The sequence below is a fragment of the Poecilia mexicana genome, unplaced genomic scaffold, assembly GCF_051168715.1.
Source record: "Poecilia mexicana isolate PSO_F unplaced genomic scaffold, ASM5116871v1 scaffold_4, whole genome shotgun sequence".
Lineage (NCBI taxonomy): Eukaryota > Metazoa > Chordata > Actinopteri > Cyprinodontiformes > Poeciliidae > Poecilia > Poecilia mexicana.
Window position 1 is genome coordinate 11,720,040 of NW_028263373.1, and position 129,245 is coordinate 11,849,284.

Below are 129,245 nucleotides of genomic sequence, written 5' to 3' on the forward strand. Positions count from 1 at the left end.
TCACACCAAAGCTGTTTGCTTCGCTTTAAGCAGACCACAGACTAGTCCTTCTCTTTCAGGCAGGTGTGGAATCTCATTTGAACTTTGACATGGATTTCTTTCACTGTAGGGATGCATAATTTCCACCAGTACATTGCAATGGCAGTATTGGTGTACCCCATGTTAATTTTCTAAAGGAATGCAGTAATGTAAACATTCGGTGAGCCAATAAGATATTCACAGCATTAGATTTAATCTCACTCTTGTCCGTACCTCACATGGATTAGTGTCCAAGATGCTAAATCTTTTTAACAGTTGCCACATTTATCATCATTGCTGAATTTACTGCCAATATAGTTATTGCAGGATTTCTCATTTACAGTGGAAAAACAATTGGCAGATTGAAGTGAACCAAGAGACAAAGTGGCAGCTTCTTGTGATGTGAGCGAATGTTGCAACTGCATGACATGGTTCAGACAATTTGATTTTTTTTGTTTGTTGTTTTACTTTACAAAACTTTATAAAAGCATAACATTTTGTCTGCATGTCCCATTCAGTCCAACTTTATCTTGCTTTAAAGGAGTGGTCTTCAACTCCACTGCTCTTGGGTAGGTATCCTGCAACTTTTAGATGTCTGTTTCAACACACCTGAGCCAACTAATGAGGTCATTAGCAGGACTCTGGGAAACTTGACTGCATACTGAGGAGATGATTCAACCCTGGAGGCCTGGATTTGAATAGCTTTAAAATCTTATGTTTATTGTTGAGTTAGACTGTATGTAAGACGGACTTAATTCTGAAAGAGCATTCTATAATCAAAGATTGAGTTTGATTTTATTTACCAGGGACATTTATTAGAAGCTTTGAGATATTAATGGCTCTCAACAACTTGTTCATGTCCACTGCAGCTTCACAATATTGGCCGAAAATATTTCCCTCCTAAATGAATGACTTCGGGTTACTTCAGAACAAAAAATATATCTGGCATGACTAACACACTTGCAGCTTTTCAAAATTAAAGCATGCACTTTATGCACATGAAATTCTGCATTCTCTCATTCATTCAGTACGCTACACCGCCTTCATGTTGGAATCCATCACATACCTTGGGACATGCTTACAGTTTGCACTAGACATTTAAAATGTACATTTAGAACATCGTTTTTCAAAATGATTAAGATTTTTACAAACCCACCCATTCAGTAGAGACACTACAAGCCTCTAAAGTCAGTGTGGTGCACTGCATAGTGAATGAGCAGATGATTCAAACGCGTTTGAATTATTTTGCGGTTTTGTTTTTGAAAAAAACAAAGTTTCCCATTAGTCCTTTAGAAACGAGAAATGTTGAGATGTGAACTCATTTCTGCTGTTTTTCTTTGAACATAAATGCGTGTTTATATTTATAATGAGGTGAATATTACACTTAATCAACTTTCAAAATTTGTTTTCGACTTTGCAGAATGCAGCTCTATTCTGAAGTTTCTCATGCATGGTGCTCTCATACAAGCATTAACTCGGTGTGTGGGGCTTTTCTTTCTCGAGTTGTGAAGGCGGGCAGTTTGTTTGGCTTCATGAAATTCACTTTGAATTATGTTTACGTTTCATATCATTAAAACAAAGTCATATTCCAAACTTTCCTTTTCTTAGTAAGAGCTTGCAAGTCTTTTTAAATAGTGTTCTACTCATAAGACCAATGATGAGAGGTGCTCTTCAGTGCCGTCTACATTATTTTATCTCTGCGCTGCAAGGACAAAATGACATCATGTTGTTCTTGACACTCATTATGTGCAGAACTTTTTTTTTTTTTTTCTTTTTTCTTGCGCGGTTACCAATAAATACTGCATGACTGGTTGGAAATTTGAAGTGGTTGTGGTTACTAAACCGAAAAAATCCTACAGTGGGTGGGACCAATGAGGACTTCCCAAAAGCTCTGCAATTGTGAAATATGAAATTGCCTGTCCAGAAAGAAATGAATTCTTGTTCTTTTTCTCTTTGAGTAAAGGAACCCATTTTTCTGTTCTTGTGGACTATATGCGTGGGCCCTTGGTTTCGAGAGACTATCACTTTCTGTGTTTTTTTTTTTTTTTTTTGTGAATGGAAACTTTTTCAAACAGCTGAGGTTTTTTTTTATTTGTTTTTTGCAAATGCGAGGAAAAAGAAAAACTATTGGCTTTCTTTCAGCCAGCTCTCTGACAGTGTGCTGCAATCAAGCTTGGATAGGATTACTTTGTGCTCAGTGCAACTCCAGTCACTCAAGCTCTCCAAAGTGTATGACACCCTGAAAATTCAAGTAGTTTTGAAACTGCAACATGTCAAAACTCTGGTTTAACTTAATTCCTACATAGACTCAGTTTGTATGACCACTTTTAAAAGGACATTTGCAAGCACTTATCCACTTACTTCTAAGAAAAGAAACCCAAACATATTTAAAATGAAAGATGTGCGCTAAAGAAAAAGACTTAAATGTGTTTTTTTTTTGTTTGTTTTTTTTTAACATCGGTTTGACAAATGCAAAATTAAATTTCCCTACATACAGGAATAAAATGCAAAGCATTTTCTGATTTCTTTTTGTTCCCTTTTGGGAAAGGATGATGATATTTGAATAAAATCCCCTGGCAGCCAGAAGAAGCAAGATGGCTACTGGTTAGAAATATTTGTAGAAAAAAAAAAACTGAGTTTCTCTCTTTTAATACACCTTTAGGAGGGAGATGTTGCAATAAGAAAACCTTGGTGTTTACGTGGCACCATGTGGAAAGTTCTGTCCTTCTGCCTGAACTCCAGAAATTAAGCTGCTGAGAAGTAGCGCAGTCTACTCCACACTCAGGCTGTATTTGTGTGATCAAAAGCTGCACATCTGAAGAGAAATAGGCGTCGTTAGTGTTGTTGGTCTTGTAAACCACCAGGGATTCGGCATTATACATCTGAGTTTAGTTTTTTTAATTAGGACGGAGCAAAGTAATCAACACATCTGCAACACACATCGGTATATAAGCCTGAAACTGGCACAATAGCTGATCTCTAATCTTTGCAATTTTGTCTCTTATAAGCTGTGTAGGGTTGTGCAATTTTGGATTGCTTGAAAATATCCCGCACTAAGCACATTTCTGGACTCTTTAATATTGCTTTTAACATCAGATAAATCGGAATCGACTCCGTCGAGTAAGTGAACATCACCATCTTGGTTACATGTTGTGAAGCTTATGAGGCAGCTGTCCCCAAAACTGTCTGCTTCTTCTCTCGCCTTATTTTGACACAGAGTCAGACAGACAGACGGACGGACCCGACCACCCTCTTAGACCGTCTCTCAGCTCCCTTTTGTCTGCCTGTCTCACAGCATTACCCCTACAGTTGTGTTCTCCTAATTGCTGTGCACCCTGCAGAGAAGAGAGACTATCTTCAGAGGCTGTGGGGGGCAGGGGCATTAGTAATGATGTGTTTTTTTTATTTTTCTATTTTCCTTAACAAAAAAATGGTGCTCTACTTTAATAGTGAGATATGAACTGAGTCTTTTTATTTGACAGGGAAGTCTATATATGCATCCGAGTACTGCTGGCCTATTCAGATTTGCCTCTGGGGGCAATGACAACATTTCTGGATTAGACTGTGCTCCTTCTGCTCATTGATCAACATCAACATCATTGGCATTGATATTTTATGGCTTCCTGTGGATGTTTTGAACATTGTGTTGTAGATATTGGCTCTTATTGAAAGCTAAAATGTGCTTTTTTTTAATTGCCACTTGTCATTTTCCACAGAAAATTCCTCAGCTGTTACCACAAAGTTGTTGACAGGATTTGGAGTTCTGATGCCAACAGTGACTCCCTTTTGGCAATTATCCTGCACTTATAAATGCACACGGTGTTCTCATTAGTGACTATAAATTGGATTTCTTTTTTTTCTTACTTTCCCTCTCTCAGGCGCCTCTTCAGCCACCCCCAGGGTCTTCAGCCTCAGTGGTGGCGGCAGCAGCGGCGGCGGCAGCAGCAGCAGCCTCAGGGACTCCCCAGTCACTGAAACTAACCTATCCAGAAACTCTGGACCGCATAAAGGAGGAGTTTCAGTTCCTGCAGACACAGTACCACAGGTGGGTGTATAGCAAGTTGAAGGCTTTTTCCCCTGTACTGTTCTGCTACTTTGGCTTGGTGAAAGCAGGGTTTCCCGCTGAAAACTGGATATATCTGATGGTAGAGTAGCTAGGGCAGTCCACCAATGACCTGCCGTGTTTTTTTGTTTAGAAATGTTAAGTTAAGAAATATGAAAATATGACTAGGTAAATGTAAATTATTAGAAGCCTCTTAAAAAAGACAAAGGCAAAACATTTAGTTAAAATGTTTTTTTTTTTTTTTTGCACATCTGTTAAATACTAATTAAATAATCAGCCAAGGGGTTTTGAATCAAACTATTTAACACTGGCCACATTTAAAATAGAATAAATGAAAATGATCTAAAATGGACAATAATGAGTGTTTATATGCTTGACGAAATATTGCCAGCGTACAAATTCTAATATTTCATTAAGGTTTGGTACTGATCAAAGCATGTGAGATGTAAACACAAATGCCACACATTAGTCTTCGGTCATAAAGCCACGGGGAGACGGCACCACTAGTGCAAGCCGAGTTCAATGTGTCAACTATAAACCTAGCTTAATCCATCTGTGATATCGCTAGGTCTGAGCGGCTTCGGAAAATACTCCAATTCTGTGTTTTTTTTTTTTTTGTTTTGTTTTTTTTACCTCAGTACTGTAATTACAATTTAATATGTGACGTGTACAATGTTTTATGCATTCGTCATTTTTTGTAAACACTTTTTGAACATTCTTAAATGAACCTACCCAGCGGCACATTGCCTTGGATTAGAGTACTTTATTTTTAATAAGTGCAACACATTTATGTTAAAATTTTGCCTTTCCCGTACAGTAAGATTTAAATCTTTGTCAATGTAACCCATCATTAGACTCTGTTATGACTCCTATAAGGCTTGATCAGAAATCAGTTGTTGCAGAAGAAAAAATCCTGAGCATCATCAACAAATGGGCATTGTGTCTTTTGCTATGAACTCTATTATTATCAGAGTTATTTTCACATGCCTTTTCAAATCATGTTCATAAGGAGTAATATTTTCAAACTGTTCGGTCAGTGACCCGTGTCGGCTTGTACTTTGCTTACTTTAAGTCGAAGCACTGGTTGCTGGCATTCTATCTAAGCAAACATCGTAAATGTCTTTGTGGTGTTGAATTGATAAAAGTTCGTAGTGTTATCTTGAGAGGTAGCAACATTGTGCAGCGCATCTTTTTATAGCCAAATAATTCCACATAACAGACGTGTAACCTCTCTTTGTGTCCACAAAAAGGGGATGCAGGAAATTTAACAAAAAAATTCAGATATTGCACATTCTTTTGTGATATTTTTGCAAATGCATGTAATCATTCAGCCCTGGCTATCACTGTTACAGGTGTATAAAAAAATCTCTTTAAAATAAATGAACAAATAATCCTTAGCCTGACGGTGGGGAAAGTAAAGCCTGGTGACGCATCAGACTTATGTACACTGTGTAAGTGTCATTGTTGGGTGGGATAGTACAAAACCTGTTCATTGATGTGCCTTTTCCATTACATGACATCAGTATATCATTCTAAATGTTGGTCCAAGTTAAACTTTCTGGTTTTGCAACATACTTTTCAGTTTCACACCCAACGTTTACCACAACTCCGAGTTGTTCTTTGCTGTGTACTGACTGTATGGTTAATGTGATGTGCAGGAATGTTCCCTGAAAGCTTTTGAATGTGGGGATTTGGGTTGCTTATGTAGCATCCCCCCCTCCCACAACACTCTGTTTCTCTGGCACACCTTCACATGGTTCCCACCCCCTGACTTCTCTCCTCTCATCCTGCTTTGATTTTCAGTGACCAGAGTCTCTTTCTATCCCACTTCAAGCTTCTTTTGTACACACACTCGGCATCCCCCCCAAAAAACTTCTATACCCCATGGCTACTGTTGCCCTGTTCAAACAAATGTGTGTGTTCTTATTTCTCTCTCTTCTTTGCTTGCCACAAGTTGAAGTGTAAACTCAACAAAACTGAGACTAGGGCCTAGTCTTTCCTCCAATAAAATATGTTGTGCCTGTTGGGCCAGTTAGGCTTTTCCTGGCTAATACGATTTCCAGTATTGCTGATTCCGAATTTGATTAATACTCTAAGAAAACTACTGAACAGGGTCAACAAAAAGGGACTAGTGCACTTAGGATGTGGAGAAGCTGCCACTGAATCTGCATCTTTCCCACCTTTCATTAATTCAGGATGTTTTTAGCTGCTTCACTTTTCAAGAAAAGATCATTTGCAATGTCATGGGTATCCATCTCCAAATGGTTCATATACATTCTGGAATAGTATGGATTTTCATTTAAATATTTTCTAATTTCCTGCCTCTTATCTATCTAAAACCTTTTTCCGCATGTCCATCAATCTGTTTGTCCACTCATTTATCCGTCAGTCTGTCCAGCCGTTTGGCCCTTTACTCATAGCAGTTGTTTTCAAACAGGATTTTACTCTTAAAATAAACCAAAATGTTTTAACATTTTAAATGATCTGTGGCGTCTTTATACTTGGATACTACAAGTATAAGAATTGTAATCCCTCAGTCTTTGTGTGTGTTATAAAACGTAGACCGCTACCTTAAGACTTAAGCTCAAACGATAAAACAGTACAGCTTTGCTGTAAAGTGTTCACGTTTTCACCAAGATGCTTTTCCTTCTGGGAAATCAGTGAATTGTCCTCTATGAGAGCAAGCTATCTCTTCAACTTTTAGCTTTAAATACCAGTTTTTTACTAAATTGGTACTAAAACGGTTCTATTCGACACTGCTGCTCTTACTTTGCCTTTAAGTGTCAAATTAAAGATTTAGTTTCATTTCTGCCTATTGTGATGCTATATCTGAGCTTATATTGTATCTTTCTGTCTTAGCAGCCATTTTTGATCCTTAAGTGATTTTAAGCTTTACTCCAAATATTTGTAATTCATTAATTAGCAGTAAGAATCTGGTATAGTTATATTGCATCACTTAATGCAGACTGAGGGCTTTTTTATGTTCGTTTGCACAATCACCAAGTAGCCCAGTCATGCATGTCAACATCTCAAGCCACATGCTGCTCAGAGGTCATAAAACATCCGTTAAGTTGTAAAAGGAAAAGTCATCATTTCAACAAAGCCCCTCGACTCTTCCCTTAGCGCTGTAACTCTTGTTGGCTATACGTTATCCATGACTGGGTTCAGTTTGGCTCCAGTTTTAGAAAAGACCAGCAGCAGTTGGCAGGATTAGCAGTGGCCTTGTATAATCCAACAGGTTGTAGCACAGAGCTGCATCTCTGATTGCAGACTGCACCTTCATGTAATCAGACCCACATGGACACAATTCACCCTGGAGGCACAACATGACCCCAATGCCCACACAAATAGACGCGCTGATCTATTCATGTACACTTCAGACTAATGCATGTACTCAGACTCCAATTATCGTCACACAAATAGATGTTGTCCTGAAACGGCAGAGCTCGGTTGTGTTGTTTTGCTTCAAGGAAGATGTTTATATTCTTATGTTGGATTAGACAGCAGAAGAGTCAGTGGAGGGATTAGGGTTGATGGATTGCAACTTGGTTTTGTGTCTAACTGGGTGTGTGGCAAGGGTCATGTCAGAGGGCAAATTTCTAAATTGATGTTTTGTTTCTCTGAGATGGGGAGAAAAATTACCAACTAGGCTAAAGACAGGGAAGAGTTAATTAATTAAAGGGTCAATGGTGTGCCAACTACTCCTGTATGTGGGAGTGTGTGTGTGTGGTTGTGTTTCAACTATCCAAACAGGCTGTAATCAGCAAACTGAAGGGAAGCGGGAGGAGCTGCTGACAGAGCTCTCATTACTGTAATTTTCAGTCTCTGCAAACACACACAGGTTGTTCTTGGTGACTGCGAGCACTACGCTGTGTGCGTGCGCTCTGCGGAGTCGGATAGGCTCTCCACTTACCTCTAATATGCTGCCACTCATCTCTAAAGAGCTCCTCCACTCTTCTCTGCCCAAATACTACAAGGCAGTTGTAACCACCCGTGCACTGACTGTGTGTCATTTTAAGATTGTGTCGATCGATTAATCATTTGTTCTTCATTAGTACAAATGATGATTAAAAATAGTCAAAAGGGTTGAAATTAACTGGTACTGAGGCGTAAGCTAGGTAAGCAAGGAGTTTTTTTTTTTCATTTTTGTATACTGATTTTTGTTTTTTTTTATATCTATATATGCTTTAATCTACTCATCCAAAAGATTATTCAAGTCAGCATTCCTTATACACTCATACCTTTTTCAACATAGAGCCACTTCATTTCTTATAGTTTGTTGAAATCTAAATTTTGGAGATGAGCTTCCTTAAGTTTGAAGACTTGCCTCGTTTGTCTTGCTTCACCCCTGAAAAACTGGTTTAGTAGCAGTAATTCCTAAGGTGTGTTTCCTCTATGCCATTTCAACAGAACTTGATTACATGAGTGCTTATGGAAAACGACAAAGCGGAAACATCGTAGAGGTTCTAGCCCATAGATGTGCGGAAAGTGACTTAGGCCCTTTCTCCACCGGTGTGGCTTTAAGTGTTTTTTTTCTTTTCCTCAGTCAGCGTTGGCCAGATTTGTCTCAATTTGCAGATCCTGCTCGGTTCCTCCAGTCTTTTTAAACCTCAGGGGTGGCGTAAGCCAGGCCAACTCGGGTATTGCGGGCAACCGATTGCACTCCTTAACTGGGCCATGGATTTATGTTCCTGGACAAGCGAAGATGGTGGTGCTTGCAGAAAAGTGCATTTGGTGTCAACTGGACGGGGCAACCTGCCACAGACGCACATACCGAAAATTTTTTGGAGAAGCTAGCCGACGAGGTTAAATGTGAAAATGACCTCCACAGCTCCTGTAGAGTCATGTTCCTACTTTCTTGCCCACGTTCTTGCCAGTATTCACGTCCACATAATGAGGAACACTGTGCCAATGGAGACGCACCCAACCTGGCTAGAACCGAACATTAACCGGCTAGCATCTCAGTGGAGAAGGGGTTCTTGGTAAAACAGCTCCTTGAAGAATATTTTGTTTGGGACTGAAAATTGTGGCTTTAGGTCAACAAAACATTCCTCCTATGGTGTCAAAGCAGCTGTGATCTAAAACCTCAGTAAAGTCACTCATATGTGTTAATCTGTCACTGCAGAAACGTGCTGATCCTGATGTTCTGTTTACCTACCTTAGTGGAAAAGAAGGTTAAATACATCCTACGCCAAGAGGGAAAAAAAGTAAATGTCCACCAACCAATCAATAACCAATACTTCATCAACACATTGGATTAAGATCACAGTCAACGTATGGTCTTTACTTCTGATACTTTTACAGTGGTTACTCTTGCGAACAGAATTAAAAATCTCTTAACTCATTGATCCATATTTCTATTGAGTAGCAGTTTTTATTTGCGCCTTAGAACCTAAAGGCTGTAAAACATTTCAACAAACTATTAAAAAAAAAAACCTTTTAAGTTACTTGACTGGAGGATTTGCTCACTGTACCACAGACGACCACAAGCAGAGATCTGTAATTTAAAGTCTATTACAGTTAAAGTTGACAGAAAAGCTGAATTGTGAAGCTATTTTCTCTTGCAAAATATAGAAATTATTAGACATTGGCATCAGCACTACAATTAAAATCTGTCTGAACTCTCTCCATGTCCTTCTTTTTAAAATAGCGAAGGATGAACTCGGTGTTGCAGTTCTGTTGGAAGATGAGCAAAGGCTTTAAATTTATGTTGTATATCTCACCTTCTTTCTCTTCTCTGTGATTTTAGTCGTGTTTACGCTTTAAATCCAGCAACAGTCTGCTGGTACAAACTATACTTTGACTTAATTACCCCATCGACCCTCAAAGTTGGCTTGCTCATGTACAAGTAAACTTATTCACCAAAAAGAAGCCAGATTTCTGCCTTAGTATTTTGTGAAAGGAGTCATCTGTTTGTTTTAAAACTACAGTTGACATCCTATGTGCTGGCTTGTAAGTGACTTTTAATAAATCTATTTGATCATATTATGTAATTTAATTTTAGAAACCATGATATTTTTACTCACGGTTAACGTATTGTTTCTTACTGATCCATGCCTAGTCCTAAATCAACATTTTTTATTTATTTATTTTTGCTCCAGACCTGATATAATGCCATTTTATTCTTAAAACCAACTCGTTGTTGTATCTTTTACTCCTTCAAAAAAAGATAAATAAAGCATTTTTTTTCTTTGTTTAATTGGCTAACCCTACATTTGTTGCCAGTTTTTAATACTTGACATCTGGGGATTGTTGTTCAGCACTGGAGCTTTAGTCCGGTATGTACCCAAAAAGCACAGATTGAACAGGCACCGCAGAATTGTGCATGAGTTTTTAAGCATTTGATGGAACAAATTCGTCAAAATGCTTACGTCGTGCCAAGTTTTAAGCTCAAAATCTGTCTGATTGTAGAGCTGACACTAAGCACCTTTATCCATCTATTTTCTTTGCCATCTGCTTTGTCCTGTTCAGGGAGACGGGCAGGGCTGGAAATTGTCCCAGCAAACGGCTCACAGGAGGCCGTTGCAGCCAAGTGGACATGACTTGTTGATCAATGTCAGTTTAGACTGCCGGTTTGCCCAGCATGTATGTTTTTGACTGGGGAATCCCGACGGTACTCAAAGAAAACCCACACATGTATTGGAGAATTAAAGATCTCCAGCATGGATCTCATGAGAGGAACTGGTGAAAGTTTTGGTACCTTGTGGACGAGACGTCGTCCAGTTGATATTGAGGATTGCTGCGGGTTTTAAAAAACAATTTCACACCAGCTAAGTTGTTTATCTTTCTGTTTAGAGGGTTTAAAGTTCTTTTGATAAGATACTTGTGTGACTGGATGGTACTATGGAGTAGAACAGTGTTACCATTGCCTTCCTTGTTTCTGTGCATTGCTGGTGACAGAGATGTAAGAGGGCTACTACAGTTTTTATCTCATTTTGTGACAAATTTGGTTGTTGAAAAACTCTTCTGGTTCGAGCGTGGAAACCAGAGACCAGCTAACCTCGGCTTGTTTTTCAACCTAATGTTTATCATTAAAGAGCAGAACTGCAGAAGAGACATTATTTTGTCTCTGCTATTGAATTTATAAGTTAATTCTATATCTTTTTTTAACCAAAATTATCAAAAATAAGAACCGTTAAGGATAAAAGAATTGCAAGCTGTATTTTGATGGCAGTATGAAAAATTACTGCTCTCCTGTTTTGCAGACAAAACGAATGAGATTTGTTTTAATACTGTGTTATACCATGAAAACTTGGCATTTTTACTCGAGGCTAAACTGAGGGAAACTCAAACCAGCTCATTCCTACCCTGGACGAGCAGGCTGTCCATCACAGGACAAATGAGGCAGTGTTGAATAAAATGTGACCATTATTTTTTTATATTTAATTACTTGGTTTTCAACATTGCCATCTAAATGCTTACGATGGGAGGATGAAAGAACATGGAGGGGAAACATTTTTCAGGACAAATAAAGATGTTTATTTTTTTTTCCATCTGTGCTATATTTAGGAGAGGACGCTGTTGAATCCTACATCTTCACTCATCTCCTCTCGGTTCTCTGCCTTTTAGTTGATATTTAGTTAGATGTGTTTAGTTGTCAGAGTTGTTTAGTCTGTTTTTAGCTTGTAGCATTTCGTCGAGATCTGCTTGTATACAAGTTCATTTTCACCTAAACGTTGTCACAGTGCACCTGAGTGAAAAGTTAGATGACCAATTAGTCTGGACCTCAGCTTGCTAATGAGTTGGAACAGGCAATTTTTCTAAATAAAAAAAAAAAAAAAAAAAATTGATTTACAGACATGTCTTAAATAATCGTATTGGTTTGGTCAGCCACATTAAAGTCTTGGACTTATCTGTGTGTGTTCTTGACTTGATGTTGGCCGAGGTGGTTTTGACTGCAACACCACCTACAGGCTCCTGTTTTCCTTTATACTGTCCAATTATTTATGCCAGACAAACATGTTCATATAGAAAATTCCCTTTTGGAAAATAAAATCACTATTTTTTTCAAATTAACACAGGATCTTTTTCCAATAGCAAATGCACCACTTCAAATGTTTACTAAATTTTTCTCAAGGAATAGAATTAGCTGCTTCTGTCTGCAGGCTTTCATCAATGCATGTGGGTGTTCTCTGTTGTTTATTTAGCAGCTCTCTGTCTATGTGGCTCTTTATATACTTGATATATTCTAATTTTTGCACAGTTTCTATGTGCTTGTGTTTATATTCTGCATGATGCTATTGCATGACAATCCGTGTGCATTTTTAGATCCTCCCATATTGTGTGTGTGTGTGTGTGTGTGTATAGTTGCTGTGCGGTACTGACAGAGCTGTCTAGCTGCCTGCAGATTTGTAGCACATTCAGCTGATCATCTTATCTCCTGTCACCGCCAGTGAAAGATTGGAGCGTCCAAGCCCACCACAGACACACACACTCGTGTCATATCTGCTCTCGTGTCTTTCTCCTGCTCGCTCATTCAGTCTAGTTTCATCCCCTATTTGCCGTCTTTCTCTTCGTCCTCTGGAACTTCTCTCCCTCCTCTCAGTAAACGGTGCTCTGCCAAACACTAATTATTACAGGCAATCACTCCAACAAAAAATGCCTACGTCCTATGCTTCTCTCCTCCTCTCTCTCTCCCTCATTTACTCCCTCCATCTAACTCTTTTGTGCTCCCACAGTCACATAATGGTTACACACTCGCACTGTAATTTCATTCCTTGAAGTCCATTTTGTGAGGAAAGGTTATTGCTTTCTTGGTGCAACCTGCAGGTCTTTTCCTAAGCAGAAGAGCTGTCAGCCTGTGGGTGGATGTCTATACATTAGCAGTGCAGCTTTTTAAAGCTGTTGTCCAGTGCCAAACACTAATTTTTCAGGTGTAAAGAGAGGTTTTCTGTCTATGACTTGTGTTGAGATTTATTAGCCAGAAACTAAATGTGCTGAATCAAGTGGGTTTTGACTTTGGACATTTTAAACGTGCATGTGAGTGTGTGTGTGTGTGTGTGTGTGTGTGTGTGTGTGTGTGTGTGTGCATGTTCTTGATGATGCAGATTCTTTCTGTATCAGAGATTTCCAAAAACATTCTGTCAGCATTTCCAAATCCAGCTTCTGCCATGCTGGACAAAACGGTAAAACAGAGCAACTTTGTTGTGCTATGGTTAGCCTACGAATAATATGAAGTGTTGACAATCTGCCAAAGCATAGAGATCAAGGAACATTTATAAAACATGTTCTATGCATTTTAATTCAGTGTTGCTGCTCAGACACTTTAGTTTGGTTTTTCTCCTTTTCATTCTGTTTCATAAACTAGTTAAAATGAGTTAAAATAATCATGTTAATAATGGTAGTGAGTAGGGCTGAAACGATTCCTCGAATGATTCGAGTACCTCGATTACTAAAATTCCTCGAGGAAAATTTACCTGCCTCGAAGCTTCGTTAATTTATGTTTTATTAGTTAGCGCACCGTGTTCTGGCCGGGACTTCATTTGCGTTGCGCGGAGCTCTCACTTCCGCCTCTGAGTTGTTGACAAAAGCTAAGTCTCAGCGGCATAAAGTCCAATCTTCAAGATTGGCCCGTGGGGATTTTATTGATTGATGATAATGCCCGACTTTTTTTTATCGTTTTTGGGGAACCAATAAGCATCCTTAAAATGACTGGGGGAATGCCTGGAGTACGGCAGCATTTCTCCTCCGGGGCTGCTGGTTGAAAGCGAACGGTGGGAAGAGCGTTGAGGTGAGCGGATAGCCTGAACAGGGCGGGCGGCTGAGTAGCTGATGCTTACCGTGTAAATGTAGCTTTACCGACGAACCGCACAATACATTTCATATCCCGGTCTGAAGAAACGGGTGGCGGAGCGCATCGTACATGGCTGGTAGATGAGTTTCTGAGTGTGACCAGTGAAGGTGTCGTAAATATCCCGTATTGCTTCCCCCCGTGTTCGTCCCCCGGTCTAACGGTTCGTCAGTCCGCTGGTCTATTTCCTCCCCTCCATCCATCTTAGTTCGTTCATTCGCCCTCTCCTCCCACTCCAGGCGGCATTTCCCGTATTTTCAAACCCAAAGCGTAACAGGTTAGGTGGCAAGGTGAGTTTAATTAATCTATTAAACTCACTGAAGATGAATACATAAACTAAAAGCTGGATTGTAGACATTTTTTATAAGCATATTTGTGAGCCTGCCTCTTTGTTATTAAATTCAATATAATTTCAGATTTTTCTATAACTTTTCTTCTGGTTAACTTAGAAAGTGAGCTATTATTGTTACAGGTTAGTTTTCTAAACTACAAAAAAGCAACTGTTAGGGATGCTCAAATATGAAAAATTGGACTGATATTGATATCTGATAGTAACACCGGTATTATGCCAGATTTACCAATATTTCATTTTATAATTTTTTTTATCCGATTACTCGATTAATCGTAAGAATAATCGATAGATTACTCGATTACTAAAATATTCGTTTACAACAGCCCTAGTAGTGAGAGAAACTAAAAAGTGGTCCTCTGGCAGCTAGCTATCTGGTGACTAAGTTATCATTTAGTTGGATGTTTGCACTGTGTAGAAGGTTCTGGTTTGTATGACGTTAAATGTCATGTTTTAAGGATGGTTAAAACAACCTACAGTATCATCTCGGCTAGGGCTCAGCAATAAAACATAAATCGTGATAGATAGAGGATCAATATCAACAGAAAATATGATACAAAGTTCAACTCTGGTCCAGAACTCCACAGCACTCTGGGATGTAGATGGAGGAACTTCTCACCTTCTCGTGGCCAGCTAATCTAGGTCAGTGGCATCAACTAACTAACCTCCTCTTTGGTTGCCTAGCAACAACCTGTTGACTTGTGCAGCAGCAGTTTCAGGTTTTACCTCTGTGTCTCATAACTGCTTAAAAATAAAATAACGGTGCTGAGTGATTGAGTATAACTGGACAAACCAGAAAGGTGACCAATGCTCACGTCTAATCAGTAATTATCCGTCAAACCCACAATCAGTGGGTTTCTGGTTCGATTCCCTGTGTCGTTTTGTCTCTATAAGCAAGACACTTCACCTGCCTTGCCTACTGGTGGTGGTCAGAGGATCTGGTGGCGCTGCTGCATAGCAGCTTTGCCTCTGTCAGACTGCCCCTGCTGTGGCTACTATCCAGTAGTTTGCCACCATCGGTGTGTGAATGAAGTATGACGTGAATGTAGTGTAAAGCAAAGGACCTGATAAGAAGCACAAGCCATTTATCATTTACGTTTCTCAGTCATATGGCCCAGCCCTAATCTCGGTTTGTAAAAACACCTGGTTTCTCTGTGCATTTCTAAATATGGATTATTTTCTCCCTTTTAAAAAAAAATTAAGATTTTCATGTTGGATCTAATTTGTGGGAAAATTAAGTACACTAAAATATTAAGTAACATCACTAAGTTGACGTCTAACTTCTGTGTGCAATCAGTATGTGAAGTTGGGGGAGTAGTCAAAGCGTTTCAAGTTTTTTAATGTTATAAATTGAATAAAAAAAAAAAATAAAGAAACTGGTAGCTCCTTCTCAGCCCAGCTGTGAGCGAATCCTGCCGAGAGCCAATTCCACTGTAATAAAATCTGGAGAGCGGGTGTGGGGTTTAATCCTCGCAATACTTCTTCCACCACTACCTCCTCCTTACTTGTCGTCCTGCCTCTCTCCCTCACCTCCCTTGTCTGCTCAACTGGCTGGCAATGATAAATGAGTCAATTATGAGCGTGTGCGCACGCGGCACTAGAGGAAGGGAGCGGACGGGGACGTTATTACCTGTTGCGGCTGGGGGTAATGTTGCGGTATTAATCATATTCTAATTTTCTCCCACCAAACGACCCTCTTTCCACCCACCTCCAGTGTCCCACCTCTCCGCAACAACAACCGGCCCCCCCACCCTCCTGTTACTCGCCCCCACATAATCAATCAATCTGCTACCTGCAAACAAGTCGGTGTAAACTGCCAAGGGCCCAAATGTTCTGGCTTGCTTGGGAGGGAGCTTAGAGGTGGGGTGCAGCAGCAGAGAATTATTTTTGAGGCAGAATGAGCAGGAAACATAAAAGGGACAAATTTATGGGTCTGGACCTGGAAACGCCTAACTACGGGTCCAGTTTTTGCAGGACAGCAGCTTTGGATGCAGGAAAAAAAAAGAGGATTTTCTTCTCTGATTTTCTTATTTGCTCCACTTAAAGCTGGAGCTACAACTTGAATTAAAAATTCAATGTGAATGAGGAGCAAATTGACACTTAAGACAGAAGGGTTTGCAGATAATTAGGAAAGCAGTCAAATGGGAAAGAAGGTCCATGGATGTACTGAAAGTTGTCCAGAGAGAGGGAGGAAGTGCGAGGAGCAAAGAGACACCTTGGATGTGCCTCCCTGCAGTCTTGGCTGGGTTTCAGGCTCCAAGCGTGACTTTGTCTATTTCTGCTCTGCTCTGAGGTGATAATGGGCTGTCAGCACTCCAGTCACCCTGCTCCCTCCTCCCCAGTGAGCGATGAAGGGACAGAAGTGGAAAGGGGAGGGGGACGAGAACAGGGCTGGAGGAGTAATTTGTTATGTCGCTAATTGCATTGTGTATTTTTATTCGGAGGATGATACACCAAACAGTTTGTTTTTCTGCTCTCCTCTGTTGCAGTTTGAAACTGGAGTGTGAGAAACTGGCCACGGAGAAGACCGAGATCCAAAGACACTACGTTATGGTGAGACGCCTCTTCCAAAAACAAACGCAGCGCCAAGTCACAGAAATCGCTTTCAACTGTTTGTAGCTGCCACATAGCCAAAGAAAAAACAGAGATTGAAATTTCAAAACTGGAATATGCATGCACATAAAATTATTTTGTCTGCTTATCAGACAAACTGAAAGTTTATGATCCCACATTTTGAGAAGTTTTACTTCATTTCAAGAGATTATTCCAAATAACATCAGAGCAATAGTAGTTTTAATCGTTTTTTTAAAAATGTAATCATCCACAATGTTACTATGTGGCAAAGACGATGTGAATCTTTTCTAAATGCATGTATGTAGGTTTATTTTCCAGAATAATTTTTTTATAGATGAACTAATGAATGATGTAGCAATAGGATTTTAACATTAGACTAGTAATTTGTTTAACAAAGAAAATTCCCTGAAGTTGGTCAGCACCCTGTCACTTAAAGGTTTTTGTGTGTGTGTGTGTGTGTGTGTGTGTGTGTGTGTGTGTGTGTGTTGCAATAATCCCACCTAGAGCTGTGTTGAATCACAGTCATCTTTACAATGCTGTCTGAAAAACTGCAACATTAACTGTACGTGCGCAATACAAAAAGTTTTTTTTTTTTTTTTTTGTACTTTTTGGCTTCCGGTCAACTAAATAAGAGTTGAAGAAAACGGAGGCACCAGCTCTGACATACCAGTTTAAATTCTGACACCCTGTTTTTCCTGGAAGGACTAAAACACTGATGAGAGAAGTACAGGTTGATGTTAAATATTATCTTTGGTTTTTAGTGCTGTAAAAAGTGTGTTAAAGTACACGTTATATGTTGCTTATACTAAAATGAGTTGCCGTTCTTAGTATTGCACGGATTGGTTCCTCGAAGTTTGTTGCCCTTGCTGCTGTCAGATAGAGGTTGGGAGCCACAGCAGTGCAACGAGAGCCGTATTAAGATCAAACAAGCCAGTTTCAATGTGTTCATGCATGGTTCACATGAAGTCTGCAGTCCACGTTTTTAAAAGCAACAAGTTTTCATAAAATGAGGAGGAAAAAAAAACATTTTTTTCAAGTACAATAACACAAGGAATTGGCAGCTCCTCAATATTTTCATTTATGTTGTACTTTATTATTGATATCTAATTATTTTGTGTGTATTACATTTTATAGATGAAACGTTTTCACTTGGGTTGATTTGCTTTGTTGCCACAATTATGGAGCTGAAGTTTTCCGGAACAATGTCATGAAATCATGGGGGTCCGGGGGGGAATACTCAAAAGAATAAATTTTCTGACATGTACTCAAACAGCAGATTATTTTTTTCTGTATGAATGAGGGGCCAAAACCCTTGGTCCATCTTTGAGTTTTAAGTCTGCCATACCCCCATGCCAAGTCTTGATTTACTTGTGATCAGAGCCAAGAAGCAGCACAGCTGACAGAGTGTGAGCTGCCCAGAACCTGCTGTTCCAAAAAAACAGCTATGTGGCAATCCTGGCACGGAGTCTAAGCTTGTGAGGGGGAGGAGATGGTAGCTGGCATCGGCTCTTTTTTGCCGGCTGATGATTTGGGGTAGTTTGGATGTTGCTAAGCAACAGGCGAAACTTGGCAAAGAGCTGCTAGGCGGAGCTGCCAGGGAAGGCATCTTTTATGGAGGCTTAGAGGCAAACACACACACACACACACACACACACACACACACGCAGACAGAGGAGTGTGTGCTCACTCGCATGGCTCGATTTAAAACATACTCGCACCAAAGCATGCAAAGCACATAGGTGAACACGCCCACACAGTTGTAGACTTGTGCTTGAAACACAAATACGCACACACATACACCTACACTCACACACACACACACACACACACACACACACACACACACACTCATATGGATGCTGACTGCCAGGAGAAATATCTGGAGACAGGGGACCCCTGCCATCTCCTCTTCCAGCCTGCCAGCCTGTTTTGGCTGCTCCACTGCCAATCTCCTCTCCCCACTACCAGCCGCACTGAAAAGCAAATGTCAGCCTGTCACTTTTCAAAGCATCTGACTTTAAAATGCTCTCCTTTTTGTCCATCTCTGAGGGAAGAGAGGCATCCTCAGCCATCTCCGTGGCATTCATCTCCTCCGGCGTGTCTCGCAGCTCCTCGCGCTTTAAGATAAAAGCAGAGGTCCAGCGGCTCACATTAGACCTGATTATCGCTGTAGTTCGTCCAACCACAATTTCAGTGCATCGATTTGTATTTCTGGCTTAGGTTGAAGTGACACTAGAGCTGCTTCAGTGCCTCCGACTTCAGCAGTCGAGGTTAATTTAGTGGCGATGTGCTTTTAGGGACATGCGGCACCTCGGCGTGCACGTGGTTGCAGTCGGATGAGTCTGGCAGCAAAAAGTTTCCACTGGTTTGAATTCTTTTTTCTCTGTAGTTTTATTTGGAGCAATTTTTTGGATTTGGTCATTATAGACAGATTTATGCAAAGCACAAAACCTCTCTTTTCTAATATGTTGTTTTATGGGTAAGCCTAACAAAGGTGTGTAGAAATGAGCACTCACCTGTTTTACTACATAGTGATTATTTTGTTGTTGTTTTTGGGATCGGAGGCTCGACATGTTCTGTGACTGTGCTTGACGGTGAGGTTGTTAAAGTCTAATTTGTTTTCCTTTGTGTCTGTCCTATTCCTGTCTGCTGCACAGTTATGCTCATGAAGTGTTTGTATCTAATACAACATCACAAATATGCGGCTTGGATGAAGTACCTTGGTTATCATAGCAGAAACATCAGCAGACCGTTTGCTCTTCAGCTGACTCCCTTCTGACTTGCACAGTTTATATTGTACGTAGACCCTTAATGCATATTAGCCTACTAGACACTGCATCACAGCATTCCTTTGTGATGCATATTGAAATTTCAGTGATGCTTGCAAATCAAGATATTGTGCAGCTATTCACAAAATAACTATCATATTGGTTAAGATTAAATGGTATTTGAGCACATCTTTGGAGTAAAGCTCTGATGGGAATGCGTTTCACTGTGACAGTTTACAAATATGTTGAGGATTCATTGTTCACTTTGGGTTTTTCATCTAAGCTCTTGGCAATAAAAGAATATCTCTGTTGACTCTGTTTTATGGCCATTTTAAACCAGAAGGATGAAACTGTAGGCATCTTTGTTTCGGCAGTAAATGAATAATCACCACTTCATATCTAAAAACCATTCAGCACGAAAAAAATCATTTCAGTCCTATTCTTTATTTTGTATAATTACGATCTTCTCCTAATCTTCTCCTTTTTGTTTCAGTATTATGAAATGTCCTACGGCCTTAACATCGAAATGCACAAACAGGTGAGTCATCTCCTGGTCTGCTGCTTTGCTCCGTTTCTCCTAAACTTTGTGGGGGGGTAAGGAAGGGTTCCTGATTTCTTTCACTAACATCCTTCTCAGCTCTGAGTAACTCTTGTTTCCTAAAAAAGTGTGTTTTTCTTTCTCTGCTGCTAATCTCGGTTTTCTGATGGCCTTCTAGAGCATGTTTGCGCTGCGGAGGCGTTAATAAGATCCACAAACAGAATTCATTTCTCCACCACAGCTAGAGGAGTGCTCTGCCCTTCCCTCCTGCCCATTATTAATCCCCGTTTCTCCTGTCATTCCTGCACTGCTTGCCCCCCCCTCCCGGTCTTTCTGCCTTTTTTCTTAATGCTGTTATTTCTTAATATCTCCTTTTTTTATTATTATTATTTACACTATCCACGTCTCTTCTCCTCTCCATTGCTTCATTGATTTCTCCATCTCCTGTTTGTCTGCATCCCCTCCTCCACCTCGGCCTCCTTCGCAGACATTCAGTCCATGCTGAATTTCACTTTAAATCAGGTCACTGCCTTCCTGCTGTCTACTCTCTATCTTTCTCCGCTCCCTTTCTTCATTTCGCCATCTCAATCGCTCCGCTTTTGACGCGCCGCCACTGCTGCCTTTCCCCTCCTCCCGCCTCCACCCAGTCTGAATTCTGCCCCCCCCCCCCCCTCCTCTGCCTTTCTTCTGTTTCTCTTTTAACCATTTCTCCCTCCATCCCGCATCCGTCCTTCGACAGTCATTTCCTCAACCCACTGTGCCCCCATTCCTCCTCTTTTCTCTCCTCCGCCCCCTCTTTTCATTTCCCCTCTCCCATTTCATCCTACCCTTCTATTCTCCTCCTGTAGATTGCTCATGTTCTCTCCGTTTTCTCCCCCTCTCCTGAAGATGTCATTTAGTAGCTGAAGTTCTCTAACAAGAAATCATTGTGTCTCCCTGGGGGTGGGAGGCTTGTGGGGGGAAGGGGGGAGGGAGGGATGGATTCAGAGCATGGAGGGAAGAAGGGCAGGGGTTGGGAGTCCAATGGGGAGAGATGAGGCTAGTCAGAGCAATGAGAGAGGAACGCAAGGAAAAAAGAAGTGGGGGGAGGTGGAGGGAGGGGAGGAGTTCAGTCCAGCATCAATAAATCACTTAAGAGCGGGAGGCTGAGGGTGTGTGTTTGTGTGGAGGTGGAAATGCGCATGCATTCTCCCACACACAAACACCCACTTCAAAGAGTAGCTGCTGTCAACAAGATAAACAGCCTGCAGCCATAATGATGCTGTCATGATCTCTGCATGCATATCATTACTGGCCCTAACGGCCTCGTTGGACCGGCCACCGAACACACTGGTGTGTGTCAGAGCTAACACCACGGTGTACGTCACACTGATTACCGTCCGGATGGTAAGGAAGAATGGATAAATGGAGGGATAATGGAGGAAAAGTTTGCTGCTGGCAATGTTTTAGTGTGTCCTGGCAGACACACACACACACACACACACACACACACACACACACACACACACACACACACACACACACACACACACACACACACCCAGCACAAAGAAGACGAGACCTTCAAACCCAAAACCCTTCCACCGAACGGGGAACACGCACTCACAAAACCGTACATGCATAAATACAAACACAGAGACAAAACAGACATGCACAGACACACACACACCCACACGAGATGAGGTTTGTTGTGTCTTTTCTTCTTGTCTTTGTGCATACACGCACACACACTCTCGCTCTCTGTGTGGGCTGGTTGTGGCCACAGCAGATGCTGTCCATGAATATTTTAGCCAAACTCTCTGGCAGAGTTTCCATTTGCATGGACCAGATGTAAGCAGCTGAAATATTTACCACTCCGGCCCTGGGAGAAGCAGGCCAAAACTCTGTGCGTGTGCGCGTAACCTTCACGTCTGCGTGTGTGTGTGTGTTTCTTTGTGTACATGCTCGGTCTTGGCGGTGTGATTGTTTGTGTGTTTATTCATCAAAGTGACGGTATCTTTTTGTTTTTTTTTCGCTCTTTCAGACAGAGATTGCCAAGCGGCTGAACGTGATATGTGCTCAGCTCATCCCCTTTCTGACACAGGAGGTGGGACATGTACACACGTACACACACACACACACACACACACACACGCACACACACACACACACACACACACACACTCTCTCTGTATTCAGTTCTCCGTCTCTACTTTGTGACAGGAACCCACACAAAAGTGGCCATGCCCACATTTATCAATATCTCTCACACACACGCACATGCAGAGCTGCAGATGGACGGGACGGAGCGGTGTGCCTCCATTTAGACTAAAGAGCAAATTTAAAAAAAAAAAAGATGCTCATCGAAGGGTTTCATTCTACACCAATTGTCCAAGTTGTCATGTGCTCATTGAGGCACATCTCAGCAAATGTAAAGGTTCAGTAATTCAGTTGAAAAAGTGAAACTCAGGTGTTTTCAGCATTTCACGTGTTTATTTCTGTTAATTTTAGAGATTGCGGCTTAAAGCCAGTTAAACCCCGATTTTATTTTCAAATGAAATTATAGTCGTACTTAAGAGCAGTAAAGGCTGATGTACAGAGAAGTTGGTCTACATGAATCTAATACAAAGTAGGTGCACATTTGGGATTCCTTTTCATGAATTACTGCATTGGTGCTGCGTAACAGGGAAGTGATCGGCCTGTAGCTCTGCTGAGGCGTTCAGGCAGCTCAGGTTTAATTGCAGCCTGGGTGGATTGTTGGGTTTGGTGTTCCTCATCTTACTCCATAGATTCTCTACGGGGTTCAGGTCAGTTTGCTGGCCAATCAGAAACGGGAACACCATGGTTTTTGGTACCAGGTTGCGTGTGTGTGTGAGTTTGGGGTGGGTCCCAGCTACTGCTGGAAAATAAAATCACACCTCTATAAAACCAGCCAGCTGATGGGAGCGTGACGTGCTCTAAAGTTTCCCGGTAGGCGGCTGAGTTGACTTTGGGCTTTGATCGAACAGAGTGGACCGACCCCAGCAGATGAGATGATGTGGAAACTTCACACTGCACCTAAAAGATCATGGATTCTATTCCTTTGCATTTTTCCTCCAGAAGAAATGCAATGAATGAATGAAATGAAATGCAAGGTTTGCTTTTGTCTAAAAATAAGACTTTGAACCTCTTTTGCAACCATCGCCTCGTCTTCGCTAAGATGCTTCTGATTTCCAGTGATTGGTTTACCAGGAGGAATGCTGTCGTCCTAATCCATGTTGTGAACAACTGGAACTTTTCTCCACGCCTTGTGAATCTACTCTATGCTCTTACATATGCTTTGCTTCATAATTCTCCAAACCGGGCTCAAGTTACCTAAAAAGGTTTTTCTACCATACTTTTTCCTTCCATTCAACTTTCCATGAATGGTCTTTGTGAACAGCCAACTTGTTGTAATTTACTCTCTTTAAGAAGGATAAACCATCTCCTTGGTTGCTTAAGACATAATACAGGCAAAACATTTTTGTGTTAAAATTGTCGTTTTTAATTAGTCAAGTGTTATTCCGATTCTTGGCTTTTAATTGCCAGAAAGCCATAATAATCAAAACTAACAGAATGAAGACTGGAATTGTCACACTGTGTGTAATGAGTTTATAAACGAGCTTTACTTTTTGAATTGGACTTCTGAAATTAATGATCATTTCGATGATGTTTTAATTTATGTAAATGCTCCTGTTTTTGTGTAAAGTTAGCAGACTGTAAGTTTGACTGGTTGATGTTCTGGTTTGATCCGCAGCACCAGCAGCAGGTGGTCCAGGCCATGGAGCGCGCCAAACAGGTGACCATGGGGGAGCTAAATGCTTCGATAGGGGTACGTGGGCTCCCCCCTCTGCCTCAGAGCGTGTGTACTTTACACTCCCATATTTTATTTTTCCTCCTTTTTTTTTCTTTTTCTTTTTGCAGCACAAGTCAACTTGTTGGCATGCGCTACATTTTAAAATGTGCCGACTTCATCGGCTCATTATTCGTTTTCACACTACGCTTAACAAAAACGGAGATTTGATTTCAGACCTCACTCGAGCGTCAGTTCAAGAAACGTGAATGCTCCCAAAATAAGTCGATTTAAATGTTTGCTGGCGTTTTTGCAAACATCGAAACTTTTTTTTTTCTTTTTATTCATTTCAAAACTTTAATCAAAATTTTGTTTTTAATCAAAATTTTCACCACAGGGCTGTTAAATTGTGCCACTGCTTTGACCTTGGCATTTCTCCTTATGTGCACATCGCAGCAATTAGTTCCCTCCTCCTCCTTCCTCCTTTTCCTCTTCTTAATTACTTCCAGTGAAACCACTTCCTCCACTCCTTGTAAGTCACCCAAGTTTCTCTCGTCTTTTCTTTCTCTCTTGCTCTCTGGGTTTGTATTCATTCTCCCGTGTGCAGCAGCAGCTTCAGGCCCAGCACCTCTCCCAGCATGCCCAGGGTTTGCCAGTCGGCCCACACCCATCAGGACTGCCCCACCCCGGTCTGGCACTCGGCGGAGGGTCCGGCCTGCTGGCCCTGTCCGGGGCTTTGGGGGCCCAGCTTGCAGCCAAAGATGAGAGGGCACACCTGGAGGCGGCGGCGGCAGCCTCCGCTGCTGCAGCAGAGCACCACAGAGGTACGCTTTAAATGAGGCGTGACATTCTCTTTGTGTTGCAGAGCTTAGAGTGTTGATGAGTCCAATGTTCAGGCAGGAGCCAAATGGCATTTTTGAAGCAAAAAAACAACAACAAAAAAACACAATGCTGATGTAGGAGGAGAGTAAGCATTAAATCTTGGCATGGTTGAATTCTGATTGATTTTTCCTTTGGAGCGCTGTCAGGTCATAGACATAGTTGCTGGTAATAATACTCCTTGGGGATATTTCTGCACATTGTATGAAGTTACGGTGAATAACTTTATGATTATGTGCATTTCTTTGTCCTTTCTCGCCCTTGCTGCATTGCTGCACACTTCCTGGATGTGTTGGATGTTTTATTCCTCACCTGAACAGACCGGGAAGCCGGACCAGTGAGTGCAACTTACACCCCCACCTCACTACTGATCACTCGTGTGAAGCACAGTTAAACCTTCCCACCATTTTGTTCCACTAATTTTCATAGTGGGAATCCTGATCTAAATTGAGGAGCTCTTTCCACAAATGCTGGCGTTAAAAAAAGAGCTAACTCGTCACCCCTGTTTATATCTATAAAATGTTAGACGAAAAGTTGATTTCAAAATTCATTACATTGCCTTAGAAACGTGTTCAGAACTTGATTTGTATAGTTGTCGAGGAGTTAGATGCTAAAAATTTGCACAAAACAATCCAACACTGCGTGGGGAAAAGTATGTTCTAAAACTAGTCGGGTAAAGTTAAAAACACAAGGTCACATCCGTCTCTTTCGCCGTGTTTTGAAAATGTCCTAGTTGGAGCGATGTTATTCCACAATGTGCTCACATTTGTTTTCAGCTTTTGACTTTAGCTCACTCCCTCTCCCATCTCCTGCACTGCCGTTAAGAAAACTCTGCCTCCTGCCGCTTCCCTCAGTGGGCCGGCCAGTCGATGCAGCCTGATATTCTTTCACATTCATCTCTGCGGCTCATGAGCCTGACATGATTTATGCACTCCCCCTCACCTCATTATCACCCTCTTCCTCCCTTTCCACCCTCACGCCCTTTCTCCTACTCCTCTGCACTTCCTTGCTTCATCTCCTCCTCTCTATATACATTTCTCCTCTCCATCCTTCATCCTCACGTGTGCAAACGCTCACTCTTTTTGCCCTTTTAACCCTCCCCTCGCTGCAGAGCTCCCTCTCTAACGGGGACAAGGGTCGCCCAACAGACTACCTCAGCAACGGCAAGAAGAGGAAAGCTGAAGAGAAGGAGTTCATGACAGACTATGTGAGGACACTTTCATAACACTCTTAAATGTTTGAGTAACTGCAGGAAAGTTTCACCCAACTCCTCCAATTCGAGTCAGATAAAAGACACGGTGTCTTTTGTGCAGTGGAAGACCAGCAGACTTTGGGGAACTGCCCTCTTTCTATCTAAAATATTTACAGTTCTGACTCTCTGTACTGTTTTCTTGGAGTAACTGTGGAGGATCACTCATGTGATCCTCCACAGTTACTCCAAGAAAACAGTGTCGAGTGAGTTTTAGCCAATTACGTTGCTTGAAAGTAGAAAGTCATTGATTTGAGACTTGTTTACTGTACACTGTTAAAATAGTATAAGGGTCGTTTACATTTGTACTGCTTGTTTTTTATCTTTACTTCCTGTCAAGTTTGTTTGTCTATGCTCTCTGCATACAGCAGGTAACCTAGGAGTGTTTTATTTATTTATTTATTTATTATTATTATGCCCTTTTCTCTCGCAGGGCAGCGATGCGGATAAGAGCGATGATAATTTGGTGGTGGATGAGGTTAGTAGGCGGCCGCCGGCCTCTGTTTGCTTCACTTGACCGCTTTCATCAGCATGCACCGTGTAAACACAGCCAGCAGAATCACATGAATAGGAATAATGATGCCCGCCTCTGCTTCTGCCTGACCTCATTTAGACGCACACACACATCCACAACGCACACAGGTGCACAATCTGAGCTGCAGTTCAGGAAGCCTGCGGTGTTTAAAAACATAAATAAAATTAAATAAAATATGCACGTACAATCCTGAAACAATATAGTTTTCACATTTGCACAACATTAAGGCAACATTTGACTCGGCTTTAAAATGTCTTGAAAAGAGGAATTTTTCTGATTAGTTTTCTAAAGTGTTAAAAATCAAGTAATGCTTAATGAATTTTGTGCTTTTTTTACTTTGATATGCATTTCTGCTGGATTTATCTCTGATTTGACAAGACACACCTCTGTTCTAACTTTGAGTCTGTCTGAAATTAGGTTTTTAAATTACTGACTGAACACACTTTTTACTTCTCTGGACTCTTGACCAAAACCTGCAATAAAAGTGCAGGTTTTAGTCATTTCTACAAATCAGACCATAACTCTTAAATCAAAGAAATATGACTTGGGAAGGACACTCACATTTCGATTACCAACACAAGAGTTACAGATTTGGAAAAGGACACTCTCTATGTTTTGCCCAGATGCCAAAAAGCAGTCATTTTTAATTTTTTTTTCCTCGTCCTTTGTTTTTCTTGTGGATCCTGCATTCAATACTTCTATTTAAACTTCAAGGAAAAAAAAAAGTCTAGTAGTTTGATGCTGGAAAAGTATGCAATTTTGATGTTAGAAGGTTCAGCATCCACTGAGGATTAAAGTCTTTTTTTTGGGTGCTTGGAGATTTTGTTCAGGCTATCATGCAGCCAAAACAGCCTCCCTAAAACGGAAAGGGTTTGAGCTCAGGTCATCGTTTCAGTCTAAGCCTCCTGTCTTGTAGTGAAATGCTCTCGAAGATCATGTCGCGATGAACATCAGTGAATTGTCAGCAGGCTCTGTAACTGCAGGATATAGACAGAGAGGAAGACGTAATGAAAGACATGTTTCTAAGTTACTTGTGATGTGTGTGTTAATGATCAGTTAAACATGTATGAGTCCAGGTTAGTAAGAGCTGCTCTGTTTTTGAGGTAACTTATGGAAGTTTTTCTCAGGCGAAAATAGGATTTCAAAATCTACAGCTGCTTTAAAATGTCTTAGGAAATGCGTCAAATCATAAACAAGCGGCTTCGGGGAAGTAAAGAATCTCATTCAGAGTTTGTTTGTTGGTTTTTTTCTTCAAAGAGAGCATTTCCTTTAAAGGTTGAGATCAAATTCCTGAACTTTAAACTTGAATCTTGTTTAAAGCAAAACAGAAACTTTAGCTGCATCATTTAGTTTTTACTCTAAGCAGACTTTGGTTTGCTGTGAGCACAGCGGAACGACCCTGACAAACAAAGAAGCAAAGCAAAACAATTTCAAAACCGGACAAATATCAAATGACATATAAAACAAAAAAAAAATGAAATGGGAGCTACGGCTTTTGTTCTTTTGTCATATTTAATACACTGTTGCATTTTGCATTCAGGACCCATCGTCCCCCCGCAGCGTGCAGTCGTACTCGTCAAGGGAGAACGGTTTAGACAAGATCCCCCCGTCCCGTAAGGAAGGGCCCCCACAGGCCAGCCCCACCTCCCTGGCTTCATCAAGCAGCGCTCCGTCCCCCTCCCGAGGCAAAGATCCCCCACAGGTAGATGGAAATATGCGCTGTCAAACAAATCTCCGTGTTCCTCTTCAATACCACATTCACATGTGCAGCTACACGTAAAGCGTTTCTTTCTGAGCACATCGCTCTTCCATGCTGCCACACTGTTGTTTCGCCATTTTGTTCAGGATCAGTAGTTTCTCACTTATTGTGCTACAACCGTCCAGCCGTCCCCCAGCGATTGTGTTGCCACTTTGTCATTGTGGGTTATATTTTGCAACTCATTTGCCTTCTCAGTCTTTTTTTTTTACTGATGAATTACTTTTTGTGTGTTTTGCTTTTATATACAAATCCCTATAAAATGAAGTTATTCTGTTATTCTAAAAATAACATGTCAGAAAAAAAAAACAAAAAAAACTACGTAGCTGAATAAGAGAGAATAAAAGAGAAAATGTACAAGATTTGTATGGACATTTGTGCATGAACACCTTGATTTTAGTTTTTAGCAGCTGTATAATTATCAAGAGTTCAGTGCTTCTGCCTCCCTGAGACAGTTTCAACTTTCACTACGTGACAATTATCCGGCATTCATTTGTGTTTTTGACACTGAAAAAGTTTGAAAAGCAAAACTAAAAGGTAAACGCCAAATCCAATCTGCACTGTCTGGATAATAATAGGGAGGTTCAATGAATTTTAAGGGGAATCAATAATTTTACCACTTGTGATTTTGTTAAACGACAGTCTACTTGTTTAATCATCCACTGAACAAATCTATTAACATGAAATGTTGATTTTTCTTCTCTCTAAAAATGTCTGTGGGAGAAGATGCTGCTGCACTGAAAGCATTTTTTTTTTTTTTTAATTTAGTAATTTTTACTGGAGCCAAAAAATATTTTGAGCACTGAATGACTGAATATAACGAATGAATGTACTGTAGTGAATAACCTGCCACCACATCTCTGTCCTTATCTCTGTTCCTGTCCTCCAGAGAGAGAAGTCTAGCACCCCTGGTATGAAGCCGGGGACCCCCATGTCTCAGGAGTCCAACACCCCGGGGCCGAGTGGGCCCCCACAGTTCAGACCGGTGCCAGGAAAGCCCGGCGTCGACCCTCTTGGTACTCTCGTCTCTACGCTTAACCACTCAGTAGCTTTAATGCTAACTGTGTAACTCTGCAATTAACAATCTGCACTCAACATTTCAATTAGAAATAGGATTTCACTTTTGCACTTCAGCCCGCAGTGACCCTGTTTCTTGCAGCGTCGGTCAGAGCCGGGCTGCACTACTTGGTATGAGCGTCAGCCCGCTCCTCGCCGCCGACCACCATCTGGACTTAATAAGCAGCTGTGGGCAGAAATATTCAGCGTGCTTCACTTTTTAAATGGAAAGATTAGGAGAGGTGATGGACTGTGACTGTGAGCCGCTTCATAATGAGCCTCCATCTAGATTCCACTGTATCTTTCTCTCTCTCTCTTTCTTTTTTTTTTTTACACTTTACTTGTTGGTGTCTGCTCCAATTTTGCACACTCTATTATGCATGCGAGCAAGCATATATACACAATGCACCTACATGTGGCGAGGAGGACATAAAGGATGGGGATACACACAGACTTACCACGTGCTGCCTCCATGCAGGACACCACTCTGGCCAGCAGGGGTCAGTAGTGGTCCAGTCCTGCAGCTTGTTCACAGCTCGTCGGTCACAGGTGTCTGAAAGGCTCGTTTTAATAGATTTTGCATCATGTTCAAGCCGGTGACAAAAATCACACAGAAGGATTCTGAATGACTGACGCACTGAATTGTTTCCTTCAATCACAAATTTGTTCAGAAGTGTTCTCCAGAGCGTTGAACACTCTTCTGTCTCCTTCTCTCCCAGCTCTTGGTCTGAGGAATCCCCTGGCGGTGCAGGGGGCCTACCCTCCGGGGGCTTTTGGCCTGCCCCCTCCGGGGGTGAACGGAGATCTTCCCGGGGCGGGGGGCTACGGCGCCGGCCTCCACCTGGTCTCCCCCCAGATGAACGGAGCTGCGGCGGCGGCGGCGGCTGCAGCTGCTGCGGGCTACGGCCGGTCCCCTGTGGTGAGGCTGGCATGCTGCAGACAATTTGTCTTTGCAGTGTCACTGTCATATGTGGTGCCTCAGCATATAAAGCTGTCAGAAAGGGCAAAAATCTGGATATTTATGGAGAGGACATGAGTGTTTCAAAGGAAAAGCAACTGCAGTGTGATTTATCTTTAAAAATCTGGCAGTCTGTGACCTTGCCTCTTAAAAACCTCTTTGCTCTTTTATTATCTTGTTTCATTCAGATCTTTTTATCCAGATACTGTCACTGCATTATCCATTTTAATGAGCTAGTGCTCTTCTTTATGAACCACTGTCTTTTTAGTCTCTCCTTAAGCCTTTTTTTTTTTTTTATTATTCTAAGGCATCTTATCTGCTGCAGGTGGGCTACGAGTCTCCACACTCACACATGAGGGTCCCTGGGCTTCCGGCCAGCCTGCAGTCGGCCTCAGGAAAACCGTGAGTTTCCTTTTCCTAATTATTAAAATCTTCTCTGGTTCAAAAGTGGTCCCGCCAGGTCAGCAGAAATTTCCAGCTCAGTGTTCAGGTCAATGGTTTTTTTTTTTATTATTATTTTCAGTCTTACACAAAAGCAGGAGAAACAGAATCCTTAAAAAGCTCCCAGGTTTTCTTTTGAATAATGTGATTATGTCTCATATATTACACATTCTAGATGACAATGAGTTTTTACCAAAGACCAAATGTGGCGCTTTGTAAAAGTATTCGTCCTGCTTGAACTTTTTCACATTTTCTCTCTTTACAGCCACAACTTTCTGCATATTTTAACTGAAATTTAATTTGTGATCAACAAACTAAAAGCGCTGGAAATAAAATACTTGGTATGCGAAATGTTGTACAGATCAAAACCTGAAAAGTGTGGTGAGCATTTACATTCAGCCCCCTTTTTTTGATACCTCTAGATTAAAAATAAAAATCAGTGAGTTGATTTCAGAAGCTACTTGATTAGTAAATAGACTCCACCTTTATTTCACTGAATTTCAGTATATATGCGCCCAGAAGTCACATTCCTCACTGTGAAGCTCGGTATTGGCAGCATCATGCTTTGCAGATGCGTTTCTTCCTAAGGGACGGGGAAGCTGGTCAGAGTTGATGGGGAGAACGACGGATTGAGAAGAAAATTTGGCATTTTGAAGATTTTAAAAGTGGATATTAACTGCTGTTCAATATTCAGTATGATTAAATTTGAGGTATTTTGCAAATAACTCTGGGTAAACGGTCCTGCCTCTATGTGCAAAGCTAGAGTGTTTAATAAAAGACTTGTAGCAAAAAATGTTTTGAATATTGAATGAGGGGGGCTTAATACAAAAGCCTGCTACACTTTTCAGGTTCAGTATCTTTCAAACCACATAGTTTTATTAGCTTTCTGCCTTGTCATAAGCGCACAGTTAAACACAAATCCAAAAAAAAAAAAAAATCACTCTTGTTTCAATCATAAATGCATCTTTCAATCAGTCCTTTCCTCTCTCCTCTTCCCAGCGCCTACTCGTTCCACGTGAGCGCCGACGGCCAGATGCAGCCGGTGCCGTTCCCCCCCGACGCCCTGCTGGGCCCGGGCATCCCGCGCCATGCCCGTCAGATCCACACGCTGAGCCACGGGGAGGTGGTGTGCGCCGTCACAATCAGCACCTCCACACGCCACGTCTACACCGGAGGCAAGGGCTGCGTCAAGGTGTGGGACATCAGCCAGCCGGGAAGCAAGAGCCCCATGGCCCAGCTGGACTGTCTGGTGAGACATGATGGGAGAGTGGAAGCCAAACGCAGCAGCAGCATATTTTATTGCACCACGCGTAAACTTTAACGCACTCCACACCCTCCGTGTCCGATCAGAACCGGGATAACTACATCCGCTCCTGCAAGCTGTTGTCCGACGGTCGGACCCTGATCGTCGGAGGCGAGGCCAGCACGCTGTCCATCTGGGATCTGGCCACGCCGACTCCCCGCATCAAGGCGGAGCTGACGTCGTCCGCCCCGGCCTGCTACGCCCTGGCCATCTCCCCCGACAACAAGGTCTGCTTCTCCTGCTGCAGCGACGGCAACATCGTCGTCTGGGACCTGCACAACCAGACGCTGGTCAGGTAGGAGCAAGAAACGTCAGATCAGTCTGAAACGGTTTCAGTCGGACGAGGAGAGCAGATGGAAACTAAGAAAATACCCAGATTAGTTTTTAGTAAGTTGGCGCTGGTGAAGTGGGGAGGAAGAGTTCTGGTAAAATCAACTCTAAAAAGGCAGATTTCTGGTTTTCAGCTGAGCTTCTGTCTCACTCTATAAAGTGTAATTTTTAAAGTTGCTGCCAGGTTATTAATGGTTTTACCATTAGAGCACGGGGTAAATACTCCCAAAGAACCATTTTCTTTCCCCACATTAGCACTGCAGTCTTAAATCTTCTACCACTGAATTTCCAGAAAAGACGAGCCATAAAATCATCCGCAGGAGACATTTGTGCTACTGCATGTTCAGCTGTTTATCTACATGCAGTGCTGCAGCAGCTATTAGCATCTGTTGCTCATAAAACAGTCAGGAAACCTCCAGGACAAGCTCCCAGAGGACCCATCCTTTAGTTTATAAACTGACGAGCTTCAGGAAAGATGACCTGATATTATCTCCTCATGCATCTAAAATGCTGACAGCACCAAAATGTAACCGGATCTCATATAGTGGAAGGCATAATAGGTTAGCTAATCCACACATTTATGCAGATATTCATGACCATTTCTCTGTAGCTTGAATAGAAAATTTAGGAAACGTATCGCCTCTTTCTGTTTCTGTCACTTTGCACCACAAGCAGTGATGTCAGCAATGCATTTCAAAGAAACGCTAATCCTACCACTATTTTCAGTAACGAGTAATCCAACACGTTACTGTGCTTCAAATCCAGTAATCAGATTAAAGTTACTTATTCAAATCACTGTGTGCTGCTATTACTTGGAGTTTTACAGACATTTGTGGAGCACACAAAAATTATTCAAGTTTATATTTTGGACTGTTGTAAACATGAAACAATCTCCATTGTTCTATAAAATAACTTGCAATTAAGTAAGTATTGGCAAAAACAGGTGCTTACAGTAACTGATAAAGTAACTTGTAATCTAACTTAGTTACTTTCCAAATCAAGTAGTCAGTGAAGTCAATAAATTACTTTTTGAAGAGTAATCAATAATCTTATTAAAGTAACTATGCCATCACTGGCCACAAGAGCATCAAATGTATAAAAGTCTGAGCGAATGATGTAACCAGACTTTCATACAGTCTCATTGTATTTTTCTGTGTGTGTGTCACTGCATGTGTTTCCAGTCGGGAGAAAAATCCTGTAATTCATGTAGATGAACCGTCTCCCTGCACTGCAGAGAGTTTACAACAGGAGGAGGATCAGATATTTACAGAAAGAAACGTTCAACTTGACATGATCTGGGTCATGTGGCTGCTAATTGTGGAAAAAAAAAAAAATTTTAATAGAAACCTTAAGATTTCCTAGCACCGATCCTTCTGTCACATTTTAACTACTTTAGTGGAAAAAACCCCACTGATGCCTGATGGGCTTTATGTCCTTTTTTGTGCAGGCAGTTCCAGGGCCACACAGACGGAGCGAGCTGCATCGACATCTCCAATGATGGCACCAAGCTCTGGACGGGAGGGCTGGACAACACGGTCCGCTGCTGGGACCTGAGAGAGGGCCGGCAGCTGCAGCAGCACGACTTCACCTCACAGGTACTCAGTCAGGACTCTTGCTAGCTGAAGTTAGCATCCTATAAATGACACAAAAAATAAAAACAATCACCCTCCCTGTGCGCCCCAGATCTTCTCCCTGGGTTACTGTCCCACAGGCGAGTGGCTGGCTGTGGGGATGGAGAGCAGCAACGTGGAAGTGCTGCACGTCTCCAAACCCGACAAGTACCAGCTGCACCTCCACGAGAGCTGCGTCCTCTCCCTCAAGTTCGCATACTGCGGTACGCGCACGCACATTGAAAACCTGCATTGACTATGTAGCACTACTTTAGGGTATTTAATCACAGGGAGCTAAAATCCCATTTTACTGCCGGTTGGAACCATCCGTAGCTCCTCCCCCTGCCCCATGGGGCTTTATCTGCTGACAGCAGTGTGTGTTTTGTCCTGTAGGTAAATGGTTCGTGAGCACGGGGAAAGATAACCTCCTGAACGCCTGGCGGACGCCCTACGGATCCAGCATATTCCAGGTAGAATCTGTTTTATTTTCACACAGGACACAATAGATTTGACTCAACAAACCTGAGAGCTTCAGTTTCTCTTTAAACCTTGTAGTTTGTAAAGCTTCCTCTTCCTCTTCGTCTCTCCGCACAGTCTAAGGAGTCTTCATCAGTTCTCAGCTGTGACATCTCACCTGATGACCAGTTCATCGTCACCGGCTCTGGGGACAAGAAGGCCACAGTCTATGAAGTCATTTACTGATCTCTGATTGGCTCCTCACTGAAAGCTAACGATCCCCGGGGGGAGGAGGGGGCCAAGTCGAGGCCCCCCCCTCACCCCTCCCTGCACCAGTGACTGTACAGGGTGTCGGCGGTGTGTGAAGAGCAAGAGACACTCAACTCGTACTTCGTCGTTTTGTTCGCGTTTGTGAGAAATGAGCGAGAGAGAGAGAGAGAGAAGCAAGGAGACGCAAAGTCACATCTCTGGAAAATAAACTTTGGTGTTTAATGCTCTGAGAAAGCTGGTTAGTCTATAGCTACGCTAAAGTGGGATTCCTCCAAAGAACTTTTCTTTTTTTTTGTTCTTTTTTTAAAAAAAAAAACAAACAAAATAAAACCTCTGTAGTGCAAAAGAAGTTAGAAGAAAACATTTCTTTTTTTCTCTTTTTTTTTTCCCCTTTTGGATTAATTGCAAACAGTTGAACTGATTTGAATGGAGGAGGTTTAATTAGAGCTGTCCTGACGGGGGTCCAAGCCGGAGTCATCCGGCCCTGTGTGAGTTCTGATCGGCACACAGCACATGTCGGGGTGCTCTACTGACGTTCCAGATACTTTTTGCTTTTCCTTTTTTTTTATTTTTTATTTCAGCATCATGATTGTAACATTTTTTTTCATGTATACGTGACAGAACAGGGCTTAGTTGGTTTCCTTTGAAACATCCAGAGAATCGGACTGTTTTCATTCATTTAAAATTGGGGAAAACGATCTCGAATACAAAGACTTGGAAGTCGGTTCAAACTACACGTTCTCTTGTGGTTCAGGGTAAGCGCGTCTTTCATTCAGTATTTCATGTTCTTTCGTTGTATTTGTTAGGGCACATACAGATGGACTGGCCTGTATTTTCATAGCTACCATTCTGATCCATGAACATGTAAATAAAGGTCTCTAAAGGCAAAGGAGATTGTCCTCTGACTTCATGTTGCTTTTAGAACATCGATTTGAGCATCTGCTTCTGAAAATCCAACAGTGTCCTGCTTTTTTTTGTTTGTTTTCTTGACCTTTGCCTGTGTGTGTGTGTGTGTGTGTGTGTGTGTGTGTGTGTGTGTGTGTGTGTGTGTGTGTGTGCGTGTGTGCGTGCGTGCGTGCGTGCGTGTGTGTGTGTGCGCGCTTGTGATGGAAGAAATTAAAATAATCGCACACTAGCACAAGTTTTCCAAGTCAGGCTTTTGGCAGATTTCATCTGGATGTTTCAAACTGTGCAAAGAAGGAAAAAAAAAATGGAAGCATTTGTTGCCTATTTGTTCAAACCCTAGCAGCCAGAACAGCATGTTCTCACAGCATGGTGTCAGAAAGTATCTTAGAAATATTTAGATGAGAAATGAAGGCTGCTGAAGGTGAACGCGCGCTGCCTCCTCTCTCCTGTGATGACTGCGCTTCTCTCATTCAGAGGGATCTCCGAGTTTATCGACTGTCTGGAGGATCAGAGGTGAGGTGGGCGGGGGAGGGGAGGAATTGTCTTGGGATTTAAACACACAGCATGAACTATCGTTCGTGGCGCTGCCGCTGTAAGATCTCAGACTTTCACGGTGAGGCTTGTGTTTAGAGTGTGTGTTGGATCTGAACTCGTTATGATGATGCTCCAGAGGACGCTTTTCAGTGATCATGGAGAATGTTCCGCTGAGATGCTTTAAATGTTCCCGACGACATCATGGCCCGAAACAATCAGATTGATCGTGATGAATCGATTATTGTAATGACTGTCGACCAGTAATTGATTAATTGTTAACTGGAGCATATAGAGTGTAAACCATGCCATTTGCTGAAGGAACACCACGCTCAGCAGTGTTATGGCACAGAGAATATGTACTTTTGTGTACAAGATGAAAAACCTTTGCAAATGCATTCTACCCTGAACTACGTAGGTTTAGTTCAACCTGGTTCAAATTCTGCACTAAGTGAAAATAAGCCAAACCACAGCTGTGAGGCTAGATATACAGATGCTGGTCATAAAATTAGAATATTGTGATAAAGTTCATTATTTTCCATAATGTCATGATAAAAATTAAATTGTCATATATTTTAGATTCATTGCTCACCAACTGAAATATTTCAGGTCTTTTATTGTTTTAATTTTGATGATTTTGGCAAACAGCTCTTGAAAACCCAAAATCCCTGTCTCAAAAAATTAGAATATTATGAAAAGGTTCTCTGAACGAGCAATAAAAATAATCATCTGAATCAACAAAGTAACTCTAAACACCTGAAAAAGATTCCTGAGGCCTTTAAAAACTCCCAGCCTGGTTCGTTACTCAAAACCGCAATCATGGGTCAGACTGCTGACCTGACTGCTGTCCAGAAGGCCATCACTGACATCCTCAAGCAAGAGGGTGAGAAACAGAAAGAAATTTCTGAACGAATCGGCTGTTTGCAGAGTGTTATATCAAGGCACCTCAGTGGGAAGTCAGTAGGAAGGAAAAAGTGTGGCAGAAAACGCTGCACAACGAGAAGAGGTGACCGGACCCTGAGGAAGATTGTGGAGAAGGGCCGATTCCAGACCAAATTAAATTTTCATCTCCATAAAACTTTTCAGCAGATGGAAGCATGAAGTGCTCCAAAATCTTCTGATAGCTGCTGCATTGATCCTGCCCTTGATAAAACCCAGTGGACCAACACCAGCAGCTGACATGGCACCCAGACCATCACTGACTGTGGGTACTTGACACTGGACTTCTGGCATTTTGGCATTTCCTTCTCCCCAGTCTTCCTCCAGAGTCTGGCACTTTGATTTCCGAATGACATGCAAAGTTTGCTTTCATCCGAAAAAAGTACTTTGGACCACTGAACAACAGTGGTCCAAAGTGCTGCTTCTCTGTAGCCCAGGTCAGGCGCTTCTGCCGCTGTTTCTGGTTCAAAAGTGGCTTGACCTTTGACCTGGGGAATGCGGCACCTGTAGCCCATTTCCTGCACACGCCTGTGCACAGTGGCTCTGGATGTTTCTACTCCAGACTCAGTCCACTGCTTCCCCCAAGGTCTGGAATCGGCCCTTCTCCACAATCTTCCTCAGGGTCCGGTCACCTCTTCTTGTTGTGCAGCGTTTTCTGCCACACTTTTTCCTTCCTACTGACTTCCCACTGAGGTGCCTTGATATAACACTCTGCAAACAGCCGATTCGTTCAGAAATTTCTTTCTGTTTCTCACCCTCTTGCTTGAGGATGTCAGTGATGGCCTTCTGGACAGCAGTCAGGTCAGCAGTCTGACCCATGATTGCGGTTTTGAGTAATGAACCAGGCTGGGAGTTTTTAAAGGCCTCAGGAATCTTTTTCAGGTGTTTAGAGTTACTTTGTTGATTCAGATGATTATTTTTATTGCTCGTTCAGAGAACCTTTTCATAATATTCTAATTTTTTGAGACAGGGATTTTGGGTTTTCATGAGCTGTTTGCCAAAATCATCAAAATTAAAACAATAAAAGACCTGAAATATTTCAATTGGTGTGCAATGAATCTAAAATATATGACAATTTAATTTTTATCATGACATTATGGAAAATAATGAACTTTATCACAATATTCTAATTTTATGACCAGCACCTGTATAAAGCAAATACTTGCATCGTTTTTGTCAGCAGTAATTAAGTATTTATATAAAAAAATGCTAAAGGAAACTGTTGACTCTCACGTCAGCCTGCTATTGTGCTTTAAACCCTGTTTATAACGTAAAGATTTCAGCGTGGAACAAACTGTCGACATTTTTGTTAATTATTCAATGAAAATGAAAGATTTTGACACCTGAAATGATGAGCACAAGTTTGGTTTATTCTTCACAGATAGCATTTGTTGTACAGCACAAGGAAAAAAAACGCATAAGGAGGGGAAGACGGTGCATTTAAAAAAAAAAAAAAAAAAAGTTCCTTGGCTTTCCAAAACAAAAGTTAATATAAGCCATAAAAGAAAAACAAAGTTTTTTTTTTTTTTTTTTTTTTTACACTGTTGAAACAGAAGCACAGGTGGGGCAGGGAAATGTTAATTAATTCAAACAAAGTATCAAATACAATGTCCCAAATACTGACGCTAGACCACCATATGCATAGCCATTATACAGCATCGTTTTGAGTAGCATACAAGCTTGTGTACGTGAGAGTCATTTATGGCTACCTGGGGCTTTTGGACAGAGAGGAAAAAAAAAAAAAGAGGCAGGAAGCTGTACAGAACGTCTCTGACTCTGCAGAAGGCCCTCATGATTCTCATGTTCGGCTTCAGCGCTGCAGCTAAAAAACACAGATAAACTTTTCTAACATTGGATACAGGTAAACAAAATTGCATACCGCCTTTATTATTTTCTGAAAAGATGACCGTTAAGGATCGCCACTGTATAAAATATGATTTGTTTTTTTTGCCTTTTGAGCAGCTCAGCTTTAGTGCAACAAGCATGCAGTGAAAGTGGAGCCTCCTTCATAGCAAATCTTTAGTGCCTGCTGAACACAGGCACGAATCAACAGAAGTAGGAGCTGAAGACAACATAAGGGCTAAGAAACAGACTCAAGTACACTTACTACCACTTTTGAAAAGGAGGGGATAAAGAATAAACAACAAACAGTGGAGTTCTTGGTAGGTTTTCAATACATCCCACCTGTGTTCCCTTGATTATCTATCTCCATATGTACGTATCCCCCTCTGAACCCAAAACAAGCCACAGGCAACCCGAGTACATAAACATATTATACAGGACAAGCAATCACTAGTCATAAAAAAAAAAAAAATAATGAAATGGTGCAGTGAATTAATAGAAGAAATTGAAATGTGCCTTTTATTTCTAAACGCTGATAGTTTTCTTCTTATTTTGGAATATGTGAAGTGATGTGGAAAGTAGAAAAGTCCAAATAAATATGTTCAATGCTCATTACAATACATGTCTGTAGGCTAACTGTGGTTAGCTTTTAGCACGTACTGAAAACAGATCAAACCCGTCCACATTTCAAAGTTTTAGTTGCAGCTTCATGAAATCAAAAGAAAAAAAAAACTTCTTTTAGTTACTTTAGCAACTTTGCTAAAGTTGCTAAAGTAACTTTAGCAACTTTAGCTAAAGTTGCTAAAGTTATAGCAACTTTAGCAAAATTTGCTAAAGTTGCTATAAAGGAGTGGTGGTGTCCCACAACCAGTTCTGTTCATTTATTCTCCCATTCTGGTGGTACAGTAAAAGTAACATACAGCTGAGGCCTTTGCTACAACAGCCAACTGCGACGGACTGAGCTGAGGAAGCATGTTAGCATCAACATGCTTTAGCATCAACGTGCTTCCTCAGCTCAGGTTGCTAACTCAGCTCAGGTTGCTAACTATTGGGAAGTGATCAAGTGTCCAGCACAGTAAAAACCTCCAAACGGTTGACTTGTGAAGTGGCGTGTCTCCCTCTCAGTCCAACCCAGAGGATTTTGGAGACTTTGTAGAAAGCATGGCATATTTAAAACCCAAGTTGTCGAGTCTAAACAGCAAAACAGATTAAACTTATCTTTTGAAACGCGGTATAAAAACTGACACGGATCAGCAGTTCTTCAGAAATATTAGCGTATGATTTAAATCACCCTCCACAATTATTGACACTTATAGAAATGAGTAAAAAATATCTTGGAATAAATTAATGTTTTACTGCAGTAGCATCAGTTTGCATTAACCGTTTTCAGCAGCTTTCTAGCAGTGACCATGATTTACCCTTTGACATTTCCCTCATTGTCTGTGGGCAAGATAATCATGGGTCTTTTGTCCCATTTCCAGTTGTTCTAAGCTTTTTAAGTATTGGTCTGACTGTAAATATGGACAATTTGAGATTAGTAGCAATTTTTGAAGCGATTTTATAACTTAATCGCTCTTCAAATTAGGAAAGACGGGAACATTAAAGTGAGACGCGTATACTAAATCTCTGGAGAACAGGACATTTGTGTCTCATATCAATAACCCAATAAAACATAATTTGTATCAATTAAAATAATGTAAAAAGTATACAATGGGAAATGTTTCAGAGACATCTACAGATACTGTAAGGGTTGGCAAGCACATTTTGATATTTTATTCCTGAATTAAGGAAAAAAAAAAACGGTTTTCAACACTTTTCAGTGTATTACTACGATAAAAGGTACATTTTAAAATGTTTTTTATACACTTTTACCAGGAGTGCCAATAAACATGGAGGGTGCTGTTTGTCCTCATGTTCAGTGTCTGTGATATGAAGACAGATTATGTTGATTACAATGCATTTTCCACTGAAAACAGCAAAATCATACTTCCCATTACCTCAGATTTAGGCACCGGTGTCTATTTATGTAAAACTTAAATGTGAATATAATGCACATATAAAACATAACAGAATTTGATTAGCTTTGCATGTATAAAACAAGCTTTAGACTTAAAAATAGTGAACATGCAACAGTTAATGAGTGAACAAGAGAAAGTTTCAAACAACTTCATTGCTCAGCAGCATCTCAAATTTGTTTAAAAAGCGACGTGTGGGGGTCCTTTTGGTGCCAAGATTTTGCTCGGGCACAGCCGCAGACTTCCTGCAATGCCACCTGTTGTCCCGGCAACCGCTTCAGACCATGGAAAAGTGGCAATTTATTTTCACACTCTGGCATTTCCAAGGATCAAACAAACAAGATACAGCGTTTTAATTGGTGATCTTAGCTGGACACAGTGTGCTGTGTGCAGATAACACAGCTGCGTTAGACCCCCTCTGTTTTCAGTTAGTGGACTTTGCCAACTTCACATTTAGTTTACAGACACAGGAGTGGTGCATTCATTTAGATTTGTGGACGTGTTTAAAATGTTTGAACTCTAATTTAATGACAACCAATGGCTTATAGGACAAGGTTCAATCAGAGCAGGTAAGCAGGGATGGAGATGAAGAAATGCGGAAATGAAAACAGCAACTAGTTGCATAAAATTTGAAAGGAATTGGATTAGTCACTGCTTAGTTAGCTACTGATGATGGTGTAATCGCGTGGTGTTAATTTGCCCTCCAGTGTGCCTCACAGTGAGCTTGGTTGTGCTGCTACTTCATCTAGCTGACAGCGCCTTTTAATGAGAGTGAGCGCGGCGCTGGATGTCAGGAGAACAATCCGGAGGAATTAGAGGCAACGGATCGGCTGATGTTCTCTGTTTGTGTCTCCGGGCCCTGGGAGAATCCCATCGACTCCCCTGCTCATTAGGCTGCTGCCTTTGTCAGACAAAAATAAAATAGATATTAGGCAGAAAGACAGGGGAGGGCGCTGGGATGAATGTGTAATTGGGTGCTCGGCACGTTGTCTCACGTTTACCTCAATCGGCGGCGGGAGTCGGGGGAGGGCAGGGAAACGTAACGGAGTGTTTGTACTCTCGGCTCTGTGCGGTCTTGAGCGGATTTTCGTGTCGGTTTATGTGGAAATCTGAAGCATCTCGCCGCGTCATCGTTCCCCGGCTCCTGACACCTCTCGCTGGGGAGATGGAGCTGCAGCGTCAGCCTCATTAAGGCCTCCACTGTCTCGCTAATGAATCGATTGTGTGGTATCAGTGCTCCTGGCTGGCGCTCCCACCGTGCCGCTCCACGCCTCCTCTGGGGGCCTCCCTTCCACTGAGCTCTTAATCAGGAAACAGCCCTAATTACCCTACCTCCCTCGCCCCCCCCGAACCCCCCATTTAATGTCGCTTCCTTCTGCTCCATCGCTCTCTTACTCGTTTTTCCTCTCTTTCTCCTCACAACTTTATCTTTACACTCCACCGCCCTCTTCCCTTTGTCCTCCTTATCTTGCCGTTTCTCATTCTGTCTGTCTCTCTCTCCGCTATCATGCCTCATTCAACGAGCTTAGACTGGGTGGAGGAAGGGGAAGGTGAGGGGACATTTGGGAACAACTACAGCAGCTTATATTACAGCAAAACAACAGGGCAGTGATGAAGTTTTAGGGCTGATGATACGAGAAGATGAAGACGACGTTTGGCGGTGTTGAGAATCAAGCGGAGTTGATGCATAAACAAAAACAAAAAATAGAAATAAAGAAAAGCCTCTGTCCATCCTATTGTCTCCCGTGTCCGCTTATTCTTTAATACACCACTTCGTACACAGTGGCCTTCTTGTCGCCGGAGCCCGTCACTATGTACTTGTCATCTGGGGAGACGTCGCAGCTCAGCACAGATGAGGACTCCTTGGACTGCGAGTGGTTGAGAAGAACGTTGACAGATGGGGAGAAACCCACAAAAGAGAGAGAGAGAGAGAAATGAGGAAAGAATTAAAATAAGACTCAACGGTTAATCCTCCACCACACGAGACATATTTGCATTTCAAAACAGTCGGCAATTATCTCCAAACAGACAAACTCCGCAGATCCTGGATGCCGACTTATTCGCCTGCTCCTTTCTAGAGAAATGCTGCCTCTCTGAGGGCGGGTTGAAGAAGTCCAATGGCTTCCACGCACTGCTTCCTTTTTCTCCCCCCACCCTGTGCCAGAAAGTAGGACCCGTGCACCTGGTTTCGGATGATCTAAAACTGCTCCATCATTCATTCATTCTCCCTCTATTCATCACAGGTTCTCCTCCTCGTTCCCTCTCCCGCTCCTGTTGACTCTCTAAACTCCTCAGCCCTCTCCCGCTTACATGCGCAGCGGGGCTGTCAATCATCGGCGCACAGGGGAGAGACCATCTAACACAGGTTTCCTCATATTAGAGTGAGACAGCAGGAAGCGGGGAAAAAAAAAAAAAGTCCAGAAGGAAGAAATGCACCGACAGTTTAAAGGAAACAAAAGCAAAGACAAAATGGGGAAAACAAATAAACATTCAACCTAGATTGGTAAAATTTATAAAAGTTGTTAAAAAGAGAATACTAAAACATTTTTTTTTTTAGAAAACAAGGAATGTGTTGCATAGTTGTTTCCCATTAAATCAAATACATTTTAGTAAACAGACAAAAATGACCGCGTTAAGTCGTCTGAGCTGAATGCTAAGCGTAAATGAGTATTTTCTGGTCCCTGCTGGCTGAGGAGTAAACACACTAATAAAGGAAAAAAAAATAAAAAAAACGAAGAGCGGATCACACAAACCTGATGTCCAAAGGAAAGTTTAGCTCATTCAACTTTATAAAATCCACCACCTGCTAATGCAGGCTAACATTTCTGACCAGTTTTCTCTTTGCTCCGTCTTTAGCTCCATTCATCTTCCCATCAAATATGACCAACTGCATCACCACCATATGCTGTATCCAGGGGCTGTGCACAAAGCTTTACACCAGACAGCGACCTGCATGTAGGCCAACAAGTTTAACATTTGTAATAACGACCTAATTGTTATTATCCAGAGTATTTGAGGAGGCTACGACAGAATGAGAATCTGTGTAAACATTTACGTAGCCGCATCCTGTTCTAACTTTGTTTGCAATCATTTATTTGTCAGTGTTTGGAAAGCAGAGTTGCTGAAACTAAATGCCTTGCTGTATAACTTGCAGTACGTCCTGCATAGGAACAGAAGTCCCTCTCCCTGCTGGCGGACAGGATAAGTGCAGCTTTCTGGTTCCTCAGCTTCGCTTCTCAAGCTATAGAAGGCAGCTTCCATCTTTTATGCATGTTGACAATTCCTGAATCAACATGTTCAGTCGATGACATAAATTAGGCAGTATGTTGTTGTTGTTTTTTAATTGTGTGTGAAATGCTTTCAGTGAATATTTATCACCCAGTATGTCACCGGTTTGACAAAATCTCTTGAAACGATGGATAAAACAAACTAAACGGTTTGTGTTGTTTGCTTGTCGCTTGTTTTACTGTCTGACATTCATTAAAAACACAGGAAAATGTTCTTGCAAGTAAATAATTTAATTTATCCTACAAAACAAAACAGTAATTCAGTGCTTATATAACATATCCTGTTGGCTTTTCCTGAAATGATTCACCATTATAAATGCTAAAAACAACACAAACAAAAAGAGAGCCTAATCAAAGACAAGTACCTCACTTAATAGGCACATATTGTTGCAGCTTATTACACAACACAATCTCTAAATTGTGGAGAAAAGCAGAACACAGAGCTTTGCAGCACAACCATGATATTTGGAGGACTGATAAAATGTACCCTTTGTGAATAATATTGTGTTGCCAAGACTGAGCAAGAAATAAAAAAGGATGGAAGAAGACATTTTAGTCAGGATATGTAAAAGAAAGTTGCAACAAGGGCAGAGCAGAGAAAAAATTAAGACATGATTCAAATAAATCTGAGGAAGATAATAAAAAAAAGAAATCCAAGGGGGGGGGGGAGTAAAAACATGCAATCAGGAGATGAGTGTGGGTTTAAAGAGACGCAAGGAGACAGAAACAGAAAAAGACAGCATTAAGCAGGAAGGAGGAGGGGGAAGAGAGAGCAGCTCTGTGTAACATGCTGAAAGGAGGGAGCTGCTTGGCAGGAGCAACGTTTGGCATTTGGATAACAAAGCAAGATAGCCTGCCTTCTCCTCTCGGTCCATAGAGAGAGACAGGAGCCGCCAACCCTGCTGCCCACAGAAGATTACACAAATATGACAGCCACACTGCTAAACACACACACACACTACTCTGCTTAAATGGATCTTCATCTCCCTTCTCTCATTTCATTCACACACAGATGTACTGGCTCAGCTAAAAATACTGCATCTCTGCATATGCGTGATTCACCATTAGCCTGGAATGGAACACCTGGACTAGGTGGAATTATGACATAGGGGTGCTGCTTCTGTGTATGTGTGTATGCGTGTGTGTGTGTGTGTATTGAGGTTTGCCATCCTGCACCCTCTGATAAACCTGTAAAAGTCGCCTTAGGTCAGCAGTTTTCTTTTCGATTTAAAATGCGTCTCCATCTTTCTTTTGTTTGGAGGCTGAACATATAAATGTGTCATCAATAATATAAACATATGAGCCATTCCCAAATCAAAAGTCCAAACATGAACATTTGGATTTGGATGTGCTGCATATTGTTTTGCATCTAACTTGTGTAGAGGATAAACAGCCACGGAGCTCAACTCTCACCTGGAAAATGCTCGCTCCATATGGTGTCCTCCATGCGTTCAACAGATTGTCTTTTCCTGTGCTGACGAACCACTTTCCTGAAATAACAGGAACACACAGCGCAGCACGTTACCAGGAGTCCAGGGACGATTGGTCTCCAAGTTGCTCTTGGAGGATACATAAATGTAGGATAAAAAAAATAAAAGAAAATGCTTGTGCGCGTACCGCAGTATGCGAACTTGAGGGAGAGGACGCAGCTCTCGTGGAGGTGCAGCTGGTACTTGTCGGGTTTGGACACATGCAGCACTTCCACGTTGCTGCTCTCCATCCCCACAGCCAGCCACTCGCCTGTGGGACAGTAACCCAGGGAGAAGATCTGGGAAACAGGAGATGGAGGGGGAAGGGTTTGAGAAGGAGAAGATAAAAGGTCAAAAGTTATTTGAATAGATAATTGATTCAGATAGAGGAAGAAAAAAAGAAAAAAAAAAATCACTGTGTAATTTTTTTTTTTTTTTTAGTTTAAAGAAATTCACCAAGATATTGACTGGCGGCCATAATGGATGGATTTCCATCAGGATTGGCCCTCACTGGTAATCAGCCAGTAGTAAAATAAAACAAATATCTATTTTTCAATTAGTGAACAGACCATGTTAAGACTGTGTGCTTCCAGAACATGCAGCTTAGATTAAGGAACCAAAAGGGTTTGGGCTACAATTTGCATCATGTAGCAGATCAATGTGTGGAACGTGAATTGAGCTTCGTGTTACAGTCCTGATTTATTTAGCTATAAATGCAACCACAGTTTTGACCGATCCTCGTCGTGTTATCTGCATTAGATTCTGCTAATTGTTATATTTCTAAGATCCTACAGACTGTGGAAGATCATTTGGTGCATCACAGACTCCTGCTGTTTCTGAAGCTCTCTGTTTTTATCATAATATCACTACGACACACTCATTTCAAAATCCCGTAAAGTTTGCAGTGGTTAGGGTTTGTGATTTTCCCCTCAGGTGGGTCGACTTCAACCCCCTGTGAAAACCTTTCAGCTGATCGTGAGGCATAAAGAACATGAGTTGATTACAAAGCAAAAGATGATTGTAAAGCAGCAAAAGTTAAATTATGCTAGTTTTGTCATCATTCCCGTATTTCAAAATGAAATCCAAAGAACCACACGTATGTAAGAATCTTTTTCTAACAGCATTAATTGTGAGTATCTGATTGAAAAGATAGTTTAGGAACAACCCAGCAGTCCTCAGGGTGAGCAGGATAAATCTACACACATTTCAGATGCATTTTCTTCCAGGCTGTACAATACACTGTACTACCCAGCTCCTGAAAATACTCTCTCTCCTGGGCTACAGACTGCAACACAAATCCCACTCAGTTCCATCATTAAAAGTTGGAAAAGGGTTTGTTTTAAATAAGCATTTTTTAAATCTTTTCTCACTCAAAACATTTATATAACCTTACCATTCCCTAAGCAACACTTATTAAATAAACATCTTCAAGGTGTTCGTCTGAAAACTATGGCAATCAAATAACTTAGATTTTTTTTCTTTCTAATGCATTAATATATGTTTATGTTTTAGTTGCTTTGTTTTGTTTTTGTTTTTTTTTCTTACCTGTGAGGTGAAGTCGTGCTGCTGCAGCTGCCGGCCCTCTCTCAGGTCCCAGCAGCGGACCGTGTTGTCCAGCCCTCCCGTCCAGAGCTTGGTGCCATCATTGGAGATGTCGATGCAGCTCGCTCCGTCTGTGTGGCCCTGGAACTGCCTGCCAAGGACAAAAAACGCACGCACACACACGCGCACACACACACACACACACACACACACACACACACACACACACGAGCTTCAGAGAAGAGAAACACACACACACCTGCAAATACACAAATCCTGCAGACTCTGCTTTCTGTGTGCGTCTTTGCTTCTTTTCTGCTAGAGGTGTCAGAATGAATATATTTTATTCCCTCTTTCCCTGCAGCACTTACTGCCCTGAGCCCACCCACACATGATCCTTTTTTTTTCCTGCCAGTCCTCGTGAGCCTTACCTCAGCACCTTCCCTCCCCCTTCTTCCTGTGTTTCTTTCTCTCCTGTCATGCCAAAGCAGGCAGTTTTAATCTCTTTATACCCCCTGTAGCAAGTTTATCCTTCATCTCTCTCCTTCTCCTATTACATTCCTTACAGGTTATCTTCTTTTCCTTCATGCTTTTCTTACACTTCTCCCTCTTCCGTGAATTTCAACAGCAGATCAAATCGAAATACTTTTGAACGTTTTCAAACCTACCTGACCAGCGTCTGGTTGTGCAGGTCCCAGACGACGATGTTGCCGTCGCTGCAGCAGGAGAAGCAGACCTTGTTGTCGGGGGAGATGGCCAGGGCGTAGCAGGCCGGGGCGGACGACGTCAGCTCCGCCTTGATGCGGGGAGTCGGCGTGGCCAGATCCCAGATGGACAGCGTGCTGGCCTCGCCTCCGACGATCAGGGTCCGACCGTCGGGGAGGATTTTACAGGAGCGGATGTAGTTATCTCTGTTCTGATTTGAAAAGATAAGGAGAAAGGTTACCACCAAGAGCACAGAAAAGAAAATAGCTAAGTAATTCTTGTAGATGTCCTTGTAGAGATGTTTTACAACATCAAGTCGTCGGGATTTGCAGCTGGTGAATAAAAAATATTTTCTGTCAAGGATTTTTTTTTTCTATCCAGCAAAATTTGAAAATTAATCCCTAATTTTTAATTTTAAGAAATTATCACTTGTTTTTTTATTATTATTATTTTTTTGCTGGTATGTGATTCCTTATGTCAAATTACCATTTGAAGTGGCAATTAATATCGCTCTGTTTAGTAATGTTACCATCAGAAACATAGTTACTAGAAAAGAAACAAAAAATCTGATCACCGCAGCTTCTGTGCATCATGACCTGATTTTAAACTTTCCGTGAAAGTAGGGTTTTGCTTGACCTAGTTCTGCTAAATTTAATCATTTTTGGTCTGTTATCCAATAAGTATCTGAAATGTGAATTTTTTTAATTTTTTTTTTTTTTCCAGAGGGGAGGGGAAGTCGTCGGGATAATTTAGGAATAATTTTCTGAAAGAGGTTTTCCCTTCACCCCTCATCCATCATGTCTCACCAGACAGTCCAGCTGGGCCATGGGGCTCTTGCTTCCCGGCTGGCTGATGTCCCACACCTTGACGCAGCCCTTGCCTCCGGTGTAGACGTGGCGTGTGGAGGTGCTGATTGTGACGGCGCACACCACCTCCCCGTGGCTCAGCGTGTGGATCTGACGGGCATGGCGCGGGATGCCCGGGCCCAGCAGGGCGTCGGGGGGGAACGGCACCGGCTGCATCTGGCCGTCGGCGCTCACGTGGAACGAGTAGGCGCTGGCAAGAGGAGGAAAATAAAAAAACAGATATTTTTTATTTTTTTTTTTTTTAGAATTTAAGATGCAAAGGAGAATAAAAACAAAGTAAAATGTACTAAGGAACTAGATGGAAATCAATCAATGAGCGCACAAAAGCACAGCAACAATTAAATACACAAAATTCAATGAGAACCACAGAAAGCTCACACATTGGTGTGAAAGTTGCAAAACTGTGTTTGTTCAAATTTGGGCAAATTACTGAGCTCAGAGCAGCTGTGGGCGCAAATGCATGATGGCAGATTGTATTACAGGCAGAGGCGGCGTGGCACTGCTAATGGCCGATCAATAGAGCAGCGGCTGGAAGCCAGGCCTGTTTTATGATTTCAAATTAGCAGCACAAGGATGAATTGCTGCTCTGTAAGACAAGAACAATATCACAATAGCTGGATCTGCCAAACAACATAAAAAGTGTAAATGTGTGTGAGCACTGCAGATCTTTCCGTCAGTGGCTGGACTTTAGGTAACACGGTTACAGTCAGTTGAAAACGATCATGAGCAACTCTTTCCCTTAGAGATTTCTTGAATTTTGACTTTTTTCCCCCCATTTTTGTGCAATTCGCCATACACCAGGACAAATTTGAATCTAGCAAAGGAAAACTTTGTTTCACTCCATCAGGGAGATCTCACAATGTGTTTTTCATAAAACATTTAAAAACTGCTGAACATATTCCAAAGCAGAACTAAAGATGTGACAGTCACCTGAAAACCTATCAGAGCTGGTTTTAATAATACAACATCCAGCATGTTCTCAACCTCTGCTGAAGACAGTGATGAACAAAGAAAAATTGATATCCAAGCTCCTTTTTACATCAAAGCCCATGACATGAGAAGCTCGGATAACTAACATATTTTCACAAACCCGTTCTTCCTGACCGTTCCTGGGTCCAGCAACACGTCTGCTAACAAGGTCAATCCAAACACATGCTACACATCAACCAATACAGGCATGCTTCCTATCTACACAACAGGCAAAAGCTCTTCTAACTTATGAAAACAATATTTTCTACATCAACAACACCCATCTTCAACACTACGCAGCTAAATGAGAAAAACATACTATATGCTACAGACGCATATCCGGTAAAACACGCAGCAGCCACAGCCTAACATGGTCCCATCTACACGTTGTGGGGAAAAAAGACTATTTTATCAAGCACTGTCAGGTGAAATCACTCAATCAGGTTTGTTCATATATTGTTGCACAATACAGAGCTTGTAGGTCAGCCAATAATGAAGGAGTTCTGGATGAAAAGCTCTGCCAGGCAGAGACAACACATAGGTTTTATACCAAGGTAAGTGTCAAGTTTTTTGCCCTCTTTAAACCACCTCAGCTTCAGCCCAAACTTGAAAAAGCTTGCTTCCCTCAAAGAAACGCAGGAACCACTCATCTCAGCCACATCTTTTATTTATCTTGTCTTTTTGTCTTTAGATTTTTCCAATTGACAGTGTAAGACCACCATGACTTCACATAAGTAGTCAGAGTAGTCACAGAGCAGGTTGAAAACTTACAAACAAATGAAAAAAAAAAAACCAATCAATTACACATCACAATGAACTAATTAACTAGTTTTCCAGGTAATGTTAACCTACTTTTAAGTTAACAGTGAATGAACAAATAAACTACATTCCAAACATGTAAAACTCATTGCATCACCAAGGCTAATTTGGTCTTCTGAATGCAGATTAAATTATATAAACTGTGCATAATGTCCAGTTCCTACCAGTAGTGTCTTTGTGGGAGCTTGAAGCTCTTTGTCTGAAGAGATCATTGTGAGCACAGGTGTGCCAAGTTATCTTATAGACTTCAGCTGGGCCTGAGTGAAAGGGATAGATGCGCTTGATTCTCTGTGGCGTAAGTGCCAGTTGGGTGGAGATAGTAAATGCACTCACAAGTGTACCACTTGCTGTTTTAACTTGACAGTAAGGAATCCAAAACATGGGAGAGTCAGTCTGGTTCCCTTGCAGCTGCAGCAAAACAACTTCCAACCTGGTGTGTGTAGCCCAAACAGGTTCACTCGGTGAGAGTTCACAGGCATTTAATATAACATGATCAGCAGATGTTAACTTGTAGTAATTTTCCACCACACTACACAAACTACATGTCAGATTATCAAAACCGAAGCTCTGCTGTTTCGATCACCACCAGAATCACCAAGCCATGTGCAAAACTCACCGAACCAGCAGCCAAAGAAGACGGAAAAACACGGCTCGTTTCACGAAGCTAAAAACACGAATTCAGTCCTACTTTTGCCGTTTCGTGGTCATAATCCATGTTAGAGTAAATATTTCCGCTCAGCTCCTGTGATCAATTGTCCTTGCATCACACTGATGGGATTCCTCACTATTTTCTAAGCCACAAAAACATAACCTGACACTTTCTTTTATGCATGTTAGAATGTAATCCTCTTTCATCCAGATGACTGACAGTGTGCAGGAAAATGTGGAGGAAAGTGGCGACATTTTACATTCGCACTGCATACAGCTGGATAAAAACCCTGGTCACTCCATGAATTTGTCACCTCGTTAAATACATAAACATCTGAAACGAATAAAGAGAAGAGAAAGCCCTCAAGTTTTAAAGAGTTAAATAAAAGTTGGTCTCAGCAATGGAAATCTAAAATGCGCTGAATCGTGGGTTTGTGATTTAATCTAGGAGGAGTTTGTTTATGCTGCATGCAAACTGGGGGGAAATATCACATCTAGGCTTGTAAGTCGTGTAAGTATGTACTTACGGTTTTCCACCAGAGGAACCAGGGAGAGAGGAGGACAGGCCGGGAGCTCTTAGGTGAGACCGAGAGTCATACGCCACCTGGTTGGAAGAAATACAAGAATAAACTACACCTTGACATGGATTTAAAGAACCGATTTACACATTGGCTTCACAACAATGACAGAGCAAATGTGACTTGGTCCAATTCATTTCATTTGAACTCCTATGTGCTCTGGTGAATGATGCAACACACAGACGTGACACAGATTACATGTAGGAATGTGAGAAGGCAAAACCTCCCGTCAGAGACAGCCGACCTGAAACTTTGTCTTCCCTACAGATGTTTCTCTCTATGAAACTTGATCAAACATTGTAAACATGACAACTCTGAGTGTATAACGAATGCACTGCGCTGATACGGACAATGCAGAGCCAATTCATCAAATATTTCAACAGTACCGGGACAGTCGGGAGGGCTGGATCTGAATCATAAATCAAACCTTGACAGAGAAGAATAATTTGGCCCTTTTGCTCACCATGGGGCTGCGGGAGTAGGCGCTGGCTGCGGCGCTGATCTGTGGAGAGAGAGTCAGAGCTCCTCCGAATCCCCCGGGGCTGGCCAGCTCCCCGTTCAGCCCTGCGTGGGACACCACGCCAAAATGAGCCGGGTATGAACCGGGGGGCACAGACATGGGACTGCGGAGAGCTGGGGAGGCAGGGAAAAGAGGAGGGAGCGGTTGAAGGAAGGGGGAACCATGTGCAGCACACAAACACACGAGTCACAGAGGGGCTGAGGTGAACGGATTGCTTCATCTTCGTACTGGCCTGGCAAAAGAGCTCAGCTTCCATGTACTAGACCGACATTTCCAAAACTTTAAAAGATTAAAACTACTTTTTCTTTTAGTTGATTCAATTGGAATGGCATAAAGTAAATACTAAAAACTGGGGATAGCAATGTCACAATCATATTTGGAACAATAATGAAAATCAATAAAAGCTGAGGGGAAAGAGGGAGATGGGGGACAGAGACAGACCGGGTCCAAATCTAACCCAGGTCGCAACAGCTGAATCGAAAACTCCATTAAGTTTTAATTTTAGTAAGTTTATTAACTCGTTCAGGTAGATATGCTTGAAAGATAACAGTTACGTGCCAAGTTTCCTCTCTAACTGATACGATGAATAAAATATTAGGTTTGTCCTTTTCCCTTAGTTTGGTGTGCAGCTGTAACATGAAGGCAGAATTTATTTACTTATTTATTTTTATTTAACTTGCGCAATTCTCACCAAGTGGGTCTGCGCTTGTTGCAGCTTTGCTGACCAGACGAAGGCAGGAGGTGCTGGGGCCTGGAGCTCCGGGCGCTCCTGTTGATCCCGGGGTGAGAGCCTCACGATGGGATGGGGACGGCGTGCCAGACTTGGACAGCGGAGACTGGGACTTATCCATCTGGGGAGATACCAAACAACTAGAATAACCAAAAAATGTCCCTGCCTAGCAGTGAAGCTGTCTTATCAACACTTTAAAAATATACTCCTTAGTTTGTTTTTTTTTTTTTAGATTTAGTCAAAAAGCTACTGGAACAGTTTTATAACAGTAGCTAATAAAACTGTCTTTTATTAACACAAATTTCAATCAGATATTTTATATACTAAATAATAATAATGAAGAATCAATGCAGACTAAGTGAATATGTTTTCTTTTATTGTTAAAGTATTAAAAAAAAAAAAAACACTGGATATAACGTTTTAGCATCCAACAACAGGAACTTTTTGCGTCATATTTTACCTGTGCAGGGTCCTTGGCCTTCCCTGGGGTGGGGCTGCGGGGGTTTGGCGTGGAAGGCGCCTCTCCTGCACTCGAGGAACCAGGCAGCTCTTTCCTCAGAGTCGGTGCCCGGTCCAGCCCGTTCCCATGGGGGGAGTGAGGCGGGCTGCCGGTGGGGGAGTTGGGCTCCTAAATGAGCAAAGGAAGGTTGCAAAAACATTTAAAGCTTTTAAAGTTCATGTGTTGTTATTTTTTTTAAATCAATGCTGATTTCTTGGAATTTTAACCTACAATGCACTGGACATGAAGTTGACAAAACTAGCTGATTTACTTCGCACAGCAAATTATTTTCTGTTAAAGATTAACAAAAATGTTTTTTTTTGTTTTTCTTTTCCACTATTGCTCTTGCTGCTGACAGTAAAACTGGGTGTGGATTCACATAGCAAATTTACTCTCCCCAATTTGACCTCAGCAGTTTAACTCCACAACATAAGCAACGCAAAGTGGTTCAACATGTTTAGTAAAAACAATTTGCTTGGTTCCAGTCATTTTACCAGTCCGTGCAAGACCAGTCAAATTTAAAAGTTGTGCAACCAGGACATTATAAAGTTGACATTATAAATTGTAACGCAATTATAAATTGCGTTACAATTTACTAAAAGTCCAATTAAATGTGCAAAAGCTGAAAATAAAACAAAGTCTTACGCTATAGATATATCCGCAATAAATTATTGCATTAGCTGCTGTTTCTTTTCTTTGGTAATTTTTTCAACCTCGCTGCAGCCAGCAGCAGCTCTGTTGTCACGCCGTCTATACTGACTCTTCTTCCTACTTGGACCTTTAAATAGAGCGAGAGCTCAGGGGACATTACATGAGAGAAGAGACTGTCACTGGCGTGGCTGCAGCAGGATGTGGACCTGGAGATAATGTTGTATGTTGCAGATGCTTTCATCACCGGAGCCACCGTTGAGCCAGCGCTGCCTCCTCCGGAACAGAGCGGGCACATCTCTCACAGTGGGTCACAGTGATCAGCAGTCATTTTGTGCCACACGCACTGGCATGCATGCACACTTCAAACTACACTTTTAACCCACGCACAGGCACATTTATGTAAAATGCATGTGGAATCCCTACATTGCAAAGAAGTCCTTGCAAAAACAACTATTTCGTTTTTGGTTCCGTAACCCACATTTGTCACTTTTTTTTTTTTTTTTCCCCCTTCCTGTCGGCTTTTGTAGCAGTTTCTAAATCACACAAGAGACCAGTTCTGCTTTTGTTAGCAAAATCAAAATACACAAGGCTTAGAGGAGAAATATTTTGGTACACAGCGTGAGGTATTAAAAGAACTAAAATCTTCCAGGGGCATAAATGGCTTTGCATATATTAAACTAACCAGACTGTAGTTATCTAATGAGAGGAGGAGGAGGCGGAGGAGAAGGGGAGAGCGCTGAAGAAACGGAGAAAAAGAAGACAGCAGAGAGACGGAAGAACAGAAGCCTCGAGAGTGCAGACGGAGGACAAAAATACACTCCGAGGAGAAAGATTTGAGGCGATGGGGAAAGTATTTGTGAATGTATGTGTTCTGTCGGCGTGTGGGCATGTGTGCGTGAACATGTTTCACAAGCAGGGAGCACAAACAGTGGCAGCTGATAATGAGCTTACACAAGGGTTCTCCCTATGTACAAGGAAACTGCAGCGGACAGCTGAGCGAGTAACGTACCTGCTGACTCCTTTCACGTTCACATGCACACGGAGAATAAGAAAGCAGGAAACCAGGCCAAACAAAAGCTGCACATTTTAACTACTATGTGCAGGAAGGATGAAATTATCTGGTCTGTTTCTCTGCAACCAGCCTATATTCACTGTTTACCCCAAGCAATAAAACATATTGCCGTCTACTTCCTTAATGAAAGTTTACCTGTTTTTTCTTTTTTGTTAAAACCTAACAAACAATTTCAAAATTTTTTATTTGATGATAAAAACCAATCAATAACAATGACAAAAATACTGCATATTGCTTGTCAAAGTCCAAGTGATCTCTATGTGTGTAAAAAGAAAACAGATAAAAGTATCCACTTCTGATCTGAAAATAGTAAGCACACTGCCATTCAGACTACATTAACATCTAATTAATTTTGAGTTATTTGCATTTAAGACATTTTTCTTTACAGGTTGGAAAGATAACACAACTTTAGTAATATTTGCCCTGAGTCAGAACTGCTAAAAAAAACAAAAACAAACATGTGAATGATTCATTTTTTTGAGTTATGATTATTTTTTGCTATTTTTTTTAAATGTTCAAACCATTTTGAGATCTTTTTAACCTTTTGCCTGATATGGTTAACTTGTTTCAGTCTCAATTAGTGCGAGGAACAATGAAGCAACAGGCTTCTAAATGCTCAGTTTCACTCACTGACTCACTGAATATCTGGCAAGCAGCGTTGCTTGGGGTAAAGTACAAGAAATCTATTAAAGTTTTTGCACATGAAACAGCCATCTACTGCAGCCAAAAATTGGCTTATGAGAGCAGCGAGAGTAAAGGAAAAAGAAAAAAGAAAAAAAATCAATGAACTGGAATTTTTTTGCAAGTCTTGAAAGAGCCGATGGGAAGAGTGAGCTGATCATGCTGAGGCAGAGCCACTGTAAGCATGAGGTTGTCGATTTTAGTGCAGCAACTTGCCTCATTGGAGACGTCCACCACAAGATTGTCCTCACTTTTGTCTCCATCGCTGTCCTGCAGAGAGAAAAACAACACGGGAACATTATTATTTCTTCGACACCCACGGTACAGTAAACCACACTTATAAATAAAGAGCTTTAATAAAGAAAGACATGCACAGTTGCTCAAGTGCATACATGGATCAATAAATCAATATTCCTGGCTGCTTTTTGCTTCCTCTCACCGTCTGTCCTCCATGCAACATTAAACACAGAGATACTGTACCTTATGATCTCACCAAGCATCGCCCCTATGCAAACTCTGTTTTTTAATCTCTTACAATCTGCAGACACACACTCTTTCAGCTCTGCACCATCCATGGCACATTTTTAGCTTTTCGCCGGCCATCTCTCTCTCTCTCCCTCTATTTCTCTCTCTTTCTCTTTATCTCTCTCTCCATTTTTTTTCCTGAAGTGAGAACGATGGCACTTAGTCACCATGGCAACAACGCTTTGATGCGATCGAGCTCTGATATTTCTATTGACATCAGTACCTAAATATGCAGAGCCCAAACAAGACAAGTCATTTAGTCTATTCCTGGAACAAAAACAAGCCGCCGGATGGACTGGACGTACGGCCAAGGTGAAGCGGTTTTAAAAAGACGGAGAAAAATCCGGAGGTCCAACGGGCGAACCGAGAGAAATAAGTGGTGAAATACGTCTCGGCAGATAGAACGAGAGGAAAGACGTTTGGAGAGCTGAAACTATCCCTGCTTGTTTCACGCTAATGGGAAAGATTTAGGTTGCTGTTGTTGATGCCGAACTGATTTTCCTGGAGGCAGTCTTCTCTAGACAAACTCCTTGTGTCAATCAATCTCACCGACTGCAAACACACAACCATCTAATTCATTACAGCTATCTGCCTTGGCTGTCTCTCCTCTGGCATTACATCCCCTCTGGCTGCTCGCTCTGCCCCAGCAGACCCATCCAAACCAAACATGGCTCTAAATGACGATGGGCTCTCGACCCCCTTGAGGCCTCTAGTGTCACGGGCAATCTGTCGCACACACCATCTCACACACACACATTAGGGAGTGTGTATCTACACAGTGCTTTCTTTGAACAAATAGCTGAAAATAATGACTTGGTGTAGACACGATAAACTGATTTTGTTTCAATAACTTTCCGTATATTTAACTTACTTTGTATTATTGAGGGACATCAATCAAGCAGGTGTGTGTGTGCACCATATTCACTGGATCATGAATACGCTATTCCTATTTCTGACAACAAGAAAGTATTTTATATGTTATATTGTGCAGTATATTATTATTAATTGCATTAATCTTGTAGCACTGACTACACACTAATGCTCTGTCTGTACTGATGAAGATTCACTCACCTCAGGATGTCAAATACTTGAAGTTGCTCCACCTGTTAGTAGTATGACTTACTTTGTTTTGTTTTTTTCCAGCTCATAATTTGTTCTCCACTTGGTGGAACTCATTGACTGCTTATGTAGGTTTGAAATGTCATCATTTTATTAATGTGGACAATAATAAAATGAGACTGCAGTGAAGTCCGGATGCAGGAGAACATTGTAAATTTTACACCCGTCATCCAAATAAAACACCCACTATGCAACTTGTGGAGCATCATAAGTGACACTTCATGTGCTTAATTTAGATACATAAGAATACAACTTAAGTACAAATCTATTACAGCAATCGACAGAAACACATACATAGGCATGTGGAGGGAGGGGCTCTTTATCATCACAGCGCCTCCTCTTGGCCTCAGCCCCTCCCTGCAAGGCAGAGTATCCTCCTGAGGGTCCTTGGCGCTCCTCGGCGGGCTGGCTGTCTGTTGACGACACCGACTTACTCTGAAGACAGACGGAGACACAAAGGAAGGTAGAAACATTATGGTCCATTATTGAAATAGAAACAGGTGATGGCAAAGAAAGAATATCAAAGGCCATAATCAATCATGTTTTAAAAACTGAGCATGAGTACACACACACACACCCACCTCAGTTAGTCAGGTAATGGTGTGTAGAAACACTTGGGGAGACACACACATACACACACACACAGCAAGAAATGCAGACACAAGCACAGGTTAAGCCGTAGCCATAGCAGCACACAGGACAGCCTATAAAGCTAATTAGTGCTCTGCCCTCAACACACCAGTCCTCGTGTAAAATATGACTCTCATTATCGGGTAATAAAGCTGTTCAGCCATATTTACAATGCAGTCTGTGTTGCTGCTTGGTGCTGAAGAAATTCGATAGAAGCATTGTGTTGTGTTTGTACACGTGGGAAAGGACAAGAGGTTCAGTGAAGGCCACTTGTCATTCTCTGCCCCTCATGTGGGGAGCAGTGAGGGTTTATAGAGGTTTCCACAGGACGGAGACCAAAGCAGAGCAGTGGAGGACAAAAGAGATTACACAGTAAATCTAAGCAAAGCTTCAAAAACTTAAATTCATTTCACACTGTAGCATATTTTACTACTGTGCAGCTTTAAAAGCTAATTGATATGCATTTCTCTTGTGCTTTTTTTTTTTTTTTTTTCCTCCCGGCCCATCGTTCACAATGCTTGAGCAAGTTCAACCTAAACTAATGAGAATCATATTTTCCCTGTGCTTTACAATCAATATTGTGTTTAGAAATTAAATTATGCAGGAGGTTTTGTTCTGTGTTGAGAGTGGAGAGAGAGAAAGTGAAAACAGCTGTTCTTTTAAATCATTTTTTTATTTCATAGTAAAAACCAGAGCAAGGATGTGCTGGCTTTAATTTTCCAACTTTTTGTTCTTCTTTTGTGCATTTTTAATGATTTATTGCTAACAAAGGGTTTACAAAGACCCATCTTGACCATGAATGTCTACTTTTGGGATAAATTTAAACTTTTATTTTCTCAGATTAGGATGACCAATTCTGAAGCTGATGAGCTGAAGTTAAAAAATGCAAAGGCATTTTCATTCTCCCATTCATTTAGTACAATTCACCAGTATCACTGGCAGCTAAACAGCCCTCAGCATGACATTACCACCACCATGCTTGACAGCTAAACTGACATTCAAAAAACTTGACCTTTCACTTCTCGAAAAATATATTCAATGACTATGGACAAATGACTCAAACTCTGATACCTCTAAAATTAAAACCTCTCTGCAGAAGACGTTTGACTTGTCCACCCAGGTATGTTGAAGGTCTCCATTTTAGAGGAGGTCTGTTTTGACGGTGGACAGTGATGTTTGTGGTGAAGGAGCTTCTAGTTTCTGATGGTTTTTGGGATATTTCTAAACACCCCAGCCGGTTTTCCTTCATTTGAAGGAGGCACTTAGGATTAGGTGGTTAAAACCTGAAGGTCCCAAAACACACCAACATAGTGGAATTAATAAAACAGGCTCCCATTACGTTTATGAAATCGCCCCCAGCCTCAACCCTATTAAATAGGTTGAGGTTGTGTGGAAAAAAACACTTGTGGAGAACTATGCTCAGCTTGAATGAAGCATAGTTTTCAACAAGTGTTATCTTGATTTTGAAATTCGCTGAAGTTGAAATATGATCATTCCAGCTCATGATGAGTGTTTTAAACATTTTTCACTGGAAATTTGATGTTTTCATCGCATTGTGCTTGTTTGTTCTATTGATCCACAAACAGTTCAAACTAGGAAAGTTTTGAAAACCCCAAGTGTGGAAGTTGGAAAAATATTGGAGATGTCATTCATAGAAAATTTGTTTTATTTTTTTGTTTTCTGGTACACTGCTGTCTTTTCACTGCTGCATGACAGCTGTGTAACTCTACTCCTAATATAAACTAATGATACTGCAGACCGGGTTGCAGACCGGGAAACATCTAATGAAATAGCCGTCACTCAGTTGTTCAATCTCAAAGCGATCAGTTCTACAGACAGCTATGTTAATTGTCTAAATCTCAACTGGAGCATTTGTAGCCTCAAAAAGAAAAAAAAAATCAGTCCTCTATTCATCCATTTGGTAGTTTAGGTCCTTTCAGAGAAATGTGAAGTGCTGCAGTGTTAGTCTAATGTAGAAAACCTTGAGAAGCTCAGGGCTGACGGTGATGAGCTGCTATTGTGCTGCTGTTGGGTTGTGATACTCCTGAAACAAATCCAGTCATACTCTGCCTTTTTTTTTTTTTTTTTTTTTTTTGCAAGGCCACTTTACAGTGTGTCTCAATTTCCTTCAGTTTATCACTGTCACACAAGCACTCACAGAGGGAAATGTGGGCGTACAAAACACTCGCATCAATATGCGCGCGCACACACACACACACACGCACACGTAAGCAAAAGTACTCACCCTGCTGGGGGCTCCCTCTGGGTCGTGGCGGAGGGAGGGAAGACGCAGAGAGCAATGCAGAGATAATAAGATTTATAGAGAAAAGAGAAAAGGTTTGACGTCAGCGCTGATAATAACAACAACAACAACAACAAGCCAGAGTCAGCCAAGGTTAGGATGAACTATGACTTCAACCCTACATTAAAGATACAAACAAACTATTATATATATATATATATATATATATATATATATATATATATATATATATATATATATATATACATATATATATATAAATTATCAAAATGACAACATGGTCAAACACTTAGATCTTCTTATTTCCGATTCTTAGTTTTACTTTATTTCTGCTTTTTTCCAACTAGGACTCCTTTAACTCATGTGTAAGCCTCTTGGCTCGGTGCCTGCGACCGCAGCACGAAGATAAGATATTCTACTGGGGTGAATCAGAGTTCAGTCAGAAAAGGCATTTCTTTCTCATCCACACAAGCTCCATGAATGCATCAGTCCAGTTTAAGACACAAATCTAAACAGGAAATATTACACTCCGTCCAAAAGGTGAGCAAAAATAAATAAATAAAGATGCTGCCAGTCAGAAATGATGTAGTGTGCTATTTTGCATTTTATCTTGTCTGGAAAAATAGGAATGATCTACATTTTATGCTGTGGCTGTCTAAATGTCTCCCCTCATTTTATGTATGAGCGAAATGTAATTTAACCAACACAAAAATTTCAATATAAATACAAAAATACACACCTTCATGGTATCGTGTGCAAACATTTGCAAAACACTGAGCTTCTTTAGTCCAAAAAGTATATGTTCATGCATTTATTTACTTATTTATTTCCTACAGCACACTTGTGACTTGTAAACAGTGGGGACATGTTTGCTGCTCTGTTGCATCATTTCTGTTTCAGACAGCACTGGAAGCCTTTGGGAACAGATGAAAATCGATTGGTGTAGTTTTAAAAGCAATGTTTTGAGATCCCTGCGTGATTTCAACCGTTGCTTTTGTTTTTTTTTTACTTTTCATGTTTTTATACAACAGTGAAGTTAATATTTTTAGGAGTTATTTGGACTTCTAATACCATTAAAAAACATACACTGATAAATAAAATGTACTTTATTTCCAAATTAGTTTCTATTGTAAAAAAATACTGAATTTCAAGTAAAAAAAAAGTTTTTCATGGCTGGTATCACTTATTCTTCTCTTATAGCATTTTTTACAAGTAAATTGATCTGAATAAATCTAGGAAGTGAGATTGCCACAGAGGGAGGTTAACTTAGTGTCTGGAAAACAAGTTCTTTGTTAGTTTGACTTCTTGTGAATAATTTTCTTTCTTTAGCTACCAAAAAACCCAATCTTGCTTTTATATGACCTGATAAGTTTAAAAACTTTCAGTTTGTGTAACTGAATGGCATCTTCTCTTGTTTTACCAATTTTCATTAAATTGGTTTTAGATTTACAAGAAATAATGCGTTTGTATCAATCATTAAAATTTACAGTTTGTCTTGCTTGGCAAAGAATCCACAGATTTATTTATTTATTTTTTTACCTCTAAGGTGTTCTGGATCAAGATGGTTTCGCTCATCTTTGGAAGCGAGGTGGGCGGAGACCCCCAGAGCTCCTGTCAAAGCCAAAAGGCCAGAGCTCCCCGCACCAAGGGACAAGCCTGATGGGTGCGGTGTCAGAGGGATGCCGGGGGCGTGGTGAGACAGGTGCTGGAGCTGCTGCTGCTGTGGCCACAGGGAAAGAAGAGAAAGGGATGGGAAACGACAAAAAAAAGGAGGTTAGAAAAGTCGGATTTGAAAAGAGAAAAGGAGCTAAAAACACAATGGCTGCAGGTAGCGGGATGCAGCAAATGAAGCAGGAGAAACTAGAAGGTGAATGTGATTAAATTAAATTACAACAAGAGAGGAAATTAGAATGATGGTAGACAGGATGTGGATGACTGGACTACGACAACAAGAAGCAAAAACAGAAAAAGGAAATAGAAGGAGAAGCAAGTTGAAAATCAGGGACACAAAGGGAAATAAAAAATAGTGAACATGAAAACCAAAATGTGATAAAAGAAAAGGAAAAACAGAAAAGAAAGAGTTGGTAAGAGATGTAAAATATTGAGGCAATGGGATTTATTACAAAAGAAAAGCCAGGAGAGGGAATAGGGGAGGAAACGGCCAGGGGAAAACAGAAAGGATAAGAAAGAGAGGAAAATACCTGAGTTTCAGAGCAAACAAGGCGAAACAGAGTGAAATCATAAAGGCAGCGAAGAGCGAAGACGGACAAAGAGGAGAGTTAAATGAGTTCAGAATAAAAGAAGGAAAAGTGTAGCGCACAAAGAGCAAAAAAAAAAAAAAAGATGGGAGAGGAGAAAGGAGGACACGGTCAAAATAAGATGAAGAAAATGATCAAAGATTATGTGGAGGGCTGGATGGGAAAAATAGAGACAGAAAATGAACACAGATGGCAAAAAATAGAGGAGGAGAGAGCGGAGAGCACAGGAGCATCTACCGATAAAGAAGGGCTATTATCCTGAGGGGGGCATTAGAACGCGTTTTCATGTGTTGTTTTCTCAATCCAGCACATTAGACGTACACACACACCAGAGCACACACACCTCAGAGACAGCAGTGTTTGCAGAGCTGCGAGGAACAAAGGGGCTTTAAGTAGACAGTAATGTGATCAGAGCTCTGACAAGCTGCAGAAAAGCCCCATCTACTGCCGCACTCAGGACCATCACTGCATTTATGTGAAAACAAACATACACCCTGCAGAGCTGGCACCACTGCAACAGGATGGTGGACTTTCTCCAGAGATCTACAACAAATTCTGCTTTTCTAGAGTTTATTTCTTTGAAATAAATGTGAAGCAGAACTGAACAAAAAAAAAAAAACAAAAAAAAAAACATGTGAGTGAGATGTTATTAAGTCTGTGATAGTCCATTAGTAAGATTACCGTTCTTTCTATAAGACTTAATGTCATTTTGGCTCACTGGTGTAACAAAAATTACACTTTTTTCTCGATTTAACTGAGGCGCAAATTGTCTATTAGCGTTCTTAATGACCAGCACGCTATCAAAGGTTTGCAGTATTCACGCAGTGCAATAAACGCTGTCCAGCTTTTTAGTTTACACATTCAGCATCACTTTCCTGACGAGTTTGCTTTGCAAGCAGCTAAATACTTTCAGGTTTTCTTTAAGTGGCTTGCATGAAGACAAAAGAATACCCAAATAAAGAATAGTTATGTTAATATTATATTAATATCAGTCATTTCAAACTGTTTGAATATGTAAATAGCTGTACATCAAGATCTGCAGATGACATACAGTCGTATTAAGTCATAGTTTAGAGTAGGACTTTTCCATTGTGGATGTCATCATTGGCGTGTTTTCCAATGACGCCTGTCGATGCATGTTCAACACCCACAAAAAATCATATTAGGATCCCTTTTCTGCCATCTAGTGGGCAGAGTTTTCACAATTTATAAAAATGCATCACAATTCATGTCTGGGTACCTGAAGAGTATTTAGGTGTGTTTACGCTGATGAATGTATGCGACTCACCCCAATAATGGCGTTTAGTTCAGCCATGGTGACCTGCTTCGCCCTCTCCACTGCTTGGACCACCTGCTGCTGGTGCTAAACACAAATATAAACAAACAGCATAACTCAAGCAGAACATGTGAACACACCAATACACACACAGTCATCATCACAGAGACATGCTGCAAAGCATGGGTGTAATTTATATTGTGCAGTTACCGTATGTTGGAATAGTACTCATAATATTTTAACAACAAACCTGTGATTTTTAATTTTTTTTTTTACTAGGATTGTATGTAACAGAACTTAATTGCTGATTTTTATATCTTTATGTTTGTCTATCGCAAAAAATACAGTGACATACACTGGATTTTCTGATTGTAACAAAATTAAATTGTGAAAGTAAACAATTTTGCAAGAAACTAAACCAGTTGTAAGTATAATAAGGCTGTCCAATTGCATTTCTTACTCAGACTGGTCAAATTAATGCGTTGAATAAACCACCACAGTTACTCAAAAAACAATGCAATTCACACAAAAGCAACATAAACATGTTTAACCTCTGCAGGCAGATCTCTACACACACCAAAATCCACACCAACTAAAATCTCACCTCTGTTTATTCATCATCCCGATGTAATGAACTACACAAATGCAAACATACGTGTGTGTGTGTGTGTGTGTGTGTGTGTGTGTGCGTGCGTGTGTGTGTGTGTGTGTGTGTGTGTGTGTGTGTGTGTGTGTGTGTGTGTGTGTGATGAAGCTTGCACATACACACCCGAAGACACACAGTGTTAATATTGATCAAACTGACAGAGCTTTGACCTTGATGTCTCCAGGTAGCACATTCATCAGAGCTCACTCACATTCGGAGACAAACAGAGGAGCCTGCAGGGTTTCATGTTCGCGCTCACACAATCAAGGCACATAGATACACCGCAGAGTGATGAATGGGATCAAAACACACACAAAGGAGCGAATAATAAGACAAGTGAAAGGAGTCTTTAGGAAATGACTGTATTCAGTTTGCAGATTACAAGATGTAAATGTTCTGAAAACAACACATTAATCCAAATGTCAGCGTGTCTTTGCCACAAAAACTTTAATAGCTGCCTCTGGATTTCCCTTAGATGTAACATTTAATCAGTGGGCCACATATGAAGCGTCAGTGATGGCGGTTTTTCAACTCAAAGAGCCGCCTTTGATCATTAAACAGCACTGGATGAGACCTGCAGTGCCATAGTAGAAAACTACAATGGAAACAGAAATGTGATGCTTTCCAGAAGTATTCACACCCACTGAGTTTTTTTTTGGCATTGGTTTACAATCATAATGTAAATATGTGGTAGAAGAAAGTGGTGAAGAAGGCAACACAGACTTTTATTTAAAGTCTGTTCTGTATGCGTGTCACAAGCCATAAGGAAAAGATCAGATATGTGGAAGAAGGTTCTCTGGACTGATGACCAAATCAAAACTGAACTTCTGCCACCACCAAGTTTCACTGGTGGCAACATCATACTAAAGAGATGTTTTTCTTATGAAGTGGCAGCTAAACTGGAAAGGTAATAAAGATAAGTACAGGGAGAAAAACTGAATCTCTAAGCCATTCTACTGAAGAATGGTTTAGAGATCAAAGTATTTCCTTGTATTACAATGACCTAATCAAAGTCTAGATCTAAATATAATAAACAATATGCGGCAAGGTCAGACATTTCACGTTTACGGATCAAAGCTAAGATTCTGAGCTCATTTGGAGAGAAGAATGGGCAAAAATGTTTGTCTGCAGATGTCCAAACCTGGTGGAGTCATGCTCTAACAAACTTCCAGCTGTAACTGGGGTGGCTCTACAAAGCATCGACTCAGTGAAGCGTAGTACACAAATACAGGTTCTGATTTTTATCTTTGAGGTATTTATAAAAGCATGCATCATTTTCCTTCCGCTTTATATTTATTAATATAAAGTCTGGTCTCCCAACACCAAAACTCCCACTGAAATATATAGAAAAACGATTTCCTTTAAGTATAAAGTATCAATATATTCCTGACAATCCAACATAAAAAAAAACAAAACAAAACAAAAACATCATGTTGTGTAAGTTCAAAAGATAAGAAACAAAGTGACATAGGGTTAATTATATCTAATTTTCAACATCAAACCCCTGCACAATTTGCAACAGAATTAATGAGTTTGCACATTTTAAAATGGCAATTTGTTGTTTTTACCAGACACTTTAACAAATGCTGAGAATAGCTGAACTGATTTTTATTTTCTTTGAATCACAAACACCAGGAGTGACTGTGCAATCCCCAGCATTCATTTTCTGCAGATCCAATGTACGAGACAAAGTTAATTATCAATATGCATGCTTGCATATGTCTTAAAGAGAATATCATGTATATCAATTAACACCTAAATTAGAACTTGTGTTCAATCACTTCACCTTTTAACTTGCTCTACCAGGAACTACTTATTTATTCATTTTTTTTGCCACTGATAGACCTAAAGTGTAAACAGGCGAGTTTCTTTTTTTTTTTTTCTTCTTTTTTTTTTTTTGGTGGGCATATTTTGTGTGCCTGTGTGTAAGTGTGTCTGGCAGCACTTACCTCCTGAGAGAGGAAAGGGATGATCTGAGCACAGATGGCACTGAGACGCTTGACGATTTCTGCCTGCGATAGAGGGAAAGAGAGACCGACAGAGAGAGAAAATTGTGTCACATATTGTAAAGGTGGAAAATACACAGTAAACGTTGAGCAAACCATGTACCTCAACAGCACATTAAGGCTTTTGTTTGCATTCAAACACTTTCTTAATGAGGTATGTGAGCTGGGAACCTCTGTGAAAAACACAGAAGGAGGTGTTGCAGTGAAGAACCAGGATAGAGACCACATTAAAGCACCTGTCAGCGTCGGGTCTTTTAGCGCCTTCATGCTCTCATTATGCTCACTAATGCAGTCCTATCAACTTCAGCTTTCCTCCGTCTCTCATTCCTTTTACCGCTTCTTTCTCGGCACATGGTTCAAAAAAAAGAAACGTAGCATTTACTGTGTTTCATTAGTCAAGTTCTTTTTTTTAAAGTGCTGTTCTGTCTTTGTTGGAAAATGTTGAAGAATTGTTTTAGCCCTTTTTCTTTAAGGTAGGTGAGGCTAAAATAAACATGTTTGATTGTGAAAGATTATAAAGTTTCACAACCTACAACAGCAGAGATAAGATAATGGTTTCTTCTTTTTTCTTGTTAGGTTTTGCTCTTCTAAGTATTTGCTAATTCAGTCCCTTTGGAGGCTTTTGTCATGTTTGTTATTTGCATTTCTAATATCCATTTTATGTAGTATATTTACATGAACCATCTTGGTTAATTTGGAATCTGACTGACAGCAAAATCATACATAAGTAACCAAGATCAATAGCTGAGAGAAGTCCACAGCCTCCACTTGAATAATGCAGTGCAGTGCAAAGATTTCCATTGTGTTGTATTTGAGTGAGAGAGAAGCAGTCATAATCAGTTATTTACAATATTGATTTTTAAATTTGATAACTAAGAAGTGTAATGAGAATCAGGAAATAATTTATAAATGTGTCTGAATGGTTAAAAAGTGGACGATCAAAGTGCAGGTTTGCTCTCCAACTTTAAAAACGCATTACAATGTGTTCAACACTGTTACTACCGCTACTACTAATAATGATAATAATAAATCATTTTGTCGTATTACCCTGTCCTTCCACCCATCCATTCACACACATGGTAAAAAGCACTACACTCCTACCAATCCAGCTGCCTGTACTCATTTTGTTACAGCACACAGTAACACATAAATACAAACACACTCTCCCCGGTTGTGTCTCACACACACACTGAACCTCTGCGGTGTGTCTAATTCTATCTGTCTGAGTGCCCTCAGCCTCATTTTGTTCTCTTCTTCACTCAGCCGTTCTCTCTTTCTCCACAGCAGCTCTCACACTGAGCCATTATTACCCTATTCATCCTCTTCCTCCCATCCCTCTCCCCCATCTCTCTCTCTCTCTCCCCCCACCTCTTGCAAGCTTCGTCTTCTATTTTCCCGTCATTTTACTTTTCTGTATCATTTTCTGTTCCTACAGTATAATTTTTCCATCCTTTTCGTCACTTGCTCTTTCTCTTCCTCCACATCATCAGTTGCTCTTATAATTTTTTTTGTCCCCGTTACATTGCTGTCACACTTTTCCTCCAGCTACCCATGCTGCTTTCCCCCACCCCCACTCCCCTCTGTCCTCTTTCCTCCACTGTCTCCCAACTACTTGAGGATGTTGGATACAGAGAGCAGTAAAGGAAGCGTCTGAGTGCAGCCGAAAGAGTGACAGGGTCAGATATGGCGTCGCAAAAAGACCGAAGCACACAGACAATCAGCCAACCTGTCAGTGGCGGCTCCTCTGATCACGACATCAGAAAGGAGCCGTCACCAGAAACACAACTCTGTTCCATCACACCTGACATGTGTCAGCGTATGCACGTGGAGGTAGGTGACCGTCCCTCAGCTCTTCTGCGCATTTGTTCAAACAGCAAGCATAAAGCACGCCTGACCACAAAGCTGGAAGTGAAAGTGAGAAAGAGGAACCTCGCAGACAATGAATTACATTTTACACCATGGTATAGATCACTGTGGCCGCTGCCGATGTGGGAGATCTGCACTACTCTTAAGCCAGAGCAATCATCTTCATGCATTCATGTGGTAGCTGCTTGACAATGCTGAGTCCTGCTTTACTCCAGTCTCTTTCATAAGCCTGCAGCAGCAAATAAAACACGTGGACAAAAGGGATGGGTGTGAGATTCTCATCGTATTGTGCTGGAAAACCCAGGGCTTCACAGCCTCCTCTGAGAAATGTATAACAAAACAAACATTTAACTTTATTTGAAACAGAAAACCAACAATTATCACTGATATTAATATTATAGCATGTTGATTATTACATGCATGCATTCATTTACTGTTATTTTGTTTTTGATAAATAAATAAATAAATAAATAAATAAATACATTCTGGAGCTCTGGAAAAAAAATAAGAGATCACTGCAATGAACCCCGTTGAAAACGTCATGGTTTTTCCACCAAATATTGATTTCTGAACTAAAACTTGTTTTCTTTGCATTATTTGAGGTCTGTATCTTTTTTGCTACTTTGATTATTTCTCATTTTCTTCAAATAAATACTAAATTTTTGCTTGGAATTTCAGAGACATGTTGTCCGTAATAAAGGAACAATGTTCATTTTACTCAAATACCTATAAAAAGTAAAATCAGAAAAATGTATCATTTTAAGTGGTCTCGTCATTTTTTTTTCAGATATTTATGTATATTTATTTCACGAAATGATGAAATGACCTAAAATGAAATTTCAAAAGAAAGCATTTAAAAATACAACAGAGTAGTAAATATGAGTGATTTTTATGCATCATCCACAATAAGTGTGCAGCTGCACGTGTGTAAGATGAAAAGTGAACAGCCCAGTTACATGAGGAGCTGTGAATATGACCTGCTGTTTCTGCTTAGGGACTGACGGCAGTAGGAATAAAGCATTCTTTAGCCTCGTCTTGTATTTCACTCTGCTGCCCCTCTGGGTTGAAGTGCATTTACTTTTTACTCATAGCTGGCAGACTCCTTGAAGATGGAGCCTGCTCCCCTGTGGACTTTGCATTTTCAGATGATCTGCAGCGGCGCAGTGGAGTCCTGGTGATCTTTCAGTCATCTCTACCACCCTCAGCAGGCGTCTGCCATCCCACATTTGTACACAGTCAGTGCTCTCCGCAATGTACTGTGCAGAATATTATAGCTTTTGCACTTCTGCTCATTATAAAGTAACAGTAGGAGAGAAAGAAGTGGCTGTTAGCTGATTAATCACTCAGGCTATCTGATTGGGTTGAGCTAGTTAACGGCTAGTTAAACATGTTGCTTGTAGCTGCACTTTCAAAAGGCCATTATTTCATTAGGAATGACGCCCGGCACTCTTTTTATTTCCACACTACGACCAACTGCAGTTTTCATGAGTAAAATTATCTTATAACAACCCAGTCTGTTTTTTTTTTATTTGTGGCTAAGAGAAAAAGTGTTGTAGCCTTCTTTAAGCCAGCTGACCAGAAGTGTGCAACAGGTGAGGAGAGTTACAGTGGAAAACTTATTGACTTGATAACTGCTTTGTTTAGTTCCTAAAATCTATCGCCATTTGGTTTTATCTTTTTAAATGCACCAGATTTTCTCCTACTAAACAGCAAGCTGTCCTCGGACCACAGACGGCTTCCTCTAATGACATCAGTCAGCTGTGACCAGGAAAGGCCACAGCTTTTCTGTGCTGGACAGTGTGTGCAAAGCAATCAGAAGTAGCTGGAGCCATTTACATCACTGGTTTTGACTTTAAGAGCTATGCTAATAAAGTTAGCTGAAAGGAAGCAAGCTGCAGAAGTTTGAAATGCTCCAAATGATCGGCTACGTTCCTCTCTGTAGCCACTTCCTCTGCGATGCTTTGCTGTGAGAGGAGTCACTAAAGCACAACTGAACACCAAGCATCTCCCACTGTGCATTCCCGTTTGTTTTTCCCCATTATTCTCCTTTTCTTTCAAAACTGTAGAAATATTCCTCCATATTTTAAGTTGTGGCAGACATTGGTGATCATGGTGTAGAAGCAAAAGGAGCAACACACATTCCCCTTAAGAATGTAAATGTTATAAAACTAAACAGATTGAGTTACTAATTCTACTAAGCAGGAAGGTAAGAATCCCTTTCCCTAATATGTTGTTTTCCAAGGGTTATACCATGTTAAATTAAGATTAAATACATCAAATAAAAACCTTGGATGAAAAAAAAAAGTTTACAGTTGTTTATAAAAATGATCCTCACATTTTATCCAACAATAAAAAAATATGCTGTCTAATTCTATTGTTGAAATTTTTAATCTTCATAGAATCAAAATGAAATTATTTCAGAGGAAGGCAAATATGGTTTGTTATTTCCCTGCTCGTTCAGTTTTACTGTTGCTGCGAACTAAAAGTATAAAACAGCCAAAAATAACAAAAAAAAAAAAAGAAACTATTCTGTGCCGGGGTGAGTCAGTCTGAGCTGAAGCAGGTGTCAGAAACAACACATCACAGTCTCATTCTACAGCCGGCCAAAGCACTGCCACCAGGGAGCCCTGGCAGAGATTGGCCGGATGGAGGGATGCCTGAATGGGTAGGTACAAAGCAGGAGAGAGAAACTCGTCAATAAAACACCTGAGGGCAGATATATGCTGCCAGCTGGCCTGGAAACAGATAGTGACAGAGTGAGGGAGAGGCTCAACATGAAACGGATCAAATATAGGTGAGAGAGAGACAGAAGAGAGAGAGAGAGAGAGAGAGAGAGAGAGAGAGGTTTTCAACTAGAAGGAAAAATTGGAAAGATTTTTGAGAATTCAGGCAAATAAAAGGGAAGAGAGGTGAAAGGGGGGGGGAGCAAAAATGAGAAAGAGGAAGCTAAGAACTGAAATTAGGGCCTTTTCTAGATTCTGTGGTGAATATTTGGCCCTAATAACCTCAACAAAGAGGCTCCATGTAAGACGGCGTCAGCGTGCTTAGGCTTGCCATCTCATCAGATCCCTGACAGGATGATAATCAGAAGGGAGGAAAACATTAAAGTGATCACACAGCCTTGTTGCTGCATAATAATGCAACCAGACATAAACAGATTAAATACCTAAACTACTTTCAGCAATTGTGTTCTCGGGATTAATGAGGTGATTCATGCACCTTCTTCAGAAGCTCTGGTTTTGTTTCACAGTTCAGACTCCTGGCGCTCCCTCCTGGAGTCTGTTGGGTCTTTTGCCGTTATTGGCTCAGGCAAGCCTGAAGAGGATGTTGCAGGGATAGAGGACTACTTCTAAACTACATTTAAGATAGAAAAATAATCATATAAACTCTGAAATAAGGAAAAAAGTTGCAATCTCAGCAATTAAGCAAAGATAAAACGGTGAATGTATGATGTAAATTGTGCAACATGAGGATTAAATTGTGTTTTTCCGTTACTGGCAACTTCATTCTTAAAGTCAAGTCTGAAAACCTCACGGAAATTAGCTTTATTTGAACCAAACGCCAGAAGAAGCAGAAGCGACGTGCTTTGTGTTCTCCTCACCAGACACATCAAATCTACCACCAGAAGTAAACAGCTTCAAACTGATTAAAAACTGAGCACACTTCATCTTTCATGACTTTTTAATTCCATTCCCACTGACTCTACTTCACCTCCTCAAAGATTCCCCCACGAGCCGATGCTGACAGGCGACATGAAGCAACGTGTCCACAGGAGACGTCTGTGCATGAACGTGTGGAGTGTATGTTTGTGTTTGGGGTTGGATCGTTCCTGTGTGAGCATGCTGTTTGTGTTCCCACATACAGGATTCACTGGATGTGAGAACACCGAGCAATATTAAAACAAATACGGGAGATTATGACTCGCAGAGAACAAGATGGAGTAAATCACTTTTCCCTAATCACAAGGCGGCATGTGCTTTTATGAGCAGCAATGCCTTTTTTTTTTTTTTTTTGCAGCCAAATGTGGTTGGTTAGTGTGATTGCTAGCTCTGACAAAGAAAATTAATTCAGACATTAAAACTAAAGGTCAGTGATGTCAAGAAAAAAAAATCACTCCTTGGCTTAATATTTAGAAAGGAGAAATAATGACCTCAGTAAAGGATTTTTCTCTTTCTTTCATTCAGGGAGTAAGACCTGGACTCTGTCCAATAGATCCCATCCTAAATCTTACCTGCAAGTGTAACATTGTGCTCTGTGTTCTGAGAGCCAAAACCTAATTTACTGAGTTTGCCAAGATATTGAAGAGCCGCTCTAGCTAAAACAAGTGGAATAAACCACTATTCTGCTTATAATTTTTTTTAATCCTGTGAAGTTATGAACAGAACTGGTCAGACACCAGTAAGACTTTTAAACAGTCATGTTTAATATAAAACTCTAAGCAAAACGTTTGCTTCATAATCTGTCTCTTAATGCTCATTGTGTTGAGCTGGGCATGACAGGCTAATTTACATTTGTTGAAATCTAAGTATCTGGTTAGTGTTATTTTTTTATATATATTTATGGATCAACATACTACCTGGGACGCAAAGTTCAATGCTATGAAAGGTGGAAATTATTAAATAACTATTAGTTGAATTAATTAGAAACAGCAGTGATTTAAGTAAATCTTTTTCACTGTAGACAGAGCATCTGCAGAGCATGGCATGAGATTAATTACTGCTACCATTGAATAGCACTTGGTACATCTATGGCTTCTCAGAGTTGTGATGCTCGTGGCGTTGAATTTGTTAACAAGTCTACAAAAATAATGTTAGTCTGGCTGCAGTTCAACCTGTGTATGCTACCGTGTCAACTTCAAATGCAAGAAAAGCATCTCCTTAGAGCAGCTTCCCGCAGCACAAAAACAAAGCAGATACCCAACATTGTCATAAGGGCGAGGGGATCATAAAGACACAAACACAACACAGGAGTACGTTTTTCACTCCCGATATTAAAGTGAGCTTCAGTTCGAATGGCAGGAAAGCCTCTCCTCTGTTAAAGTGCACCATTGTATTTGGTACCAGAGCGTGACGGCGAGCAACAGTGGCCGCGTTCATCCTGCCAATGTAGCTCGGCAAATCTAAATGTGATGAGCGTGGGCCGAGATTGGCACGGCAGGAGGAAGATGGTGCCCAGTGTGCTCAGGCACTGCCAGCTGTGCCAGCCTCAGAGTCCCATTATAGCCGAGGGAGCCAGCTTTATCTATGTATGTGGATGTCAGAGATACCAGTCTACTCGCACTGTTATGTTTGCAACCGAAATCTCTGCCATCACTTTTAGCTCGCATTAAGGCCGTATTCCCAGCACCTATCGTTTGAAGTTGCTGGTCTGGATCCTTGTGTGGAAGCTGGCAGTGAGACTGAACAATGGCTGAGGAAAACAAATTTTAATGTACAATTGCAGAAAACCCCAGAGGAAAACATTTCAAAAATCAGAAAATGACATTTAAAAAAAAGCAACGCTTTGCAAGCTAAATCAATTTTACCTTGGCATCGCTATGCAAAATAAATTTTGTTGTAATAACGGGGCTGATTGTAACCTTAGCAGCTACTTTACATGACTTGTCAGTAATTGGTGAATGCATTATTGTGTTTAGTTTTCCTCCCGTCTCTTTCATTGTGCTTTTTTTTATAGAAGCAAGGCGTGCTCCATAAATCGTCTTGTTTTGCCTTGTTTTCAATTTCTGCATCACATTTAAATAAGGTTTCTTAGTTGCATATTTGTTACACCTCAAACAAAGAATGACCAGCTGCTTGAAATCCTTAACAATAAGAGCAAATTAGGGCTTTTCTAAAAGAGGATGGGGGGCAAAAAGCAACAGAAAATAAAATGGGGCATTTCAGACAGAAAGTGATGAGAAGCTCTTCAGCAATGCATGATTTAAGAAAGGGAGTTAGTTATTTGAACATGAAAAAAATATGGACTAGTCTGAATTAGACCACAACCTTTAAATAGTTAGACTATTCAAGGCATATATCAAACTTAAAACGCTTCAAATTAAATTATTGGAGAATCCTCGGATGCCTTTTTTTCCTTTTAGCTACAGCTATAGAAAAAGTCAGCAGCTGTGTCAATCTGCTTGATAATAGTAAGCACATAAGTCTAATGAGGCACATCAGAATGTCATTCAGTACAAATATCATTCACGGAAATCAGTAAGAACTTGTATAACATAATCAGATTATTTTTTTATTTGTTTTTTTGGTATTTTCATTAATTCTGTCTACACATGGTGTTTCATGATTTTGCACCATCCCACATTTTTTCACCTTATTTCCCAAAAGAGGAAGTCATTGCTTAAAAGCCTTAAAATTGTATTACTCTTGTTGACCAGAAGGGGGCAACTGTTCTAGTTAAGAAAAGTAAAAAAAAAAGTATTTTCTGGCCAGCCTTTTTCTAGCTGTGTTACTACAGGACTGATTGCTTCTGCAACTTACACTAACAATAACTATAGCAAAAGCTATAGGTGTGTTTTGGTGGCTGATTTTCTTCATTTTTGTCTGTTTCTGTTTGTCAAGATTCAAACAATTGTGCACATGAAGCTCTGGTCCTTGTTGAGCTGTTTGTGGCTGAATCTATAGATGAAGCTTAGCTCTTTGCTTCAGCAAGTGTTAGCTGAACACAGACAGAATGAAACAGAATATTTCCTGCAATAGGCTGTTCAGACTTTCCTAGCTACCAACAGAAATGAATCATGACAATTATTACTGAATTATAACTGAAGCTGCGTTGCACTAGAAGCTAATCCCTAGTATGAATTTTGCCCAATGTCCTTCAAAACAATGTAATTTTTTTTTTATTGACTGTCCTGAGAGTTTTTACTTCTCTGTAGCAATGGAGTTAAAGCAGCTAACAATGGTTATTTACATAACCAGAGACCATTTTTTCAGATCTTTCAAGTTTTGAAAATGAAGGGATTGTTATGATTATATTGTTCTGTTTAAAGAGTAAAAGCTGATGTTCCCACATGGTCTTTAAATCATATTTTCACTGAAAAAATTTATTGTAAGAACACAGTTGTGCTTCAATGATCAAAAGTAACACCCATAAAACACACAAAATAATTTTCTTTTGTTATTGTTTTGGATGTTTCCTCTGTGCATCTTTGTTGTTACATGAAAAAAATGCCATTTAATTAAATATTTTTGAAAAACATCATTAAGAAAACAAGGGTGTACTTCTTTATTTGCAAATCTTGTAAATTCCTTATAAACTCCAAACTAAATACATCTTTATTGGTTAAAAAAAGACTTGATATTTTTCTAATTCACTGTATAGGATGGATTTTGGTCATTGTCATTCTCGATCTTGCAATGCATCATGGTCTTTATTCCTGGTGCACCCTTCACATTAGTCACTTCAGTGCTAATTAGAGCGCTGTCCCCTTTGTGAACAGTCTCAGGTAAATATTTGTACCCAGTGATGTACTAATCATCCTCTGATTTGGGGTGCAGACACAGAGCTGTTCAATGGGAATAACCCTCCCTGTTTCCTCTCTTTCAGGACCTCACCACATCCTCCCCCCAACCCGCCAACTTCCTTTTTTTTCTCCACGCCATCAGCCCTCCTGCTTTTTCCATTCTGTTGGCTCATTTTCCTCCTCCACAGTATCTCTGTCTTCCTTACTCTGTGTCCTCTCGCTCTGTTTTCCCTCGGTGCACTTGGCCTTGCTCTTTTGCTCTTGCTCTCTCTCTGCCCTCCTTCTTATTCTCTCTCATTTCTCTCTGCTTCGTACTGCATCTATCTGCCCTGCCTCTCCCTAATAGTCTCCCTCTACCTCTTTTTTTCTTCTTTTGCTGGCTCTTGTTTTTTTTTTCTTCTCAGCTCCCTCGTTCTCTCTCTCTACTCTCTGGGCAGCGTGCCAGCTCCTCTTCCCTGGCGTTGAACCAACTTCCCTCCTCCACTCCTATTCCACGCCTCCTCCTCCCACCACCCTCCCTTCCTCTATCCCCCTTGCCTCTGATTGATGGCCCCTGTATTTGGGAAGGAGAGGAAGGGAAAGAGAGGAAAAGAAAGACGTATACAGAAGCACACAAAGTTACACATCCATACATACCCAGCATTGTGCTAACCAAATGCTCTTTCTCTGTGCACATGGAAGCGACCACAAACAGTTGTGCACAGAGATCTCTCGGCGAAAGAGCACACAGAAAAATCCACCCAAACAGAGCAGGGATGACAACCCACACAGCGGAGGCACCCTCCCAGCATGAAACCGACGGCCGCATGAACACTTCCTCTGACACATGAACACACAAAGACACCGATTCAGCCTCCTCCAGTGCATAAGCAACACAACGGAGATAAAAAACAGCTCACTTCTAGTTTCGAAATGCAAACTCATTCATCCATTTACAAAGACACATATGTGGGTTCAAGGGCGCAGATGCATGATCCACACATTGATGTCTGCAGCACACAGGTGCATACTGAGCACATTCAGACACCAATGTCCGAGGATGTTACTAAACTCTGTGGCTCACTTTGTGCTCTAGTTTCATTGATTTCTCTGCTTGTAGCTCTTCTATGGTAATTTGATTAAAAAAAACACACAAAAAACAACTAAAGCATCACTTTAGATTTCCATTTCCCAGCTCCTCAGCCTGTATTGACCAATTCTATTCATCCTCAAACTTATTGTTCTACAAATGTAAACAGATGATGAGTAGCAAACTTGTTGAAGTGGCTGCACAGTGTGCTTGAGTATGAAAGCATTCCAACATCATGTAAAAGAATACAAAATCAATGTGATACTATGCAGTTCATGCCACCAACAGAACTGACGGTAAAGTGATGTTTGCGCACAATATGGGGCATTTCAGCACCATTAATTATTGCTGCTTTAATGCTGCAGGCCAGGGACGCCCAAGATGAGTCCTCCAGAGCTACTATCATTCACCGTTGCTGCAGGCAGATTGTTTTTTAGAACAATTTTTAGAAGACTGAATGCTTCAAGTTACTTAGCAGGATAATTTAGATGAAAAAAAGCCAAAGAAAGATAGTGCAGAGGATTCACAAACTCGAAGGCGAGCTTTGCTATGGCTAACCTCTGTTGCAAAAGTAGAGTCTTGGTCCCAACATTTATTCTCAATTCATATAGCAGAGAACTTTATCAAAAAGTAATTCATGAGCAAGGAGCGGATATGGAAAAGTTTTGCTGGGCAAGGTAAGAACACACAGTGACAACTAGACATATTAGGATGCTTTATTAACATATAGGGTGTTTGGGTCTCATTCTCCCACTGACTCCCCATAGCCATTGTGTCTGATTTACTTCTGATCATATTACACAATATTATGATATAATATTCTTACCACAAAACTAAAAAAAAGGAAAAAAGTTAAATATAGGAAAAATGCATCTTATAATGAATAAAAAGAAATACTTAAACTGTTAAATACAATGAGCAAATCCAATGATCATACTTTATCAGAGTACAGTAAGAAAAAAATGTAATTAGTGGTTAAATAAGATTTAGTCTTAAAACCGTGTATTGGATGATTATTAGTTTATTTTTCAATAAACATAATCTGCAAATAAAATAGTTAATTTTTCCAAACATATTATGCACACAAACACACACACACACGCACGCACACACACACACACACACACGTGCAAAACAGATAAAACAATAAATACAGACTAAAGCTCCTCTGTCACCATTAAAAGCTATTAAACTAAAACATTCCCTGGGAATTTAATTATGTTTTCCTCTCTCATCTCATCTCTGCCTTTCTTCTTCCATGGTTTATATTTCCGAACTTTATTTCCTAAAATTCTGAGATTTTATCCCACACTGGTCATGCTCTCTTTATCTCTATATGGCCCATTATTCACAACTGAGCTCCAAAGAATTTGAACAGGGGGAGAGACATCAAAGCCAAACACACACACACACACACACACACACACACACACACACACACACACACACACACACACACACACACACACACACACACACACACACACGCAGACCCGGCACAGATGCCACAACATGTGCAGAAACTGCATACACCACTGATCAGACAGAGTGCAAACACACACAAGCAAACATATTTAACGTGCTGTGACCTCTCCAAAGCCTGCTCTGGTTGACCCACATGTGCACTATGCTCTTAATCCGTCCCTTTAAATAAAATTAGTTAAAATAAAACATCCAATCAAAACCACAGGATTATGGACAGAGTGACTTGTGAGAACGGTAGAAAAAAAAATCTGGTGGAAGACATGGAAAAAAGAGAAGAGTGTGACCAGAGGGCATAGAGATAGAGAGGAAAAGAGAGAGAGAGAGAGAGAGAGAGAGAGAGAGAGATGAGCCAAATCCCTTTATGGAGCAAAGCAGTGAGTTGAAAATGAAGGCATGTTACTTGCATGTGCCAGGGATTCAGGTCACAACTTCACCAAACATACCCATGCTTCCAAGCACACACACACACCTGTGCACAAAAACACATGCAGAAAAAGGCCAGACAGCTCTGGCTAATTAGGCAGGCAGTTGGATAAGCACCTGCACACACAAGGTTTTTCTTTTTTCTTTCTGCAATGCAACTAGATAAACAACTTCTCGTGTGATCACCTTCGTCTGCTTGGGCTCTCTTCATCGTACCCAGTCCCTTCTTTTTGTTTTATAACTATTTGTTCATTTGTCTGTTTACTATCTCCCTTATATTCTTTAAATTCATAGTGTTAATCACAGCTTTCCCCTGCCCAACAGAAGCACACATGCATGTACACACGCACACACAAAACCATCCTCATATGTGTGGTTGGTGAAATGAAAGGAGGGAACAGGAAGGAAGGACAGCCAGCTGCTTCATCTGTCCTCAGGAGTCCACAGGGGAAACAATCTGGCTGCAGAGCATCCTGACTATCAAACACAGCCTCCTTTAATATCTTGCCTACTCTCCATGAACTGCACCAAATATATTTCAACGTATACATTTCTGCACATATCCAAGAGTTTATGTAAATTTAGATAAACGGAAACAATATCTTGTCTACAACATTTCTTAAACTAAGTAGTATGTCATCTAAATGGTTTAAAATGAGTAGAAATCAACTTAACCCATGGGCAAACGGACTCATTTCATTAATGCGATACACTCTTTCACAGCATCCCCACTGTTTAACATGTTTAACAAAATTCTGTCCAGGGAACTTAAAAGGCACATCTGACCACACAAGCACATTTGACCGCTTTATAGAGACAAGTGACGTCATCAGCAAATACCGAACGTTACATTTACAGGCTAAGCTAATTTGCTACGTCTGTCGCAAAATGGGCTTTTGCTTACATAAAAAGGAAAGCATTAACTGTTGTGTATAATACAGGATTGCAAAAGGAAGAGAGATGTATTGATAACATGTACAGCAAATACACCCAGTGCAGTCCTTGGTGCAGAAACAGACTGAGCTGAGAGATACATTGATCTGATGCAGAACTTTGTTTCTTGTGTTTAAATCACTGAATGCATTCAGACAGCCGACATGAAGACGGAGACACAGCACATTGAGATAAAAGGGAAATCCCTGTCATAATTTAACCTCAGTGTTCAGGTGAATGATGCGAGCTGTACGCCACTTCAGTTCAATTTAAATAGTTTGAGAGCTCTTATTGCAGTCAATTGAATCACATATGCAGCAGCAGAGATGCATCTAAAGCATGCGGGATAGCGGGATCTGAGGACCAAATGTTGAGTTAATTTGGTGTATTTTTACCAAAGGAAACTAACGAAATTATGGATATTGTTGTATGCTCATCCAGGAGCAGTGACTCTGCTGGGTTTTGAAAGCTGATCTTGCTGCACTGATTGATTACTAGAACACATTAGAATGCATGTGTGATTGACTTGAAATGAATGTTTTTGTAAAGCACCTCAAGACAAGATTTGTTGTTAATAGGCGTTATAATGGTAGGCTAAGCTGATTTAAATTATTGTAAAAAAAAAGAAAAAAAAAGTGATATTTTTACCACAGGGAACACCACTACTGATTCATGGATTTAAATCTTGTGAGCTACTTTACACATCTGAAACAAGCAGGACACACATCCACGGTAAAGAAAGATGATTAGAAAGTTAACTTTTGCAATTGCTGAAATCATTTAGGTACAGAAAGAAGAATCCTTACAAGAAAGAGGAACCACTTAGCAAAGTTTAAAATTCATTACCAAGTATTGTGATTTATGAAGTGCAGAACATAATTTCTTTCATTTCTTTTTGTGTGTACTTACCAAAGACCCATATTATTTGGGTTTTCAGCATATTTGTTCTTTCTCATGTCCTACCTGCTAATTAAGCAACCATGTTTTTGTCATTTTCATTTTTTTCTTACAAAACAAAGATCTTTAAGTTTGCATCTTCAGCCATTTATCTGAAAAAAAAGACATCCAAAAAAAAATCTGATGTTTTGTTCTTGTTTTCTACCTCTTTTTTTATTTTAACGTGTTTAACTGACAGGCAAAACAATAGCAAATAAAAAAAATGCCCTATTCTTTTAAATTTGTCAACTTACATGAACCCAGCTTTTAACCACACCAACCCAGCATTATATAAAAAATTCCTCCCACAAAACTGAAATTACTGTCAAAGCTCAGTACTACACCACATTCAAAGCATGTGTCAAAAAGTCAATCATGTAAGCCTAATTACCACTTTTAAGTTTGAGATGTTGATTTCAAAACAAGTCACGTATACATCTGAACACACATAACATAGTAATTATTATGACTTAGTAATACAAAGCCCACTTGATGAAGTACAGGACAAAAAGTTGGTTGGGTTTATCAGGGAAATGATGGACTGATAACTGAAAGAAAAGCTATGTAATGCAAAATTTACTGTTTTTTTTTATCAACAAATAATGTGTAAATGCAGTTCAGCCTCTCACTTCTGCAGAAGTTATAAACTTGCCAATGATCCAAAAACATCTCTCAACCTGACGTTTGGTTCCCAGGCCCAGTTCTTAGGCTTCACCATTCTCCAGCCATTTTTGTGGTTTCTAAAATGTTTCAAAAAATTTGCTCCCTGACATTGAACCTAACCCTAACCTAAACACCTGACTCCTTCCTGTAAACTACATTGGTAGTATGTCAAACAAAATTCTGTCCATTTGCAGTGAAGTCTTGCACGTTTTTGTCAGCATATCCAATGATCAGAAGGAAGAGGGCTTAAGACGACGGGGGCTGAGAGTTGGGAGAGTTGAGAACCTGCATCTGCATGTTGTTAAAAACAAAAATCTGTCTTTTGCAGGAACAAAAAAAAATCCCTTGTTGATTTTAGTTGTTCGAGAAGAAGATTTTAGATGACAGAAAAAGCAACAGCAGCTCAAATAGCCACTTATCAAAGCCATGGTATGTGGAATACAATATCCTTATAGCAGATGGGGTACGGCAGATGAAGATCCCACGGTGCCACTCCTGTCGGCTAGGAACACGAAACCAAAGCTGCAATTCACACAGGCTCAACTAAATTTGAAAATAACACATTTTAAAAATGTCCCCCAGTCCAACAAGTCCACAATTCATCTGCAGCATTTAGATGGTTGGATCAAAAACTGACTTAATAATCAACTTAAAATCAGGCGTCCAGCCTTGCTTCAGCAGTTCAGCTTTGTGCTGTGGGTTTAAAGGTGTGGGGGATATTTCCTTGGCACGCTCTCGGCTCGTTAGTCCAATTACCACGTCATTTCTTATGAACATTAGGTTTTGAAGAACACCTAATGCATGACTTTAGATGAGAAGATATTTTGTGAAATACTGGATCCTGTTTTGTCTCTGAATTATGTCATGTTTAATGCAGTCCCACTGGGGGAAAAAAAGTTATTTGACCAATGGCTTTCAAATTTACAGTGTCCAGCTGTGTTATGACCGGGTGTGTTACTTTGCCATGATGACGTTGGGGTGCAGATGGTGTGAGAGAGCTGTGGTGCAGCAACTGTGACGCTGTAGCATAAATACTCGCTGGAAAATATCTACAAACCCATGGAAAATTAATGCCACAAAGAACTAAACCATTTCAGAAGGTAAAATGTATTTAAACAAGTTGAAGGTGAGTGTAGGTTAGCTAGAAAATGTTAGCACGTAATATAACGAGTATGGGCTAAAATAGTCTGTGTGTTTCACTAAAAGGACTTTGTTGTCCAAAGTTAATACGTCATCTGCTGTTTTCACACAGAGATGTTGGCATGACGATGTGAAAGGAAGGAAAGAAAATAAACATAATGAATAGAAAGGGCTAATCAGCGGTTTATATTCTTTTAACTGGAGGAGTTTTAGCCCTCCTGTCTTCTCTGTGTTCAGGTTTTCCCAGACCGCACTCATTTGTTGATAGCTGTCAGAGGACACGCGCCTCCCCTCCTGCCATCATCCTATCATCCTGCTGCATTAATTATCTGGCAACACAAAAGCTTCAATCTAATCAGCACACACCTCACAGCAACAACACATTATCACATCTGTAAACTCTCCTGCTCCAGCAGCTGCGTGCCACGGTGCACGGCTGAATTATAAAGTCAATGAAAGTACATGTGGTGCATATGCACATCACTGGGACGCAGTGGAAAAACCGCCACAGCCCCAGAAGTGCTATATCAATGAATATAGAACAATGACAGAAAGCAGTGAAAAGTCAGTATAGTCTCCCCTCGCTGCTTGGGGGGACTCAGCAAGGATATATGAATTTATGATATGATAATGAAAGTGAACCAAGTGAGATAATGTGATGTGTGTCTGCAGGTCACTGTATCCATAAAGCTTAGAAAGAATGGAGGAGATGCTATCTTTCTTGAGCCTTTGTGCTGTTTGGATACAATCATCACAAACAGACGGGGACAAAGAGAAGAGAAAAGTGAAATGGAGAAAGGAGGGCTGGAGATAAAGAGCATAGGTGGAAATTTAAAGAGCGAAACGGAGACGGAGAGAGCGAGTCAGGGAGAGAAAATAATCAAAAGCAGCTCAAAGGAAGGGTAGGAAGGCGAGAGACGACCGTTACAGCTCAATTAATGCCGAGACATGAGATGGCCCTGCCACTGATAATGACAGAGCACGTGTTGGAGAAAAGGAGGGAGAGGGCAGGGGGAGGCTACCGGCAGTGATCTCAACAGGATGTTGGGAGTAAGTTGGAGGGGGGGAGGCAAAGGAGGTGGAGAGGAAATAAGAGCAGATACTGTTAAATCTATTCATGATTCATTATTTCTTGCAGCAGCTCAAAGCTCCCCTCCCTCCCTTGATGTCTTTCTCTGTACGTCTTCCTATCTTTCAGCTTCTTCCCCCCTTTTTTCTTTTTTCCTCTCTATCACTTTTCTTTTCTTGGCTCTCATTTTCATCTCCAGCTCTTTTTTCCCCGCTTCATCTGTTCCATAAGGTCTTTTTCTGTCACTTCTAAAGCTCCATCCTTCCTGTTTACCCTCTCCTCTTTCATCCGTTCAATTAATCTCTTTCTCCTATTTCCCTTCTCATCCCTGCTGTCTTTTATCAGTTCCTCTTCCACGGTTAACTATATTTTTCTCTACCATGCTCTTTCTTCCCCCTCTTCCTCTTATCAGAGTCTTTTTAAAATCACACTAACCTTCTTTTGTACACTTATTGTACTGGCCTCGCAGAAAACTCCATTCAGCTATGCAGCAAGCTGAACACCTCCACACAATAAATCCAGGACACCCAGTCGAACCTGAGTGTTCATGATGTGACAGGTGTGAAACTGATGGACAGATACACAAAATCATAAATACACGGTGGACTCACTACTTGAAATACAAACAAACTGTCAGTATTATACGTAAAACGTATTTAATGCCTTTTCATTAAATGTATTTGCAACACTAACTTGACGTCAATTAAACCCAATGTTTTTGACCAACTTTGAGAAATTGGCAATAAAATCCAGAAAAATATGGGGATCTGTTGATTTTGTGTGAATTTTGAGGACTTGTGGAAAAAATGAAGGGACTAATTGATGTAATCTGGAGTCTATAGGGCCAAATAAAAAGCTTCGGCGGGCCAGATTTGTCCCTCGGGCCTTGAGTTTAGGGGATTCAGTTAAACATGTATCTGAATTATCAAACATATTAATTTGAATTGTGCAATTTAAATTGTAAACTAACACAAGTTATAGTCTGTGACCGATAAGTGAAACCGAGTTTGACATCCCTGCCTTTACATGATGACTTATTATTACAAACATAAACCACTCGAACTGCAATAATAACAAATATATACTTCTAGTAAAATATCCTGTTCACAGCCTTTAGGACAGCAGGATTGCATGAGATGGTGAACACATTGCATGGTATCCATATCCAACCTAGAAAATATTTAAGTTAAATTCTGCACCTATCTTGACGACATAGGAGGCTTCTCTCATTATATGTATAATGTGTATGCAGATTGACTACATATACCCTCCCGTTTTACTCATAGTACACCTGAATATAACGGAGTATCTTGAGGATACCCTGTTATATTCGGACATAACTCCTCTACCTTTTCTTTCGATCTCATATTTCCCCTTGTGACTCTTCTTCTATCCTTCCTCACTAACCACTGACGTCAATGTACTCTGGAGATTACATCTCTCTCTCTCTTGAACTCTCATTTGCCTGAAAACAACTCTTTGGTCTGCTGTCATTTCCACCATCTTCATTTTTCCTCCTTCTGTTCCCTCCATTTTCCACACTCACCCCTTACTTGGCCTTCCTGCCTCTGTCATCCTCCCCGCTCTCCCTCTCTAAGAGGTAAAGCCAGCACCGCTGTACATTTCCTTTTTTTGGCGACAGGAGCTGACAGGCCAGCTCTCCCTGGCTGTTTTGCCAACCATCCGACTTCCTCCCTCTGTGTCTTTTAATCCCTTCGCTTCCTGCAGAGTCGGTTTCTCTTCTGACTAAAGTACAACCCTGACATTATGTTTGGTAACAAAGCAGCCATTCAAACATGAAGTCAAGGCTTCACACAGTCCATCCTTGGATTTGGGGCTGAATTTTATATTCTAAAGAAGAAACATTTGATTATATTTCAGGTTTTAAAATCACAGTAAATATCAATATAGTATCTTCTTCAGAGAAGATGGATTATTCCTCTTTATCACTGGCTGAAAATATGTTTTCATATGTTCTCTGTTATTTTTTAAACATCATACAGACATTTAATTACAACAACACATTTTCTTAGCTAGAAATGAAAGGGACATAATCAGTCTTCTTAGAGTTTGTGTTGCAGACGATGCTGGTAGATAAATAAGGATTCCTTACTATCAGCAGGCAGCACTCTCCTGCTATTTCCTGTCTCAGAATGTATGTTGGTATATTAACCCACTACATAGGTTTAAATATGAAAATAATTTTATTTTGTGGAATACCAAGTCCTGTCATGTCTATTAAGTATGTGTATTACATTACAAATCTTTATTTCCTGTTTTCAAATGTAAACACACACATGAATTATACATTTTCAAACATAAAGGGTCCTAAGAAGTAACCCAAACTGTAAACACCCTCTCAAAACAAATGAAGAAATAGTTTTGGTAATAAATGTTCAGATGTCGCTAGGCAAAGACACCAAGTCAAAAAAAAAAAAAAAAACACACTTGTATGCATTTTAGATCCACACACAAAACAAGCACGGTCTATAGGCACCCTGCAAATAGAAAAACTTAATACAGAAAGTCCTCTGCAAATATTGCAGCTCACTGTTTACCACAATGTACTACATGGCTTGCATTTCAAGTGTTTATCACTCTTTCAAAGCATAAGCATGGAGTCATTGTTAAAAAAAAATGTATTCTGAACTGATTAAATTCCCACCAGATGAGTTTTGCTGTAGATGTCTTTCCCCGTCACCTGTCCTAGAAATAATGAATTTGAACAAAACCAGGAGATACATCTATCAATCTTTTCAGCTCACCTTATTTAAAGGTTTACCAAGCACAACTTAGAAAACAAGCTGTAATGACAAAAATGTACTATGTATGTAGGAGTCGACGGCGGGTTTCAGTTTTTTTTAAGTGTTTGTTTTGGACAGATGCCTCACCTTAAACTCAAAGCACCAGCAGAGCAGCACAAAACTCCATGCACCCAGCCTGAACTCTGTGTTTGTAAATCCGATGTTTGATATCTCTTTGCTATAATTACCTCGATAGCTAAATGACGTGATAATTATGAGGTGAAAGTGCAGAGCACAGAGCCTTTTATTGGAAGGCGTCTCAGAGACGGTTTCAAACAATGAGCTGCTTTCTGAAGGTGTACGCCAAGAGCTCATTGTAAAAGTGAAAAATAAACCCCTTCTTGTCTTGTCCTCTGTGACAGTGCCTGGCTCCGCCACAGAGAGCCAGTTAGCATGACAGATAGATAGATATAGAGAGGGAGGGAGGACGACACAGGCAGTCACCTTAAAGGAAATGCCATTCAACTGGATAATGATTCTGTCTATCTGCAGGAAGGTCTATCAACTAGAACAGGTTTCGCGTCTGCCTTTTTGTCCTTCTACGTCGACATTTATCTGACTGTCTGCCTGTCGCTCTCTGTATGCAATTTGACTGTCTACTTCTCCTGTAGCGTGACCCAGACAGCAATTAGTATGGGGATTGACAAGCAGCTGCAGGCACCTGAGAGCACACACTGCTCATGAGACAAATGTCTTCATTCAAGACTACCAGATCTCAGCAAGGACAAGTGGAAACGTTACACAATTCACGATGACCTTCCCTTGCAGGCTTCAGCTGCACATCTGGTCTTTTTGCATGAATCGAGGAGTATTATTAACTGCATTATCCTGTAGATCAGAGGTTCTTACACATTTGAGACAAAATACCAACTCGGTAAACACCTTCAAGTTTTCCAAATACCGCTGGGAAAACAAGCATCTTGAAATATATTTAATTTGTTTTCATGAGTTGGAATTTTGAGGGATAAAGTAGCGAAACCTGAACAAGAAGTCTGCCTGAAGTCGGAAGTCCAACTGGGGGTCTTGAGAGTCTTAGACTGAAGTTACAAAGATTTCAGAGCTAACTTAGAGTCACTCTGAAGAAACAAGAGTCAATTTAAACTTAAATGAAAGTAAGCTCAAAAGTGTAAACTGCTTTGGTAAATTGTATGTTGTGTTCTGAGACGTTGTAATGTATCGAAACGGCAGTGAAGGTAACATGACCAGCTATGCAGATGGGTTATGTTTAGTGTTTCTCAATAGCAAGTGTGACTGAAAGGCATTGATTAGCCTGGGACATTCATGGACTGACAGCCATTGATGTTCTAAAATAATGACCACTCAATATATATTTATTCTCAAATATTTGCCAATTAATCCCATTAACTGCCTTTAAATTTAGTCGATGTTTATCATGTATATGTTGGATCTGCCATTGTGAAGTAACCCATAAGGAAAATAATCACAATATTACAACATTGTCATGTAATTATTGCTTTGCTACTATCAGAGCCTCACACTAGCTCATATGTAGCCATTACAATGAGCATTTCATGTTCCTTCTTTGGACTTACAGTGGGGCTTACAATTCAGATTCACTTTTTTAACACAAATATTAAAGCATGAAACCTCACATGCACAAATGTCTCTCATGAGCATTGGCTGTGGTGTTGCACCCCTTCTCTTGTTCAATGAAAGCTGCATCTACACAAGGCCAGAGTTGTACTAACAACCCCTAAACACATCCCCTCCAAGTAATCCAGCAACAACACAAAACATATCAAAACATGGTAAACACAATTTTTCCTACCTGTTTGTGCATCTCAATGTTGAGACCGTAGGACATTTCGTAGTACTGCAGAGATTAAAAAGAAAAAAAAAAGACAAACGACAGAGGGTTTAGTTCATGACACATTTTGACATTCAATTCTTCAAAATGTCTCCAGTTGAGCATCTGTTGCTCAACATAGCCACATATGTTGCTATTTTTCTCTGTGGTTTCCATGCAAGCACAAATAATAAAATGAAAAAGGTTTCAGTTGCACAGACAGAGTGTGTGTTGAGGACAGCAAGTGTGTGTGACACAGTAATGAGGCATTTACGTCTAGGATAAGTAATGCAGCATCACTGTCTCTGCGTGTGTGTGTTTGTCGGGCAATTTTATCATTTCACTAAGCCTATGCACAACTGCCAAATGAGCATAACTGTGTGTATATTCGCTATATGCTCTTTTTCCTGCATGGATGTAGGTGTGCCGATGAATAATGATGCACAGTGTCAGAATAACGAGACTCTGTGGATGCTTGCAGCAGTATGATGTCCTTGTATCTATGTGTGTATAAAACACCAAAACTTATTTCACACCAACAACAGTCAGAGCGTAGACGTGCACGGCACTGCAAAGGGAAAATGCATCTGAAAGACAATCTGAATGGAATGATATTATGCTGGTCAAACAACAACAGAAAGCTTATACTATAATTAAGTTTCAGTGAAGTCCACAAACCGCACATGCTTGAAAAGAAATATTTTATTGAGAAATCTGCCGCCTCTCATTGCTTCTGCTTTTCTTGTTTTGTTTTTTTTAATCTGTTTTTTTTTTCAAAGTACTAAACTGACTGAGAAATAAATAAAGCTTCAAACTCTAAAACTGAAATACTCAAGAGCCAATCTGAAAATCAAGATTAAACCCAGATCTTATGTCATATTAAGGTCAGTAACAAAAAAAACATCTAATTCTCACATCAGAATATCTGTCTGTGTGTTTCCTGACACCAGTGCGTTTGTCTCTTCCAGGAAAGGCACATTTGCCCTTCCTGAATATGTGTCTCTCTCTCTCCACTGTGTGTGTTTCTTTGTGTACATCAGTAATATTCTTGGAGGTAAGCAGAATACGGACAGCGGGAATCCGTCGTGGTGACAACGGCATCCTCCGCCACAGGATGGCCAACGCTCTGACTGATGAGAGTGAGACAGGGCACTTCCTCCCTCTCTGTATTCTCCTGCTCATTTCCACTCGAGCCCTCTCTTCTCTCCATTTATTCCTCGCCTGATTCAGTCCCTCCCTCACACTCCAATCTTTATCTTTCAGGCGGCTGACAGGCCTGTCCCCCTGTTCTTCGTTTTAGCCATCAGCTTTGTCTTTCACTCCCAGGTTCAGGATAGTTTTTTTCTGTCTGGTTTCACTGACTTACAGTCATTCTGCATCTCAGCTACTTCATAAGTACAGCCAAGGACGACACATTCAGACTATATACTGTATAAGTTCTATTAAACACAATAAACTGCTTCTGCACACAACACGTTCTACAATTAATCTGCATATAAAGCATAGAAGAGGATGAAAACAGGTCAGAACTCAGGGCAGATTTTATGTGTTGCATCTCCGGTTTTCTCCTCAGGCTGTGACATGCTCCAACATATTTTACTGCTTCACTGCCAAAGTCAGTTTTCCCTCAAGTATATATTAAAATGGAGTAAGGGAGTGTGTGGAATGCCTGGTATTTTACTGCTAACTGTAAAAGACAAAAAAGAAAAAGAAATACAGAAAGCAACCCGGATTTAATTAAGTTAATTAGAAAACATTGCTTTGATTGAATTGGTTCATCTGGCACCAAGTTAGTCAACCCTGACTGATGCAGTGAACGTAGTCCAGTTCTATAAACACATCCTGTATTTTTATTTATTTATTTATTTTGCTTCAAGTGGTCAAATTATCAGTAAATATTAAACAAATAAACTGCTGAAGGAAATTAGGTTTAGATGTTATCACCACATTATTAAAACGAGGAATAGTGGTGAACCATCTCATCTGCAGAAGAAATGTAGTTGACAACTGTCTTCAGTCCAACTGTAATCGTTTATTTAGGTTTATTTTTACTTCTCTATGTGATTTTTGTCCATAGTTCTTCAAAACGTTGCACATTTCCTTGGAAGTATAGTAGAAGCAAAATGAAAAAACAAGGGTTTTTTAATAATAGTTCTCCAGTCACCTAATACCACAACAAATGAAACTGCACAACATACTGTACTCCTAAATACACAATCACACAAGTCGATATTTGGATAAAGTTGCTGTTTAATTGTTTACAAAAGGGATATTTATTTATTGCATCGTTAATTCACAAACACATTCCTTCCAAAAATGGCTTTTAATTCCTTTGTGACCGTTTACACAGAGACCTTCCTACACTTTACCAGCTTTGACGTTTAGTTCTGATCCCAATTTCTCCTTTAAGTATCTTTCATTTGCCTTTTGGGACATTGGAAATATGCCCATTGGATGTAAAGTCTTGAAATACTAAGAAATAATCTTCAAATACAGCAAACTATTCACTAACCTTCTTTTCTAATTTATGCCACTTACAAATGAGTGTTTTTGAGTGGCAGAAGGATTTTATAGTTGAAGAACCATCTGTGATTGTTTTGTTTTGGGGAGTCCAAAATGATAAAAGTACTAAAAAAAATAGTGGATCAGGAAGAACTGGAGCTCACATTCACATATAAATTGACCATTAGTCAAACCACATTTTAATCTTACTGAGAATAAATTGCAGGTTCTATCAAACAGAATTAACAAAAAAGTATTGAACGGATTCTCTTATTTCCATGAGACATGGGAGAGGAGGATAGATTTTTTTATGATTGTAAGTGATTATACACGAGGTCACAACAAACCTGAGCACTTTGAATGTCAAAAACCCTTTGAGGGCCAGATAAAAAAAAAAAACTCACTCAGAAGCAAATTTTTAAACAATTAGCCCAATTGACAGTTTATGCAATTAAAAAAATAAACTGGATTTTGATACAGATGTTATAGAACTGTTTGAAGTTTGGAAATCACATTTCATTAGCCAACATATCAAATAGGAAAGACGTAATAAAGCATTGTTGTTTACGCTGTGCATCTTTAACCAGCAAAGGAAACACAGCTGTGTGACTGGATCAATTAGACAGTCTGGACTGAAAACTGCTTCTGACTGGGAAGGAAAACCTCATCGCAGGTTCTTTTAATCTGCGACCCTGACTTTCACCATGTTATCTTCGTGCTTTATCGTGACCAAATGTCTATCGTTCCGAGCGTGCCGTCACATTTTCCGTTCCATTCTCATCCGCAGACTCCTCATGTTTCCTGCCTATTATCAGATTTTCAACGTTTTCTGCTTTCTCTCTTGATTCCATGTCTGATTTATCACCTTTTTTGTTTTTTCTCATTGTTTCATCACTCTTGTCTCTTTCACTGTTATAGTCATTTCCACCAATCATTTAATTACTTAAAGTTATTTTAGCTGTTTTGTCCTCTACTCCAGTTTCCCGTTGAACATTTTCAATCCTTCTTCAGCACCTTATCCACGTGTTCTCATTTATTTCCAGTTCTCCTGACAAAGACTGGCAAAAATCTGTTCATGCTGACTGAAATGTATGTATTTGAGAAATCTCTTTCCCACTGAAACATTAATTCATGCTTCACATACAACGGAAAGAACACATGAGGTAAACTAGAGTAAACATACCTGAGAAGCCATCCCTCACTGACTTCTCATCTCTCCATCACTGCTTTTCTGCTCTTCTTCTCATTTTAGATTAGTTTCTGTGTCTCTGCTTATTAATTCTCCGCAGTTTCTGCCATCAGCCTTATTCATCTTTCAGGAAGACTTACTCTTTCATTAAAACAGTGGGACTAGGTGCAAAAATGTAGCACTAGTAACTGAATACAACCATGCACTGCTAAGTTGAGCAGCTGTCCTCTTTAATGTAACAGTAAGGATATGCAGCAGTAATTAAGTAGTTCAAGGGACATTTTGGATTTTTGAAGTTAGAAAAAGTAATAGTTCCCACCTGTACTCACAAGATGTCTTATTGCAGTGAGTCTTATTTGCTATATATTTGCAAATATCAACTATCTGCATTTTCACAAGAGCACTGTGTTCAATTTTCCAGTTTTTCCAAGACAAACAAGCTCCTTGTTACCATCTGAAATTAAACTGGGAGAGGCTGATGGCTGCACCAATCTGCCCACTAACTGGTTCACCAAATTGAGCAGAATAATTTCCAAACACCACACCGTCTACGAAGCTGTTGCATAAGTGACATGCTTTCACAAAGCTCCACTCTTGAAGGGTAAAAGGTGGACTGATGGGCTGCCATAGATGGGGCAGTTCGACAGGCAGCAGTTTTAAGCAATGAGCATTAATCTGGAAATAATTTCACTGTAAAAATAGTGTTAAATTCGACAGTTTTGTGCAAGTGCACACTTTAAATATACACTGATGTACTGTTGTATTCCATAAAGACAAACATTTTCTCTTTAAATTGCTAAATCCATGTGAGGGCCACATGCTGGAGCAACAAGAAGGTCCTGGGTTCAAATCCTGGCCTGGAGTCTTTCTGCATGGAGCCTGCACGGTCTCTCATGCATGCATGGGAGAACACACTTCCTCCCATGGTGAAAGACATGACTGCTAGTTTAATTTATCTCTCTAAATTGGCCTTAGGTGTGAGTACATGGCTGTTTGTTCTTTGTCTTTGTGTTTCACTGTGATGGACTGGCATCTTTCTACTCCAGCTCAGGGAACTATGACTAATACCTTCACAGAAGTTCACAACAAAAAGTTTAAACCATTCCTTTAAGGAGAAACGGAAGCAGCAAGAAGGTTTTGTCAACATAGGAACTATGTTGTATCATTTAGGGTAAACAGTAATGCACGAAATCGGGATAATCCAGATTCATTCACGAACAAAGTTTTACGGAGACATAGACGTGGAAAAAAGTAGATAACTTGCTGAGTGTTTCAGATTTTGTACTTTGAGGCATGTGGAGGTGCAGAAAAACAAAGCCCAGACAGAATGAAGAATGGTTCAGCAGCTCATTGTGGCAATAATGATCCTAACGAAGCAAAGTATTCTTCAGAAATCAATAAACTACTTCAAGAATCACAAGCTGCAGCTTTTGAGTGGTCTCCCAGAGTCATGAGTATTTTCACCCAAGAAAAATCCAATAAAAAAAAAAACTTTGCCAAGGCAACCATTTAAGTTGCACTCAAGCAGCAACAACATTATGAAACAGAATGTAGCAGAAGTATGAAAATCTGCTCTGCAACCTCGGAGACAAAGTCAGAGAGTCGCAGCTCAGGAGTCTTAACACCTCTGTGCATTTCGATGAAAAGCATACGAGTCGTTTTCTTTTGAAGATTGAACACCGATTGATTAAAATACCTTATATCATTATATGTTCCAGTTATTTTTATTTATGTCACTCTGACGGAAAAAAAGATGTAAAATATATTCAACCAACAGGCAGAACACACTATAAACATGCTTTACTTTAACTCTTTTTTATTACTGCTCTCTATTCCCTCATTTTCAAAGGAAAGGGTCACTGCCAGAATGAAAATAATATGCATACGCTGTGTTTATGTTTACAACAACAAATGAAATATTATTAGGAGCTTAGACTGTACATCCAGTGACCAGAGAGAGCAGATTTATACCATGAGATTAATTGAAATTGCTCCATGAATTTCCTACTTTGGTTGGATTTGAGAGTCGGTGTGTTATTTTAGATATGAGAGAACAAGGATAACAATGTAAAGTTTTCTTTCTTGGCTTTTGATTTTTTTTTTTAAACTAGTTCCGTCAAATACCAAATCTCTGGTGCCATGAGCCTCCAGATAAACTAATATAAAATGTACTTGATCCCAGTGGTGTTTTTCTTCGCTGTCAAAGCTTGATTAAAACTGCATGTTCTCTTCTTCGACTTTTGGACACAGAAATGCACGAAACCCCATTTGTGTTTCCCGTTTTCTTATTGAATTCTTACAGGAGATTTACAACCGAACGAGTTCTTATGGAAGAAAAATACTTGAGTTTGAAACTGAAATTTAGTCACAGGTGCACACACCTAGATTCGATACGCAACTCTGACTCAAGCCTAGTTAGCAGTTTTATTTCATGTAATCAGATGAAATCAGGGCTGGAAATAAGTCACAGCCTCCAGCTCCAACTTTATTCTCCTCTGAGAAAATGTTTGATGTTGGCGATGGGGGCGCTTTGGGTTATTAATGACTAACAGCTATGTACTCATGTCAGCTGCAGATTCACATTAATGGCCACTCCAACGTCTCTTAAACTAAACTATGCAATAAATCACTTCTTGTTGGTGAAGTATCAGGACAAAATTAACTCACTCCTTATCCTCATTTTCTTTTTATGGGTTTTTTTTTTCTTAGTTTCTCATACCACGGCACTTCGAGGTTGTTCCTTTGTGATTAATTTCAACAAAGCAAAAGGTAGCAAAAGGAATAAGCAGTGGAGCTAATGAAGTCGGGGTGATTAACATGAGTACATGGACGAAATTACAGGCTCATTTTAGGAAACAGTTGAATCAAGTGACCTCCCGTATTGAAAGGCCCTCTCTTTCAAATTTTATGTGGTCATGAGCAAACTCTTCACTCAAATCTATATGAGTACGCTTTGTTTAAACCAGCCAACACTGGGAGTTTTATTCCACCAGACATCAGACCACAGTCAGAAGGTGAATGAAAACACCTTAGAGAGGAAGCCAGATTTATGTTTAAAGGTTTGATATACCTGAATTAAATCATTTAAGAGAAATAAAGAACGTTTTTCCAAGTTCTACTAAGATTAGAGTTTTTTTTTCCAACATACCACTATTTTCCTCTGAATATAGACACATATCTATATTTCTAATGAGCAAAATTTGACCTTGTTGAGATTTGAAATACAGTTATTTTGCAATGTTATGCATGCATCATAGTAGAGACTTTTTTGGTCTTTATAAACAACTGTAATAACATTGAAATATATATATATATTCTGACTAGAAAAAGAGGAATTCCTTTGAATGGGCAGTGGGAGCAAAGCAGGCAAGTGAAATGTAGTAACAGTTGTCCTGTGGGTGTGTGCCAGACGCCACTACGCCGACTATTGTAGTATTGTGCTCCATCTTTACAGCAACCCAGCAGCAACACACTGTGGAAAGCTGCTAAAACGCACACAGTTGAAAAACCATTTTCTAAAATAATTTGTGTTTCAACACTGTGCAGTGCAGAGCAGACTAACACAAATATTTTTGCTTTCAATGTATTGTCACGTAGCCGACGTAACCCAAAACAAAACATATCACTTCACAGTAGGATATTGTTCGAGTAGTAACAGGTGCACGACATAAATTATATCATCATACATTAACAGCTGCAGGACTTTGCGCTATGACTAATAACAGCTCTGTCTGCACAGCTAAAACCGCAGCACTACAGCGTGTTTAGTCTTTTTCAGTCACCTTTTAATGCATTCATACTCTCTTGCTTCCCCAATGTTTAATTATACCTCCAAGGCCTGCGTTTTGCTGCTCTTATATAATCTCTCTGTTGTGTCACAGTGATCTCATTCAGGATTCGGTGAAAAATCTATGATGTATTTGACGCTTTTTTTATACGCGTGCTGCAGAAACCCGTGTGTGTGGTGTGTGTGTGTGTGTGTGTGTGTGTGTGTGTGTGTGTGTGGGTGTGTGCGTGTGTGTGTGTGTGTGTGTGTGTGTGTGTGAGAGGCCAGACAGAGGGATATTGAGCCAAATGGCTGATGTCACTGTCCAAGGACAATGAGCAATATGAGTGTACTGCCTATAAATAAACATTTAAATCGTAGGTCCACATAAGTGCATTCCAATGAAAATTGATTACTAAATTGTTGAAGGACACAGGACAACTTTCATCTTAGACTAATATAACAGCAGTTCAGAAACTCTTATATTGCCACATGTACTTTTTTAATATGGAAAATGCAAAAACATTGGTGTAAATGCATTGTGTAAATGTGCAAATATGTAGTCATATAGCAAGCAAGCTCATTTTAAAACATTTCCATAGGAAGCTTTTTCCTACATAAAAGAAAAAAGTTAAAAGAAGAAAAGCTAGAAACATTTGGCATGCTAAAGTGAGCAACTCTTCATCAGTGCAGAAGAATGTCTGCATAGCGTAGCATGAGACTGGATGACATCATCAGTGACAATACATTTGATGCCAGATGTTTGCCAACACTAAGATAAAATGTTGTCAGAGTAATGCTTAGTTTATATAAATAAGAGCATTCTAATTGTGTTTCACAAATTGCCTTCCAATTCTTAGAAAATCTAACTCTTCCACTCACTAACAACGTTCCCGCCACACTGTCGTCATCAGGGCACAACAAAGAAAATCTGTAAAACTCTCAACAAGCTATCCTCTCTCTCTCTTCCCTCTTCCTGTTTCTACCTTCATTCTTGTGTTTCCCTCCTACTTTCCACTCTTGCATACTTCAGGGAGTATTTGCTCCTTCGTTCTTCCCTCCCAGCTCCACCTTCACGGTGTTGAGAGAGGGTAACACACTGGAGCCAGACTTTTTTCTCCCTCTTCGCTGTCTTCTTTTTCCACCCCTTCTGTGCGTTCTGCAAAGACTTTAAAATGAGCTTTAGGAAGCTGGTCTAATCCAAGGTGATTTATCTAAATGGGACGTGTGTGTGTGTACCTACACGGGTGTTTGTATTCATACAGTGTGTGTTTGTGTGTACACAGGCATGTGGGTGGGAGTCTGTGGGTGGGTGTGGATGTGTGTTCAAGCCTTAACAAAAGCATTGTTCATAGATGTCTCTTGGGTGAAGTTGTCTCTTTCATCTGCCCACCCACACACACTCAGACACATACTGTACCACCAATGTTAAATGGGGTGTATTATGTTCATTTCTGGCTCCATATTCTAATTCCTGTATTGAATCAGCTGGAGGGGCTGCTGCGAATGATTTTTACATTACAGACTACGCGAGACGGCAAACAAATTAGAGTACTTTTCAAACCAAGAGTTACTTAGAGTGGATATTCTGTAAAACTTTTACAACAATAAATGTGAATAGATTTGAAATGATCAAAAATTGATACTGCGCTTTACTAGGGTAATAACACTGTAATTATTAGAGATTAGATGAAAAATGTAAGCATTCTTTTATGTTCTTTACACCTTAATGAATGAATGAATGAATGAATGAATGAATGAATGAATGAATGAATGAATGAATGAATATCCCAGAGGGAAAATCACAGTGTCCTTTTAAGCATTGTGGTAAAATCTCCCCACACACTGAACAAGTCAACAGTCTGTTGGATGAACTGCATCTTGAACCAATTATCACATAAAAGCATCTGAAGCACTAGGCTCGTTGAAATTAAGCTTTTCATTACTATTTCAAAATATGATCATGTTTTGACAAAGACATCATTCATCATAACAATACATAACATAAACAAACAAAAACAACAAAAGAAATGGGTCATTAAAAAAAGCAATAATGGGTTTGTAGCCAACATTGTGGTCTACACTGGCAGACTAACTTCTTCAGAGGGTGAAGACTAAATCCACTGACATTTAGCGTTAGCAGCTCTCCTCTCAGCAGCTTTACTGCGATCGTAGGGCAGAATAACTGCAAAGTGGCCAACCTGAGTCTGAGAATGCCTGCATTCATAGTGTGCTCCCTTCAGGAGACCCTGCAGGAGTCTTTATGAATACTTTGTTTTTCGTCCCTCAGACAGTTCAGACAGGTTTAAGACTCTTAAAACCAGCTCAACCCTCCCCTGCATCTGGCCATACTTTAATCCCCAGGACCATCACCCGCTGGTGGACGGCAGAGCAACATTTACCTCAGCAAAAGCAAACCTCGTTCAGCTTCTGACCTCTTCCTTCCAACTCTCTTACATCACTTTGATTTCTTCCGCTATCTCTTAAGCTTTATTTGTATTGGGACAAAAAAATGTGCCCTTTTTGTTTTTTCTGTCGTGTTTTCCATTTCTCCCTCATGTTTTTATTTATTTTTTGGCTCCTCATAATTTTTCTCCCGTCTGCGTCAGTGCCATTGTGCCCCCTTTTCTCATATGTCTTTCATGTTTTTTTCTTCTTCTCTCCAACCACCACCCCTCCCAGCTGCACCCCGTCTTATGCTCCCCCTTCCTAAGCAGTCTGTGACTGTAATGTTGCAGAGGAGAACACAGTGTGTCAGCTTGAATCAGACAGATGAGCTGGGAGAGGAGTAAGAGGCTGAGAGCACTGCATTAATCTACACACATAGGCACAGAGACACACACACGCAAACTCACCCTTCATCCTGCCGGAGGGGCTGGACATAGAGAAAGCATAAACACGCACAAGGTCCCACTGTTTCAATAAATGACCAGTGTGACTCAGTGATAAAATCCTGATACACACAATCACACACTCACTGTGAAACTACAGTCTTTCTTTACTTAGAAATAAATGATTAGAAAATTCAATAAATAAAAAAACATTATACTGAAAAATAGAAGAAAAGTAGTTGTAACTGTCCTGTTATTAAAAGATATAGTCAATCTTATTGTGTACAGATTTTAATTATGTGGCTTTTTTCTTTAAAATCTTTCAAAATGTGATCAATTTATTTGGAAATTACTGTTGATAAACCACTTATTTGCATTTCAGATGTTTTCTGGATGTGGATGTCATTATTTTAATGTTGCATTTTAACTGTTATTTCTCCATAATGGAATAATTGTGTAAAAAAAATAAAAAAAAAGCAAAATAAAAAACTGGGTGGACAAGTTTGAATTAATTTTTGACATGTTCGAAATTATGCACACAGGCTTATATGTGTGCAAATAACACCACTACTAATAATAATATGCTAATTGTCTCTTAATGTACTGGACGGAAACCACACACTTCTTGTAACCAGCAACAAGTTTATTTTGATTTGTTTTTTTACACGATACTGGATTTACATTAGACCAGTGATCTTGCAAAAACTGGGAGAGCTTGTTCAAGTGTGTAGGATTCCCTGCACAGACTGCTTTTAAACCAAAAATGTGTCCTGCAGAAACATATAAATAATTCTGTCACCCTCAGATTACTTCATTTAAACCCCAAACTAATCTGACCTTTAGTTGTATGATATTACAGCAATCAGGTATATTAAAACAGAGAAATACCTAAAACAACTCAGAGACTCCCACATCATTAAAGGGGATCCCTGTTCTAAACCATAAATATGTCTTAAAGTTCCACAAATTCCTCTTTAAAATGCCTGATAAGAACCTCAAACTTCTCTCAATTGATTGTTATGAGTTTGTATTTGACTGAAATGGCCCTTATGGCCATTCACTGGCCATTAAATGGTGCCAATAGACCCTAACACGCAAAACGGTGACAAAACTAATGATGGCTTTGGTTTTGTTAGCTTGTCAGAATCAGTTTCATCAAGAGCTGGAGGCTGAAGAGATACACACAAATTAGAAATTACAAAAGGTGTAAATTTATCTTAAAGTTCAACATAAAAAGGTTCTGTAAATCCATTTTTGTGACATTATAGCCAATTAAAGGAGTCACAATGAAAAAAAAAAAAAACTATGAATAATACTGTCAACCTTGTGTTGATCAAACACCATTACATTATGTTTCTAAAGCAGAAAGTCACAGCTCTAAGGTAAATACTCTAAATAAACCATGTCTCACTCTCATTTTTTATAGTAAAATTAGATGCAACAATATTATGCCTCATGCCAGCAACTTGGTCTTTCATTAACACTTGGACCCCTGTAGCTTCCCTGCAGTGCACCTAAACACACACACACACCCCGACACAGTGATGGAAAGGCCACCTAACGTGACACCCCACTGTGAGCTGTCACCCTCTAGTGGATATGTCTTTTTTTATGGTCTGCAATAAAAGGGCCAGCCAGTCTTCACTGTCCTCAGAGTTTAGTCTTGTGTTTGACGGTCGGCGTGAGAGGAGAGCTGCACTAGAGTTCAGAAATCCTTAAGATCATAACAAAGAACTGGTAGATATTAGACACCAAATAACACTTTTTGATAGGCTGAAGAAGAAAAAAAACTAGCAAAATACAAAGAATAAGCTTAACTGTCTCCTTATTTGTTCTTTCTAAAAATCAGCCTCTCCTAAACAGAACAGAGCTCTCCAGGCTAATGTTTTGCACTTTGTGTAGGCATGTGACCGACACATCTACGCCCCCATCATTAGCCGAGGCTATAATGCAGCCTTATTTAAAAATACACAGTGGGATTCCAGGAGAGCAGTGAAATCTGAGAGCCATGAATTATAAATACAACAGCCAGAGTGGAAAAGCAGACATCCACAATGTGCATAACTTGATGTATGTGTTTGTTTGTTCCCATATGTGATTCACCAGTGACAGAAACTATATAAAACATATCTACTCTTCCAAAAAAAAAAAAGAAAAAGAAAAGAGGGAAGGTTTATGAATCCAAACATACAAAACATGCAAACCTGGCTGGAGTGCAGCACAGCTACAAAGCATACAGAGACAATCTGAGCAATGTCATTTTAAGTGTGAAAGGTATGAAATAATAAGAAGTGTACCAGAAGATGTTTGGAAAATAGATCTTCCAAACACTTAAAAAATACATCTCACAGACAGATATCTAACAATATCTAAATATTATATAAATATTTAAAACTGCACACTGCACAGATCACCAGCTCACACATTTGTGTTGCACTGTATCCTGTCTGCAATCAAATAACACAATATTTATATGCAATTACTTCAAGTCTAAACAAATGTGATAAAATGATTCTCTTTATTTCTCAAACATTTCTCTACAAATAGCAAAAAAGCACCTAATAAACAAATAACCAGTCATGTGCCATGCAATAACCAGGTTATTATTGTGAGGTGTTTTTTTCTTTCTTTCTTTTTTTTTTTTTACAAACCAATAGCAGCACTAAACCAGAGAAAAAGGTTTACTTATAGCATCTTCCTGTTATTATTGCAAAAGCATCACCCCTGGCATAAGTAAAAAACTGCAGGAGCCCCAGCTTAGAGGCAATAAAAAATATTTTTTCAGGAGCTTTAGTGTAGCTCATGGAGTACACCGACCAACTGGATGTTTTAAGTTGTTCAAAAATCCTGAAAAAGAACAACAGACGCAGTAAGCTTCCAACAATATTAAAATAAAATCACAAAGCCAATAACAGAAGATTGTTATCGTCTCAGTTTTGCTCACATTTTCATTGGCTGTCATACAGTGAATGTAGGTCAACACGTCACTCACATCAGCTGATTTATAAATGCTGACAAATTCATGCAAAAGCACCAACAGGACTGTGCCCAACAGGTGTTTATACGTTCAGCTTGAAAAAATGCAACTCCTGCTGTTTACAATCACTGATCAGCAGTCAGAAATGTTATTCTGGTAGCATATGCCAACATTATAAAGCTTTAAATACTAGACTGATGATATAAAGACGACAACATTCAGGAATAACGAACCCAACTAGAAGATTTATGTTGACAAAATTTCTCCAAGCACTACAGTCATCTACAGGAAATCAGGAAACTGTGGGAATGTCAAACATTTATGGAAAGAGATGTTTTTGTGTTGCAATTATGTGCTATCAATGTTGCTCTTTGGAAAACCAAAACTGTAATTAAACTTTCCCTGACAGAACCAAATTTGAACAGAGCATAGCACCATATCGCCGGTTTGCTGAAGCAAGTGGGTGCTGCGGTCACGCCGGCACACGCTTGGTTCCTTGAAGGAACATCTTGGAAGAAGAGTTGTTGGATATCAGGTGAAAATATGCAAACACGAACCGATCTTTTCAACCAGAAACAATCACGATTAGAGCAGAAAATAAACAACACTAAATGCAGGTAGGGAAAAAAAAAATCATCCAGATCTTCATACTCTTCTGTATGCAAACACCTCATTACAGTCAACCACTTTACATGCAAAATGTATTTTTACTATTGCTCATATCGTCCTGGGAGCTAGCTGTTTAGGCTTACATAAAAACAATCGTATGCATCAGCTGCACATAACCATATGAAAGCATGTCTCCACGTTCCGGCACCGTATATTTAGGAGCTTAGCGGTGATGAATAGTAAAAGCAGAAGCAGTGCAGCGTGGTGAGCAGACCCCCAGCCTGTGGAAACAGGCCTCAGTGGATGACAGGCCTAACGAGCTAAATATAGCCTTCTGGGTTATCTCCTCTGTGGGCGCAGCGAGTCCGTTGTTGCTTCACATTATTTACGTGTCTGTGCATGCACCATCTCTCTTTCTCTCTTTTAGTTCGCGCACCCCCACACTCACACACAGCTATCTCTTTCTCTTGCTCTCTGTGTTGCGTTCTCTCCATTTCATCCATCTGCAGAATCTTTTATCCCTCCCTCCATCCTCTCTCTCAGTCCCCTGATATCTTTTTTTAACTTGCTCTCTCTCATTCTTTCTCTGCATTTTTCACTCTCACTTCTTCCTTCCGTATATCTTAGTCATCTCAGTCAATTTCCTCTATTCCTTTTCATCTCTTCTTTTCTTTGTACCCTTCTCTCTGTCCCTCAGAAGCTTCCTTTTTTTCTGTCTGACACTCTCTCGGTCGTTTTTTTTTCTTCTCTGCAGCTATCTTTCCCTTTGAGCTCCTCTCTTCTCTCTCATTTTCTTTCCCTCCCTCTCATTTTGAAGCCATGCCTATGAAGTAGCAGAGCAGTGTGTTAACCATCCAGTGCGCCACAGTGAGCCCTTGTTCAAGTAATACAGCCTGGGGTTCTAAACGTCTGCCATGCTAACCTACATGAATATGTCATCAGCATCTGCAGCTCCATGACCTCCTGCCATGGGGAGCTATTACAGCCCTCCAATGAACCTAAAGATGCAGCATTTACCAGCGGAGCACTGGTCACAGAGGCTGAGACCTTTAATATATTATCATAAACAGTTTGACCTGATGACAGTGGGCAACCATTACAGTGTAAAAACGGAGAAATGTGATTTTTCTTCATTGCATAATTACGGATGCAGAGGATTTATAGCGCAGGAGGTGGATGTTTGTCTAGACCACTTGTTCCACATAGTAATTCGGCGAAACCCTCGTCTAAAATAGAGAGTACCGGAGACACGGGAATGTCTTCCTCTGCTTCAGAAAATCAGTTCTGAACTGTTATTTCCTGCTTTTTTAAAACTAAGGATGTGGTGAGTAACAACAGGAAATAATGAAAAATAAATTAGATGGAAATGTATTGACAAGTTGACACTTAAGCAGATGGGCACTGAATTTAATTTTAATGTATTCTATTTTAATTATTTCAACCAATTTCACTAGTGTAACAATTAAATGACAGATTAAACTTGGAACATAGTTAGACCAAAAAGTGTGTATATTTCAGTGTAAAATTGTCATTCAACCTATAAGTTTAGTTCTCACAGCATTTCTGAAAAGGATGATAAATAATGTAAAAGGAGTATTCATTTTCTAACTAAATTGACCTGTTTTCATATATATATATATTCTTATCCTCTGTAATAAATGGGGAAAAACATTCTTCTTATAAAAACACACTTTGTATAACTGCTGAACAACAATTTGCAATGCTGGTCAACATCTAAAGTCGTATTCATAAAGAGACAATAAGATAAAATATAAAGTGGATTAACTATCCATGCAGTTGACTGCATTGGATGCAGTCTGACCTGATTTTACCAAAGATTAGCCTAAGCTGACATATTTTTCTGAAGTCCAGGCCTTTTCCAAACTCAACTCTACAAAAAACACTTGGGGAGTACTCCTCCCCGTGTGTCTCGAAATACAAATTTAGCTTTGGTTGTGCATCGTCTTTACCTCAGAAACTCTTTAAAAAAATGATAATTTGAGCCTGCACATAATGCACAGATGCTTTCTTTGCATCTCACTTTCCGAGCTGAACATGTAAAGCTACACCAACAAATTGAATACAAGTCACTGGACCGCAAACAACACCAAACATATTGTTTTTTGCAATCTTGCAGGGGTTTTTTGAGTGCTCAGTTTGCACTGATTGTAATCATTGTGCTATTGTAATATATTTACAGCACTCAGATGATTTTGGCACAATTGCAACAGATTATAAACAAAATCTGTTTATGTAATCAAGTTTTGCAGAGCAAAGATGATGCTCCACCACCAGGAAGTCACACAGGGGAGACAGGGTGAAAGTATGTATATGTCTGAGAAAACAAAAAAGAAAAGAGTATCAAAGTTATTAATTATATCCCATATACAGCGACCTGAAGTGCGTTGGCATAGTAACACTTGTTTAGTCTGAATTAAGTCTAAAAAAAAATCATTTTGAAGGAGAATGAACTCATCCAAGAGCTGGTTTTTAAAATATAGAAAGTACAGAGTGCTGATTATATTCAACAACATGATGACAGCGTTAAGTAGCAACATAGCAGAAGCCAATTTGTTGAAAATAATGTAGCTTATGTTTCATGTTTGACCTAATAGAGAAATACAGCATTAAGTAACATTCACTTTACACTTATCTGTCAAATTTCCCATTGTTAAAGACCTTATATGGATTAAAACAATGGTCTATTTAGATGTACACAAATGAGCATGCTGCGTATGCGAGTAATTTGTCATTTGATCTCCTGCTTCTCAGCAGGACTCTCCATCATTTTGTCTGACTGCCGTTTTTCTTGTCCGCTTCCTTTCTTCCACACGCGCTCCTCCTATTTATGTGCCTGTCTGCATTTCCCTCGTTCTGTCTATCCATCTGTGTGTCTATCTAGCTTACAGCCCTGATCCTGCCTGCTCTCCCAGGTTTATGAAATGCGAGCAGCTTAGCAGATGGTGCATATCGTATTCTGGTTGGCTCGGTGTGGGTTTTGTGCCACAGACGAAGGCTTATGACGGAAGTGAGCCCTTAGTCGCTTAGACGATCCGACTCGGAGAGCTCAGGTTGTTAGTTCAAGAGAAGAGAACAAGAGTCTTAGATACATACTGAAATGTGTGTGTAGAAGGTTTGAAGGAGAAATGAGTGCGATGAGAAATGAAAATGAAACTAACGCGAGTAGAGGAAATGAAAACTTTCATTTCCACAACTTTTGGGAGCTGTATGCTGTCTATAATACTGGCGGATGCTTTGTTTAAACAAAACATTTAAAATAACAGATAAATGTAAATGTATAAATTCCTATATCAACCAGGAGCTACTAAATCTAGTTCTTGACTTTTATATGTTTCCTGGATCTACAGTAATCTAAAATTTCATCCCCTAGTTCCGTCTCCCCTCAAAACCTTTGACAAAACATAGATGATTAGAATTTAGTCTGTTTTCTGCCAGAGGACTTCAGATTTTTCTGAAACAAATGCATCCAAACAACTCCACCAGAAGTGAGGCAGGACTCACCATGATGTAGTGCCTCTGCATCTCCGTCTTCTCGCTGGCCAGCTTCTCACATTCCAGCTTCAGGCTGCACAACAAAATTGCATTTTTTATTTCCACCTTATAAAACAGATTATAAATTCCACAGAAGATTTTACAGGAGTCTCTCCAATTTAACGTTTTCTTTTTAAGTTATCAAATGATGACTTCTGGACACCAAAAATTGTCTTGTGGGGATTAAATCAACTTCATAGATGAAATCCTCATCAGAGGTCCGTGTGTGATGATGTGTACCCCAATGGGGTGCTATGTAACCCACCTGATTGGGTCCAGAGAAACTACCTGCTTAATTCTCAAATTTTTCAAATTCACAGCATGTTGACAATAAATTAAAGTAAGAACATCTGTCTTTGTGTAAATGGTTGTTTGTCCCGTATGTTTCTGCTTTGCCCTGTGATGGAGTAGCGACATGTCCAGGACATGACCTTCCTTTCGCCCAATTACCTCCCTGCGTCTATTTGTATGCATGTTTGCATTTGTGGTGCGTGTGCAACCGTACCTGTGATACTGAGCCTGGAGGAACTGGAATTCCTCCTTGATTCTGTCCAGGGTTTCCAGGACTGTGAACTTGAAAGACTGGCCAGGCTGCAAGGGGACCTGCACAGGTGAAAGACAAACAAAAAGAAGGAATGGATGACAAACACATACACATCTCTCTCTTTGTGTGTGAGTGTGTGTGATAGGCTGTTCGTAAGGAGATTGTAACACCCACTTCATGCTGTACTGGTGAGGAAAGCTGTGAGTGTGAGTGTGTGAGTGCTTGTGCATCTGTGTGGCAAGAGGAGAAAAGAGCCAAGATGAAAGTGAGAGGGAAGGTCACTTCCTCTTCCCACACATCATAAAGCCTTGTCCTCTGCCTCTCTCTCCTCCTCCTCCTCCCCTAATGACTGACTCCTTCCCTCCACTCGCTCCATCCTTTCTTCCTCTCCTCTTCTCTCTCTCGCTTCTACATTAGCATCCCCTCTACTCTGCCGTGCTGCTAATGTATTCAAGCCAACAAGGAGCCGAGAAGGGAAGAAACATCAAATGAATAACTCAAGACAATCACAGCCCCATCTCTCACCTGCTAAAAGCTAAAGAAGCCCCAACAAAACAAGCAACTCCCAGGAGGTCCAGCACCACCCGCCATCCGTGTCTGTCTAAAGCGCCGCTGACAGCAGCCCGCCTCCTCCATAGTCTCCATGACGGTGGAGAAACATGGGCGCCGTTGATGCTTTTGATGCTGCGGTTGTTTTCTTTGGAGCTGGAGCACGCAGAATAGGTTGCTCTCAGAGGACGTGTTTCAATGTTGTCATTTTTTTCCCTCTTCCTTTTTTTTCAGTTTGGTTAATTTTGCTGCCTCCTGAGATTTATAGTATTAACTTTCATGTTGTCTCTACAAATTTTGTGCATGCAGTCTGCATCACTGTCATGCCTTTTCAAGGCTGGTTTGATGCGTCTTTTTGAAAGGATGCAACAAATATTTTATTTCAAACTGACCATAGTCACATAAATAATAACACCATAGAGGCCGTATATTCCTGCTACATTGTGTAGCACTATTATTCATTAAATGGATAAGAGGTGGTCGTTATTCACGTTATCAGTTCCTCGTCTTCCTTAGTAGGTAGTAGGAATTAATTTTCTCGATCTCAAAACATAAAACTAAGCTCTGTTCATAATTAATAATATAAAACTCCACATAACCAAGGTGGATTATGTAAATTACCAAGGCCGGTTGAGCAATATTCAAGACAGACAAAGCAACATAATGGAGGCAGTTTGCTGCCACCTACTGGACAAAGTTATGCCAACTCATGCCCAATTGTGCTACTTTGCCAACTACTTAATGAATGTCTATTTTATGTAAAATATTCACCTATATTTATGTAGCTTAATATTTTTTTTAACTACAGAAACAGTAAGGAGTTAAATTAGAAGGCAAGTCTGAATATGCACGTTATTATTAAGAAGTGTTCTTGTCATTGCTGGCAGTGGTGTTATTTTTTTTACTTTCCTGTTTTGAAGATGCATTAGCACCATCTACTGCGTGTCAGTTTATCCTAAATGGCTCCTAAAGACTGGTACAGAATGTTGAGTTAATGATATACCAACTCATCAGTAAAAGTTGCAGTAAAGTTTCAGTGTACTCATCCATAAAAGGCTGTTAAGAACCCAATTCTTGCAGTTGCCTGCCAATAAGATAATCCAGCTGATAGTCAAAAGTACCAAAGGTCACAGAGAGCTCTAGTCCTATTTCATAATATTTTGCAGCACCTACTTATCATTAGCCTTTATTTACAGAAGTCAAAGATAAACGAGCTTTCTTAGAGACGTGCTTTTCTCTTTTACAGTTCAATTAATAATCATAACATCATCAAACTAAACATACAGTAGGACGATCTTAGTGTTGTCAGTCATCCTCATTTATGCACTGCTCAATATGTTAACGGTGGAGAATCAATTTACAGTTAAAGAGAGATTGTTTATCCGCCATCGTCGATGGCTAAGCTAACTCGTCTGTGCATTTATAGCAGGCTCTGGTGTGGGTAACTATCTGTAGCGTATCAGACAGCCCTGGGGACGTGAGAATGATTGACAGCGCTAAGATCCTCCTCCTGGCTCTGATTGGCTGTTTTGAGTTAGTAGTGTATTTCTGCAGATGGCAGTAGAACCACAGGGGGGAGGCAGAGGAGTTCACTTTCTTCACAGATTATCGGTCTCATAATATAATGTCAGGACATGGTGACAGTTTTAAAAAATATTTTTTAAAAAATAAAAAAAAAACATTTTTTATACAGTAGCTTTAAGTCAGCGGAGTCATCTGGTACCCCCAGAGTTACCATGATTCCACATAAGACAATGGAAAGTTTCTGATAATTCAACATTATGATAGGAAAGTATCTGGTAAAACTCATAGCATCACAACACCACTTAATTTCCCTCAGATTACAAATATATCCACTGAGCTAACAGAACTGAAGAAATTGAGCCCAGTTAGTGAGGTCTCATTTACTGATAAACCCAAATACAGTTAACTTCCAACATGATTTCATACTTTAGCTAAGCGGGACAATGCCGTCAGTACACCCCGGCTGGGTGGTTATCGGTTCGCAGCCAAGGCTAAAAGACTGGCGCTTTCAGTGGTGGGGTTTCATTAGTTGAGACAAGCACAATTCAATTAGATTTCAATTAGTCCGATGGCGGAGGTCAGAGACGCCATGGGTTCCCTAGTAATTAATCCGCAGAGCCGAGCTGAGCCCGAGCTAAACTGAGCTGAGGCAGGCAAAGCAGGGACATCTAGATGGCTGGATGGACACCATACACACACAAACCCTCTGTCTATGTGTGTATGGGAAGGAGGGGTGGGCTGGGATGGGGTGGGGTGGAGGGTTAGTGTCTGCCAGTAGATCCCCACTGACCTTGATTCACACCACACACATCCATTCAAGCAAGAAGGGGTGGAGGGAGGGACGAGGGGATAGATACTGATCTAGCACACATAAACACACACACACGGCCATAAGAACATTGAAAAACACATCAACAAACAAACATGCACCACTGCACATGCACATTCACACTTTAAGTACATGGAAAAATCTCAGTGGGGTGGGGGTACACGGACGGATTGAAAGGGAGGAAAAGTCAGAGAAGAGATGGATACCCATCTGACAGATGGACGGATGGATGTAGGGAGTGATGGACCAGTCTGACATTCTTTCAGAGGAATGAATGCACAAGCAGAAAGAAAGATGATGAAAGAGTAGTGTGGCTGCTGACTGAGAAAGATAGCCAGCCATTCATTCAGCTGACACAGAAGGAAGAGGGCGAGGGGATGGAGAGAGCGGGAGAGAAACAGACAGAGAGTGTCTTTGCTGTAGTCAACACAGCCTGCTCACCCTGTGCACTGTCCATCGGCCTGTGGTAATACCGCTCCCACCATCTGCCGCCACGCACTTACCAACGGCAACCACGCGAATGCACACGAACAGAGCGCTGCTGGCGGGTTACATCAGCAGCACTAAGTCGTATAACAAAGCCCATAGTCACAGATCATGATTATACAAGAGATTTGTGATTTGCAACCATTGGTGTCAACACGGCAGATTGCATGGTGCTCCGACGAGAAAGATTTTAATTCCTTTCATCCGCTGGACACATATAAAAAAAAAAACCCTCAAAAATGTATCACTTTCAATTTGCAAGTTGTACCTTTCTGAATGAGTTTTATTGACCCCGAGGCAAAAAGGCAGTGGGAGTGCAAAAAGGAAATGAAAAATCCCATAAAAAAGAAAAAAGAAAACTTGGAGAGTTCTCGGGCAGAAAGAAATGCATTTCCCATTCACTCTGAGCTCCATCTTCCAGGATAAAAGACTTGTACCCAGAGTTGGTATTAAATTAGCCCATTTTAAATAATCAAGGGCACCTTCTCATGTATTCAAAACCAATCCATAAGATACATGAACTACGTGTGCATAGTTATGAAGATGTGCAGTGTTTACTAAGATTGATGTAAGTAATGCCATTTGTGCATCATAACAAACATCTGCTGTTGGATTGTGTTTCATCTCTCCGGTTTTGTCAGAATCAGTCAAGGCAGCAGTAAAGACGTCACAAAGGTCCAAGAAAGATCACTCTTCTGCCAAGTGTTTCAGATGTTGAATGTAAACGATGGTGAATTAGCACTAGGAGGACAAATGTGATCCATGAAAATAAGCCTCACACCATCACACTACCACCACCAGCCTGAACACAGCAGGATGGAGCATCTTGTTTACTCCATATTTTAACCCACCTCTGTTAACCTTGTGTGAATTATACCCTGAGTTTTTTGTTGTTCTGGAGTCCTCTTCTCCAGCTGTTTCAAGGTTTGATGTGTTTTGTTTCTGTGATGATATTTAGTAATCTTTGATTTTAATGTTTAGTTAATTGAACTACTGTTATTGTTCCATCTTCTTGAACCATTCTTCTTTGACATTACCAAGGATTTTTATCCGTGTAAATACCGCCCGCCGTACATCTTTCCTGTTTTTTTAGGTTCATTCCAAGCAAAGCCAAGAGAAGGTTGTGTGTGAAAATCCCAGCAGATCAGCAGTTTCTAATATATTTACCCTGTCTGAGTATTTTAATCTAGCATCAGCAACTATCCGACATTCAAAGCCTCTTAAAATCCACTTTCTCCCCCCGTTCTGATGATCGGTTTTAAATTCAGGAAGTTGTCTTCACTTTGTCTAGATCCATAAAAAAAATGAGTTGCTGCTGTGTTACCTCACTGTTCACGTAGCCAGTCGATATGAAGAAACATGTTGAATAAAATAACTCGGGAGTAATTTTGCGTGTGAGGACCAGGATTTCCAGCAACTAGTTATAGGCAGTGGAATTGCATAACTCAAACACTTTTTATGTTAAAATTACAGAGCAAGATGTGTCATAAAATTTGAGAAAATCGGTAAATGTCAGATTTCCAAGTTCAAGTGAATGCATACTGTCGAGCCCCATTCAACAGGTGTCATAACGTAATGAGAGCAGCGCTGTTTGATAATGGGTAAACGAATAAATAGTTGGATAATAGACATTCAGTACGTAATTCTAGATGTGGAGGAGGAATACAATGACAGGTTACTCATGAATGCAGGTCTAAAGTATTTGATTTGCCCTTCGCTTAGCAAAGTCTGCAACATATACCGCTGAAGACAAAATTATTCACAGCTCTATGGTATTCTTTTGATTTTACTAGAAAATTTCTTCTTTCTGGCATTATATTATTGTTGAGGAGTGCTCCAACCGGAGGTCTGGTTTGAATCTGCAAGGATAAACTGTGAAAGAAGCTAAAGATTAGGGTGATGCCATGAAAGTCTTCTGACCTCAAAGACTTGGCAATCACCAAAAGTAAATAATAATAAAAAAAAGTGAAGAAAAAAAAACTTAAATTTAAAAAACAGATTACTCCGCTTCAGTCCAGTGTGGCAGCAGTCTTTGCTGATTGCCTCAATTATCTCCAGTCATGCTCCAGGCTTTTGTTCCTATCTATACTTGTGTCTTGCATTTAAATGGAAGTACTTCTCCTTTAGCTGCAGACAGTTTTTCCACGACTGACGGTGGCTACAGAAACGAGGCTGCAACTGTGAAACAGATGCACATCTGGGAGTTATTGGAAAAGACACGATTCTATCTGTTGGTTTGTCATCTCTGTCAATCTGGTTAGCCCCTGGCACGCTTTCTACCAACACATCAGCATTCACACGGTATAAGATGACATGTCTGAGCAGGGATGTATTCACTCAAGCAAAAACACCCACAATTTTTTTTTTCCCCCCTTTCTCATGCCCTCTCTGTTGCAGCTCTACCTTGTTTTCTTTTCCTTTCACACTTCTCCCTCTTACTCTCTTTCCTCTCCTTGTATCGCTCTGAAACAAGCCAAGACACATTTGGATTCTGTGTATTAAATAATAATTGCATGGTGAAATATTTAGGGGGAAAAAAAAAGACATGAAAAAATGCCAAGTGAGGAAGAAGAGTGTCAGTACCCCTTGAGCACATGTCTCTAAGTGTGTGCGTGCGTGCGTGTCTGCTGATGTGTGCAGCAACGAACATAAGCAACAGCTCATTGATTTAGACTCTGACAGACAGAAGAAAGGCAGAAGAGGCGAATGGGACTCCAAGTTATCAGCCAACATTTTTTTGAAGACAAAATAGTGTGAGCACGCTTTCCCTACAATTTCAAAACTGTTCAATGGGCTGGATAAGAAAAAAAAAAAAGGGCGGGGGCGTTATCACAATTTAAGAAAGCAAACCCTACAGTTTATGACTCTCGCTTTCAAAGGGCAAATACACGCCAACACTCAGTCATCCAACATGCTAACAACAACCCAGTAATCCAAAAGTCCAGCAAGGCAGCTGTTGGTTAATGTAGCCAATCTACAAGTTACCTAGTTAGTTACCAGTCAGTCAGAAGGCCAGTTACACTGCAGCTCAGGGCACAAGGCGGCGAACATATTAGGGAAAGAGAGTCTGGACTGCATCCAAGCCCTGCTCTGATCATTTCTTTTCACCACAAAGTAAGGACGACAGCAAACAGGATTTGAGGATAAAAAAAAAGGCCTGTTTTTAATCAGAGAGAGGGCTTACACCAAGCAGCCACCGATATCTGATCAGAACTTCTTGGTTGTTTGTGTGACTTCTGGCCCGCTCTGTGGGCTCTCTCACAGCGGCTGCATTGTTGTTCCTTGGCTTTTTGCCTCTCTAAAAGGGCTGCCTTTGAAATGCACCGTGAAATTAAATGTAAACAAGACAAGGACAACGGAAAGGAGGGGAGAATGTCATCTCTGGGAGGTGACAGCAAGGCGCTGTGCTATTTACCGCACATGGCTTTCATTACGACCTTAAATGTTGGTGGAAAAAGAAACTGCTTGACACAGCTTTAGAAAGAAGGAGACAAGTACGGTGTGTGTGGAAAAAAGGAACTTTTAATTGACTTGTCTCGGAAACGCAACACTTTTGTGATTAAAATGTAACTTAATTAACTCAGTAAGAAATGGTTAAATACTATTTCTGCAACAACCAAGCTTTCATATCTGCTTATGATGCTTTGCTACAGTACAAAATGTTTTCCAACCTTTTTGTAAAATTCAACCCATACACGGTGACTTTTTTGACTTTTTTTTTCCTCTTTATATCAAATTATTTAGTTTTCTTTAGATCAAAAGCAATCAAAAGTGAAAATCAAAGTATGTTCGGGAAGGCAAACATTTTATTTTTCTATTTTCTGGTGCAAACCATAAGCAATTACCATGCTCATCATTTGAAATGCAAAGGGGAGTTGGTGTTTCACTTCCTTTCACTGCAGTGCTTCATAAAAGCATTTATGAACAAGAGGCAAGAAGAAAGCCATTGTCAAAAGAAAGAACTGCTTTGCCTTTGCTTCAGGTCATGTAGGACATGGAGAAAAATTGTGGAAGAAGGTGCTCTCAGATAAGACCTAAATTGATCTTTGAGGCAGAGTGTCTTATACAATTAACACTATGTATCAAAAGACAGCACAGCAGAACAAAATCCAATTGACAGTCTGCAGCAAGACCTGAAAGTTATTGTTGATGTGTGATCTACATGTAATCTGTTTTTTTTACACAGAAGAAGAAGAAGATATTGAAAACCGAAAGAAACCTTTCATTCAACAGCATAGCTCCTTACTTTTAAAGGTGTAAATCATTTATTGATTCATAAACACACATCGTCAACAGGGCTGTGGGTGAGATCTGCATTCATCCACAACGCACTCATCGACACACACGCAGGGCGTGGCAGACAACCCAGGCTTGTACGTCCGCACCAACAGTTGAGGTCAAAGCAGGACATTATTTATTGTTGTTGTTGGCACACAGAGCACATACCCACACAAATCACTGCTGATTTCCGTTCACCTTGCACTCTCGATTACAGGCACACAAACTTTAACGGCTGCATGCACACACACGCTACTCTAAAGAAATATATGTGCGTACTAAAAAGTTTGCACAATAATAAGGACCTGCGACAAGCGATAGTCATGCAACAGATGCAGGTCCAAAAAAACTAAGAGCCTTAAAAATCCTTTTAGAACAATTAGAGAGTCTAATACTGTGTGCAAGTAAGTTGCCACTGCAGCAAAGTCCATCAAATGTCGTTTTCTATTCCTGTTTTCAGCCATTCACACAAAGATAAATCATTTTATTAAAGACGTTTTTAAAGCAGCATTTCCAGTAATGAAAGATGCTCCACGATTATGATAACATAATGAGAGCTGCATAGTAACACACCGAATGCAGCACTTTACACTTCACAGAGAATGTGCACACATAAAACCCAAGTGAACTTTGCAATGAATATTTACCCACATCTAAGCTAATTCAAATATTTATATGCTCACAAAGCACGAAGGGGGCAGAGACATAAAAGAAAAATCACAGAAAAATTAAACAAGAACACACCTCACATAAAATCCTCCTTCAAACACACACACACACACACTGTTCTGATAAAACTCTCCACAAAAAATCCAGGGGAACCAATTACAGCTCCACGCTCCTCACAACCCAGCTCTCAGTTTTAACTCTATGCCACCAGAGAGTGAAGACGGACTAGCTTCTCTTTTAAATAAAAGTCGACCTCTGGATGCTCAAGTCACTGATTCTGAGCAACGTCTGCAGTTCTGAAAGCACACTGGTGACGACGTCCTGAAAACATTATTTGGACCTACCAGAACCAGATCAGTTTCAGATTTTGGCAGAGTGTAACTGGCTTGTCAGTTCAGTTATACTTATATTTAAGATAGATAAAGAAAATAGAAGTTTCGCAATGTATCACGACATCTTACAAGGCTGCATAATCTTTGAAAAAACAGTTGCAATGTTGAATATCGCCATGACAATAACAATTAAGGCCAACTTGAATTTTCCTGACTCTTTCATCATTAAAACTTCCCTTCCATATGTATGAGCTTTACAATCTCAGCCACTATGAATGTACATATGTTGTTTATCAAGGGCAGCTACAGACCATCCAACTGGTCAAACATATTCCTGGCATGCAGAGTGTGAACGCATCACACTTGAAATACGATAGCCAACCGAATACTGTATCAAAGCAGTCAGAAAGAGTTAGAAAGGTTTAAACCGAATATACTGTGCCTCTTGCCTACTCCGCTGACGACATGTGATGATCTGGACTCAGTGCATATAGAACTAATCATGCAGACACATCTCAGCATAAGCTTTACGTTTTAATAGTTTCGTCACAGCCTGAGGCTTGTAAAGATGCATTCAGCTTACAAGATGAAAAGAACGACAAGGAGCTAAGATATATATATATATATATATATATATATATATATATATATATATATATATATATATATATATATATATATATATATATATTTTTTTTTTTTTTTTTTTTTTTTTCTGAAAATTAAGAAGCTTTTGTTTTGTTTTTTATTGACATAATACATTTTAAACTCTGTTTAGGTCTTGTAGAAAACACAACTCAACCTGGGCATCCACCTCAAACATAGCATCCAGGTGTGATTAAATCACTAACCATTGAATTGTTGGCTCTAAATAATTAACTTATTAAACCATGATACATTATTCAGCAAAGTCACAAGCTAATAGTAATTATAAAGAACCATAGGCTGTTGACAAGTGGAAATAATCTAATATTTTCAACATGAGAGCTTAGATTTGTTCAAGAATTATGTTATTTTATGGAAGTTGTTTACTCCATAATGCAAACTTGTTTAACAAACCAGAAAGTCTCCTAATCTGATAAAGACCATTAAGTGCTACATTCACATAAATCGTATATAGATGCACAACACTAAAATATCAGCTTAAATATGAAGCTGATATTTTATAAAGCTTGTTGCCAATGTTACACAAAATTTTTGTTTCTCAGACTTTATGTTTTAACGTTATGAGTGTTGAAAGTGTGACCTCTAACGTGTCAATGCGTGAACACAGTGGTAGTGCGAGGATTTAAATAATTTTAGTGAGTTATGGAATTGCTCTGTTGGTTTTTGGTTGACTTAAGGAATGAAAAACACCATTAAAGGCAAACTGTAAAAACACAAAGAGTTATAAAATGTGCTTGTTAATGGGATCCTGGGAGGTCAAGTTCACTGTTTGCATGTAACCATCTAATTGTCTATGACCATAATTGGAAAGAGACAGAAAGAAATAACAGAGAGCTCAGAAAATTAGAAGGCAAGAGAAACATCAGTGCCATAATTTTAAAGTGACTTAAATTGATAATTTACTGCATTTATACTTGCGCATAGCAATTTGTATGAAAAAATGAACTAACACAAATATGTTCTCTGCTTCTTTACATCTATCTGCAGGTTATATTTCATGGAAACACAATAAAAAAAGGACAACTGCAGAAAACGTTGGGAGAAAAAAACCCAACGAAGAAATACAAAGTAGGGACAGAAAGGGAGAGATGGGGGTCTATCGATCTGTTGGAGTTGGCTCAGTCTGAGACTGAACTTTATCACAAACGCAGAGCATCTCAGCAGGAAGCTCTCTGATACCCTCTCTAAAGGGGAGAACAGAGGAATGTTCACACACGTTTCTTCATTCATTTTCATTTCACTTTCCACCTCCAGCAGTGCTTTTTGAAGGAATTCTTTCCATCTTTTATTAATTTTTTTTTTACTCTTTTCTTGGCTCTTACACATTTTGCTTTCTTGCTTTGTTTTCCACCTCTCCTAGTTTCCCTGCAACTTTTCCAGCAGCTGGCTTATTAGCATTCTCTCTGTACATATAATTGATTCCTCATGCCGTCCTCTTGTGAAAATGTCATTCATAATTCTATGTGATAGCTGGCTGGCTGGCTTATTGGTTTGCTGTTTGGCTGGCTGGCTGTGAGGCAAAGTGGCCAGTGACCCATTTGTAGCAGATACAAAGAGACTGACAACCAAATCTGATTATAGCAGCAAGATCAAGGCCTCTGTAAAACAACTGGCCTACGCTACACTCAGTCTAAGCTGTAACTCATCTTCTGTGACTTTTTGACTTTCTAACCTATATTTTATATCGTTAAGGTCTTTTTGTTGTTTGAGGGCCAAGATGAAGAAGGGAACGGGCTTTACAGATGCATCGCTGTTGAAGTATGTATGCAGTGTCCTGAAAATGTGCTGCCCCCTTCCTCTGACACCAATAAATAGAGTCCAATGCAACAAACTGCATCAGGAACGCAGCAGGTCTCTATAGTAAAACACAAGAGAAGCCTCATAATGGTGCAGTAACACTCTTTTCCTAATGGAGGCTGCAAAAGATCCAAGAAAGAGGTGGAGGATCACCTTCCAGCAAGATCATAATCCTAAACTTGCAGCCAGAGCTGCAGTGGAATGGTTCAGATCAAATCATAGTCAAGCATTAGAGCAGCTCAGTTCAAGTTTATACCTAAACTCAACAGAATATGTGGCTAGACATGAAAAATGATATTCAGATTTGCCCTGCCAATCTAACTGGGTTTGATTTTGAGCAATTCCAGCCTGTAGATGTAAAGTACAGACACAACCCAAGAGACTTTTGGTTTTAATTGCAGAGAAAGGTGGTCCTATAAAGTGCTCACCCGTAGAGCTGAATACAACTGTGTGCAAAATTTCTCTGAATTTTATCAGTGAAAAAATTTTAAACCATAAATCATTTACATTCCACTATATGCCAGAAGTTCAAGAGGAAACAGCACTTTTGCAAGTCCTGTATATTCAAAATCATCTAAAGGTAAATAGGTCTGTACAATTATAGGAAAATATGCAAGAGCACTATTGGGATAATGATATCACTTCAAATGAAATAAAACTGCCCTCAATTTAATAAATGTTTCCCCTCGTTCTCAACCTTTCCTCACTATTTTCCATGAGATTAACCCATTTGGCAACTGAAAACTATATATATCAGGGTTTGTGCGTCAAGGGCAGTGAAAGTCCATCCAATGGAACAAATATAACGTTGACTCGTAGAGCATTCATGCATGTCACTGGAAATGTAATGGCCTACCAAATAACCAATTGTGGTGTTGCACACATTGCTATTAGGATGACTGCAGATCAGAAATGTTTTGCAACTCAAAAGACAATGGAAATCAACTGATGAAACACTGCTGGACGGGTCCTACACACATGCACATATACGTTACTGCAGCCAGATGTGCTGTGACACGCATCTTCACAAACACACACTTCCAGGCTGAAACATACGCAAAGATGAATAAACAATAATTAGCACATGGATAAAAACACGCAACCTGAGAAGAGCAGGTTTAGTTGTATACCACCTATGCAGCCAATCAACGACAAGATCCCAGAGAGACCTGGCTGTGGCTGACAGAGAGGGAGGTGTCATGAGTGTGTGTGCGTGTGCGAGAGTGAGTGTGTGTGCATATCGGGAAAACTCTCAGCCCAAACACCCGATGTCTCTCTCCTCATGTTACAGTGCAGTCAATTTAACTACACAAGTGAGTCAGGCTGAAACAAACAGAAGGACTTTGAGATGCAGACATGGTGAGGTCAATAATCCAAAAGCAGGAGGAAAACCCAGCAAGGAAGTTTTTAAGTAGAGACGTTTGAGGTGATTTTAGTGTGGAAGCACGAAAATCCAAGAGGGGTAATGGTGATAAAAGCGAATGTGACAAATTAAAAGCCACAGACGGATTGGAGCTGAGAAAGACACTCACAAAAAGTGGAGCAGACAGGAAATAGAGACATGAGGGTGAACTTACCGGATGCCTGCCCTGAGGGTACATGATCCCAGGAGAGGAGAGGCTTCCAGTCCGTTTGATGGCCAGGTTACTCCCCTGGCCCTCCAGTCCTCTGCCCTCCACCTGGTTACACCGATCCACACACAGTCACACACAAACCCAGACTCTCAAACACTCGGTGAGAACTGTCCCTGCTCCTTCGCTGGGTTCTCTCGTCCTTGTTGCTCTCTGTCCTTATCTTCTAACGCAAATTCCCACTGACACTCAGCGGAAGAACCCTCGCTCCGTCGGCTCGTTCATCCAACAGGGTCATGATAAAACGGAGCACCAGACTTTGCCTCCTTCTTCCTCCTTTGCCTTTCCCTAGTGAAACCCAAGTCAGTTTCTCCTCCTCTTTCTCTCCTCCTCGTCTGCCTTACAGTGTCTGTCCCCCTTTTTTTTCTCAGCTTGTGATCAGTCCAGGTCCACACGTACTGACATGAGAGAGAGAATTCAGTCCATGCAAGCTCCTCTCTTATACTTCTCCTCCTCCTCCTCTTCCCACTCTTCTTGTGGCTTGTCCTTGCGCCCTTTCACCCAGCAGTCCAATGGCAAAACACACAAACATAAACACTCAGCTGAACCAAATAGTCCCCTTCTCTTATTTTTCCTCCTCTTCACCCTGTCTCTCTGACACACTAAAGCCTTGACTGCTGCAGCAGAAATAAGGAGAGGAAGAAAGAGGAGGAGGAGGAGGTTTGGGGTAGGGAGGAGAGAGTGAGAGCTTTGTTTTTAATCTAAATGTGGAAAAAAAACGCAAGAGGAAAGCAGGAAAGAACAGCAGGTCAGTGGAGGATCCAGCGGGCTTTTCAGCAGCAAGCCCTAGACTGTAATATATTGTGCCTGTTGGCTTCAACACAAACAGGACAGGCTGCTAAAGCTTCTCTTAAGGTGGAACCGAGTAGATAGAGACACACAGTCACACACACACACACACAGAGAGAGAGAGAGGACGGAGAGAGAGAGGAGGCGAGAGATGGATTCATTTTCAATTGTGGTCAGATACACAAAGCAATCAGTCAAGCACAAAGACTCGGGCTCAAACAGATATGGATCGAGATACAAACACACAAATGCTCAGACGTGCATATGCAAATTCATGACAGCTAAGGAAGCACACGCATGCACACACGCACACACACATATACATAACAGTCAGGCAGAGTGATAAGTTTATTAGTCAGTTCACACCTTGCAAGAACATTTGTGTGAGATGATCGGACTGTAATCCAGTCATGCTTAATTGCACAGTAATCCAGCCAAAACCCATTCAGGTTGCACTAAAGACTGCTGGTGAAATGATCTCTCAAATCTGATCTCCATCGGATTACACAGATCTTTTAAACTTTTTCACATTCAGTCATCAGAACCACAAACTTCAATGTACTTTAACTGGGATTTTAGGAAGCAAACCAACAAAGGCGGCCACACAACTGACAAGTTTTAGAAAAAAAAACAACGGCTTTTAGTGTTTTGTTCATGAATAAGAATATGTAAAAGCTGAGGTCTGTACTTGTGTCCACCCCCCAAGTTACCTATTTATTAAACACTAAAATATTAAGCTTACAAGCCAGACAAGGAGAACATAACAAACCAGAGAAGAAGCCGATGTGAACACTGGAAGAGCAGCAGATATTCAGAGGTCAGTCAGATAATCTGCTGACACAACAACAACCACTGATCCACCTGTACAATAAATCATGCAGGAGACACAGCAATCATCCAATCATCATTTAGAGTAAAATGAATTTTTCTAGCTTGTGGTCAAAACTACGTATGTGGCAGAAAAATAGCTCCTCGAAATACCAACCCTACAAGGAAACAGAGGCAGCATCATGATGGGGATTATTTTCTTCAGGATTAACATGCAGGTAATCAGAGTTATTTAATTTATTTCTTCTGGCTTCCGCCCTGTATCAATAGAAACAGAGAAGATGAGGGCACCAGTATTCATACCAGCGGAAGTGGGAAAAGGTAATATTGTTCACCAACCAAAGACTTGTCCAAGCCTCAAACTGACAGAAACAACTCAAACAACAATAATTTCCAGTTTTATCTGTTTTTAGTACAGCTGGCATTTAATCCTTGAAAAATTCTTTTCAAACCTTTTCAAGCTGTTTTTTTATTTTTATTTTTATTTTTAAAAAATAGAAGCTGTCAAACTAATTTTAACGTCTATCAGGGGAATGTGCCACCAACAGACACTTTACCAAAGGAATGCTATAAAAAAATGTGGACAGAGATATGACTTTTAGGTCCAAGCATTGTGAGCGGATATTTGTCATCACTCTAAGTGCTGCAATGGAGGGATGCCTGTTTACTGCCAGGGATGTAATCAGAATCAGTAGGTCGAGTATCTCAAGGATTACTGCTGTAACACTCCAGAAATATCTCTGCCACAGCAGGATAAAAATGTCTGCCTGCCTGCTTCTGAGTGCTGGATCTGAAGCAAATGTTATTTACAGGAGCTCCCAGAATGGACCTGAACCTACTAAGACCTGATATTTAAAGACTTTCCTCGTACACAACACCGGGCTGTCCCAGACATCTTTTGGCACTGCTTATAATCAGTTTATCCAGGGCAGCTCTGCCTTTGAACTTGATCAGACAGCCATTAATCCGACACCGTAGACTCAGGCGTAGTCGGTCCTGGCATCCGTGGAGGATTTCCAGTAAGACAGAAACTGCATTTGATAACTAGAGGGTGAGGCAAAGGACAGGTCCAAAGCCTCAATTAAGGACACATACAGACATCCTATTATACCCAAAACAACAGTTCATTTTGGGAGAGCCTAATGTCTTTTTTATCTAAATCCGCCCTGAAAGTCACTGTCAAGTTCGCTCTGTTGTTTCTGATATTAGGCTTATGTGTGTAAAAGTGTTTGTGTTCTGCATATATTTTGAGTAAGAGGGTAATTATTGAAATACGTTGCTTTGATATTCAAAATCAAACTTTAAAAGCAGCTTGTTGGTGGGGGGTGTTTCTTTGGGGGGCTTTGGGTAGTTAGCGGACATGTTCTGAAAACAACTATTACTTTATCTTTTTGAAGAAATTGGATCCCATACCATTTCTTTATGCAGGTTTGAAATAATTAGAAATCTAACTTTCAGAAAGAAAACTCTTTCAAAACAAGAAAAGTATTTGGAAATCGAAACAAACCTAACAAAGAAGGCTATGATGAGTAGAAAATATCGGGAAGGTATTCAGAGAAATGTTTTAAACTGCTGACATCAATAATGTCTCTTGGCCATGTTCTGTGTGGCAAAAGGTATTTTCTCACCTTTTTAACAAACCAGAATTTAGATTAACTCTAGTTTCATTTAACTTCTTTTGGACAATTGTCACAAAATTGCTTCCAGACGTAATGTAGCGAAAAACTCTGTTCATGGATATACAACACATGCCAAGGATTATAATGGAAATACGTTGCTGCTCTCTAGTGGTCGAAGTGTGAATGACATTTGTCTCTGCTTTTACAGAAATAAACTGTATCTAAACTGTATCCAAAATACTGTGGTGATGTATGTGAAGGCTTTATTGAGAAACATCAGCATCAATAAAAGAATCCACTCCTCACTGGACAATATGTTCAATTTCGTCCAAATGTCATTCATTTACAATCACACCTACATTGATTGTAAACCTATTGTATGAGCTTTATTTAAATTAAAATATTCTACCTAATCCAGCATCTGCTCAACAGTCAAAACAAAATAAACTCAGGCATTAAGGGGTCAATCAGCAGCGAAGCAAATGAACAGTGAATATGGGATCCAGCATGTACAAAGCAAACTGTAACCCTTGAATTAGCAAGTCTGCTTTGCGTATGCCATCATCAACCATCAACACACCTAAAATCCCTTTGAAGCTGTTATTACGGGACACTAAAGACATAACAGCTTATTACAGATTCAGCAGGAAGCTCACAGGTTGAAACTAGCAACACAGATCGTGGTCTCAAGAATCTTAAGAATCCACTTCCCAAAGCTGCTCAGTTTTGAAAAAGGAACCCTCTGACTCTAAACGTCACTTTGTTGTGACAAATCAAACTTGTGTATCTTAACATTTGTTTTCTGCTGCATGAGGGGAGAAGATTACCAGCCGATAAACATTTTCTGTTCCTACTACCATTTTACAACGAAACTTTATGCCTGGCTATTCAATTTGAATGCCAAGAAACAAAAACACCCACACATTCGACTCTGTAAGCAACCAAGAGCAAACACCTCCACCCTCATTCATCACAGGCTAGGTGACACACTGCTGACCAAGGAGTCCCTTCTGATCGCTATAGGCATCTCCTCTTGCTGTTTACAAGTCAGATGATGCAGCAGTAGTTGCTCCCCTTGAAAACCAATTTGGAGCATTTGAACAAAGTTACTGAGTCGCTAATTGTCAGAAACAGTGAAACATAATTTTGCTTTAATGATAATTGTATCCTGACATCAACTTACCAAAATATTTCAAATCAAAATAAACTACTATCCCTGTCTAGAATATTGTAAGCTTTACACTATGTCTTATTTTGAAGTAAGCAAGAAGTAGTTTTGAAGTAGGTGTTTGATTTTATGATAAATTGGACCGGCTGACAACATTTAGTCAAACAAGCATCGAAGAACCAATTAAAAGCAATTGTGTGGTAGCATTTTGAGTAATTTAACCGAATCTAAACTTTGAATCATTAGAATCAGATTTATGACATATGTTGTATATTTTCTGTGCAAGAATAACTAAAAAAATAAAATAAAAATTGTGTTCCAAAATGCAGTAACAAGTTTTCACTGGAAATTAAACACAGAATGAAAAAGCAGCCAAGGTGAAAATCTTACCCAGCAAACAGCAACCCTCTCTCCAAAATCTACATGTGTAAATACCCTTCCATCCTAATTAATCTCACACAAAACAAGCATCCTCTTTTATAGTTCCTGCATTGCTGGAGGTCAGACATTGAAAAGACTCAGAAGATTGAACTTCAAAAAGAAAGACACAATCCAGCCAGCATTCAAACCAAGAGACGTCGTGCTGGGAGGCAACAGTGAAAACATTACAAACCACTTGGCAGATTGCCACTAAACGTAGTGAGGAAATTTCTACCTCGCCGATGATGAATGACAGCCATCCTTTCTTTATACTTTCTCCTTTGTCTTCCCTTTGAGTGTGTCTAACATATTTAAAATAAAGACAGCCGTTCAATGATGCTCCAAAAACCACAAACACCACAACCATTCCCCATGTAGCTCTTTGCGCTAATCAGTATTATCTAATTGTCTAGAATGGATTATGCAGGTAATTATTCCCCCGACTCTTTACACCGGGTTTCAGAGAGGCAGATGGGCAGGCAAACAAACTCAGACCGATCCATCAGCACAGTTGTGATAAGACGCAGGTTCAAAGCCAGGATTTAGATTTCCTGAAAATCACCAACAATGCTGCACCGCTCTTTAACATGAATCCATGGCAACGTAGATTGGATCATTGAGCTGTGGTTGATAATATGAACACACAAGCAGGAACAAGGTGGAAGGTAACACTGCCAGACATACTGAGCAAAGAAAAAAAAATAAGAAGCATAATTTCATATAAAAATAGTGATATATAGATGCTATAGTAGCTAACTTTGACCAGGCATCAATTGCCAATTGAGGATCTTTTATAACAACTTTGCAGAAAAACAATCTAAGGTCATTCTTGATAATATCCTTGTTCGCCGTAAGGACAAGGTGACTCCAAAGACCAATATCTACCAGCAGGAGGTTTTTCTGGTTTGATCAAAGTTGCCTGACCCAAACGGAGTTCAGAAAAGCAATCAATGGACACAGGACTATATCCAAAATCTTCAGAAAATAATAGACAACAGGAGACAAACACACATGAAATAACATTTTAAGGTAATTTTAAGCTTCATGTGATATGTCTCTTCAGAGGCTCTTTCTGACTAATTAGCCAGCTGGTATCTGCTTGATATTTTACTCAAAAAGCAAAACGACAATAAATGGGAAATAGCTCTTAAAAGCTGAAAAGTGATCATGTTTTTACTGTATAATGCAAATCCTCCTCGTTGCTAAGTCATAGACTTGATGCAACTGAATCAAAACTTTCTTCCACCGGGAATAATAAACCGAATTTGACTGCATCATTTATAGCTATGGTTGAAGTGCAATGCATGTAATTGACTCTGTCTACAAGACTGAACTGAACTGACTAGTTATTTCAGAATAGAAAATGTATCTATTTGTCTTGTAAAGTGACATTTGTTCTGAGTGGGTAGTACAAATAAAATTGAGCTGAATTGAATTATATCTGTGAATCAAAATTTGAATAATAAGAAAATGTCATAGATTACATTATCACACATATAAATCCATATTATGTTATTTATAGTAGTTATAATGGTTGGGTTTTTTTTCTTCACTCATTCTTCTAAATTTCAGTGTGGATTATGTAAAACTGGTATTTTTACCCAACGTTGTTACACTGAGAGAGTAAAACAGCAAAACAAAATGTCCCACAGTTACTTCACTTATTGGATTCTCAACTCTGAAAACACCTTAAATTTATAATTCCCTGTTATCTACAATAAAGCTACAATTAACTTTAATAAAAATATGTTATTTTTACATATTTGTTGAAGCTGTCACGGGTTCGTGACAGCATAGCATGAGAAAGATCTGTGAAAACAATCGCGCCCTGTGATGGTCCTACTGACATCTACATACAACGCTCCTAAACAGCCAATCAGAGCCAGGAGAAAGGCCTTAGCGCTGTCAATCTCACTCATCTACACTCTGTGTAAGCAACGCACAAACTCAAGATGTCTGCTGCAGCTGTACTAAAGACGAAGAAACAAAATACTGTTACAGGAAAAACTTATTATCCATCATTGTCAGTGGACGTGGTAACTAGCCAGAGCCTTCACACCAGGCTCCCCTATAGGCTATAAGCTGTAGCGTAGCATAGAGCAAAGGGAAAGGTATGAGCAGCGTGTACGCCAGTGTGATTGACAGGGCTAAGACCTTCCACCTGGCTCTGATTGGTTGTTTCTGACTGGGAGCGATGGCAGTAAGGGAGAAGGCAGAGGAGCTTGATTTTTCAAGATTACCGTATTTTCCGCACTATAAGGCGCACCTAAAAACCTTCAATTTCCTCAAAAGCCGACAGTGCGCCTTATAATTGGTGTGCCTTATATATGGACCAATATTGAGCCACAACAGGTCTAGCAACTACGGTAAGCAGCCGCCGACTTCATTCTCACCCGTTGAAGAAGCGTGCGGTGCATGCTGGGATAGTTGTCAGAACGCTGGTTTGTTAATAAAGTTTGACTGACATCTACCTACCGACCAACTAGAATCAGGTCGTCTGCAGGTCATTTAGCACCACATTCTCCACGAACATGCTATGCGCGAACAGAGAAGGGTGACCATCGTTGGGCCATGCCCGGCCCAGTCGCAGAAGGCTCTCCTCGCTGACAGGAGTCGGACTGTTTTGTTGACATTCACTTTAGTGCAGCTCCATCTAGTGGATGCATAACGTAACTCCAGCCTCTACTGTAGCGTCTATTTTATGCGTCTTATAATGCTGTGCGCCTTATATATGAAAAAAGTTTTAAAATAGGCCATTCATTGAAGGTGCGCCTTATCATCCGGTGTGCCTTATAGTGTGGAAAATGCGTTATATATGTCTCATATGGCAACATGGTGGACGTTTTAACAAATGTCTATAAACATTTTTATAAAACCTTCCTAATTCAGCATTTCAATAATATTCAGTATATAATGGAAATACAGCAAAAATACAGCTGGCCCAGAAGTAAAAGTACATTATGCTAAAGTTTGTCAACTAACTAACCATTAGACTCACCAGTGGCATGTTGGAGCGTTGAGGTTCATATAAGACTGCATCTGAAAAGAGTAAGAGCGTTCAAGATTACTTACTGTATCACAACTACAGAGAACTATTATACAAGACTGTGGTTGAAACACAAATATTTGGTCAAAATAAAGAATTAGAAGAAAGAAACATAACCAACAGCAGATGTTTTTATTTGCTGTTACACCAAGAAAGGTTTCCAAAACATAAAAACTTTCTTCCTAATCTGTTAGGTAGCTAACAACACGCGTGCTGCGCTTTCTAACAATATCCACAACATGCAATAAAAGTGAGAGAAAATCAAACCGAAGACTTACACGTCTCAATTTAGACTGCACGGAAACACGTCAACAACTCTTTGGTTCCACCTTAAACGCTCCCGTCTAACTGAGAGGCTCGCTGCGCGTCCTGATTGGAGGAAGCAGTTCCTCCTGCTGGCCAATCGCCTTGAGGAAACCCCACGTTGGGTCCTGACGTCACTTGAAACGAAGGCCAATCGGGAACCGAGCTGATTTGTTAAATGGGTGTGTGCGAGGAACGGCGGAGGAGAGCTGAGGAGTCTGTGGGGGATTGTGGGGATTGAAGTTCCAATTATTCAGTCCGCGCACGCACGCACGCACGCACGCGCGCGCTCGTACACCGTCAGTCACGCTACATAAATGTTGAGTAAATTCTGCCGTTAATTTCAGTCCTGCTATTTCTACTACACACACACACACACAGAGAGAGAGAGGGAGAGAGCGAGAGAAAGTGACACATACACACAGTAGGTAAACAGTTCTCTTCTGAGAAAAGGGAGGATTTTTTTTTCCCCAACTAATTTTCTTTATTTCACTTCAAACAGGGACAAATCAAAAGAAGTAAATGGGTAGCTTGTACATGCCAAAAATGAAAATAGCACCCTTGGAACAGCAAATGGCAGAACCTACAGGGAGGTCAGCTTACGCACAATCTTTTCGTTTCAATATAAAATATTTCATTAATCTGATAATATCTTAAACCAAACTGATCTAATTCAGAATATATAAGCAGCAGCAGACATGCTTCCTCTGTCATATAACCTACATATATATAAACTCACGCTTCTCCTCTGAGCCCTTTGCTTGTTGTTTGCTCCTCATTTAAGGGTTGATGCTGTCATATGTGGCATGTCTCAAAAAGAAAAAGTCTTCACAGCCTGAATCCACTTACAGACCACGTTTTATACCTTTGCTGCCTGCCGCAGAGTAAAAATAAAAAAAGCTGCTGACTCCTATTTTACTCACCGTGTCTGTCTTTACTCGTGTGGAAGGCTGACATAAAGCTTTAAGGAGAGGGTACATGCGTTTTCCCTCTCAAAGAAGTGCTGTCATATTTCTAAATGTATGGCGATGGAATGCAGTATGCATGAATAGTAAAAAAAAAAAAAAAAAAAGACTTACTGAAGTAAACATGCCTGCTGTCAAACAGACAGATCACCTATTGTTAGTTGGAGATATGCTTTTCTGATACACAGCAACAAAATGGCTTATGGGGCTGCAACAATTGCATGGTAGACTGAAAATAACGAAACCAGCCCCATTTTCTCTACTGAATCAAATAAAGTTCTTTGGGAATCGGCTGGATGACTACATTTGACATTTATTATTGTTGTTCTGGCTTATTGGGACTGAGGTGCATACTGTATCAACTTCTTTGTAGCTGCATGACATCAAAGTCTCTGTGCTGTGATGTTTGAAATGTTCATTTTGATATGTTTTTGGCTGTCAATGAAAACTTTCCCTTTGTTAGATCATCAGACTGAGGCACCATGTTCATAAGCCACATAATTATAACTTCTGGAAATCAAAGACGAAGTTTTTTTTTTTTTCCACTGTTGTGATTGGAACATATTTGTTGCTTTAGTTTTGTTATGAATATTTTAGACAGAAGTCTAATTATAGGATTGACTTCATTCTGCAACTTTTAGCCTTTAGTCTCGCTGTCTGATTTTACCTGTACTCCCAAAAATATGTGTAATGTTGAAGAGGGACCTTAGACATGTCAAGTTTGTTGAATGTGTAAAATGGTCAGAGTGCTACAGCAAAAGGCAAAAGCAAGTTTTTGTTGTAGCATCACCTTCTCCTTTTCCTGTGGTTACATGAGCCTCTTGGGTTGATGGATGGACGGAAAGGCGGACGGACGGATTTTGATCTTCCTTTTTACTTAAAGTTTTGTTGTTGTTTCTAGCTTGAAGCTTAATTTTTTGGCGTTGCTTTTCTGACTCTTTATCTTAAGTTTTGGTTTCCAGTGCTTCATCCAGTCCAGAGAAGAAGCATATTGCCA

General features: G+C 40.2%; 2 protein-coding genes across 7 annotated transcripts in view; one reads left to right on the top strand and one right to left on the bottom strand.

Moving 5' to 3' along the window:
• Window positions 1-35,622, top strand: part of tle2a (TLE family member 2, transcriptional corepressor a) — a 50,862-nt gene extending 15,240 nt beyond the window's left edge. Inside the window, exons 2-20 of one of the 3 annotated variants that reach the window (XM_014988014.2) lie at window positions 3,897-4,063; window positions 16,710-16,773; window positions 20,056-20,100; window positions 22,124-22,186; window positions 23,855-23,959; window positions 24,498-24,714; window positions 25,090-25,106; window positions 25,881-25,976; window positions 26,452-26,496; window positions 28,094-28,255; window positions 29,199-29,325; window positions 30,085-30,284; window positions 30,649-30,725; window positions 31,764-32,013; window positions 32,115-32,362; window positions 33,845-33,992; window positions 34,081-34,231; window positions 34,401-34,477; window positions 34,602-35,622. In XM_014988014.2, the coding sequence (XP_014843500.2) occupies window positions 3,897-4,063; window positions 16,710-16,773; window positions 20,056-20,100; window positions 22,124-22,186; window positions 23,855-23,959; window positions 24,498-24,714; window positions 25,090-25,106; window positions 25,881-25,976; window positions 26,452-26,496; window positions 28,094-28,255; window positions 29,199-29,325; window positions 30,085-30,284; window positions 30,649-30,725; window positions 31,764-32,013; window positions 32,115-32,362; window positions 33,845-33,992; window positions 34,081-34,231; window positions 34,401-34,477; window positions 34,602-34,709 (2,367 nt within the window). In that variant the 3' untranslated portion in view covers window positions 34,710-35,622. The remainder of the gene's footprint in view (window positions 1-3,896; window positions 4,064-16,709; window positions 16,774-20,055; window positions 20,101-22,123; window positions 22,187-23,854; window positions 23,960-24,497; window positions 24,715-25,089; window positions 25,107-25,880; window positions 25,977-26,451; window positions 26,497-28,093; window positions 28,256-29,198; window positions 29,326-30,084; window positions 30,285-30,648; window positions 30,726-31,763; window positions 32,014-32,114; window positions 32,363-33,844; window positions 33,993-34,080; window positions 34,232-34,400; window positions 34,478-34,601) is intronic. The other 2 variants (XM_014988015.2, XM_014988016.2) reach the window with 2 other exon arrangements.
• A 2,836-nt stretch (window positions 35,623-38,458) lies between these two features.
• On the bottom strand, window positions 38,459-119,908 carry tle2b (TLE family member 2, transcriptional corepressor b). 4 transcript variants are annotated; one of them, XM_088004962.1, is made up of 20 exons: window positions 119,057-119,908; window positions 106,311-106,408; window positions 105,776-105,839; window positions 88,362-88,406; window positions 66,669-66,731; window positions 64,086-64,160; window positions 62,079-62,259; window positions 60,522-60,538; window positions 57,941-58,081; window positions 56,219-56,272; window positions 53,560-53,727; window positions 53,061-53,220; window positions 52,313-52,482; window positions 51,799-51,875; window positions 48,776-49,025; window positions 47,933-48,180; window positions 47,268-47,415; window positions 45,871-46,021; window positions 45,667-45,743; window positions 38,459-42,834 (listed from the first exon to the last, which is right to left on the bottom strand). In XM_088004962.1, the coding sequence occupies exons 1-20, from the start codon at window positions 119,078-119,080 to the stop codon at window positions 42,727-42,729; spliced, it is 2,319 nt and encodes a 772-aa protein (XP_087861088.1). In that variant the 5' UTR covers window positions 119,081-119,908; the 3' UTR covers window positions 38,459-42,726. The 4 variants fall into 4 exon arrangements, 3 of the variants coding, with proteins under 3 accessions (XP_087861088.1, XP_087861087.1, XP_014843505.2); XR_015762675.1 differs by lacking the exons at window positions 88,362-88,406; window positions 105,776-105,839; window positions 106,311-106,408; window positions 119,057-119,908 and having other exon boundaries at window positions 38,459-41,867; window positions 41,968-42,834; window positions 66,669-67,718; XM_088004961.1 differs by lacking the exons at window positions 88,362-88,406; window positions 105,776-105,839; window positions 106,311-106,408; window positions 119,057-119,908 and having other exon boundaries at window positions 66,669-67,718.
• Window positions 119,909-129,245: the final 9,337 nt, after the last annotated feature.

Coding starts and splice junctions, on each gene's coding strand:
- tle2b (XM_088004961.1), bottom strand. CDS start 66,992: ATGAAGGCGCTAAAAGACCCGACGCTGACAGGTGCTTTAATGTGGTCT. Junction 46,022..47,267: donor AGCACGACTTCACCTCACAG/GTAAGAAAAAAA, acceptor CCTGTTTCCCAG/ATCTTCTCCCTGGGTTACTG. Junction 45,744..45,870: donor CCTCAAGTTCGCATACTGCG/GTACGCGCACAA, acceptor CTGTTATTTCAG/GAAAGTGGTTCGTCAGCACA.